This window comes from Chamaea fasciata, unplaced genomic scaffold, assembly GCF_029207755.1.
Source record: "Chamaea fasciata isolate MVZ Bird 193981 ecotype frontalis unplaced genomic scaffold, bChaFas1.0.hap1 SCAF_6, whole genome shotgun sequence".
Taxonomy (NCBI): domain Eukaryota; kingdom Metazoa; phylum Chordata; class Aves; order Passeriformes; family Sylviidae; genus Chamaea; species Chamaea fasciata.
In genome coordinates, this window is record NW_027094091.1 from 39,276,355 (window position 1) to 39,413,691 (window position 137,337).

At 38.8% G+C, this 137,337-nt stretch overlaps 4 protein-coding genes and 2 long non-coding RNA genes across 8 annotated transcripts; 4 read left to right on the top strand and 2 right to left on the bottom strand.

The window, feature by feature from the left end:
• Positions 1–701: 701 nt before the first annotated feature.
• On the bottom strand, positions 702–15,070 carry TMA16 (translation machinery associated 16 homolog). Of its 3 annotated transcripts, none has more exons than XM_066186043.1 (7): positions 15,018–15,070; positions 13,830–13,942; positions 8,532–8,569; positions 7,654–7,738; positions 7,051–7,199; positions 2,331–2,373; positions 702–941 (listed from the first exon to the last, which is right to left on the bottom strand). In XM_066186043.1, exons 1-7 carry the CDS (start codon positions 15,018–15,020, stop codon positions 770–772), a joined length of 603 nt encoding a protein of 200 aa, XP_066042140.1. In that variant the 5' UTR covers positions 15,021–15,070; the 3' UTR covers positions 702–769. The 3 variants fall into 3 exon arrangements, with proteins under 3 accessions (XP_066042140.1, XP_066042139.1, XP_066042138.1); XM_066186042.1 differs by having other exon boundaries at positions 13,830–13,962; positions 15,018–15,037; XM_066186041.1 differs by having other exon boundaries at positions 13,830–13,979; positions 15,018–15,035.
• An 8,080-nt stretch (positions 15,071–23,150) lies between these two features.
• Positions 23,151–37,407, top strand: LOC136290633 (uncharacterized). Its single transcript, XR_010721264.1, has 3 exons — positions 23,151–23,204; positions 31,409–31,573; positions 36,718–37,407. It is a non-coding gene; the product is annotated as an uncharacterized lncRNA (long non-coding RNA).
• Positions 37,408–40,965: 3,558 nt separating this feature from the next.
• NPY5R (neuropeptide Y receptor Y5) lies at positions 40,966–47,414 on the bottom strand. The gene is made up of 2 exons (XM_066184985.1): positions 47,407–47,414; positions 40,966–42,646 (listed from the first exon to the last, which is right to left on the bottom strand). Exon 2 carries the CDS (start codon positions 42,635–42,637, stop codon positions 41,306–41,308), a length of 1,332 nt encoding a protein of 443 aa, XP_066041082.1. The 5' UTR covers positions 42,638–42,646; positions 47,407–47,414; the 3' UTR covers positions 40,966–41,305.
• A 10,472-nt stretch (positions 47,415–57,886) lies between these two features.
• Positions 57,887–60,632, top strand: NPY1R (neuropeptide Y receptor Y1). Its single transcript, XM_066184986.1, has 2 exons — positions 57,887–58,585; positions 58,706–60,632. Exons 1-2 carry the CDS (start codon positions 57,887–57,889, stop codon positions 59,162–59,164), a joined length of 1,158 nt encoding a protein of 385 aa, XP_066041083.1. The 3' UTR covers positions 59,165–60,632.
• Positions 60,633–66,668: 6,036 nt separating this feature from the next.
• Positions 66,669–70,230, top strand: LOC136291208 (uncharacterized). The gene is made up of 3 exons (XR_010721458.1): positions 66,669–66,758; positions 68,961–69,039; positions 69,140–70,230. It is a non-coding gene; the product is annotated as an uncharacterized lncRNA (long non-coding RNA).
• A 32,805-nt stretch (positions 70,231–103,035) lies between these two features.
• Positions 103,036–130,069, top strand: NAF1 (nuclear assembly factor 1 ribonucleoprotein). The gene is made up of 8 exons (XM_066186044.1): positions 103,036–104,158; positions 105,855–105,993; positions 107,909–108,002; positions 111,058–111,140; positions 112,100–112,260; positions 115,870–115,921; positions 120,302–120,407; positions 122,871–130,069. The coding sequence occupies exons 1-8, from the start codon at positions 103,074–103,076 to the stop codon at positions 123,296–123,298; spliced, it is 2,148 nt and encodes a 715-aa protein (XP_066042141.1). The 5' UTR covers positions 103,036–103,073; the 3' UTR covers positions 123,299–130,069.
• The last annotated feature ends 7,268 nt before the right edge of the window (positions 130,070–137,337 follow it).

A 137,337-nucleotide genomic window follows, 5' to 3' on the forward strand; every position in this document is an offset into this window, starting at 1 on the left:
CCAGACAACCTGCCATGCACTGAGATGTCCTACTTAATGCCTGCTGTGAAATTATCCCTAGTTTTGCCCTTGCCCTTTTCCCCCTCTTTTTTTATTCATTTTGCAGCTTTTAAAGTGATAATCTGCTAAGAACTTTCCTAAAGACACATTTAAAAACATCTAAAGAGTTACTTCATAAAGCAAGCCTGCTATTGAAAAGTCCTGAGTGGCTTCAGTTCAATTCTCAACAAAATGGTTAGAGAAAAAAATATGGACTAAGATATATTTTAAAACGGTCTGTAGGGACTTTGATTGGCTTTTTATCTGAATTCTGCAATACAGATTGCTGAGGACAGTATTTCTTTTTAAATTCTTTTGACAAAACATAAAATACTCAGTATCTTATTGAAGCATTTCCAGCTCTCTATGATCCTGACACAGATTCTCAAAGAAAAGAAGGTACAAGAGAAGAGTTTCTCATGTTTAACAGATTATTGCAATTACCACAAAAAGGTAAGGATTTCTGATCACAAAGTATTCTAGTCTGAATCTAGACAGAAAGGTACTCAGCTAGGATTCCAACAAATAAACTTATGCAATTAAGATTTTAACTATTTATTTATAGTAAAAAAAAATTATCTAGTAATATACAGCTTTACCCAGTAATATTGTTTACTCTTTACCATGGGTGCACAGATAATAAAGAAGCAAGTAACAAAGCCTTTAGAAATATAGTTAGATTTTATTTTTGTATCCGGTGAAAATTAAAATGGGTTTCTTAAAATTCCCTTCATTCTTTCAGCTCTTGAATCAGCTGGTGCTCATCAGGGCCCACCTCTTCTTCTTCATTCAAGTCTTTTGCTTCTGCATCTGTCACCTCAGGGTGACTGCAGGCAGCATCCCTAGCTGAAAGCTTTTTCATTTTGATGTTCGGCAGTTTCCTCAGATCACCATCCCATTCTCTTAAAGAGAAAAAATAAGTAATGAAAAACAATTACCAATAGAAAGTAAGGAACGGCAGAGTTAATTCACATTTCCTCAGAAGATGCTAACTCGAAGGAGACTGCTTTTCTAAGTTATCCTCTGTCCCACTGTGGTATGAATAAGCACCAAAGATGGCACCTGATTGTGTACACTACAGAAGCTGTAATTTCTCTGTGAAGAAATAAGTATTTTCAGATGTAATATTTCAGATGTGAAACAAAAATATATTATTCACTTTATTCTCACAGACTTATTGTACCCTCAGTTACTTTTGGCCACATGCTTTTAGGTTTGTCTCATTCAACTTGCAGTCTGGTAAGCAACAGAAAAACAGGTCAGAAGAGTTTCTTCATCTGGGTGCTTGATTTGCATATGTAACATCACATGTTTGTAAGTCCCTCGTGATTTATGGTAAATGTTAACATGTTGCATGACTGACTTCAAGAGAACACTAAGTGTTAGTAAGCATTAATTCACACGGTGTTTTATTTCAAAAGGCTGCATGACAGAGAAAGGGCTGTTTTAAATATAAGTCAAACCCAGTACTCACTTAAAAGAATGCTTTCTTGATTATATTTAGTGCACTTCATGGATAATTTTTCTCAAGGGCAAAGACAGTATTTGCCAATTATAAGGTATGTTTTTCCTTTACCAAGGCAATACAGCAACACTTCTATCTGATGTCCCTGTTCAAGAAGTCAATTGCGTATTTATAAATACAGCAGACTCTCTTCCTTGGGATTTCTGGCTTTGTTGCAACATCCTGTAAGTATGACTTCTGGCTACATACAATTCCTGTGAGTCACTGATATATCACTTCTTGCAACATAAGCATTCCTAAGTTCTTTGGTTGGTTTTTTTTTTTTCCTTTAAAGTATTTCATTTCATAGAGCTGTCAGCAAAAATATTCACTCAATCTACTACCAGGACTACTAAAATGCTGGCCCAGATGAGCCAGCAGCAAGTTTCACAGCTCCCAGATCTAATTGAATGCAAGTTGTAAATTCATTTAAGATTTTTAACTGGTATATACACACATACCAACACTAGTGTGAACAGCTGAAGTCAGCATTTTAGGTAAAATCTAAGAATATTGAGAAAAAATGTTACTTAAGTTACAGAAATGGCATTCTAACTGTTGAATCTAAATCTTCCAATGTTTTAATTAATAAGTGGCACAGGTGTTCAGCTTGTAACAGCTAAGAAATGCAAAATAGCAGTGCCATACCTACTCTGCTTTTTCAAATGACAAATTCCTTGGCAGTTTTGTGCAAGTTCCTTTTTTTATTAAAAAAGGACATACAACAGGTGAACTTCAGAAACGTTATTTTGCATCAACACATTATTAGTGATAATAAGAAACCTACCTGAAAAATTTAAGATGCTTTCTGTTCATAATGTCTGGGATTTCTAATAGGAAAGAAATTAAATTCTGTTAGATGTGTTACATTATTCAAGTGAGCCTTATTTCAAAGGAAGAACTTTTGAGCTAAATGGCCTCTAACCAAAATGGTTACATACCTCCTTTCCATTATAACCAAACTGCTCTAAAAGAAACCTGCCATACATATATACAAATTATAAAATAAAAAAAAATAATAGTACAAATAAATAAAACAATGGTACAAATCTGTATTACCTTTGCTAGTAAAAAGTGAGGCAAATACTATGTATTGAGACCTGTGGAACAGATAGATCATTTTGCTGTTTTCCTCCTGGAGTAGCCAAAATCTTCCTACTAGTGTGTAATTTATTAGCTTAGGCAGATTTTTACATAGGATGCCAAAGCTGCTTTGTCTCAATTCAGTGTCATTCTTTTCTTGGTCAGTCCTGCAGTGTTATGAGCAGCCTGTGTTTAACTTCACCACTAATTTATGGAGATTTATACCTTAGGAGCCTTGACATCTTCCTGCAGTATAAAACACCTCATTACTGTTTATGAACTACAGATTTCACAGCCAGCAGGTTTCTCAACAAGACAGATGTTTTCTACCTCTATAACATTAAATCCACTTTATTTTAGCTCTTAAAATTGTGACATTTCAGCAACTTTTATATTGTCCTTGAACAAACAGTTCTGCCTTTGTTCATCTATCAATTTCCTCAAGTTTTACAGTAATAAATGAGATCATGCTATCAGTGCAGGATTATGGATGATTTTGCTACTACAAAATGTAGGTTGATGATACCTGTGCCATTTGTCTTTGTGGCCAGACAGTCCTTACTATTTAGAAAACTATTCTTTCCTTTCACACTTTGTTATTAAGTTACCAATTGAAGAACAACAATATACGCAAAATGTTTTGGTAACAATTACAGTGATTTCTGCAGACAGATAAACAGATGAGGTGATACTGCTCACAGCTGAGCAAGGCAAAGAAACATCTACCTAATGCTATTTTGGTCTGCTGATTCCTTGGTTCCATGCCACAATCCATGCCAAATATCCATGCCACATTAGATCCATCCTTCGCAATAAAGCCTTGAAACAAAGCCATGGTTGCTCGTTTCCTTTGCAGTCCCTTGAACTGCGCTCATGGTAACACAGTGCCAAATGCTGGAACATCCCAGCTCCCACAGGGGAAAAAAGCTTTTCCTCTTTCCCAGGTATTTTACAAGGAGCTAGCAATGCTATTCAGTTTGCCTCCAGTAGTGCATGTTGTGATGTAAGCAGTGAGTTTGGCAGAAGTGGCACCATGCTGAGATTTGTATTTGTTCCTTTGTCCTTCAAAGCACTGACTCAACATACACTTCAGTGTTCTTGTCAGACAAACCAGGACTAAATGACAACACTTTCAAATGAAGCCCTTTCATTTGCTTTTCTCTTTTTTTTTTTTAAAAAACATTTAATGGGTTGAAGTTATGCAGACCTTTTCCAGAGAATATTCTAACAGTTTTATCAAGCCTCTCAGCCAGGGCTCACCAACATCATGAGAAAGCAGGCACTCTGAAGACAGAAGATCCTGTGACAAACTGAGATTTGGCAGTGAATTCATCTTTACTGCTTTGGCAGTGGCAAAATTTTTAAGCTACACTTACATGTGTGTTTGCAATATGTTACACAATAAAAAAAACTACTGAGTTGCCAGATTAAGAATAGAACTGTGTGTAGAGATAAAGTAATTACATACTGCACAGTAACTGATTTTCAAAATTATGCTGGATTACTAACACTTGTCCAACTCAGCTGCATCTCCTTAGCATGCACCAGTGTCATGGTTTTTGCTGCTGCTTTTGAACTCCTTCATTTGCTTTAAAAATGTTAAGTCACAGGAGCATGTTTTTCTGAACTAAAGATAGAAAAAAATATAAGAAATATGGAACAGGAGTTAGTTGGAAAGAAATTAAGACAGTATTTTGGGGAGTAAATTATTGTCCGGCATTTCTAGACAAAATATTCAACAATTTATGTGTTTAGCAAAACAGCAATGAAAGATTTAAGTAAACATTTTTTGAATATTTCTGACCCCTTCAGATAGTTTTACTTTTCTTTCTTTTGAGGAAAAACAAACAGCCTATTAAAATGAAAGAAGCTGCAGATGCTCTTTAGGCAAAAAATTATTCAGTTATACAACAATGATCACTACAGAAAACAGCAGCTAATGAATAGTACAGAAGTTACATTAGCAGATACGTGGAAGTGATACTGCTTTCATCTGAATTAAATTGATTTCCCTGTAATGTGAAGCCTCCAGAACTAATTAATAAAACTACTGTATTTAGTTTTAAAAGCCACTTTCCCACAAGATTAATATTATGCATCTGAAAGAACATGCAAGGTAATTAGAAGCAAATTATCGAAAATGGATGATGTTCAGATGAAATAATTATGATGCTTTTCCACTGAAAACATGCTAATTCTATTTAATACAAATAAATAAATATCTAGCATTGCCTTTCAATAGCTTTGCTATAAACACCTAAGACTAGATTAAACAAAAAACCCAAATACACAAAAATGAAAACAAGAGGAAGAAAATTGCAGTAAAAATGTTGTAGAGATATTTAAGAAGTACATGAAAAGGAGCCGCTGATCATGTTCCCTGTATAGCTACAGTTTGTTTTAAAAAAGACTAAAATTTACTATATTTCAGGAAGTCTACCACTTTTGTAAATGAATTTTTACATTTTGTAAAGGATTAGTTTTTCATTTACACATATCCTTGACAGGACAAAAGGAAATGCCCTCAAGCTACACCCAGGGACGATTAATGTTGGACATCAGGACAGATTTTTTTTCACTTACAGGGTGGTTAAGGACTGGAATGGGCTGCCCAGGGAAAGTGATGGAGGAATCAGCAGCCTGGGAAGTGTTCAAGGAATGACTGGATGTGGCATTTAGTGCTATGGTCTGGTTGACAAGGCGGTGTTTGGTCAAAGGTAGGACTTAATGATCTTGGAAGTCTTTACCAACCTAATTCATTCTACGATATAAATAGACCACATCAAATTTTAGTAGACTTCCCTAAATGAAAAGAACACATTATGCAGTCTCTTCATAGCAAATGCACATGCATACAAGAAACAACTGAGTTCAAGAACGGGGGGGAAAAAACCCAGCAAATCTAAGTCAGTCATAAAAGCTCCACTCACCAAAGCTTCTAGGATTAATAATGAGCTAGAGGCATAAAAGCACTGTTTCCAGCTGATTTCCATTTATGCCCAATCTCTAATTACAGTATTTAGTTGCTATAGTACTTAGCAGCAACTATTTTCTCTGAATGAATACTGTCCTAGACAGAGAGCAAAACCTGCAGCAGCTGTGATAACAAATAATGAATGATTTGAAAGTGTATTTAATACGTGAAGTTGCACTGTGCTCTCTGAATGCTTTACTTACTAATTCTATAATAACCTCAAATTTTGCCTACAATATTTCTAGCTTCTTCATTATTTTTATGTTGTGTTTGTGCATTCGACATCTTTTTCTCTAACCCTACTGCCTTTTTCTCTCAGCTTTCCACAAAGCAGTCAGGAAAAAAAGTACTAAAATTTAAAAGCAAAAACCAAGAAGAATACTTTCTACAATTGAGCTGTTTGATGACAATCACAGAATCTATTTTCCTATTACTTTTTCTTCCTCCTTTTAAGACATCAAAGATTATGTATGAAGATATTCTTAAATTCCTCTGCCTCTGCAGGTTGCACTGGCAAAATTTTAAGGCCATTAATTTTCTTGATTTGTACAATACTTATCAGGGTGTGCTGATTTTGGCCGGGGTAGAGTTAATTTTCTTCACAGTAGCTGGTACAGGGCTGTGTTTTGGATTAGCTGGAAACGGTGTTGATGAAAACAGGATGTTTGCATTATCCCTGAGCTGGGCTTACACAGATCCAAGGCCCTTTTTGCTCCTCACCCCAGCCCACCAGAGAGGAGGCTGAGGGTGCACAAGGAGCTGGGAGGGGACACAGCTGGAACAGTTGACTGGGGAACATGACACACAACCCAAACTTTGCAGTGCTTTGTATACTAACTACAGAATGATGTAGATTTTTCATGTTTTCCATGACATATTTTACTATTAGAAGGACCAGTTATGTCTGGATAACATTTTACACTAAAGCGAAGTTCACCACTCAGCTTCAACATGCACATTATTGGTTAAAGCAAAATACAAACACTTTAATGCTTGACTATCACCAAACAACTCTTTGCTTTTTTGCACTTTCATTATCTCTTTCTCTTTCTTCCTTATTTCACCAAACTATAGCTGCTTCCCTTCAGCCTAGTTCCAGCTACCAAATGAAGCTCCAAACAAGCTGCTGAGCACAATTTGTATTCAAGGCAGGTGCATTAAAAGCGCACATTAGTTTCAAAAATAGGTTATGTATGCCTGCACTGAAAAGACCGTACTCTTGAAGGTGCACTAAGGCAGAAGGAGAATACAGAAGTCAGATCTCCAACATCTTTTTGTCCCCTTTTCCTCACTGTAGCCCTCCTCCCAGATAACTCTGCAAGGCACAAGCATGTAGCACTTAGGTAATTTCTTTAAGGAGAAAAATAAGGACAATGCTGAGAAAGTTTACTTAGATTCTGGCCTTGTGAGCAGGTGTGAGGACTGAATTCTTTCTAATGCTTTTACATACCTATTCCATAGCCCTCATAGAGTTGCCTTTCACGTTCTATTGTCTGCTTGATGACGGTTTCCCGTGAGCCATGCTGTCTTCCTTGTCTGCCTTTAATGCTGTTCTGCAATTCAATCTGCTCCAGTTCAGCATTGAATCGACACATGTAACTGAAAGAAATACAATGCATAAAAGCTAGATCCAGTCATAAAAAAATTTGCAAAACAATTACTCTGATAAATTATTTCACTAAATGTACTAATTACTTTCTAATTTATTTTCTTTATTTATTGGAGACTGTAGGGGTAATGAAATCTATGTGTTCAGGTGTCACAGAATAACCCAACAAGTAAATGCATGTGATTGCTACTGTCCAAATCACTTCAAGTCCTCCACACACTACAAAACTAGGGATATACTTCAATAATTAAAAAAAAAAAGAAACTGCAACACGATTTATTTGCATAATTCTAGTATGGCTACATATGTCTCTAAATACTTGTCAGTGGCAACAAAACTACTTGATATTATTAATAGCAACATATAAAAGTTCTCCTCTGAGTCATCACGTTATTTTTAAAGACAAGTCAACGTTTTTAATCTTGTTTTTAACACCAGTCTTACTTTTCAATTAGTTCACCAGCTTCCTTCTTTGTGTACTCAATTTTACTGGGGTCAAGGTGACTTTGAAACCATTGCAGTTTTTCTCCTACAAGAATAAACTTAACATTAATGGTTACACCACCACTGTCGCATCAATACAGATTAAAGTTTCTCGAAGCTTTTTAAATGCCCTCCCCCATTTCAAGATTTTGAATGGCATCATAGGCTCTGATACCGTGGGTACCAGGTATGAAGGCAGTTGTAATAGAAACACTCCCACATAATTTTAGTTTTATTTTATACCTTCCTTACAGGAAGAAAAAAAGATGTTAGGCTTTGTTCTACTGGAAATTAATTAAAATATCACTATATCAATTGCTCAGGAAGGAAACTTAGAAAGAGGAAAAACCAATACAGTGGCTGAGTAAGAGTTCTGATCGTCACATCTGGTTTTAAACAGATTAAATTGAAAAGGTGCAGGATCAATCATATGGAAGAGAAAAATATTCCAGGTTGTGTCTCAAAGTTTTGAATTTACTTGCTAACACAATGTGTCTTTTAACCTACATATAACATCTTCTTTTACAAACAACTATAAAAAGCTTGGAGACAAAATACAATAAATATGTGTACAGATGTAAAAAACATTGAGTTGGTCTATACTGCCCTGCTGTTATGTACACTGACTAAAGATTAGCTGTGCTCAGCCTCAAATTCAATCCTGTATGTATTAAGTGGACATATCAGGTATTTCAGTATTTCAACCAAGTCTATTTGAAGACTGCAGAATCAGATTATAGAAAATGAAGCTTTAATTGGATGTCTAAAAAAGTTGGTAAAACTTAGAATCTCTACTAAGAAACTGAATACTGTACTCAGTAATAGAAGTTTCTGCTTACCAATAATACTTAAACGCAAAGCTTTGTCAGTCTTCAACCTAGCAGAGAAAAACCAGATGTGTTAGCCAGGAATGAGTGCCATTTAAATAATGACCTTAATTTTATTCTCAAAAAGTTGGGTTTTTTTTTCAGTCACCATGAAAGTCAAGGTAAAATTTCAAATAGAAGTATTTGACAATCTCCAAACAATGTAAAAATACTTCTGTTCCATCCAAAAGATCTACTTTCTGGTAAAACTACTAGCTGAAATTTGCCCATTTTACCTATTAAGCTAAACAATTTCCTGGAAGAAAAAAAAGACACAGCATTTTCTCAGAGTGCAACAAAAGGAATTTCACCCAAGAGCTGCATTGTCACAATTTCCTAAAGTATTTCTGATATTCTTCTGGTATGTTTAGTGAGTTTGGAGATTTCACTGCACTGCATTCTTGCAAATCAAGCATGCAATGTGAAAAATACCATTCTGTTACCTTAAAACTTGTAATAATTAAAGTTTGTGCTCAACAAACAGTAAGTTAATGACTTAAGAAACCAAAACTAACAACTTCATTAAAGATGAAGAAAACTCCAACTCTGTCTCCACTTGAATCTCTGGCAGGACACTCAAAAGCCTTCTGTACTATATGGGATATGGGTACACAGTTCCATTTGGAATTAATTCTCATCCTAATTAGGAGTTCTCAAAAAAAACAAGTCTCTAACAGTGTCTCATGCTCTTTTCTCCTCAAGGTGTCAGATTTGATCTGCATCAAAGGATGCTGCAATGTTCTGTTGTTTCCAGAAAGGAAAACAAGACAATATTGGGGTAAGGATTAAATTTGTCACTGGAAAAAATATCCTAGCCATGCATATTCAGTCTATATATTCAAGGACCTCTGATAAAATTGACTTCTTTTCTTCTTATTATTAAATAGGAAAATTGGTAATGGATTAAATAAATCATAAAAGCTATAATTGGCAAAGAATAAACAATGCTAAAATTCATCGGAGTTCAAAGCTGTTGTGCTCCTTTATTGAATTCCTTTTACTCTGTAAAATTTAATGAGCATTTTAGAACTAACTGAACTAACTCAGAGCACAGAAGTCTGTCACCTACCACAAAAACTGGGATCACAAGACAAACCTTTACTTTTCAGAGACAAACGTACCTATGTCACTTGTCCACAAACCGACATTATTAAATCAAGATTAGATTTTTCAAGAAGTATTTCATCCTCTGAAGACTGAAAGCCATGTACAAGCAAATGCACAGCATGTGTGAGCTGCTAAAAATTCCACTAATATATTAAAGAAATTTTTACTTCTATGGATACCCCAGCATGCATAGAAGAAGCCTTCAACAAAAGCTAGGCAGGCTTTTATCCTCAGAGGACTTACAGCAAGGAGCTTTGGATGGTAACAGCATCCAAGAAAAGGATACATACTGCACTCAGTGGAACTCCACACCAGCAATCCCTGCTGGGAACCCTGCAAGGCAATACTGACGAGCCTGTCTGCAAAGCTCTGCCATGGAGAAAACTACAATGGCATCTAGGAAAGCTGACTAAACAGGATCATGTCACGTATCTACGTTCTGAAACACTACAAACAGCCATTTGCACCTGCTAGGGCCACTAAATCATTTATTTATCAAAGCAGCAAAGTACAGAACTACCATTTTCTTCTAGAAGAAAAGTCTTCACTCTCCTGCTGCACACAACTAATTTCAGTATGAGAAATAATTAATGACAGGCTCGGATATTGCCTTATTGTCCTTTTCATAAGAACCTCACCTCAGTGACTGCTGGAAGACAACAGCATTAGCAGGGAGGCTAATCAAATCAGGTGAGTCAAAGAAACTTCATCTGCTCTCCTTCCACATAATGAATAATAGCTTTTGCTTAGGGGAAGGACAGGGTAAGGCCAGGGATACAGTCATGTGGCAGGCTGTTGTTTCTTGATGATTTTCTTCTTCACCCACCTTCCAGAAATCCTCTGCTTAGGCAATGATTATTAATAGGAATGATTAGTGTTTTTCATGATGTCTGCTAGGTACTTAAAAAGTAAATTCTACATGTTCCTTCAGCAGCTCTTTCAGATACTGTATTCAACTGTCCTACTCTAAATACTAACAGGTATTTATTTGTTATTTACTAACAAATGCTACTCTCAAATACTAAAATACTACTTCACACCCCATCACTGTAAAAACTCCTTAGCTTTCGTATCTCAAAGCATGTCAGTATTAGACTGGCTTATTTGTAACGAAAACGTACTGACTCCTCAGAAATTTATCGTGCATGCACAATAGAAAGAGTCTATTTTTACTCAGGAGGATAAACAACAGAAAAAAAAAAATGCACAGCTAGATTAGCTTCAGTTACCAAAACAGTTACTAAAACAAAATACCAATACTGCAGGTATTTCTGCAGCTGCAGGAAAACATGACTGGTGTTGGTACATCACTACCACAGAAGTTTCATGAATTTCCCACTATGGTGTGGTTTCCTCAAGTGTAGAAAAGTCAGTGTTCTACTACTGCCAGTGAAGCAGCTATTGCTGTCTCATAAAAACATCCCTGTAATTATTTAATAGAGCAAACAAGCTGCCTAAAGGAATAAAGATTCACATGTAGATTAAGAGAGAATAAATTGGAAGTAATACTCTGGAAGCTGTTGCTGCTCATTAGACCTTGAAGAGAATTGCGAGGAGAGGGATGCAGGCAAGAAAAAAGGTGTAATTTAAGTGAACAAGATGATTTAAGACTGTAGCCAATCTTCTAAAAGCAATTGGTCTGTCTCCTCTTATTACGGTTAAGATTGGTCTTTTGTAGTGCAGTCACAGTTTCTGGACAGTAAACTTATAACTGCTGTCATATTTTGTTCGGAATGCTTGCAGTGAAGAGTGGGCAATGGAGCCCGTAAAAGACTTCTGCAACTTAATGCAGAACTTCTCCCTCCTTTTGCCCAGTGCTGCATTTTAAATATTGAAATTCCTTGTAGATAATGTCTACCCTTTTTTACTATCTCGTTTTGGCAAAAGATACTGGAATATGCATCTCATAACTTAATGCAATCTTCCTTCCTGTATACCATAAACAGGAGCATTCACAGTAGTTATTTCTTTACCTCCATCCTATAGGAAAGTTAAAAAGCAAATAGAAGCCTAAACTGTCTCCAGTCCTGAATCTCCAGACAAGTACCAAGGGAAAAAAATAACAAAACCCAACGAAACCAAAACAAGCAAAACAAAATAAACAAACTACACAAAACAAAAAACTCTGACGGATACTTTTACAGAAAAGATATTTTCACCCTCCAGTAACATGCCATTCAAGGGCTTCCTACACCCTACACCTTTGTGTTAAGTGGTAATCAACAGATAAAATGTATATATCTTCAAAAAGTATTACTGCATAAATTGAGCCAACCACAATTAGAGCATCCTCTGGCAAGGAAATCCACAGCTTAATAAAAATAGTACAGACGAAGTCCATGGACTTCCTACATTCACTGACTGCTCTAATCCAGTTTTTCCATTCTGCAGAAGTACACCAGCCTGTACTGAGAAATTATCCCCTTTACTCAGGCCTGGTGAGATCACATAGAGAATTCTCTTTCTAGTTTTGTGTCCTATTCATACTTCAGACAACTTACTTCCACAGAATAACAGGCATGGTCCAAAAACTGCCAGATTTGTAGATGGGACTAAGGAGGAAAATTCTGTAGAGATTACAAGTCAGCTTCTCCTATTTACCACCAAAAGATGTATTAACCTTCCACCAGGGAACAGGGCTGTCATTCAATAGAAGCAATTTGAAAAATTGTTTAAAGACATTTAATAGACCTGCAGAAGCCATGCAGAAGAACAAAACTGACGTGAGCTATTTCTTTTTCCCAAGAGTGCAGGAGTGGAAAGCTTTCCTCCATTCACAGCATCAGAAATTTATCTTGTCTTTTTCAGAGCTATGCAAAATGAACCCAAGCCTCACCATTATGTCACAAAAACTGAAAGCTAAGTAATTACAATAAAAATTCAACACATATTTAATTCCCATTATTTAAAAAAAAAAAAAAATCCTGAGAATTTACCAATAGAGATTCAAAAAAAACCTGGAACCCTTACCAAGTCTTTTAAAAACACTAAGGGAAGAAGAATAATCAACATTATTCATGTCTTTCAAATTAAATTGCTCTTCAAGCCAAGACAATACAGAAAGCAGAATATAGACAATTGGAGGATGTTTTTAATGCAACTAATTTTTAGAACACCACAACAGAAGTGATCTACAAAGTACAGAATGTTAGTTAACTGTTCAGGCCCCAGAAGCGTAAGATGTAGAAATCTTATTTACAAGACACAAATATACAAAATATAAGATGATTTTGCTATCACAATATGCAGTGAATGGTCAAAACTGACATACTATTCTTGGTGGAATGGTCTCCCTACACAAAATGAAAGGTTACATCTTTTACACTGAGCCTAGACTGAAATAGCAAGGATAGGGCTTCTTCGAATACATCAGTGACCAAGGAAAACCAAGGCTAATGTGGGCCTCTGACTGAGTTGAGGGGGGCCCTGGTGACAGAGAAGACAGAAATACCAAATGCCTTCTTTGCCCAAACCTTCACTGCCAAAAGCAGCCCCCAGCAATCTCTGACCAGGGTTAAGGAATGTCAGAAGGAAGACTCTCCCTTGGCCAAGGAGCACTGAGTTAGAGAATACCCAGGCAAACTTGACATTCAAAAGCCATGGGCCCTGAGGGATGCATCCATGAGTGCCAAGGAAGCTGACAGACACCATGGCTAAACCACTCACTCTATCTTTGACAGGTCCTGGAGGTGAGGAGAGGCGCCTGAGGACTGGAAGAAACCAAATGTCACCCTGGTCTTCCAAGACGGCAAGAAGGAGGACCCAGGGAACTACTGGCCCGTCAGCCCCACCTAAATCACTGCAAAGACCACAGAGTACCTCATTCCAGAGGCCACCTCCATCCACAAGCAGGACAAGGAGGTGATCAGGAGTATACAGCATGGATTTACTAAAGGTAAGTCGTGTTTGACCAACCTGATTGCCTTCTGTGATGAAACAACTGCCTGGGTGGATGAGGGGAGAGCAGTGGATATTGTCTATCTCAGTTTCAGCAGGGCCTTTCAACTTTTTGCTGTTGCATGAGGAACAAAAAGTAGCACTCCAAGAAGAAACATCAGCACTGGTGTTATATCAGCATAACAGTCCATGTCCACTATCACAAACAAAAAGTATCCTTTGTGATGTTATTCTCTGGTCTGTACAGAGGTTTTGCAGTCAACTTACTTTTCTTTCTTTTCCTGTTTGTGTACTTCCCTTGCAAGCTGTGCAGCTTTTCTGCTGTAGGGATGGATAACTTTTTTGTCTTGCTTCCCTCCTTGAGGTTTTCGTAACTTTGGCTGAAAAGACATCAAAGATACTGATGCGCTAATAAGGCTGAGTAAAACAAGAAAGGGAAGACAGAAGTACACAGCATGGTAAAGAATTAAAAGGTCATGCACTGATATCTAAGAATGCTCTTAACTTTCAGTAACACCTTATCAATTTCAGCCACTTCAATAACAAAATTACCTGAAGCCAGTACATGCTGTAAAAAATCCACTAGAGCACAGAAAATGCTGTAAGAAACCTCATCTAGTGACTACTGTCCAAATGCCTACTTTGTAGAACTCTGCAGTTAGGAAACTAAGATTAGCTCTCTGTACCTTTGCAGAAAAATGTCCCCATTCAAGCTTCTATCTGGGTTTCTGACAAGAGCCTCATGTAATTGCTACAATGTAATAAAGGCGATTTTCTTGTTTCTCCCAAGAGATCACTGGAACTTTTCACACCAGGGACCGGCCAAAGGCTTTCCTTCTCTATCCCTTCGTACTACACAGAGAGGGAATACCACTCACCGATTTCCAAAGCACGGTAATACTACTCTAAGTTATACTAGTGATAGGCTCTATTTAATAACATGCTATTTAACTGCAACCAAAAGAAACACCTTAAAGCAAGGGGGCTTTCCTGCATCACAGTAAATGGCCATCAACAAACGGAGACTTTAGTACATCCCGTTCTCTATGATAAAATCAGTGCTTAGGGCTGCGAAAAAAGAGATGGTGTCAAAGACGAAACGACTCCGAACACCTCTGGAAATGTCAGGCGGCGGCACCTCCCGCCCGCTCCACACGCGGACCGCGCTGCCCCGGCCCGCGCCCGCCCTGCCGGGAAGGCCCCGAAGGACGCGAACCCCCCCGGGAGGAAACGCAGCAGTTTTTCCATGCAAGGCCGGCTCACCGCCAGTGTCGGCCCACAGGGCCGCCGGCCCGCCAGCGGACTCGCCGCGGACTCCCGAGGCCTCTCCAGGGACGCGGCGGGGCCGCTCCCGGAGGGGATGGAGAGGCCGGCAGCACCGCGTGAGCAGCCACCCCCGTCCCCAGAAGCGCAGGACTCCCGTCCCCATCCCTGTCCCCACCCCGGCACACGCACCATGGCGAGCGAGCCTTTTTCCGGCGCGGCGGTGTAGCAGCCTCGGCGCTCCGGGCGGGCGCGCGGCCGGCGCGGCGGTGTAGCAGCCTCGGCGCTCCGGGCGGGCGCGCGGCCGGCGCGGCGGGCGTTCCGCGGCAGCGCGGCGCCCCGAGCTGCCGGGGTCGCCGTGGAGGTGCGGCCGCACCGCGCGGAGGGGAATGAAACCTGGCCAGAGACTGGATGGTATCTTGGCAGCAGCGAAGGTGATTGCTTTGGCAGCTGCTGCTACCTGTGAGCTTGAGAGAAAAGAAGTAGAAGTAGTCCAAGAACCTGGTGATCATTACGATGGAGAAATTCCACAAGTGGTGCCTATGCAAAGAAGGAGCCCTGCTGAGCTGAAGAAAATTGAACAAAGTCAAGAAAAAGGTGACAACCTTTGTGAAAAAACCGGCCTTTCCCTCGGTAAGAGAAAAAAACAACCTCTGGAAAGTCCAAAATCAAAACTTAAAGTTACCTGAGAGTGTAACCCTTAAGACTTGCAGACATCACCAAAACAGGAAAAAAAAAATAAATCCCATCTCTGGCAGTAAGGCTCCTGTGGCACCGCAGAGCTGATCACCACCTACACCACGGGCCTGAGGAAAAGCAATTGTGACTGTTCAGCTTCAGCCATCACAGGCTCAAAGGGGACACCATCTCTAGGTCTTAGTACTTCTCGCTCTTTAGACGCTGACAAGTCTTCTAAAAGAAACATATAAATATGTGAAACATATATGTTTCGTATAAAGAAACATATTAAAGATCGTCCCTAAACAGCGTGGCTCAAATCTTTTACTAAAAATATATATATATAGGGAAAGTGGGATTATCTAAAGCGCAGTCTTCATTCAGCTTGTATTGGAACACTGCCTGTTTGTGCACTTACGATAAAACTGTTCTATAGATTTACAGATCTGCTAGAGGAGGTAGTGACAGTAGCAATTTTGGGTTTTAATCTAATAATTTAGGATGTAGCAGTCACAGACAGGAAACCAAGCATGGAATTTTAAATAGTCCATCCAAGTACATAGATTCAGAGTTATGCTGTCAAACAGCACAGGAATCATAGCAGCACACTGGGGAACAGCTCTGTTTTAACACTTCAAATCTACTTGGGACCAGCAGCTCACGTTTAACTGAGGGATGCTGAGGGAAGTCAGGCAAAAAGATGTTTGACTATGGGGACCACTCATGAATACCAATGAAAGATGAAAAAACAATTTGTAGATTGTTTCTTCATTTGGATGAACAGCTTGGAGGCTTTAGAGCAGGCATGCCTAGGAATGTCAATAGGTATGGCCCTCCCATCCAAACACTACAGAGATGTGGTCTCCATCTAGCTTTCATTTCACAGAGAAATGCTAGGTGGGAAGAAGATGTGTAACTGGCTTTACTTCTGAGCTGCAGGACATGGTTGGGGCAGAAATTGGAGCTGAAAGGTACCCACAGTAAATTTTTAACTGGAGCTGTAAGAAAGAAACTCAGACTCTGAAGACACTTAATGGGCAGTTCTGAAGGGCCTTTCAGCTGGACTTCTGCCACTGACTGTGATGAGACCCCTGGGTGATGATGCATTTAATCTGATGACCTAGTTACAAAATCAGTCTAAATGTGCATTGCTTTCTAGTGTGGTCTTGTTCTTTAAATGATTTTTAATCTGGAAATTTTCATTATTATTATTATTATTATTATTATTATTATTATTGTTGTTGCTTTTTGCTTTTTACTACTTCACTGTCTCCATCTACAAAGGATCTTTTGCAAAATATCTTGACAGCTGTGTGGAGTAATTGCTGTGTAAGTTCTCCTAGGTCATGTTTATCCTGGGGGGGGGGGGTGAGGTGGCAGATACAGACATGAGAATCCAAATTTGGCATGTTAATAACTGGATCATAATTTGCATTTTTTGGCATTAATTTTACTGATGCCATTACAAATGCATAAATTAAAATAAAGGGATATCTGGCTATGACAATCTTTCTTACAGTGTTCAGTGATGCAACATGAAGTAGGTTTACCAAGTACAGTTTAATTCTTTCATCCTTGAACTGATTTGCTATTAAATTCTATTTACTACCAAATATTATGGTAAATATTATAAAGCAGTGACTACAGAATGGTTCTTAGGGTAAAGTAGCCATACAATTCTAAGAAGAAGGCCCTATTATAATGACAATAGCATGTATCAGCTTTTCAGAAATTCTGACATTTACATGTCATGAATTAGACCAATTGACATAAGATTGACTGATTTCTGAATATTCTTTAAAATCTCTTTTACAGTGTTATAACTGCATTAATAAGAATAGAATTTAAAATTGTGTTTAGCTTAGTTGTAATAAAATACAAATTTCCTGAGTTCAAAGGAATCAGCTAAAGGTTAAAGCAATTAACAGCTGCATTTATAAACATGGAAAAAAAAACTAATGAGCAAACTATCAGTGAGGGGACAGTGGGCAGTCAGTCTCAGGGTGTGCGATAGTCTGAATGCATCTGTAGTAAGGCTTTAGAGGAGAGACACATGTAGTGTGTCTTGAGTATGTTCCATGTTATCAATAAGACCAAGCAGTACCAAAGAAATAGAAAACTGCAGTTATGCTGGCAGTTGTTTAGTGGATTTTTTAAGCTAATCTGTCTTAAATTGGTGATTTTTCCATGTGCTGTTATCTTAATGATATAGCCCCCTGGTTCACTTAATGTATATTTATTGCAAACTTCCTCATTAATTATATGTTCCTAGGAATTCCAGTCTCTTTCTATATATACAGAGGTGAGATCTTCTCAAGTAGTGGTGGTATGAAGGAAACTATATTGTTTAAATAAATTAGGTAAGAATTATAAGGTACAAAAACTGATACATAACTTGTGTTATTTTAAAATCAACCTTTAGGAGAATAAATCAGCTGACAACTGAGCTCGTTGTCACAGTTAGGTGACTGACTGAGCTTCAGCAAATCTGAGGATGCATTCATGGGTTTAAAGACAGACTTTAATATTTGCTGTATCCTGAGTTCATAAATAGAATGCCATTTGCTTTTAATTTAATCAGGCCTATGCTTTGACATTAAATTCCCATCAACTCAGTGCCATTGTTTGTGTCCACAGACTGTGGATATGTTTATGTTTACAGACTGCGAACTTGGGTGACTGAGCTAATGTTTGTACAAATTCAACTTAAATGACTCAAGAGAACTTTAAATAAAGCCAAGTTTTAAAATCTGTGTTCCACATTTTCTCGCATTTGTCTTATGTCTTATATTCAGTAAATTTGTTTTTACTTATACCATTGATACTGATGCATTTTACACTGATGTCTTAATTTTTCTGCTGACAAACTAAAAGGAATGATAGAAGTATGTATTTATATAACTCAGTCCTGCCTTAATGGTTTACAGTCATTTCTAATCTGTATTGCACAAGAAACGACTAAAAACACCTACTGTATGCTCCTTTGATTATGTTGCAAGGTACCTATTTCTGCACTTCCTGTTTTTTCTAAATGCTTCTACTATTCTATTTCTTTTAATCTCTCCATTCTAATTACACTCAAGCTCTTCCTAATGGATTCCTGCTGCTAATCAGAACATCAGAAGACCACTTATTCCTTTTGACAGAGCCTCCTTTTATCCATCTCTTTAACCTTTTAAAATGAGAGCTCTGGCCACTTCATTTGTTTAGTTTTTGTAGAGGCTCTGGTGTACTGTGTCCTTACAATGCTTCACCTTTTGCAAGTCCATGGTAACATGGGAACTATGTAGCATACTCTGCAAGTTTCCAGTTTCAAGATACCAGCTGTAGAAGTATCTACATTTAAAATTTTTTGGAGAAAAGAAGGAGAATTGGGGCTACAGAGTAGCAGTATAACGTGCTGTCACTGCATAGCATGGCAGCTTCAACAAAGAAAAGAAAATCTTTTGTACTAGATCCTTTAGATGCTCTGTATTGCAGACACCTTTCTGGACCAAAATATTCCACTCAGGTTGCATGCAAGTGTGTCAATACACAAAGATTTTCAACAGATTCTCTGGAACCCACAGTTTCCTTGGAGCCCGTGGTGTGCCCAGTGGCTTAATGCTCAGAATAAAATGATCAGAAGTTCAGTGTGGGGGCAGATATATCTGGGCAACATGCCCAAAGCTTAGAGAATAAACTCTTCTGCCTCTGCTTCGCCTTCTGTTTAGCCTGTCTGGGCATTCATTCGAAGAATTCCTCCTTATAACCATTCAAGTATACCCATTTGTGAAGTTGCAACCAAAATTCACGATTTTATTCTTGTGAGACTTTATTGTGACTTTTTTCTTCAATAGTGAATTGAATCTAATCTCTGGTAAGTTTATCAGACCCGTCCTTGATATATCGGGATATTTTTACTATACTTACACTAAGAATGGGAAAATAAGGATAAAATTCTCTGCCAATACAAAGATGGTTACTGAATTAGTCTAAAAAAACCCCAACAACATAGTTTTGTGTGAAACAGAAAAATTGAAATCTCAATGCTTTCATTAAAATTTGAGGGACAGCATGTAATTTTTTAATCTATCTGTCTCGTTTGAGTGGTCTCTTTCCTTCTTGTCCTTTTCAATCTTCAGGCCCTGTAGCTGCAGCAGTTGAGGCTATTAGATGAACATATTGTATAGTATTTTAGATGAGCTGACTCCAGAAATTCAATCTTGCTGGGATTTCATCAGGTCTCCAGAGGTTTTCCTCAGCTCCTCTAGCAGGCATATTGTGTTGTCAGGTACCTGTGAGGCTACAAATAATTTCTTATTTTGTTGTTCATACTAATTTTAATTCCTTTTTATTTCAGAATTGGAACAGACTTTCTCATTAGTGCTGTCAAAACATGTCGCAGTGTTATACAAAGTTTAAATGTACATGTGTACATCTATCTGACATTTTCAGTTTAAAAGCATGCAATTCCCATAAATTCTGTAGCAGCATAGCGTGTTTCACCTCTCCTGCAATGGTGTTGGTTTTTTTTTTTTTCAATAGATGTTCTGCATACTTCTGACTTTCAAACTGAGGCTATGAGAGTGAGCTAGATAGTCTGCATAATCTAGATAAACATATTCAGGCTCAGTGCTATATACCTGTATCAGAAACTACATTCTTTTAAATTTGGTTTGACTTATTTGTCTGATTGCCTATCTTTCCTCATTAAATAAATATAACTTCTCCTCGTAAACCTTCTGCAATCCTAATTCTGGTTATCTCCTTAGTCCCTTTAATGTTTTCTGTTTTTCTTCCTATGATTTCGTTAGTGCCTATTTAAAGGAATTAACCTTTCAGAAAAAGAGAAAAATAAGGAAGAGCTTGTATTGTTTTCAGCTTTTGGTGTGTATAATTGGTAAAGTTTGGATCATTTAATCTTCTGCAAACTGTAAAAAATCTCTAAAATCACTTAGACTGAGAAGTACCTCAACCCATATTCACTAGTGTGTTTATTCCTTAAAAAAAATCATATCCTACTAAACAGTAATATTAGTTTTGGCAGAAGAGCCTCAATCACAACAATGGGGGAGTAATAGTTCCTTATTAATAATATTTAGAAAAGAAAAAACAATCATATTATTATTGACTATATTGTAAGAAACGTTGGGAGCACAGACTTAACAATTAGTGTGATCTAAATCATTACTAAATGTTACTAGTGTAAAAGCCATCACCGTGTACCATAGGGACTGCTGTGTAATGGAGTTCTGTTGTGTGAAACTAAAACTGTTTCTAGGCAAAGACCTTCAGTGACCTCTGTGTAGTTTAATAGCACTGAATCATAGTGATGAAATCCTGTAAAGCTCTGCCTCCACGTTCAGAGCTGTTCCTGAATAGCTCTGGATTGGTATAACTGCACCCATCCACCAAAGGCAATTTTCCCACTAGCTATGACCTGACACAGCAAATGTGATGACATCTTTTGCAAGGTGGGTACCGTACTCTTTGGATATTAAGAAATACTTTGGAAAAAAAAAATGGTGGACTTAAAATTGTTGTGTAGCTTCTGGTATTTAAAACAGGATTAAAAGGAATTATATTTGAATATAAACACTTTCACAGTATTACAAGACAGCTGTACTAAATGATATACCTAATAAGCTATGGCTCTGACCTTTGGTGTTGTTATGAATCATTATTTCTCTTCCCTGTGAAATTATGAATCTCAAACCAAAACAAAAAGTTTCTGGAATAAACAGTAGGAAAAGATATTTCTTTGCAAAATAAAGGAAGTTACTTATAAAAACAATTTTGAAATAATTTTAACTCATTTCCATAGAAGTTCTTTACATTAAATAGCATAACATTCTGGAAAATCAGACTCTAATGCTTGTCACACAAATCAGGCCTCTGAGTCCTCTTGCTCACTGCTGCAGAGACTTGGAAGCTGTTTTGGAGGGACTCTGGAAAAACTGTGTTCCCTGCCCCGGAGTCCCTGTTGTAGTGCTCATGAGCAATCCTTTTTCCAGCATATATTTTCCTGCCATGGTAAATAAAAGATTACTTATTTGGTGATTTCTTGGGGGGGTTTTAGGGTTTTTTTCTGGCTAAATGGCCTTCCAGGCTGCAAGCTCAGAAGCATTCACATCAGTATTGAATTCCACATTGTACCAACTGTAATCTGCATGGCCAGGCCAGGAACCCAGAAGTTCTTGGTTTGACACTGGTGGGAGAAAGGCAAAACATTGCAACAGAAAGTCTGTTCCAAAAAGCTCTCCAGCTAGACTTTCAGTTTTTATAAGCTGGCACTTCTGTGTGTAGAATAAGATTTCACATTACTTTTCCTTAGGGACAGCATTCATTCATTCAAGCCAGTATTTCAAGTTACAGCTCCTGAGGATTCAGGTCTTTATTTTTTTGTCTTGTAATATGATGTGGATGAGAAACATAATTCTGCTGCTTGGGCTAAAGCAAAATGAAAAGCCCCATTATTTTTAAAATTAATTACCACTGCATAAAACTGTACAGAAATAACCAAATAATTTCTGCATTTTCTAACAATTCAAAATGTCTTGAGTTTTGAACAAACTAAAGGCAGCTACTGGTGACAGTATTTCCTGAGGGAATATAATTATGGTTTCAAGATGATAGTTTCTCTACCTTGCCTTTTGCTTTGAAATGACAGGAGAGGGAAAAATAATTAAAACTGGGGATAAGAAACAACTAAAACAACATTAACTGAAGTGACATTAACTGAAATAGTATGATAGGCGCTTACATGTCTGAAGTACAGAACCATTTTTGCATGTCCTTGTCACTGGCAGAAAACAGGAAACTGAAAAGTCCTTGACTTAAAGTAAGCACTCCTTAGCAACAACTAGAACATCAGTGTGTCCTCAATATTTGCTCGTATGGAATATAAAACACAGACTGTAGCAGCTACTAGGAAGAAAATTAACTGTCCTAGACGAATCCAGGATGGTATCCATTCCTTATTCCATACCATTTACATCGTGCCCATGTCCCACACTTCCCAGTACATCCCAGTTAACCACCGTCATCTTTCTGGTCATTTGAGAGGTATCTATCTATATCTACTCTATATCATCTATATCTATCTATATATATACAGTCTATGGACCATCCCTATAAAAGTCCATTGGCTTTGTTTATTCCAGGACTTTGAGTTCCATCTTCCATAACAGTATTTCAGGGCAGAAAAGCTGGTGTGTGGTGTTGGATTGTTACATGCTGAAGCCAGTTATGGCTCCAACCCTGCTGTGCTTGTCCACTTGCACAAAAATTCATTCTTCTGGGTCACTGTGATGTGAATTTGTGAAACTGAGTGTCGTCTTTTGGAGCTGTGCAAAAGATGTTACTGACAATTGCTGCATTATGTCATGGTGTGATACAAGTTGGAGTTACAAGCAATTGTGTAGTGCTGAATTTGGAGCCACCTTTGGCAAATCTCTTCTTCCTTCCCATACAAAAAAATCCCACCCCTGACCACATTTAAAACTCATTCATGCATAGGTGGGAAGACAGGTAGAGATAATGCTAAAGGCAATCCTGCCTCTGATATATTGCAGCTGTGCTAATTACCAAGCGTGGGAACAACCTTGCCCTCACAGTGGGGTGTGATAAAGAGCGAGTTACCTGGTAGAGAGTCAACTGGAGTCTGTTGGCTGTGCTGTGAGGAGGAAGGGACAAGAGGTCGTGTGAGGGACAGATCAGGTAAGCCACTGTATGAGGGACAGGGTTAGGTGGGCGTGCCAGGGACAGGAAGCAGTGAGCTGGGACTGCCAAAGAGAGAGAGAGAAGAAGGAGGAAAAGAGCCAGAGCTGTGTGGAGCTGCCCATGGGAGGTTACACAGAAAAGGTATGAAAGACTTCTAGATAACATGGTGCTAATACTTGAAGTGCTCTGAAGTTTTTAATGAAGCACTTTGAGTGCAGTGGCTGTCTTGACTATGACACATAGGTGTTTCCCAGTGTTTGGATCACGCAGAGTTAGTATGTGTGGCTGACAGAATGCTGTCCAGTAACAACATATATGGAAATAGAGGGCTATGAGGAACTGAAAGGGTCAAGTTCATCCCATTCAGAAATCTTAATGCCCTACACAATGATAATCTGTAAGCTGTTTTAAATATGACCATGCGTCTCCATGAGGTTGAAATGCAACCTATAGAAAGGGTCCATAGGCGCCATCCCTTGTTGTTTGTAAGTCTCCTCACGCCAGGCAACTGTGGGAGACTTTACTGTATCTGGTGGTGCTGGCATTTTATCTGAGGTTTCAAGGGTCTGCTGCTATCAGGTACAAACAATCCACAGAAAGGCCCTACAGTAAATTTGCCAGGAGATTTGCAAATAATCTAGTAATGCCCTCCCTGCAAATGATGTTTGAGTCTCGCAATTGAATTCACACCTAGAAACTTGTAGCTGAATTTTGTTATTTGTTTACAGCAAGCACTTATTTGAAACCACATTATCTACTTGATTCCTGGTGTGTCAAGAAAACAGAAAACCACATATCTTCAAAGTATATTTGCTTTCTATTTTTCACATATAGGGAAGAAATATATCCTTGACTCCCGTAAACCCAGCTGGACTGTTAAGCATCACAATTACCTAAGTTAAAGCTGTAGGACAAGTCTGGCTTGAAATTTTGTCAGCTTTGAAATTCATCACAAGGTCGTGAACAACATACCCATCTTGGAGTGCCCACCATTCAATAACTGAGTTGAATAGTCACTTAGCTCTACTCTTGTCTCCAAGAAATCCTGAAATACTTCATCACGCTGGGCATCATCATTTTCTTTGCTTTACTGACAAATTAACAGAGGCAGTAGTCTTCAATTATTCACATCATCCATTTACACCATACTCAAAATAAAATTCAGAGTTCCTGAGAAAGAGAAACATTTATTGTGAAATCTGCCTTGTGTGTCTTAATATCTTCCAAGCACAAGTTTGTTGTGAAATGTTAATTGTATAACTCTTGGTGATTTTTCATGAAAACAACAAGATCTGGTAGTTTGACTCAGTGTTCCATGTCTGCTTAGGTAAATGAAGTGCACAATCTACTCATGTCACACTAATTATTAAATACTGTTGTTAAATAATGAATTGTGTGGGCAAGTGTAGACATACACAGGTGAATTTGAATTTCACTTTTTTTTTTCCCCCCCGATTAGTAAGGCCAGTTACCTTGGCTGACCCTCCCCTCCTTTGGTTTACAGGCAGCTATTACTCCTAATGAGCTTCTGGAAATAATTTCGTTTGTATAGGCAGAGAAGCAAATTCAACAGACTGTACATTTGGTATCACAAAAAACGTGAGAAGTAAAAGCAGGGCATCTGATTTTTTTAAAATTTTTTTTTTTAATTTCCTAGAGATAATTGAAACAGTTTCAAAATTATATGTGCCATACTGCAGTCTCAATTAGTCTATAGTGAAACAATGCCCAAACAGGAAGGTACAGTTTTATTGCATGGCGTCATATGGAATTTAGGAGCTAAATTAACTTTCTGTTCTTGTTTCCAATGATTTTTTTAAAAGATTACACCACAAGAAAATATGAGTGACTTCAAAAGGAGCGTTTCTTTGCTTTATGATGCTTCAGTGTTATATCCTATTGCATGCATTTCACTTCTCTGTGCTTGAGAATGTCATGGAACAGATCCTTCTATAAGCTCTGCTTAGGCCCGTGGAAAACAGGGAGGTAATTCGAGGCAGCCAGCATGGCTTCACCAAGGGTCTAGTTCTCTTTTTCAGGCTTTCAACTTGATTCTTTCACCTTCAGAGACTCCTAACTTAACACTTGATGAATAGAAATAATCAATACAGAGGACTCATGATGATGTTTGTTGTACACATAAGCAGAATGTCTTGTGGACTTTGTCTCTTCGTGCCGCTCCTGGCTTTTGAAGAGGCACAACAGCCCATATGAAGTGTGCAGAGAGGCTTTTCTCTGCATTTAACTCCCGTGGTCATAGTGATCATTACGTTTTCCATTTATATTACTGAAAAAGATATTTATGCTTACATTTCTCTAAGAAGGATCAGAAGAGGATCAGAAGAAGCATTTTCTTAGGTCTTGAGAACCATGTTTCTTAGAAAACAGGCAGAGCTCCTAGAAGGCAATAGACAAAAGGAGGTTTTTTTGTAACAGAGGAAGACCCTTTAAAAACCCAGGCTAGCTAACTTGAAAGAAAAGTTTTTTCCCTATTTGGCAAGGAAAGTTGGTCATATTTTGTAGCATCTGGTAAATAAAATCCTGTTGAAGCAACTTACCAGAAACTTTCAGGAGTTTCTGCTGATAATCGTGACCATAAAAGTATTGTAGGTGTTTTACTCTAAATAGAGAGAAAACTTAACTTTATCATCTTAGAAAAGAATTCCCCTAATGTTTCACACAATGTTATGCAACTTCAGTAATTGTCTAACAATTTTTTGGTTTTTCATATTTTGCCTTCTTTCAAAAATTTATAGTGCAAAAATAAGGATATTTGGGAAGGTGTTAGTTTTATCATATTTGAGAGATCACAATGTTTTCATTTTCAGACTTTACAAAGAAAGTTTATTCCTAAATGTGACAATTTCTTTCAAGAAGAATTGGTTTAGTTTGTAGAAGTCTGATGTATTGAAAACCAGTTTTCTATTTTGTGGGCATTTGCTGCTTTCATTACAAAATTTTGTTTCCATTCATCTGACACTTCAAATAAGAACGCATTTAGCTACAGCTATTACCATCCACTATTGCAACAGAGAAATTTAAGAAGGGTTACCTAAGGATAGGGCAAAAGTAGGCACTTTAAAATAAAAGCTTCAATGAATGGTATGAGCCACATTTTAGGGCACAATTTTTGTGACTTAATAAAAAACAGATTTTGAACAATTAGAATATGGCAAAAATCCTTTTCAGAAGTGGTAGAGAGGAAGTATGCAAGTCCATAATAAAGTGGATTTTTAAAATGAGTACTAGCCTAACTAGAACCACGAGAGGGAGGTAGCATTGCCTTATGTAACCTGAATGGTCACAGAGGTGTGAGAAGAAAAGATCAAGCTGGGCGGCTGGGCCAAGTTTGGTGTTGCAGCATACTGGTGAGTGCAAGGAGGCAGGAGAGCTTTATGGCTTCCTTGAATCACCAAGGAATACCTGTCACAATAAATTTTAAATGAAAAGGCATTTCCATGCCCACTATGACTTGCCTCAGCTTGGTTCTTGATGCTCTGTTGAGCAAGTCAGTTAGACAGAGGCATTGCTAGCCAGGTGGGTACATTTTACTGAGGGGAATGGGAAGACAAGGTGAAGCTCTCTCTAATGTTACTTGATGCTTTTCACCGAGGTACTGTAATTGGAAAAAGCAGTTTGAAATGCCTGTCCACTAAGAATTGAAGGTCTTGGTATAAAGAAAAACATTTACTGCAAGAGGCTCACTCTTTAAAGAACTGTTTTCTTTTTGTTTGTGCTATTTTTCTTCTGAATGAAGCATTTTTGTAGAAACATTGAGCTGTCTTGTCTCATACGTGCTTGATTGCTGTTCTGTGAACTTTCAAAACTATGTTTCAGAAGGATCTTTGGTAAGGATTTTTTTTTCCTCTCCCCTTCCATGTAGCTTTAAGTTATTTAAGATTTTTAATGGTTAGTGAGAGATGTAAAACTTCTTCAAAAATATACAAGGGATCTATTAATTTTATTCCTATTTGAAAGTCTTGGTTACAGTGCCTAATGCTTCCTAAAATAGAATTACTGGACATTAAACTTCAAATGTTTCATATTAGAAGGGCAATACCTCAATCTAATTCAGAAATAGATTGATGATAGAAATGAGACTGTTTTATAAATTCCCTTAGCCAGTTCTTGCACTGTCATCCAGTTATACTGGTTTCTAAAAGAAAAAGATGTTCTTAATTATATACTTTTGTGCCCTATTTTACTCTAGAACAAGAATTATTTTAGTGAGTTAAATTTTAATTCCTTGGGCAGAGCTTGTTAGGCAGGTCATGAGCAGCATAGCTGTTTATGACAGTGTCTGCTTAATTGGTATCTTAAGTTAATTGGTTCAGAGGAACTGAACTGGTAAATGCACACAGAAAGAATTCATTATCACCATTACAGTTTTTGTTTTGATCATTTGCCATTAGCTTTCTGTAAACATTGTATCAGAAAGTATTAGACATGATGAGGGGGTTTTAAACATGTGTTGTCTTAAAACTGCAACTGTTTCAGATGGAATTTTGTAGTAATTTATAAATGGATCAGACCAGAGACTGGTGTGGCTTAGAACCTCCAAGTGGCAGTCAGAGAATATTTTATTCATACACTGGATTTTTTTGAACTAATTCACATCTGAGCCTGTGATCTCATGATTAAGTACTTTTATCACTTAGCAGGTGTAAAAAGGAATTTGTGTAAAAGTGCTTTTGTGTTGTCATTAAGTGATGCAGTTCACAAAGATTTTCACCTTTGCAATACTTTTGACAATTAATTTACATTAATTATGTGTTCTATTAATAGTGTCCCTTTACAGTCTGCAGTTTCTGTTTATGTGAGAGAGCCCATTTCTGTAGGTATCATTCAAAGGGATAATTAGGGGTTTCTACTAACTTTTCATTTGCACTGCCTTTTATGCAGTTCACCAACTTACCTTTTTCACTAGTAGTGTATTAATTAACTAGAGATCGTCTTCTCTTCTGCTCTGTATAAATACTGATGATCAGTCCATGTGACTGTAGATGAAAGCATACCATTAATTTAAAGGACTGCATGGCACAATATTTGCCACCCCTTAATTGATTAAAAATAATAATCTCATATAATCCTTTCTAGAATAACGCAACTCATTAGTTTGCTGAATGAGACAGTTATAAGTTTACTGAATTAAAGAAGGAATTAAGTCACTTTTTTTTTTTCACCTCTACCTAGGTGAGCTGGTGCTCCCACAGATTTACCCAAAATAATTTTACTAGATTATATAAACTGAATTGGAACTAGGTTTCTTGGTTGTACTGGAAATAGTACATTAGGTATCTGAGGAGTCATATGTTGTGTCTTGCTCTCCTCTTATTCTTGATCAGCTTTCCATGCCTTGCTCTTGCGGTCTGCTATGGGGACATGATGAGAAGGTGAGCTCAGACCTGGGAAATGCTCCCAGGTATTTCCACTTAGATGTAGTACAGCAACAAAGAGAGACAAAACTACAGCTGTATTTAATTTCTCCAGGGCCTCAAAAAAGTGGAAAAATGGAAGTTAACATGTGCATTCTGCTTTAGCTGCCTGTGAAGCATGTGAGTTGAGACTGTAAGCACAGTTCCGAAAAAGCAAGTGGCAGCCAGCAGAGCCCTCCTCTTTCTTCTCAGCTCCTGAATGGAGGTCAACAAGAAACATGTTCACTCTGAGGTTTTCCATGGTTTCTTTTGCCCCTGTTTACAAAGTCACAGAGTGTCTGCAGAGCATTTGCCACTTCTGAAAACTTGCCCCAGGTTAGGTGTTTTAATTTAGGGTCTTCAGGGGTCCTATAATAATTTGGGAATTATTCAGTATTATCAATGATCTGTCTGTTACTTTTTGATACAGAAAAGCCGGTCAATGGCTGAGAGCAAGTTCTTGAGTTTTCACACTTAGTGATATAATCCTCTGACTGATCTTTTTAGCTTTGCACAATACATGCCCCAATTTCCATCTTGGAGTACAAATGCGCTGTGGTGGTTTGCTTTGTACAGCATTTCACTGCAATTATTCAGTTCCAGTCAAGCAATGAGCCCTCCACCTACTGGTGTCATTTGAACTTACCCGTAATAACACATAATTTCAAAGACAAAAATATATTTGTTTATTTCAGGAAAGGACTAGGGTAGAAGAAAAAAAAAAAAGGGCAGTGAAAAATTGAACAAAAAAGTCTTCTTGATGTCTATTTCAAACAAAAGTGTTTTCCTAGCTGTCAGTTTGAATCTTTACAGCCCATTTTAGCCATAGCAGCATAGGGATTAAATTGGCTAGCACTACTCTGCCTCCAAACATTACTTCTCCCAGCTGACACCTATGTCTTGTTTCTACACTGAATTCTAGCGTATAGCTGAAGCTAGAAATAGCAGTGTTAATGTGCTTTGCTGCTCTAAAAGAAACAGAGGAGATGAGATCTTGTATTAGATAATCTGAAATGGGAATCTAAGCTACATGTTTAAATAAAAGCATTTCCTTTTTAATAAGGAGGCCTTACTGTATTTCAGCTTCTTTGAGCTCTATGAGAGAGTAGTGCTAGTGCAAGCTGAACTGAGACTGCTTGTCTGTGAAATCATGGAAGGCTCTTCCACATACTTCCTTCTTTCTGAGGAAAACAACTGTGTGCTAGCTAAAAACTAGAACTTCCCTTTTCTTGCAGAAAAATGTACATTGTGAAAAACTTGTTTTTATAACTGATTGAAAATTGCCTATCATAAAAGTTATCCAGTGTGTAATAGTTTCAGTGTATACAGATTTTCTGACTTGCTACACTGACTACATACCACACCTTAACCAACCATGTGTCAACATTAAGAGCAAAGTACATATATTAAACTCCTTGTTTTCTGAACATTTCTTCCACTAGCAGTTGCTACACAGCCAACCTCTGCCATCTCCATGCAAACTCTTCAGATAAGGCAACATAATTTATGCTAGTGCACAGAAAAACAGATCCATAAACCTCTCTGGGTTGCTTTCAATCTGGATAAAGCTCAGCTTTCAGCTGAGATGACTGATGCAAATGATCAGAGAGTTCATTTTAGGCTGTCTGGGCCCTCATTGCTCCCCAGAAAAACACTTGTGAAACTGCTCTGTGGAGTCCCCTGCTCCCTGAGACTTGGGGGTGTGATCACTGCTCTAATGCTTTGCTCCCACAGCAATGGAAGGGTGTTTGTTGCCTCTGTATATTCTGAAGATCTCAAACTAGGAACTTTACTTTAAGCATGTATGCATTCTTACTGCGTCAACATTACTGCCTTTGCCTCTGAACTGAGATGCTATCCAGACAATAAGCTGGACCCAAGCATGTCTGGTAGTTCCTTGACTTAGTTTGATTTGAATTTAAAATTGTTTGAACTTAAAAATTCTTTTCAGACCTCAAAAAGGATTGAATAGAGAGACACAGCGTCCTTAAAATGAATACAGTAGATCAGACTAAGAAGAGAAGCAGAAGAAGATATTCAAGTGAAGAGACAGTGTTTCAGCCTAAATTGAGTGCTTGCTACAGGGAAAGGGGAGAGCACAACAGCCAAAATCATGTTACAAATATAGGTATTAAGGAAAGGGCAAAATTTGATAACAGCAACTATAGACAGGGAAAGGATGTTCTGTTTAATTTATGCTCCTCCCCTTTCTGAATAATGCGGGCAGGCTACCTTACACATGTGCTAGGAGTGAAGGGGAATGCCTGGAAAAAAAATCAGTTTTGGTAGCATGAAAGGATAACTTTTGCACCCAGCACAGGCTGTTTCTGTGGAACAGCAGGAGAGAAAAAAAAAAAAAGTTCTCCTGTCTAGAGCCTTCCTCTCCATTGCCCATCCCAGAAGAGCCCAGGGCTCCCTTTAAATGCCTCAGGGTTTTCAGACTTTGCTGACTCATTCATACCCTGTCTGGGGAGTGACTCTGTGTACACAACCTTCTCAATACCTATCACTAACAAACAAATCTTTAAAGAAGTTTTATTTAAAACATTCTAGATGGGTGTCAGCCTTAGCCGTGCAGAATTTGTACTGGTGTGAAAGTATATTGAAGGTAGTATTTCTTTGCAGATAGCATTTTTTTGAGAAGTGTTTTCCTTGACTTTCTGCTTCACTTTATCAGGTGGTATTTGGGAAGTAAAACCTTTGCTTTGTGACTTTTTTTAACTTAAGGAAAGTATTAATAAATAAAAAACCTTAAGAGTACATTACCAGTACTATCTTCTTTTACAGCTGGTGTATGTCTCAGACTCTCTGGTTGGCAAGCAGCAGCTGGAGGAAGATAAATTTTGTTGACCAGGAGAGGGCTCTCACAGTCTTCTGTTATTATTGAACTTAAGAGCGGAAAGACCAGAAGGTGAAGCTACAGGAAAAGTCATGCAAGACCTCTCAAATCAGGTTATGTCCACCAGTGTGCTATAGATACCATAAATGTTAATCTTAAATAAGACTGATTATACTTAAATTCTTAAAAAAAAAAAAAAGTGAAAATAAGGATGCTGTTGCAGCTTAGCTCTATTTCCTCCTTAGTAAAGCTGTTAAACAGCACTAAAATATTATAGAAAACAACTTTCTGAACAGCACCACTGACATGCAGATTAACACTGCTGTTGGCTTTGCCAAGGAAATCCCAGAGATGTACGAAGACCCTTCCTTTTGGGGTGCTTAGTGTGGTTTAAACACTGTTATGAAAATAGAAGGTAATGTTTCAGAGAAGAAACAGGATTTTTTTTTCATATTGTTTATTATTTTTTTGCTATCCTTCAAATAACATTATATATCATGAAGAATGAATTTATGAAGTGATACAAACATAGAATCAGCCCGTCTGTGTCTCCTCTTACTATACCTCTTCTTTGTTAAAAACGAATGCATAAGATCTTTATATGAATGCTATTTCATAAACAGAGTAACAGATGCTGTCTTCATTTCTGCTGTAAACAATCAACAGCAAGGTTATTTGCATTTCTAGCAATAGCTGAATGAACTCTGCTTTTTAGTTCTTGTTTACCATTGTAAATTATGGGTTTACTGTAAGCATTATCTCATGAAATCCATGCATGGAAACTAGAGATCAGTTTGCTACAGTGCTTACAGTAAGTACTATAACCAAAGAAAACAAACCATTATCAATTTATTTCGTGTTCTTGACATGAAAGCCTTTTCCAGCCTGTTTGGGTGGGTTTTTTTAGGGTTTTTTTTTGGTTTGTGGGTTTGGTTTTGTTTTGTTTGGGGTTTTTTTTTTTTTGGGGGGGGGGGGAGTGTCTCGTTTTTGTTGGTCATAAAATTCTAAGTATAGTCTTTTATAGATGTTCCTACTTAAGGGCACATGCAGTAAGTTGTATTTCAGCAAAAATACTGAAGTATGGAAAAGAAACCTTTACCTTTCTTTTCCATAGTAGTAAAGGTAGTTTAACAAGTGCCAATATGTTGCAGTATTCTCATCACTTTTTAGGGATATCTTGATCTAGCCAACCTCTCATTTCGACAGATGTAAAAATTTTTTATCTAGTTCTATCTCTTAAATCACTGTCATGGTAGTAATTTAACAGGTTCTTTAATCAGGATGAGACCTGTTGTGCAATGTAATGGAATGTGCTGGATTTGGCTGGGATGGAGTTAATTAGCTTCCCAGTGGCTGGTATGGGGCTGTTTTGGATTTGTGCTGAACACAGTGTTGATAACACAGAGATGTTATTCCTGAGCAGGGCTTGCACAGAGCCACGGCCTTTTCTGCTTTTCATACAGCCAGGCTGGTGAGAAAGGTGGGTGTGCATGGGAGGCTGGGAGGAGACACAGCCAGGATAGGTGACCCCAGCTGACCAAAGGGATATTCCAGACCATGACATCATGCTTAGTATGTAAAGTGGGGGTAAGAAGGGAAAAGGGGAGGATTTATGGTGTGATGGGGCTTGTCTTTCTAAATCACCGTCACATGTGATGGGGCCTTGCTCTCCTTGGGGATGACTGAACACCTGCCTGCCCATGGGAAGCAGTGAATTAATTCCTTGATTTGCTTTGCTTGTGTATGTGGCTTTTGCTTTCCCTATTAAAAGGTCTTCATCTCTGCCCATGAGTTTTCTACCTTTTACCCCTCTGATTCTCTCCCCAGTTCCACTGGTGTGGGAGTGAGCAGCAGCTGTGTGGTACTTGGCTGCTGGCTGGGGTTAAACATGGAACAATAAAAATGGAGCAAATAGCTTAAAAGCAAAGGGTAGTTTGGTGCTGGAGCTGTATTACAAGGTGAAGTTGCTTCAGTCAGATATGTATCTATGATATATAAGACTCCAAGGACTTAGAATAAAGTCATCTTAAACTAATCAAAACTACATATCCAAATATCTACTTTCTTTTTTTTATTATTATTTTCCCATACAATTAGTAAGACTCTAGGATCTTGGATGTGTTGAAATAATTATCTAGTCCTGAACAGACAGATTTCTTCATTCCACTTCATCTCTGTGAAGTGGTTCCTTGTTCCCTCTCTAGCAGTCTCACACTGATGTCTTCCACAACTTTCTGGAAGGTCTCCAATTTTAGACTGTATTTCAGATCAAGAGGAAAAACAAGTACCACAGAGTTTTCAGTCTCATTCACTGCTTTTTTCATCCATCTCTTCTGTGAAAGGAACAACACTTGAGGGCCCCTGCTGACTGCAGGTGTGATGATGTGGAAGGGGGAGATTGGTGTTACGAGCTCCTGAGAGCTCCTGGGAACTAACTAATTTTTCTGACATAAAGAGCCTTGCAGCAGCTTTTCGGAGGAACAGAATCCCACAAAACCAGTATGATACAAACTGTGCCCTGAATAAGCTTCAGTCCCTGAATGGTCTTAAGGAGCAATCTCAAGCAGAGCGTATTGCAATTTAGTTCTGCAGAAGGAATGAGGTTCTGAATTTCACCCATTGTGGTTTGCAGTGAGGATCAGATGAGGCTATGCTATCTAAAATGTGTTCTCATACTCCAGGATATTAATTAAGAGAATGTATCATCGAGGCTTCAGACAATTAACTTTATGAGATGTGGCTTGGCACGGATGGAGACTTAAGGAAAACGTAATTGTTTTGCCTGGTTTTGGTCCCAGTAGTTACATAAAAATAAGTTTAATTTTCCTGCAGTAAACAGCTTGCTCTTTTCCCAGTTGTGCTAACATCACAAGAAGAAAAAAACCCAAAAAAAAACCCAACACGAAAACCAACACAAAGCCAGCAGAAAGTAAAAATTTAGCTTATATTCTGACCTCTTGTGCTGCTTCTTAATCCTTTGGCCAAGAGGTCAAAGTCCTTATGAATGGTAAGTGAACCCGAATTTGGTGGAAAGCCTCACACATCCAAGGGAATTACTACGAATTAAAACAGTAAGATTACCACCTTGTTCAACATAAGAAAATCTGGATGAAGATCAGATGCAAATCTGGTAGAAAGAAGCACTAAAATTACTTGTAGTAGGGATGTATTTATCTCCTAGTTTATCTATTTTTCTTTCAACAACAACAAAAAACCTAATAGATTTATAGTTAAAATTATAATTAATGGTCTTGTCGTCCGTCATGAAATGGGTTTTGTGTCTCTGGTTCCAACTGAGTCTGAAGAGATGAACAACTGCTTGAGTATCACAAAGTTACTCCTCTGGAGAAATTTTGCACCAGAAGTGTCTTTAAAAAATTTTGTTCACAGGGATAGTAATAAATGTTTCCTGCTCAAAAAATGTCCAATTAATCTCCAAGTGATACATATATGAGCTTTCTCCTGCAGAGACAGAGCAAGTATTTGATGAACTGGACGTAAGAGCAGGGCCAACCTACTCAAGTCTCAAATGTCAAATCACTAGTCTAATAACTTCCCAGAGGATTATTTTTAAGCCTTATTATTAAAAGGATCATCTTAATGTGACTACAAGGGCAAAATGAAGCATTCATACTTGTTCAAATGAACCGAATTTGGATTGTAGCAATATTTTGTTTTATGATATTTCCTAAGATAAGCATGTAATGAAGTAATTTAATAACTTTTAAAATGTTTACAATATTTTCTCTTAAAAAGGAGAAAAAAGATTAATAAAAGTGTCACTGGTACAGTTATATTAGATTCATAACAATGGTGCCGGTTGTGATCTCAATGCTGCTCAGCCTTTAGAAACACACTGTGACCACATCTTCCTGTCTGCAGTTGTAATTTTTCTGAGGAAATCAGGGTTTAAGACTTTTTACCAAGGACAAACAAGGGGGCCAGGAGATCATTGTAACTTGGTAGAGCACATACCTCTAGTATCTCTGAGCTTGAGAGACTTAAAAATAGATGCTGTGGTAAGATTCACTGGCCCAAGTGTATGCTCTAGTATGATGACACAGATTGTCTTAATGGCACAGCATGATGACTCAGCACTCTGAATGATCTCAGCAAACCCATCCTCATCAAATGGTTGGGAAGAAAATGCTTGGGCATTAAAAGAAAATTTTGAGAGGGGTAATTTTGAAGACACTTAAACCCATACTCACTTATTAGTTATTACTTTCTGAGATTCAAAAATTTACAATAGGCTTCTGGGTCACCTGTGGGATTAGTAATCTTCAGTGGTACTGTCACACACTTACTGTTCATGGCAGGTTCTTGAGAAGGGTCTGGCTTTGATGCATTCCTTTGTCACTGGCAGAATGTTGGTAAGTAGCATTAGTCTAGATCTACTTTTAGTTCTCTTTCTCTCTTGTTTCTCTTCCTGGGAAAGGTTACTTCAACTGAATGTGAACATTAACAACAGCTCTTCTACCTACCCTCAGTGTAAGGGCAGCTTTCATGCAAAATACCTTTGAGAAAGGTGTATATATTTTTGGATTAAAACCAAGCAACTGCAGGAGTCTTCATTATGTATTGGATGTAAAAGGTTCTAGACAAAAAAAGAATACGAGTGGTTTGTATTTAACTGTATATGAAAAAAAACCCCATGAAATAAAAAAAAACCAAGAACGCTGACCTCAGAGGCTATGTATGGTCAAAAACAGTTTAAAATTTACTTAATTCATTTTGAAATCCTGAGGATCATTATTTATACCATTATTCCAGTCATGTGGAGGAAAAAAGGAAGTGACATGTCTAGGACAAGAGTCCTGCCACTGCCCTAAGACAGTTCCAGATTGTACTAGTGTATTTTCTGGCAAGGACTTTTAAATGCAAATAGGCATAATTTAGCTTTCAACAAATAAAGGTTAAATTCCTGGACCAAACAGTATTTATGAAAGCCATCTTTCTGGAGACTGTGATGTTTAATACTGTCTGTCTTGTATGCTGCAGAGATATATTGGGACTACTGTGAAAATCTTTTGATGTCTTTTTTTTTTTTTTTTTTTTTTTTTTTTTCAAAAGTGCAATAATAGCTGAAAGACCCCTATGGATAACAGAAGGTTTTTTTAATTTGCTAATACTTTTGCACAGCAGAACTGGGTCCTATGTCAGCATGACTGGAAGTGAACTCTTTTCTTCCTGACTATGCTCTTCTTGCTTCTTACACATCTGCAGATCAATGGATTGTTTTTCCCCCTTTTCTCAGGTGTTCATACTTCTGAGAAGGAAACATTTGGTCATGAGATCTTCCAGGCTCCAGGAACAGGGCAACCGACTGCAAGTACAACAGCAATGTGCTTTTGTCGTCCCACTGTGTCCCTGCCAGCTCCCCAGTCCCCACAGCCCTGCCCAGGGCTGGCTGTACCCCACCAGGCACCTACCTGGGACTCAGTTCCCCTACAAGGATTCTGTGTGCCTGCTGAGGGTGCAGCTGCTCTGGACCCTTGGCAGCTATGCACAGCCCTCCCAGACTCTGCTGCCATGGCACTGTGGGGAACCACAGAGGCTCCAACCCCTTCACCACAACCTATGTGAATACACTCCAGTGTCAGCCCCTGTAGACCTCCTGTCAGCCACGGTCACTGGCCTGGCTGGCTCAGGAGTCACCTGGACATGCCAGGGCATCTGTTTCTTCTCCATTGAAAGAGAAGGGGCAAAGGTCAATTTTAATCTTTGACATTTGCAAAAAGCCAACTTTGTCAATAATATTTTGTAGAACTAGAAAAACAAATTTATGTTCTGTGAGTCTTCCTAACAATTTAAACATTTATCATACACAAAGATCAGCTGTCTGAGAGTTTTTTTTTTTTTAATTAAGAGAGAGGAATTACTCTACCATTACAATCCATTTTTCTAATTCCTATAGATACATGGCTCTAGATCTGCTGTTTCCTGATTGCATTTAGTGGATGCTATCAAAACAAAACTCCTATCTTCCCTTTTATTTAGATTTTTAATTACAGAAAGGGTAGACTTTAGCTGGCTGAAGGACCTGGTTATATGTGCTACTCTAAAATTCATTTTAATGTGCTTTGTTTTCTAGGAAGTGTGCATTAACTATATCTGTACCTGCACATATACCTGTCTACATATAAGAATGATGAAATATTATTAGATATTGTGGTGAGATAACATTTTCCCAACACATATTGGAAAAAACCCCACACTGCCAGTCACTCTTGGACATGAAGCCACAGGAGCATCTACTGCAGGTCAGAGCAGATGAAACTTAATAAAGAAGCAGGGGGGAAATATCCTTGTGTTTAGAACTTTTTTTTTTTTTTAAATGATCAAGACGGGGAAAATGTTAAATGGATGGTTCAGTTGTTTCTTATCCCTTTCATAGAAATCACTCCTTTGGGAATTATGTAATGCCTGATTTCTCTTGCTACTGCTCCTGTCTGCTTCATATCTATTCCTTGCTGATACTGCTGATACTTCAACTGGCTGTTGAAGTAAAGTGGAAGGTAGAAAAGTTTTTTTATTTTTATTTCACATTTCAAAGGAAAAACAGGGGTATTTTGGAAATTTCCAAATAGAATGCTAGTGATTGGTTTATAAATAAAAAGAAAATACACATCCTCCCACTATTGATTGACTTAAAAAAAGATGACATATTTATATGGCACAGGACTAAAGAAGTTCAATAGCTGTCTTGATTTAATTCTCTATTGCCAAATTACAATTTGTTGTGCTTTGATCAGTGTAAAGAGCAGGGAGCACAGTTATTGACTTCATCCAGGAAAATAGATATAAATATAAAATCTCCAGTGTATAGACTAATCTTTGTAATCTACTCAGAAACTAGAGGAAGGCCATATAACAGTCCTAGCATGATTCTGTTTGCCATACAAAGTGAGTAGAATTTGATCTAGAAAGAACAATTACTAAATAAATATTTAATTTATATATAAATAACAATTGACAATATAGGAGTTAAAAATAGTTAAAATTCTGAAAGAATGGAAGGAATAGAAAATAAACAGCAAGTAGGAAGAAAGATAACGGTAAATTGAAAAAAAAATTAAGTGAGAAGGAATATTTCAAGCTGCAACAATGTAACTGCTTTCTTATCCTTTTATACTATTTGGCTATATCACATGGTATAAATATTATTATGTGTTACAATAATGCAAAAATTTGTGGATAGAAAGAGGACAAAAGCTACAGTAACTTCTGTAGGATTACATAATTATGTTCTGATTGTAGATTTAGTTAACTTTTTTCTGTTTGTATGCTAAGATTAGTCATAAATATTTTTAAAGTATTTAAAACATCTAAAAAGCTATTTTAATACCCATTGTTCCAGCAATATATATTCTGTACCATTTGTACTCTACTAAGTGACATATTATAGGGTTTTAGAAGATAATAATCTACAAAATGCAATAGTCAATGTCCAGGAAGAAGCTATTAAAGGATATCACTACTGAAAACAAAGAACAACGGGTTACTGGGAACTAGATGTTAGAAAAATTCTTTAAGGAGAGAAGCTATTACCCACTGGCATGTAATAAACTCCTTAGCAGATAATGGCTTGACAAGGAAGGGTCTCAGAATTATAACACTGTGATAAAAAAAAAATTGATGATTCTTCAAAATAAAAGAACTGCTTTCACTTTGAAAACTATCTGGAAAGGCTGTATCTTGAGGGAAAAAAATGCACAATGACTGCTTCCAACCACCCATTTATAAAAATAATAACTTTATTTCTCAGTCTGTAGAAGCTATATACAAAGCCTATTGGATAAAAAAAATCTTAGTGGAGAAAAGGAAATAATCACCAGCTATAACTGGGGAGAGGTGTTACAGCTTAAAACTCAAACAAAGGCTTTGTATTTTTACTGAATCCTGAGGGCAGAGATGGATTATTAAATTAGAGTAATCTGGGGCAGGTAAGTATAAATATATATATATATATACACACTTTCCATTTGTGCTGTGAAATATAATATGACTTTGGGAAGATATCTGTGATTTAAATTTGGAAGGAAAAGTACTGGTCTGGTTAAAAAGGAGAAAAGGAGAGAGGGGAGATGTAGGAAGTGTGTGTGCGTGTATTCACATGTTTGCACAGGTGTTCAAATACACAGAATGGGCCAGGTTGGAAGGGACCACAGTGGGTCATCTGATTCAACCTCCCTGTTCGAGCAGGGTCATCCCAGAGCACATGGCACAGGATTGAGTCCAGACAGTTCTTGAGTATCTCCAGTGAGTGGCATCTCTCACTGGGCAACCTGTTCCAGTGCTCACTCACCAGCACAGTAAAGAAGTCCTTCCTCATATTCAGGTAGAACTTTCTGTGCATCAGTTTCTCCCCATTGCCTCTTGTCCTATTGTTCTGCACCACCAAGCAGAACCTAGAAACATTCTCTTGGCACCTCCCTTCAGATACTGACAGACATTGGTGGGTTCCTCTCTCAGTTGTCCCTTCTTGAGGCTGAACAGGCCCAACTCTCTCAGCCTGTCCTCGTAAGAGAAAAACTCCAGATACTTTTGTTGCCCTCCTCTGGATCCGTTCCACAAGCTCCATGTCTCTCTTCTCCTGAGGAACCCAGAACTGGACACTGCACTCCAGGTGAGGCCTCACCAGGGCTGAGCAGAGGGGCAGGATCACCTCCCTTGCCCTGCTGCAATGCTCTTCCTAATGTACCCCAGGACACCACTGGCCTCTTGGCCACAAGGACACACTGCTGGCTCATGGAGACCTTGGTGTCCACCAGGATTCCCAGGCCCTTCTCTGCAGAGCTGCTTTCCAGCAGCCCAGCCCCCAGCCTGTCCTGGTGCAGGGGGTTATTCCTGCCCAGAGACAGGACCCTACACTCTGCCCCTCCCCCCATCTGTCAAGGCACACATGCACATGTTTATTTGAAAGCTGTTATACCTTTCCAAAGTAAGTGGGTCAGCTATAATGAAGTGCAATAAGCTTTTGCATTTTGGTAAAGGAAGAGAAAAATTCCTGATGTCTTTCCATTTCCTTTTTCTTTCCACTATTATTTGCTTAGATAATGAAGGCTTACTCTGATCAGAAATGTGTTGTATGTTCAGGGGTGTCATCACTGTGAGAATAAAGACATAACTATAGATAAATTCAGGCTGGATGAAAATTACATTGAATGACAAGCCAAAGTGAAAATTGGCTGAGAAAATCAGAGAGAGGTTGTACTGGATAAATCAGTGAGATGGAAACAATCAAGACAAGAACAATGACTCTCAAACCTGTTACAGGGAATAAGGCAACCTAGGAATCAGCAGCAAAGCATCTTGTAAAGATATTGCAAACAATGAGTCAAAGAGCTAAGGAAAAATATTTTACTAATCACGTCCAGAAAGACAGATTTAATTATATTAGAAAACAGTCAAAGTTGGCACTGAAATAGTCTCAACAATGATTATTTAGTAAATGATATGTATTTTATTATAGTTTTATGACAGTTAATACTGATGTGTCTAAGTAGTCTGTCTCACACATATTACTCATTATATATTCTGTATAATTCCAAAGTACAGGTTGCCAACAATTTGGGTAATGAAAACAGTCTTCTGGTTTTGTACACTGGGCATGATTTCCTACATGTAACAGATAAAAGAATATTATAACATATGCATATATGTCTGCCAATGCAAGAAATACATGCAGCCATAGAACTATCCATCCACAAAAAAATGCTACTAATCACAACCAAGTCGGACTAACTGAACTAAACGAAACTAATTTAGCTTTTACAGCTATAAACACCACTAGGCTTGAAAGCTGTACTTGTTTGTTTTACTTTATCTTGGGGCACATAAAATCATGGTATTTGGCAGCACGGAATGAGGGACATTAAATCAGCTTTTATGCTGTTGTTAAGAAACCCATAGAGGATGGGATTCAAGCAGCAGGACATCATACCCAACAAATGGCATATGCAATATACTAATTTAAAGTGCCTGTTGGAAATGAGAGTAGCATTAAAATCTGTCACAATGTGGAAAAGGTGAAGAGGCATCCAACTGAAGCCAAAAACTAGTATTAGCACTGTCAGTCTGCAAAAAACCCTCCTCGATCTTGTCTTTATTCTGATGATGGACTGGGATACTGTAATCATGTTCTGAATCTCTGTATTTTCTTCTGGTTTCATTTCAAAACAGATAGGGATACCAGGGATGAATTTACTGGAGGAAAAGAGCTGGCTTTTTTCTGTGTCAGAGGTGTCTGGGAGATCTCTGGAATGAGTGTCCTGATGATGCCTTGAAACAGCTGGCATCACACTTGAAGTCTTTCTACTGTATCTTCTGTGGTGCCTCCTGCCAAAGGCACAGCTCCACCTGGAATATCTGGAGGGCTGAACCTGTGTGCCAGTGCTCTTAGAGGGATGAAGAGTTAGGTTTATCATCTCCTTTTCTTCAAACTTGTTTTCCTTGTTTGAGAGCCTAGCCCCTATGCTCCTGCAGACGCTGGTGTGGCTGGCAGTGAGGCACGCCAGCGGCAGGATGTACTGCATGAACAGCAAGGCTATCGTGAAGGCGATCCTGTAGGAGTCGGAAGGCCACGACTCAATGCACAGCAGCCTGTTCTCCAGTCCCTCTAAATTCAGAGTTTTGCTGAGGTCCACAGTTTTATGGAAAACTGGCAGAGGGGAGCAAATGGTGAAGCCAAAGGCCCAAATGATCACTATTAAGAAATAGCCTTGTTTTGCTGTGAGATTGCTAGAGAGGGGATACTTTATCATGCGGTACCTGACTGCAGCAATAGATATCAACATCAAAGTTGAAACTAGGACTGATGCACACTGGAGGAAGGGCATTACATGGCACATGACAGTGCCAAACATCCATTGGTCAAGCAGGACGGATGTCAGCGTGAAAGGTGAACAAAACAGCACAACCAAGATGTCAGAAAAGGCCAAGTTTCCAATAAGAATGTTTATTACTGTCTTCTGCTTGCACTTTAGCAGGGCCGTTAGTATAAGCAGATTTCCTACAAAGCCAGCCAGACTTATAAGTGTGTACAGCCCAATAAGAAAGTACTGCATGTCATCAACACTACTCTTATAGTCTTCCCAGGCAGAAAAATTCTTTGTTGCAGCAGAGGTGTTCTTGGTATGCGTCCTGTTGTTATGATCTTTGAATCCTAAATCCATTTTACAGTCCTGCTTAGAACAAGAAAGGCATTAATTAACACCTGAAGAAATTATGATTTTGCTGTTAATCAGAACTTAAAAAATACATAAATGTTTGTACCTTGTATCACCTCAATGCAAATAAATTACTAGTGATGTTAGTCTACTGTGAGGCAGATCCTGCATAACTTCAGGTCAACATGAATTAGCTAAGTAGGTTTTATCATTTGCTGTTCAGCACTCCTAGGCCTCCTACCTAGATGCTCACGTGGGAGAATGGCAATTTACAGGTATGCATTATGATGCTGCCTTTTAAGTGTCCTTTGCTAGAGAACATATTGTCAGGCTTTCCATGAGGGAACCGTTAGCTACAAAAGCAATACACCTCGAGTCTGTGAGATTACTCATGTGAATAACAGCCCATTGATATGAGTAAGGAAATTACAATCACCATCTGGGCAGATGCCTAATCATTATATCATTGCAAATTATAAAGAAGGCAGCTGAAAATGCATATGCTAATAACTGCAGTAGTATTTCTTACCTTGCTAGTAGAGAACTAACACAAAATAGGTGAGAGCTTTCAAAAAGGATCAGGAAATCCACTGTCAGTAATCCAAGATGGAATTCCTAATGTGGTGTGTATAGATAACATCTTCTGCTAAGGCTGAGTATAGTTTAACTATGCTCAAGCAGAAAGGAAAACTAAAAAACACCTAAAGTAATAGGATGTAATATAGAGAGGACAGCGTTAACTGGAAGCAAACTCGACACAGCCATTTGAAAATTTCAGTGAACTGCTACTTATTCAGCACAGAATCATCTAGTGTTAAACCTAGCTCAGCACAAAGTTATTCTGCCTACTGAATCTTCAAATATTAGTCTTCATTTTAGAACAAACAAAAAATATGAGAATTTAGTTCAGACCTCCATTTATCTTAAACACTTGCGTGTACTAGAGTTTCAAAGTCAAAATTCCCCAGAGTGCCAATGTCCTCTACAATACTCCTTAATGTTTACAAATCTTACATAAGAGAAAACAAAAAAGATCTACAAACCCAACGCATACATAAATAGAGCAGAAGGCTATAACCGTCACCTAAAAAAGGCCGGGCTCTTCAAGACTGTAGCAATCCTCAGTGAGCTGTACCACGCTGACATTTTCAAAGTGCAACAGTATTATTTGCTTCCCTCCAGACATGCAGATGCACTCCCTCCTTTATATCGTGTGTTCCTACTGTTATGGTTTGAGCCAAAGGGAAGCTCAAACCATAAAACAACCTGAGAATGTTCACTAACTGTATTGTGATGTGAAAGTCCTCCAAGTAAGAGTAGAAAAAAAAAATGCATATATTTATAAAAAGAGATCTTGTGGGTTATATGTTGGAAAGAGGTGAAAATAAGTCAGCCTTCCCAATTTGCCTCAATGTTAAAGTGCTTTTTAAGAGCTAAAATAGAATTAAGAACTGAATACATGAAGTTGGATAACTTAAATATCATAACTGTGTCCATATAAGCAGAGAGGCATTAATGCATATTATTTCTGTTCAGTTTCTTCTAGCCTTTAATGAAATGGTGGAAAACCATATAGTGGATAAAATGCTATCTGAGACTACATTTGCCTCTAGACCAACTTTAAAGGAGCAGACTAGAGATTCTGTAAGCGGTTTAATCTATTTCTACATTGATATTATCAGAAGTTTTCATTTTGGTGGACTTCTCTTTATACAGCTCTTAGCTGATGAAGTAAATAGGTTTTTACTTAATTTTTCTGAGCTAATTTCTGAGTTGCTAGTAAACACCTGAAAATGCTATGATCTGTGCACCACAGTGACTTTCCAAATCTGCTGAAATTTCTTTCTATTTCCTAAATGTAACTCTACATAACTTTTTCTACATAACCTTTGCCCTGGATAAGGTAATGTAATGCTAAGAATAGGACCAAGGAACAAAATTTTATGTAGTGTTATATTGTAACATGTTTAATAAATTAATGTCTACTGAATTATTCTTGAAGGTTTAAAGGAGAGATTGTTTTCAGGTTCTGTGGATTTCTACACCTCCACATAAAGCTCTTTCAGTATGGATTTAGCAGAAGGGTACATTGTGTTTTAAACAGAGTTCTTTAAAAACAAAAAGTGGATGTCCTGGTTTTCTGAAGTAGATATATTTTGTTGAGCTGCATCAGTACTGAAGAAGTTTAGCAGGAGTGCCTCTGAAGTCCGGCATAGGCTCGCCACCTCCATTCCTTCTGTGCTAAGGCTGCCTTCTGCCTCAGGTGAGATTCGAGCTCTTCCCTACCACGTGTCCTCATTTCCATGAGGAAGGAGCACTGGAAAAAGTCATAACACGATCTCTTCAGACCCTGGCTGGACACCCAAAGCACCACAAATGCCTGCAGTGCACAGAAACCCCTTCTGCACCATCTTCCTGTAGTCACAGTTTCAGAGTGACAGCAAGACAGAGAGGGAAGGAATAACAGTATAATTTGCTGGTTTCAACAGACAACTGCTTTGCTGACACAAGTTGCCTTTGCAAAATACCCAAAGAGAATTTCATTTAAATTTTGGATGCATAAAAAGAAAGCAGACTTTTCCCCCTAATTTCAAAACATGCCAAGTGGATTTGTCGCTCTCTGAGCTTTCTCTCCTGCTCAAAAAGAAACCAGCTGCTGTCAGTCTGAGTGCCAGGGGCAGTAAAGATGCACACAGAAGTTATCCTCCCATATCATTGATCTCTAGTCCCCAAACTCAGCTTGCCACTGATTTCACAAATGTGCTCGTATTGGAATTTATCTTCCTGATTTGTTTTAATTTATCATCCTTCTATTCTCAGAGGCTTGCTCACCCTCTCCCATGTTGGTTGGTCAATCCCCATGCAGCATGTGTCCTTAACTTTCAGGGAAACGGAAATACCTGAAAATCCCATTGTGGGAAAGCAGAATTAAGTTTGACTAAATCTGAGCTTTGAAAACAGGTAATCTGAAGGTAACTGCTGGAGGTTTTCTAGCTGTCAGCTCCGAAAGTTGGATCACTTTCATCCCCTGCATCTATGAGTCAAGCAAACGAGGTCCCCATTCTGTATTGCTGGTCTGCACACCGCACATTCCTGACTCTGCTCAGCTACACCTGTGAGAGCTCATACTCGTGAGCTCTGTGGGGGCTTGCCTAGGTCTCCTGTACTTTCAGTGGACTGCTTGAGGCAGTAGATACTGCAGTTTTGTGGCAGGATCCAAGGTAGATTTGAATATTTACTGTAAGAGTCAAATGATTGCAGTTAACATTTAGCTGAGTTAGAGGCACCAGATTACCTGTGCTAATTTAACATGTTTAATCTTATACTTAACATCATTTTTTCACTTAAAGCTATCACTTAAATTACAAAATCCCTAAATCATCATTTAGGACAGTTAATAGGCTGGATATTTCTATTTCTCTATATATTTAAAGGGACATTTTCAAGAACACAGAAGTTAGGCAGGCAACCATCATCCTCTAAAGGCAATTGTTTTTTCAGGAAATGTTCCTTCAATTAGATGAGATACTTATATTAAGCTTTATTCATGGATAAGAGCTTATATCCCACAATATTAATACCTATTAAGTTATCTCTGACTGGCTGGTCCTTGTACAGTCCAGTCAGTTCAATCCTTGCAACAGGGCAATTAATTTTTATAGCTCTGAAAGATTTACAATCTTGGATGGCCTTTCTCTATGTTAAAAGGAAAAAAAAAAAGCCAAAAAACCCCACAACAAACCCACAAAAAATCCCAAAAAACCAAAACCCCCAAGGCCCATGGTGAACACATACAGGGAGGAAGCACATTGTGTAAATTCCTAAGAAGTACAACCTTTCTGCCCTCATAACATTGGAGAAGTATCAAGACTGCACAGAAAAAGTCAGAGGAGATTTTTAAGCATATACACACATGTAAACAGTTAATCTGAAAGACTATTACTGCACAACCACCAAAGCTTTAGGAAAGCACAGAGCTGTGTTGTAACAACTTGAGAAATAATGCCCTCACACCAATACAGACCGAGATAACATCCGAGACAAAATCTGAAACCACTGAAGTGTTGCATTCACTACACAAGCTAAAGATGAAAAGCTGCTGATTCTCATGCTCTTGTTCATAATGTTCAACAGCAAAAACTAGCCTGAGATCCTGGAAGAATTCAACAGATTGAAATTACTTCAGAAGTCCAGAAAAAAGGATTTTCGTATGCATTAATGGTATGCTCTGTCTCACCAAGAGAACTGCAACATTATCCCAGAAAACAAGAATACAACTTCCCAAATTATGCTAAAGCCAACTAATAAGATTGTACGTCCAGCTCTGAGGAAATGTTATGGAACATAATGGGGTATTTGCTGGCCAGAACAGTAAACTTGAAACGCCTGCCTACATCTTTTTTTTTCCCCCAGGGAGCACAGCAGCTCCTTGGCTCGCAAAAGCACCAAAGCACCCCAAAACGGGAACGGCTGTTATTTTTGCCCTTCTCCGCCTCCCTTGGGAACACTCTGCACCGCCCCGCGTCCGAAACCGCGCTCCCGTTCTCCGCCGGAGCCCCGGGCTCCCCGCAGCCGCCGCCACACCGCCAGCGCCGGGGCTGCAGCGCTCCCCCATCCCCGCGCACTCGGTGGCAGGGCGGGGCCCCGCGCAAACTTGCGCGGCCGCCCCGCGAGGGGAGGGGAGCTGAGCCGCGCCCAGCTGAGCCGGGAACAGACCTGAGCCGAGCCGAGCCGAGCCAAGCCCGCCGTGGCGGCTCCGCGCCCGCCCGCGTTACCTGCGCGCGTGTCCCGCTGCGGGCGCCCCGGGGCAGGAGTGGCGGCGGGGGCGGCGCGGGCGCGGCGCGGCGAGGCGGCGGCTCCGGTCGGTCCGCGCTCACCGCTGCGGCACGGGCGGGCGGAGCGCGGCTCCGCGGGCGCGGGGGGAGGCGCGCAGCCCCCCGGGCTGGCGGCGCATCTTACGCGGGTGCTGCTGCGGCGCCGGGGCTCGCCCGCGGCCGAGGGCCGGGCCCCGGGGCTGGGGGTGCCGCCGCCGCCGCCGCACTCGCCGCCCGCTCGGCGGGGCCGGGGCTGAGGCTGCAGCGTGGGCGCATTTCGGGAGGCCGCTCCGGGCTGCCCTGGAGCCCGATATTTCAGCGCTGCACGGTGTGACAATCAGAGTTTCCATGGAAATACTGCGAGACGGTAAATACACCCCGCGCTCGCCGGTGCTTACGGGGTGCTCTCAGTGCCGCCTCACCCGGCTCTCGGGGCACGGCGTTTCGCAAAGGTGAAAGGCGCTGCGAGTCTCGGGACATAGCGAGCCGCGAGCACAGACAGGAAATCACAGGACGTTTATTAAAGCTCCCTTCGCTTCGGCTGGAGTGGAGCTCCGGAAGTTTTTATCTCTGCTGCTCAAATATCTATTTATTTTTGTTTGAGAACAGGTAAAAGGCGATGGATTTCCCCCAGTTTTCCTTGCTGACCTGAGTTCGGTTCTTACAGAGCAAAATATCTGAAGGGTGGTTTTAATTTTATCTGAACAATCAGTGAGAAAGCAGGGCATTTTCTTATGTGAGCAACATTTTAAAGCCTAAAAACTGTTGGATATGTCATAGTACAAAGCATGAAAAGACAAACTCTGCTACTCTCACCAGCTGTTATCTTCTAGCACAAGAGTCATTGATCATAGTCCTATTACAGAGCTACCGGAGAACTCAGTGACATGCGGGTCCCTGGGAGCACAAGTGGCAGAATCTGACACAGAAATGTAATGACTTTCCCATTTGCCAAGGTGCTACTTTGACAATTGATATTAACACAGCACAGCAAAAAAAAGCTGTCGGTATAATTAGCCTGTGAAAGACTGTACCACACAAAGACAAAATAACTGGATCAATCATATTGTAAAATAACCTTTGAAAAGTCCAGGTAGGTTCCTTATTTAACTTGGGTACTGGGAAAATACTCATTAGTGATCCAGGAGCAAATAATCTTCATCTTCAGCAGATGAGTTCAGGATGGGAAAGATTTCATCCTATCTCCTTATGAAGATTTCATCCCATCTTCTTTTGCCTGCTTCTGCATAATTCACCACCCACTGCTGGTGAATCACTGCATGTGCAAGGGGAGCACAGGGAGCTGCCAGGTGGAAGTGACGTGCCAATCCATCTCATCGTATTAGCACAACTCTCCTGTTAGTCACAACGGAGAACAAAATTAATCCTTTTTTGGCCTGGGCAGCTGTTCTTAGCATTTTTGACCATCTTCTGACCTAACACTGACGGTTTTGAAGCTTTTCATGCAAATTTTTGACCTATAGATAGAAACCCATTATGGGTCTAAGACATGATGGGGGCGATGAAGATTTTCCCTACTTCTCTTGTTCCAGGAGAGCTTCCCACATTGTATGCCCCACTGCTTGAAGTGGAAGTTCTCTCCTGGAAGAAGTGAAGTTTTAAAGACACTACAACTTTCTATGGAAACTGCTGGCTACAGCAGACTGATACTGTCTTTAAAAAGAAATCTAAATTTGCTGGCAGAGCCCAATGGGAAATTAAAGTTTCTTACATTGCACAAGTGTGATTTATGTGGGATGCCATTGTACCTTCATAAAGGTACAAATAGCCTGCCATCCTGTTAAGCCATTTCTAAGGTCACCTCGTAGAATTTCCCAAGCAGCCTCCAGAAAATATATGCTTCTTAGCAGGAGCAGGCAGTAAGACAAGTATTTCTTCCTCAAGCCAATTCTCTCTAAAATACTGTACTTTTTTGTTGTTTATCTTACTTCAAGAGGGTTCATCAGCCAGTAATGTATTGGCAGGTGTGAGATTGATTGTTTATTTTATTCTCCACAGACTGGTAAATAACACCACATTTTTCTCAACCCTATCTGTACATTTCATCCCGGATACCTGCGCACATCAGAGACAATTTCTATTCAGACCAGTATAATTTTTCCTTTTCCCTGTTTGTGTACCTCTGTCTTGCCAGTCATACCACTGAATAATGAAATCAGTAATCTAGAGATAGAAAAAGTATGGCCATTACAGATATCAAGTGTCAGAAGTGACAGCAGATCATAGTACAAGTTCCCTACAAACCAGCTACCACAGGGTTGTTGTACCATGGAGGAATCCTTAAGAAAGTAAGAGATGGTGATGATGAAAGCTACTGCCTCTGGAGGAGCTGGAGAAAAAAATGGTGCATCAGAGAGAGAAGGCTGGGATTCCTGAGTCAGAAGGACACAACAGAAAAACAGGAGAAAACTCTGTGTCTGTATGAATACAAATCAGTTTTGTCATGCTTCTTACCACATTCCCAAATGTATCTTTGTTTTGGGATAATCATTCCAATATCTTAGAAAATTTAGCCTCTAAAGGCAAACTGTGGAAGATATGAAGACTCGGAGCTCTAATGGAAATTGTGAGAACTGATAAATGGCACAAATCCAAAGATCTAAAGGACCTAATGCCCAGTTCCACAGCATGCAGTCAATCATCAAAGTCGAAGTTCGCCACAAGACAAAGTCTAATGTTATTGTAAAATCTGCTACCAGTGGAGCACCTATCCATGGGCAAAACAGTGTAAGTGGTAGGACATAGCTACTACAGAATTGGAGAGATTTTGTGAGATACATATAAAGCATTTTTGTTGGTTAAAATTCTTCTCCCAACCACTCCATGCCTAGGAAAAATTCTAATAAAACACTATTAAAAATGCCACTAATACCTGGCTTCTGTATGGTCCATGCCTTCCACAGAATCTTAGCTTGCATAAAGCAGCAAGCCTTGGACTTCTCAGAAGGTTGCAATGCTGAGATGTCTTTGCAATGAAATGTGGGAAGACAGATAGACAGTGCTAAAGGCAATCTTGCCTCCGATATATTGCAGCTGTGTTAATTACCAAGAGTGGGAACAGCTTTGCCCTCACAGTGTGATAAAAGAGTGGTAGAGTTAGTTAGTAGAGAGTCAGCTGGGCTCTGTTGGCCATGCTACCAGGAGGAAGGGATAGGAGGTTGTGTGAGGGACAGATAAGATAAGCCACTGTATGAGGGACAGACAGGGTTAGGTGGCTATACTAGGGACAGAGAGCAATGAGCTGGGACTGCAGAAGGAAGAGAGAAGAAGGAGAGAAAGAGTCAGCTGTGAAGAGCTGCCCATAGGATTGTTACATAGAAAAAGTATGAAAGACTTCTAGATAACGTGGTACTGATACTTGAAGCCCTCTGAAGTTTTACCAAAGCACTCTGAGTGTATGGCTGTCTCAACTCTGACAATAAAAGGCAGGACACCTGATGGTCAGCTAATAAAATACTTCTAAGGGTGAGCCTGTAATTAGTAAGTTTTGTTTCCTAATGTGTCATCGCATCTTTTTGGCTGGTGTTATACATGTTGACCTGTCTGGATGTTTATGTGTGGGGCTTATTTCTGTGTCATCTGAAGCCAGATGAGAGCTTGTGTGTGAGTCTACACTATTTTGAATCCTGAATAGACACAGTGAGGTGGCCATAGCAGAAAACATGACTTAGTATTTTAGCCAGGTGGACATAATTTAGGGTATTGCTCAAGCAGCCTTTAAGCAATATTTCCTGTGATCAGGAAGTATAGTCAGCTTGGCTGTATTGTTGAAAATGTGACTAGCACCAAGATTGTTGGCAGAGATGAACCACATAATCATTTATGCAGCTTTTTTGGGTTTGTGACATTAGTAGTCAAATGAAGTGTTGTTATGTTTGGTGTCAGATGCAGTTATGGCAGAATAAACATGTTCTTAGGCAAAGAGAATTTGCTGCAATTCTAATTGCATGCAACAGCAGAAGGCTTATTTACTCTACTGATGACAGAGTTTTGCCCCAAGGACTGTAAGTTCCCTTATCTTTGAGCAGAGTAATGTGAAATGCAAGTATTTCAATGGCAACGATGTTCATTATTAGAATATAAAACCAATAAAAAATAAAGTTAAAAAAACCCTTCAGAGAGTGTTTCCATTCATTTTCTTAGTGGTGACTTCAGTTTGTTTTAGACAGAACAGAAGATGCAAATGACCCTCCTGTGTTCTTTCACTTACTTGGATTTTAAATTTTAAGAAGGAATTGCATTGCCTGAACACACAACCATGCATTGCAATGAAAGCAACAACCTTATTTTATGAAATCTTTTCCATTTTTGAGGTTTGCAGTGAGAAAGAATTCTGAGGGATTTACGTCTTGGTCTATTTTTTCTATTTTTTTTTTTTTTTAATATCTCATTCCCTTCTCAATGCTTTTGCTTCAAAGCATTTCTGTATTCTTTAACTGAGGTTGTTGTATTTCCTTTGTTGAAATACTTGTGTTCTGTTTATTGTACTTACTCTCTTTTTGCAATGTCATGCCTTCAAACAAACAAACATATGCACACAAACCAACAGCCTTCCAATCCAGGGTGCCTTTGATGTACTGAAAAAATTATTCCCTAGAAGTGAATAATCTTCAACACAATGGTTGTCTTACTGCAGCAGTCTTCTCATGTCCTCCCAGTCATCATCAATAAAATAAGAGTTATGAGGAATTATTTGAAATCTTTGTGAACTTGGAGCTCCAGATGGAGACCATCAGCTTGGTGTTGAGACTGGAAATGCACAGAAAAGTAATGACCTGCTAATGCCTGATTTTCCTACTACAGAGCATATCTGATGCACAAAATGTATTTTATAGAACTATAATGGAAAGTTTGAAAAGAGTCAGTATCTGTTTATTAGAGTGATTATTTTTTATTGTTCACATGTATTAGTGCTCACATGTATGTGAAATGCTTCAGAGAAGACTGATACGGCTCCAACTTATTTAGTCATCTGAGGTGGACGCATAACAGTATGGCGAAGCAGAGAGCTTGTAGCAAGGCTGGGGTTGTAACATGTGTGCACACACATATATATGTGCATATATGTGTGTGTATTTATGTCTACACTCTTACATGTAGCACGTGTGTTTGAAAGGCTTAGGAACTGAGGCAGTCCTTTCCATTGCTCCACTACACTGTTCAAAGCCTGACCTTGCATCTGTCTGCAGTGTGAATAATCCTATGAATATCTGTTGTTATCACTGTGAGTTCAGGTCACTGGGTGACCCACAGGCTCTATCTTCAGTCTTTTATAAGTAATTATTAAATTTGCATGGTACAACAGAGGCATTATGAGGGTAGCTTTGCCCATGTTTATGCATTGTTTGAAATTTTTCTATGTATTAGCCATTAAAAGTGAAGTATTGTGAATCGCTTCATTTGCTGCTGAAATGGAGACCCTCATGACTAATGACAAAATGGAGGAGAAAGAAGATCATGTGAATCTGAAAATTCAGAAATTTCTGAAAAATTGCCATTTTGCTAGGATAGTAAATGAATGGCTCTGTGGTACATTATTTAAATCTAAATCTAGAATAGGATGGTGAAAAATAAAGGCACAATTCACAACTCCCTATATCCCTGTCTTCCCAGGTTCAACATCACTCTTACCTCCCAGCTGATCCATATTCCCACCCCTCTGAATGGTGCAGGAAGACAGGGAATGTGAGTTCTGGTCAGTTCATCACCCTTTGTCTCTGCCACTCCTCTCTCCTCATGGTCCTGCTCCAGCATGGGTCCTTCCCATGGGTTGCAGTCCTTCAGGAACAGACTGCTCCTGTGTGGACTCCTCTCCATGGACCACAGCACGGGTATCTGCTCCGTTGTGGTCCTGCGTGGGCTACAGAGGAGCAGCAACTTGTGTCATGTTCTCACCACTTTGGTTCTCACCACAGGCAGCAAGTTGGGGTGGGGAAGGGGGAATCTCAGCTCTGGCCAGCAGTGGGTCCATTCTGGAGTCAGATGAAAATGGTTCTGTTCAACATGGGCGTAGTCTTCTCACAGAAGCCACCCCTGCAGCTCCCCAGCTTCCCACATAAATCTCTTATTCTGAACTGGTCTTAAAAATGTGTCTCTGCCTTGGATACCTGTTGGCTGAGTACAACAATTCTGTATCACAGAATGCTTATTTTAATTTCTAAACAGCAGTCTTGACCATATGGGTGAGAACATTACAGGGAAGTAGTGGGAACATCCTGGCATAACAAACAAAAAAAAAAGGCTTTTTCTCTGCCTAGCAATACATGTATTGTCCTTAAAAATATCTTTATTGGACAATTTTTTTTTTTGTAGTGTGGATGAATCATTCCATATCCATAGCAATGAGAGGTCTCAGTTGTGCATGTCCAAAAGTGTCATTACTTCAGACAGAAATATGCTCTTTATGAGACCTTCAGCTTGGATCCCTGCTTGAGTGTACCTACTTTTGCTCTGCTCAAAGACAGACGCATGCTAATGACCCACATAGGACTGAAGTTCTTGAGAGGCATTATATACAGCCTGCACTTTTCCTTCTGGCTGCTGCTCTTAAAATGTCAGCAGCACCACGGCTTCTGGTTTATGGCAGCCTTGCAGTGTGCCTGCAGTTTTCTTTCTTACATTGAGGACTGCAATTACAGTGCAGTTGAGCTGAGCTTCTGTAAATACAGTGTAAACATCAACCTTGTTCTGGGTTCTGAAATCTTCCTGTGCGGCTCCTTCTACAAAAAAAATGTCACAATCATTGACTCTGTGTGACTAATTTTTTAGCTATAATTAACCTGGTTTCTCAACTGAGACTTATTCATGGCACAACAGTGTTGCCATATAATAGGTGCATGCCCGGGGGTAAGGATGTAAGAGCATGCAACTTCTTACACAGGGAAATTCAATCTGTAACCTTGGACGAATTAAGGAACTTCTGTTTTCCAAGAAATACAAACTCCTATTACAGTCTGCAGGTTTTGTCAGGGCATTTTCAAAGTGTTGCTTACGTTTATCTGAGTAACTTCTTGCCGACTTCCCAGCTTACTGTGTCTTTTATGCCCACTGAAGTAGATCAGGGCAGTGCTTTTTGTGAGTGAGACAGCAAGATACTTCAGCAGCTTGACATTTCGTATCGGTCCAGTCAGAGCTATTCATGACAAATGCAGTCTAGAAACTAGCTGCACTGGATTAAAAAGCCAAACCCAGATTTTGTAACTTGCTGCTTTTGCTTAAAATCTCTTCCTCGTCCCTTTTCCAACAGTTTCTATTTCCATCTTTAGTTTGGCCACAAGATGGCAATAACTTGCAGACAAAATGAAACGGGCAGACCGATTTGAAACTGTCTGCCTTCCTGAGCTTTTCCCTGCGCTCTGCCCCCAGCCCCCCTCATTTGTTTCAATATTTAATTGCATTTCTTTCGGAATTACTAGGCAACCCACCCCCAGATGTGCAGTTTAAAGGTGATGTGCTTGCAGTGTGATTTTCAGGATCTACTCCGTACAGCACCATCATGTGATACTGGGGTAAGGTGGAGTTCAGCTTTAAGGGGGAGTCTCCAGGCTTCCTCACCAATCTTTAGGATCTGACTGGAGAAATACCAAAGGATCCTTCTCCTTTTCCTGCTCCTTCTCTGTCCAGCCTCCTGGGCCAGCCCCTGAGCAGACCAAAGACGAGCAAACCAAGGTGAGTTTCTCCCGTGGTTGCTTTTCTGTGACTCTGGATGGTTGTGTGCCAGTTAGGCTAGTGTTTGCTTGCTGTCTTAGCTGCAGGTGACAAAATCCAAGGGAGGGTTAGCCGCCAGGTAGAACTTCCGAGCAGCCGGGTGAACCATCAGCTTCGGCTGACAGCATTTTGTTCTTGCTTTTGCACAGCTCCAATAGTTTTGCTGTGCATTTCCATTCACCTCACTGCACATTATTTCACCCTTTTTGTCTGTTGGTGCTAAACTTTTGACCAAAATCTCTCACGGAGAGTCGGAGGGTGTGCTTAGTAGGGGAGACTGTGCAATCACCCAGAGGGGTCTGCAGAGCTTTGGCTTTTCCCCACACCAAACCTTCACTCAGAGTGGGGAGGGATCTGCTTCCTGACTTGGGAGCTGAGGGTTTAGGAGACACGGAACAGTGCAGCTGTCCGGGAGATTGAACTTCATGCCCCTCTGTTGTCTGGTCCACTTTGCAGAAGGACAGGAAGGAAGGACTCCTTATCACTTGACAGCAGTGCTGTGTTTCTGGGCTGGTTCCTAGATATGCACACATCAGAGAGGTTGCATCTCTGCTATGGGAAAGATGAGGGAAGAAGGAGCAGTAGCATTTTCTGGTTTCGAGTTTGATATTAAATAAATAAGCAAGAGCAGAGCTTGGCTAAGGGAGTAGAAAAACCAACAGCAGGAAACCCTGGACACCTTATTGCTGGGGGCAATTTGGTCCCGGCTGGTGAAAGAACCTGCCCAGTTCCCTCCTTGCAGGACGTGGCTCCTTGCCTGCACCTGCCATCATTCCATCGAGTCAGAGGGCTGGAGTGCCCACTTAGTGCTATACAGGTGATGGTGGAGTTCATGATTAAATGTAGATGTTGATTTTCAGACTATGATAAAGTTACACTGTGGGAATTGAGGAGCCGTGGCTCTCCACATCAGCCACATACTTTCCCTTTGGATAAAGCACCTACTTCTGGCTGTGACAGAAGCGATACTTCAAGGGATCTTGGGGGTGGAAATTTCTTTATTGGACCCTAAAACAGATTTGGGGGGCTAGGAGATCTGATCAATTTAGTTAGCAGGGGCAGAAGGTCTGAGAGATAATACTGAAGTGGATACCTAGATAGCTTGAAAATCAGAGTAATCAAACCTCAGACAGAGAAGCCTATTATCTGAAATCATTGCTGTTAACGCTCGGTAAAATGTCACTCAGAGGCAAGCTACATTGCCTGTCACAGTTTCATGTAGCCTTGTGGTGATTAGAAAGAGCCAGCCAAACCAGCTGGGGTTAGCTCCCAGCAGCATCGAGAAGGCATGGCATTGGCATGGTCATCCTTTGGCTGACCCTCAGGAGGAGCTGGAGCTGCAAGCCCAGCCCTCACACACTGGCTCTGCCCTAGGGAGGAGGCAGCCCAGGCTCTGGTGCCCAGCTTGTGGCTGGTTAAAAGTGTGTCTGTCACCAGTAAAAGACAAAGACAGTTCTTCTCCAGAGACTTACATGGTGCAGAGATTTATACCGAGTATCATTTAAGAACAAAAAGCTCACCTATTCAGGGTAACTTCTAACGAAGTACGTTTTAGGGGGCAATGTTTTTACAGCTTTTGTGATAAATGCCATATGAAGTCGTATTTAAACCCACTTCTGTGAATTTTAAGTGGCATTACTTTCATTACCATAACCTAAGGTTAAGTGAGCAATAAACTTAGCTCATGGGAGTGGGCAGAGAGAAAGTTCCAGATTCAGTGCAGAATGTAGTGCCGCTAATGATGCCCAGATTCAGTGGCACTAATGGCAAGTTGAAGTAATGGTGTGTCAGGTTATCGATTAATTGTTTCTTAATTGTTTATCAATTCACTGGATTTTATTTTTTACTTTGCCTTCTGAAAACATAAGCTTGAGCTTCAGATTTTTAAAATCCAAGGCCTTGCAAAAGGGTGGTTATTTAAGAATGCCTATTTCCCTTGCATGGCTAAAGAAATTTTCTGTAGTGTTTAAAACTTGCCAATTTTTGTCCTTTGTCTTGTATTCTTCTTTCTTTGCTACACACCCCTGCTAGCTAAGATTAAGGTGTTCAGAGTTCCTGATTTGCCTTTCACTCAGTGCCGGTGCTGCTGAGGGCACTTGGCCGCTCAACATCAAGTGTATGTGTTACAGAAAAAAAAAAAAAAAAAAAAAGGCAGCAATTGAGCCATTTTTCCATCCGTCACGTTAGTCAGATGGGCTTTCCCCCCTCCTCATGTGATGCCTGGATATAATTTCACTTAGAGCAGTTTGAGAAAGCAGACGTTTGCAGATTAAACTTGTGAAAAGGAGATGTAAAACATGAAGTGGAGGCTACGCTGCTGGGGGGCTGAAATTGCTTCCCGGCTCGCTGTTTCGTACGACTTGTGCCGGCGGGAACGGGCCGGGCAGGGCTTTTATCCCCGGTTGCTGTCCTGCGCCTGGGTCCTGCCTGCTGCAGCCCCGGTGAGCGGCGGGAGCCCGGCGGCGGAGCGGGACCGGCGGGCGCGGGGCGGCTCCGCTGGCTGGACACGGGCGCGTCGCGCTCCGCCCGGGGCAGGCGCCGTGCCCGGCCGTGACCGGCCCTGCTGCTTCCCTTCCCCCAGGTGCTGCGAGGGAGATGCGGCACTGAGGAGCGGGCTCGGCCCGGGCTCCCTGCGAGTCTGATGGGCGCGTTCTGAGCTCGGAGCGGTCTGGATGAACGCGGCGGCGGCGAAGGTCGGCGGCGAGTTTGAAACATGAATACCTCCGTTCTCGCTCCACCGGGAAATATTTCCGGTCACCTGAATTTTTCGGAGATGAACTCACAGATCTTGCAGTTTGAGGATGAAGACTGCCATGTGCCTTTGGCCATGGTCTTCACTTTGGCCTTGGCTTATGGGACTGTGATAATTCTGGGAGTCTCTGGCAATCTGGCCTTGATTGTCATTATTTTAAAACAAAAGGAGATGCGCAATGTTACCAACATCCTCATTGTCAACCTGTCTTTTTCTGATCTCCTAGTGACCATCATGTGTCTTCCCTTTACCTTTGTGTACACTTTAATGGACCACTGGATTTTTGGGGAGGCCATGTGCAAGTTGAACCCTTTTGTGCAATGTGCCTCCATCACTGTCTCAGTCTTTTCTTTAGTCCTGATTGCTGTTGAGCGCCATCAGCTGATCATCAATCCCCGTGGCTGGAGGCCCAACAACAGACATGCCTACATGGGGATTGCTGCCATATGGATTTTAGCCACAGCTTCCTCTTTGCCTTTCCTGATCTACCATGTATTAACAGATGAGCCCTTCAGAAATGTAACGTTCGATGAATATAAGGACAAATATGTGTGCTTGGACCTGTTCCCCTTGGACACTGCCAGGCTTTCTTATACCACAACGCTTTTGGTGATTCAGTACTTTGGACCACTTTGTTTTATATTTATTTGCTACCTGAAGGTAAGATAGAATCCTCTTGTAATACATACTTCGTTCTGTCTGATGTATGTTTACCCTTGCAAAGATGACAGTGGTAGGTTAATTTATCCCATGTGTTTCTCTTTGTTGAATTTCCTGCAGATATACATACGGTTAAAAAAGAGGAACAACATGATGGACAAGATGAGAGACAGTAAGTACAGATCTTCTGAAACCAAAAGGATCAACATCATGCTGATATCAATAGTGGTCGCATTTGCAGTCTGCTGGCTGCCTCTCACCATCTTCAACATCGTGTTTGATTGGAATCATGAAATTCTGCCTGTTGCTACCTGCAGCCACAACCTGTTGTTCCTAATTTGCCACCTCACTGCCATGATCTCCACCTGTGTGAATCCCATCTTCTACGGGTTTCTCAATAAGAACTTCCAAAGGGACCTGCAGTTTTTTTTTCATTTTTGTCATTTCCACTCCCGTGAGGAGGACTATGAGACTATAGCCATGTCCACCATGCACACAGATGTCTCAAAAACCTCTTTAAAGCAGGCAAGCCCCATCACATTTAAAAAAATAAATAGTGATGATGATGAAAGAATATAAAGTAATAAAAATTCTACACCAAACTGCAAGAAGTGTGATTGCAGGTGAAGTGTGTCCAAGGACAAGCACAATTACATAACAAGTACAAAAAGGGTAATGTTTTTCTTCCTTTTCCAAGGAACTTTGATGTCACTTTGAAATTATACACTGTGCATTTTTGCCCCTTTTACTGCTTTAATGTTCACAAAAGTTATAGCTGAATTTTATTATAAGACATAGTCAGACCTGCTACTACCTATGGTTTTCATCAGCTGTTTTTGTTCTGTTTTCTTTGTACAGTTCTGCACTTCAGCACAAAGGTTTAGTTATTGATTTTTTCTCAAAGAAGCAGTTTTCAGGAGTGTCCATTTAAGACCATTAGAAACAATATGAACCGCAGAGACACTGTCATTACAGAGGATATGCACCAAAGAATAAAATTAGGAAATTCTGATTTGAAGAGGACTTTTTTTTTTTTTTAAATTCATCTTTTGATCAACATCGAAATCCTGTAAAATCAGTGTAGGTATGCAAAAAAAGAATTATGTAAAACCTGTAGAATGTGTTTAAATGGGGACATACAGTTGTCTCATTCAAAGAGGCAATTTGGGCTGTAATCACTTAGTTTCAAAGACAGGATTAAGAAAGAAATTCTGTTCTAATTTACAAGAATAAAACCCTGCAGTAATTCCACAGAGCACAATGGGATAACTGATGCTTCAGCACAGCAAATGAAAATATAAATGGGGCTTCAGTCCCAAATGATTACAGCTGGTTTTAATAACACAGGCTTTTTAATTTATTAAATCCAAACCCCATTTTCATCTGGCATCACTGACAGGAGTTACTGTTTCTGGGATGAAATTTACCATCTGTTCTGAGCCTGTGAACCATGTAAATTCTCCTGGAGACCTCTGTCTGGAATCTAGAGGGAGATGGGACTGTTTGCTGCCTGGATAACGTGCAATTCCATCCTCACAGGTGACAGAGAAATTCAAGTCTGGTATTAAAAAAGTAAGATTGAGATACCTGAGTTTTTTCATAGTAATTAGTGTTGATCTATATAAATTATGTGTAGCCTCATAATACTTTGTGCTCAGATGCAATGGCATAAACCTGGATAATCTCCAAGACAGAGGATGGTTTAATCAAGACCTGCAAAATTTAAAAGAATGATATGAATATAGTTTGTGTATAATTGGTATGTTTATCTTCCAAACTCACAGTTCCCACAGTTGGTTGAAGCGTGGAAACATTTGCCAGATACACACAATAGACCTCTGTTACTGCTTAAAATATATATCCTCTAATTACACAAAATATTCATGGCTAGATGCCAGTTGAGGGAAACCATATAACTTGACTGCTGTAAATGAAATTACAACAATATCAGTCAGCTGAGGTTCTGTGTCATACAGTGTACTTTGCCATGTCATCAGTGTCTTTTTGAATAATCTGCTTAATAAAATACAGACCCTACTTTCTTTCAGTAAGATCACTTTAAATCATTCTGGCAGACAAGGGGATCTTTTAAATGGATATAAATGTAAATGCAATATAAATGGAAATCTGATGTGATCTATTTCTAAGCAAAAATATCTCAGGATGTTATGGTAAATTTAATATGTTCTAAATTTGACATGGATAAATGCTTAAGAAATTAAAATTATTTGGGTTGCCAGTATTTAAAAGTGAAACACTGTGCCTTGTGCTGTCTTATAAATAGTGTAGAATATTGAAGTAGCAATGTGTTCTTGTGCATTATAATTCCATGTATTTCTCTACTGGAAGATAATTTAATTTAAAAGGAGTTTTCTGTGCTTGAGAACAGAGGCAGAATGTAGAAAATTAATTATAAGACAGAAGGTTCTTTCAGAGCTTTGGCCATTTGTATTTTATGAGATTTCCTTTTTCTTTGTGCTTCTCCATGGAGTGTATTGTTAATAACTTGACAAGGGTTTCCCAAAATTATTTCTCTCTCACTTTGCAACAATTTTCATATTTCACAAGATATGTGTTTTCACAATGAGATAAAATGTACAAAAACAGCCATAGGTTTTTTTTATTAAGAATGTCACAATGGGTTTTTCCCATTACAAACGTCACTGTAAATTTTATGGCTTTTTTCCTCTCCTTTTTTTTTTTTTTTTTTTTTTTTTTTTTAAGCACTTTCTTTCAATGTAGTGCAAAAAAGAAAATTCACCCACTCGAGAAACTTTCAAGTTAGTTTGCTGGAAATTTTTGACCCAGCTGAATTAGATGCTTATACTGAGTAGGTATGGAGGAACTTTAGAGGAGCCTGCTGGTGCTCAGGTGTGTCCTAAGATTTGGAGGTCTCCAGTGGGATAGCAACGTAATTCTTCCTATATCAATATTTCTCCTGCTTGAGGTACAGTCTCAAATCATGCAGGCCATCTGACACTATGTCATTCTATCTCCTGAGAATGCATATCGGTTGTTTTTTGCCCACCAGCACCTGAAAAACAGGGCAAACTGTAAATGGGAGCATTCCTCCTGCTCATCTTTGTTAAGCTCAGGAGCCATTTTTTCTCTGCACTGCTGTCCCAGGATCAGGCTTTTCATGTTTCCTCACTTCCCTGCAAGAAGCCTTTCTGAGCCTCTGCTAAGGATGCAGGTTTGTTCTTTGTCACACAAATAACACAGGGCACACTGCCTGTAATGACAGTGGAAATGAACACAGTGTAAAGACTTGTGCAGGAAAGATCATTTGGAGAATTTCAGAGGCAAAATCATAGCTCTTCTGAAGAATTTGTTATGAGGACAGAGACAAAAGTATCCTCTCTGAGGTGCTGACCTAACATCTGCAGGGTGTAGCTCAGACCTACTGAGAGCAGTATTTTTGTCTTTGGTTTCGTGGCTTGACGCTGGAGTTCTCCAAAGCTTTCCCCTCCCAACAGCCAGCTACAGTAATGATGATCTTTTTCATTTTCAGAGTTCCAGCATGGCTTCTCCTCTATATGCTAAATTTCTTTACAGGATAAGCTGACAGGTTTCATGTTTCACTGTAATTTTTCAATCATTCTGGATTGATGTTTATTTCTTCTATGTGCTGTTTTGTCAAACGTCCCACACTTCAGCACATGTGGATTCCTGTCTCAAAAGCCTGAAGATCCCTTTTATTCTTTCAGACTTGTAGAAAAGTTTTAGTGACAGAAAAACAGAACAGTGAGTGATCTATAATATATCTTATTATTTATGTGTCATACATTTCATGTCAAATCTCCTGCCTTAAATGACAAATGTAACTATTTAATAAGCATCAGTATTTGCTTAATTTGTCAGTTATTTTAGCATCTTAAACGTCACTTTGATCGACCACAAACATTTAACATTTCTGCATAATCTAAATAAACCAGCATATTTATATATCATGTTAATAAATATGTCTGTGTTCCCATTTTGCTTTTTTTTTTTTTTCCCAAAGAAATAGTTGTGTCATTGTTACTATGAACATTAATTCACAACTTTCACATCAACATAAAAAAAGGATAATAAGAAAGGAAGATTAATTGACAATAAAACCTGCCTTTGGTAGGCTAAGAGAGAACTAGAAATTAAAAAATATATCTATATGTATATAATCTACCATGTCTTTATGACCACATACAGAGATAAGATTTAAACCAGGAAAACAAGTCAACATGACAGAACTTGAGCTGATGCTGACTGCATCTCATCACTGATGAAGGTGTGAAGGGCTAAGGGCTCATATATTCTGACTCTGTGGTCTTGCGCTACAGTACCAGCTATTATTAATGGTCCTAATGAGAAAATTTGATGCTGATTCATATTCAGAATGTAAATCAGTATATCTTTCAGTCAAGGCCTTTAAATCAAATTCTCATTTTGACCTCAGAGAAATGTTCTCAGATCAATGAAACCTAGAATTTTCTTAAAGTTAACCATTTGCCTAGGCATTCTACTGAATAAAACTGCATTACTGGCTGGCAGCTCACACTCTTTCCTAAAAATCAGACTTTGGATATATTAGCTTTTTACAGAAATAAGTTAATGGCTTATAGTTGTTAGACTGCTTGTTTTTTTTTTTGTTTGTTTGTTTGGTTTTTTTGTTTTTTTTTTTTTTTCCCCCCCTGGATTCTTTGGATTTTTTCCTGGGCCTCGTAATGCTTCAGTTTAAAGCTTTCCTTCCTACTTCTCTGTATCAAAGAATTTACCAAAGCAGTGCATAGCGAATGAAGACAATAAGGAGATTTTCTATCTTCTCTTCTTATTTTTAAAGCATACAAAACAGTAGGAAACACGAGCTTAAATAACATCTCTGTCTGCAACAGATTCAGTTCATTCAGTTGAGTGGAAAGGGGAGAGGAATAATACTTATAACCAAATAACAAATTTTGTTGACAGTCATTTCTCAGTTGAAGGATATATACAGATCCAAGGTCTACCATGCCCTCTTCATTCTTGTGTTCTTTAATATATGGTCTCTGCTTCCCTGAGTTATTACTAATTAGCCAAGTCATTACTAAAGTTGACATGAAAGAAAATTCTTTTATACAGGTTTTGCAGAATTTCAAATGCTTGAGTATAACATATACGACAAAAAAAAAAAAAAAAAGTGATCAGCTTTGGCTCTTACTCTTTAATTAACCTGTGGTCAGAAATTACTTCCCTTCAGTATTTCTGCCCATGCATAACAGTGTTACTGGTCTGATTGAAGTTGATATTTTAAATATTTGGGAGTGCATTCACAAAGACTAACTTCAGCTCTCTTTCTTGTCTCCTCCGGCAGCAAGCCAAGGGCGCTCACACCTGCACTACTCTGGTGCTATGCATTACCACAATGTCTTTCCCTCAGTTGTCTGTACAGCTGCTAAGTGGTAGGACTGCCATCTTCCAGGGCAGCACCAGGCCTGGGGACTACTGCCTCCCTTCCTCAATCTTCCATGGTGCTTCTGCTCTCCCTTTGTATTTCAGCCCCTTGCTAGCTGCTTTCTGAGGAAGCTGTAGAAATTTGTACTCTGATTTTGCAAAGTGCCTGAGTATATGATAAAATTCAACTCTATTCAGGACAGTGCTTTAAATAGTTTCTTTCATTAAAATTATCTTCCGGCAAGTGTCTCATAGGCAAGTTTCTCAAAATTTAGAAGTACATAATTTACAGAGCCTGTGTAGGAAATATGTCCATACAGAACATCCAGCTCATTGCAGCAAAACTGACAGCACAGTGTCTTGTGTTTTCCAAACAGCTGAACTGATCATATGGTTATTTATCATAGGTCAGGCTTAGTTGCAAGAATTTGCCCCAGGTGAAAACACGTTTAAAAGTGCTGTACAGGAGATGCTCTCCATGGTTAACTAACTTGCTAAAAATTATGGAACATTTCCGATATGGGGAAATAGAGTTTGGAAGAGGACAAAAAGCAGAAGATCTAGATGAAGTCTTTGAAGTCTTGATACCTTCTGTCAGACACAAAAAGACTCAAAGGGAGAATCAGATACTTATTTGTTTTGGGGAGCCAGCAGACTGAGAGGTAAATGGGGTTTTTTTGAGCAAAGTGGTGGTCAAAGAAGTATGTATGATAAACAGGTTCTCTGCTCCCATTTCCAGAAAAAGAATACCGACCTTTACAAATTACTTTGAAAATATATTTTTAGTACTCTTTACCTTGGATTAATCTAAATTGTTTTTTGAAACAAAGGAAATGAAATGGTTTTGGCAAAATTAAAAAATAACAGCTTTTCATCGCACCCACCCACTGCACCTGAGTCCATTTGCTTCTTCTTCTGCACAACATGGAGGAGGTTTGTTTATGGCAGGAGGAGTAACCTGATCAACAAAGCCCTCCTTGTCTCTCTTGGCTCACATGCACACTGATACTGTGCTGCTGTTTTTCCCTTTGCAACCTTCCCCCTGCCCCAGCCTCTCCCAAGCTATGAAACTCTCCCAAGTTTTTATTATGCTGTTTACGTTGTTTCTTAATAAAAGCTGTCTGTGAAACCATGTCCTTGAAAGCTCCTATTCAATGTGTGCTTGAACATATGGGTGAGATGTCATATAGGGCTTGTAGAAATGTGACTGGCAGTGTGAAGCTATTTCAGGCAATAGAGAAGCTGAAAAGTTCTTGCAAAGAAGTTGTTGCATACCGTTATTCAGCCCTTTTCATTTAAAGCTGTTTTTATAATTTTAGTCCATGTAATTTAAATGTCAGTTTGGCTTACAGGTCTAGAGTAAACTTCCTCTTGGTGATCAGCCACAAGAGACATTCAGTGAGGGGAGACACAGGGTAAGCCACTTTGTATCCTTACTTAGCCTTATAGCCTCTCACTTGCATTATAAGCTTCTTATTGTACCATACTTGAAGATATATATAGAAAACTCTTCACTTCTTTCTCTTGAAGACTAGTAGAAGTTATATAATTAAGAGATAGAAGAGATAGGAGTGGATTACCTTCTCTGATTTTTATTTCCATTATCATTATGATGGTAAAGTTTGAGGCTCTTCAATTAAGCTTTGACTTATTATCAGTTTGGGCACAGTGGTAGTCACCTGGATGTCAGTCACCATGCTGATATGCCTGTAGTTAGGCAGATGCTGAAGTAAAAGCCTTCAAGCCTCACCTAAAACACTGGAGGGTTAACGAAAAGCCTCCCATTGACTTCAGTGAACTTTGGGTGCGGTACTTGTTTTAAGTGACACTGAGGTGCAATACATGTATGAACATCTGCATTTGTCCAAGGGACAAATTAAAAAGTAATCTTCAGCTGGTTCTTACAGTATGGTTATCCTCTTAAATTCTTCTGTGAGTTTTACTCTAAGGTATTTTTTCGACACAATTACAAGTTAAACGTGTCTGATGAGCTGCCTGGCTTACTGATTTAAACTAATTTGCTTCACAGAAAATTGAAGAGGGTACTAGCAATTCATCACTAGCAAAAGTGTGGGCTTTATTTTTTTGATGATGATGATGATGACGATTACTACTACTGCTGCCTTTAAAAAAAAAAAAATCACTAACAGCCAGATAGCATAGGTTAGTTTACATTTGAAATTCACTTCAGACAGTAAGGAATCTCAACCTGCAGCACAGGCTGTGCATTTCCCTGGTAGAGGTGCACCTTTAGCAGGAACATACACAATTATGATTAAAACCACTGCAAGCTGTTGCTTCAAAACAAGTACCTTCAAAATTAGATAAGGGCACATTTAAGTCAATATACAGAAACTTGAATTCAAATATTAATGTTTTTTGTACTAGAATTTATACATTCAGATAATGAAGTGACTTAATGGAATTACAATGCCTGAGCCTGGTCTCTCGTCCATATTAGTCAAATACTGCAGGAACATCTCTGATATTGTTCAGGAGTTTATGGTATGGATGAGGCAGGTAAATGAGATCAATCTCTGTGTAGGAGAAGGGAATACAGGCGACCTCACCCCTGATAAGTAACAGCTGTGTTAATTACCCATTACAGCCCCGATGAGTCACAGCTATATCCAATAAAAATAAGTGCGATAAAAGGGAGTGCTTTAGCTAGTGAGGGAGATCATGGAGGAGGAACCTTGAGGAAGAGAGAACGAGAGGATTATGATGAAGAAGGATCCTGAGGAGAGCAAATCACTGCTGTGAGGTTAGTCTGGGTCTGCAGTTAGAGCCTGTTGTTGGAAGATGCAGTCATAGTCTAGCCAGGTAAATGCCTGCATTCAGAGTCTGCAAACTGATATCTGCAGTCATAGTTTAGCAGAAAATAACCAGTGGTTAGAGGCTGCAAGGGAAACCTACAGTAGGAGCTTGCTGCAGCCAGAGTCAGGATGGCTAAGAAGAAAGAAGAATAAACTAGGACCCTTTTCATGCTGTGATAAACAAGTCTGTGTTTTGGCTCATTTCTACCCTCTAACAAGAGGGCTTATGCATCATCTCTGAAGTTGTCAGATTGGTTTTTTAGGCTCACAGATTTTTATCTTGCCTAGGATGAGGGTAACATAAGGAAATGAAATAACTTGGCTTTTGAGTTCCTTGATGATTTTCACTCAGTCCTGAAAGATTTGCTGAAGCTTTCTGAGAGTGAAATGGTATTGGATAAGCTGAGTACCTGTTATTTAAATAAGGTTGTTCGTTTAAGCAGGATATACATACACATCATAGGTGTTAGCATCTGAAGCCTTAAATTCCACACAGGAGAATGTAGATATATATGTTAACTATCATTCATAGAAGCATGTTAAAATTCTGACTTCAAGTGAATTTTATAAATTTACATAAACCCCTTAACCTTTAGCAATTCTTGTGTCTAGACCATATTGGTAGAATAAACAAACCAAGCAGTGCTAACTGTGGAATTTGTTCTAGCAAGAGGGTTTTGGTTTCTCTGCTCCTGGAATCGTGTCTGAGGATCAGCATCTGAAGGGAGACATGGGTTATACCTTACTAAGTGAGGCGAAGGTACCTTTGCCAGCAGTATATCTGACTTCCTAAGAAGAGCTTTAAACTGAGAGTGATGTGAAATGAAGACCATTGGCAGCAGCCTGTGAGGGACAGAGCTGTCTAGCAAAGGGTTGAGAGTGGTGTGAGTGAAGGCAAACACAAAAACCACAATAAAGAGCCTAAATGACTTTAGGTGTTTTCAGGAAGCAAGGAAGTGCCTACAAGGCACTGATTTGGGAAAAAATTCCTCAGTCTGGGAAATGGCATGTTCAGGTGTCTCTGAAGTACCTGTACAGGAGTGTATGCAGCACGTGGAATAAATGTGAGTAAGCAGAGAAATGCATGGAGTTGTAGGGCTATGGTCTTGTTGGGATCATGGCAATGTAGTGGGATGACTCCCATGACTGCAATAATGCAGTGGGGGGATACAGGCCCTTTAGGAAGGACAGGATAGGAGCTAGAGTTGCCCTTAAGGGCTCCCTTTTGGGAGAGAGTAGTTAGAGTGTATGGAGTCCTTCTGAAGATGGATGAGGAGCCAACTGAGAATTTATGGGCGAGGATTAAACAACAAACCAGTATGGATGAAACTGTAGGGAGTGTCTACTACAGGCTGCCTGCTCAGGGAAGCAGTAGATGATGCTAGAAGAAGCCTCAGGTTCACAAGAAAGGCCTTGATCCTTGTGGTGGACTTTAGCTACCCTGATAACTGCAGGGCACTTAGAAATCCATGAAGTTCTTGGAAAGCACTGGTGAAAATTTCCTGATAGAGATGACAGAGAAATCAGTGAGAAGATCTGATAGTCTTCATACTTGCATATAAGGAAGAGCTTGTCAGGGGAGTGAAGACTGAAGGGAGTATTGGCTTCAGTGACAGTGGAGTTTAGACTCCTAAAAGAATGGAGCAAGGCAAAAAGCAAGATCACAGTCCTGAACATTAGGAGAACAGATTTTGGCCTCTTCATGGATCAGTCTGGAAGAGTCCCATAGGCTAAGGCTATGGAGGGAAGAGGGGACCAGGCTGGGTATTTGATATTCAAGGATCATCTCTTTGAAACTCAAGAACCATCCCAAAGAGCGGGAAGTTAAGCAGTTATGCCACAAGGCCTGTGTAGATGTACAAGAAGCTCCTAGGAAAAGTCAACCATGAAAAGCAAACATACAAAAGGGAGGAAAAGTGATAGATAACATGAGAGGAACATAGAAATGATTCTTGAGGATACAATAATAGGATTAGGAAGGGCAAATCTCAACGGTAGTTGGGTCTGGTGAGGGACCAAGGAAACAAGAAAGGCAGCAGGATGGGCTTCTGGAAGTACATAAGCAGCAAAATATGTGGGTATGGGCTCAGTGTCACAGGACATTGAAGAGGCTGAGGTACCGAATTCTTTATTTCCTATGTCTTCATTAGCATGACCAGCCTTCAGGAATCCCAGGACCTGGAGACCAGCAAGAACAAGGAGGGCACACCCTTGGTAGAAGAGGATCAGGTTAGGGAATACTTAAACTACTTGACATAAATGAATCTGTTGTATCTGGATGCAGCCTTCCTTCAGTTATTGAATAACAGATCCTGAAAACCATTTCTAGGTTCATGAAGGACAGGAACATGATCAGGAGTAGTCAGCATGGGTTCTCAAATGGGAAGTCAAACTTAACCAACTTGATAGCCTTCTATGAAGATGATTATCTTACCAAGCAAACTACGGGCATGGTAGATGGAGAGCCATGGATGTTGTCTACCTTGACTTCCATAAATGCGCATTTAAGTTTGAACAGCAGTCCCAGTCTCTGAAAAAGCCTTTTTACTTTGCAGATGTTTCAATGCTGACAAATTGTCTTGTATTGCTTTTGTTAATCCACTAAGGAAGATCCAAGTAACCTTTCATATAGAAGTATTGCCACTTACTTCACTGTTGATTGAATTTGGTGTAATAAGCTTTTAGATAGACCTTTTAAGCTATATTTGAGTTATATAAGGGCTGTTAGAAAGGCACTGAATATAACAGTAGCTTGGTGCAGTTGTACTCTTCCAAGTTTGGGGAAGATTGGGAGCTATGCAGTTAAAAGCATTTTTATCGGTGCCCAAATAAGGAAAATAATGGAAGAGCCATACTTGCCTGCTACATTTGGCAGCAGCCATCCAGGCAGTTATCGATAGGGCAACAAGTATGCTCTTATGTCTGAGATAGGCAGTGTAATGTGGGAAGGAGTACCATGGGGCTGAACAGCTATAGAGCACAACCAAGAGTTTTAGTTCTGCAGTTTTACTCTTTATGGAAACATGAGAGGAGAGTTGAGGCAAATTTGGTGGGCTGAGAACAGGCCATGGAGACATGGAAGCTGAATGTTAATAATTTTGATATTTAGAATAACCTGTAGTAGAAAATGTATGACAATTAACAGTTCTGGGGCTAAGCTTTAGCACATGTGTTTGTCAAAGTTTGTGATTGGGGCATTTTTATTTTCTAAATAAAACAGGATTATTTGAGTAGTGAAATTCAGTTGAGCATAGTTCCTGTGTTAGAGAGACAACTTGTTATTGAAAGTGCTGACAGTACCAATTATTCTTTTACAACTCTAGAGCTGGATGAATTTGAAAGAGTTCTGATTGCTCTAAAGTACTTTGCTTACTAGGTGTGATAATTTAAAAAAAAAAAAAAACTACAGATGAAGCAATGTTTCTGACGATATATGCCATGCTACTAGTCTTAAATTAAAGACATGAGTGTTATTCATACACTTCAGCATTGGTGCTAGCCCTGTCACACAGTGTATTACCATTGGATTTCTTGGACAGTTTTCTCAGAAATGTGATGTTGCTTGTACAATAACTATGATTGCCATTAGGCCAAAAAAACCCAGTCATACAAAACCTCTCTGCTCAGAACATATATTTTTATATGATTTTTTTAAACTATACCTTCTCTCCATCAAACACAACTCCAACCTGTGTTTTTAGTTCAGGGTAGCACAGAGACAGTTTTGATGCCTTAAAAATCTCACAGAAAGCTTCTGCTGTTACTGACCCAATCTGAAAGCTATGCCGATTTTTCAGTGCTCTCTGGAAGCAGATCCCTGCTAACTGCAGTATTTAATTATACCTCAAACTATTCTGCTACTGTGCCCTATAGTTAGCCAGAATTCAAGATCAGATGAAGTTGCTTTGATTAGACAGAAGCTGAGACAAACATGTTCTTTATCCAATGCTATTTAAAAACACCTTTTATACAGTGCTGTTTCCAGAATGACAGGAAGGCAAGTTCCAAGTGAGCATGGGTTTAAGAAGCTCAATCTCTGCTTCCTTTAAGTGTTCTGTTTGCAGCTCTTTACACTGACCCTCAATTGGCATTGCAAGCAGCCACTGGTGTGACCACTGAAATGTCAATCACACAGACCTCTTGTAGGCATGGTACAGGATTAAGCAATCCCTCTCCCCACCTTTCTCTCTCCCCATGCCTACGCATCACAAGCACTTTTCAGACTAAAAGGTAAACAAAGCTGTGGCATAGATCCACCTTAAGAGCAATAAACCTAACAATAAAGAAGGGATTTGAATGGGGGCATTGTTCCTATTTGTCAGCTGGTTACATCGACACTTGTTCTGGTGTGAAGGCAGGGGTTGGTGGGAGGAATGAGTGAATGTCTAAAGATGGGAATACACAGTGCTTGAGCTGGCGTGGCCACATAAATATATTAGTCAAACTGCATCCTAACTTTTTAATAAGGAAAATGCTTCTTAATCCATCAGTGTTGGCTCTGACCTGCTATGAGGTCAACTATTTTGGGTGAGCCACTGGTTTTTCCAAACAAAAAGGCTTGGTTAGACTTTGTCTAGAGCCTGAGTACTTGCTGCTTTAAGGGAGCCTTCTCTAGTCTTAGGATTTAAGCTTTGCACTCTGACAACCATTTTTGTTTTTCCATATAGAAACACCTTTCATGCACACTGTGCTATAGAAGAAGCTGTTAACTCTTTTCCAAGAAATATAATAATCATTGAAGTATGCATTTTTTAGTAAACTCTACGTTCATATGCAGTAATCCATGATGAGAGTCTTTGGGTTCCAAAACTTGGTATTTCTGTGGGTTTTTTTCTTTTTATCACCTGGAAACTGTGGAAGAGACAGATTGTTGCAGGGCTACATCTAATGAGAAAAAGAGTTATGCAATTGTGTCAAAACTGAATTCAAGAAGTGACTGTGGTCAAGATTCTGTTGATTCTATGTTTCTGTGACTAGGCTAAGCAATGTCACTAGCCCTGATATTTGAGATTTCTCCAAGCATACTCTGGTATGCCAGTAGGTTCAAACTGTCTTTCTACAATCAATCACTTTTACCAGCAATTACTGTGTTGAATCACTGTGAACTTCAATTTTCAACTCACTTTCAGAGTTTTAACTTAGAAGGAATTGCCTTGATTCAGCTAAGCTTGACTTATGAAATCATATATGACTCAGCCTGTATCCTCCCTTGTAAAGTGCTTGGAGACTGTGATATGTGATACTCATACAATGAGAGTGCTTATTTACTGCATTCACTGAAGCTCATTTGCATCAAATATTTAAGTTTGAACAGCAGCATTTTTTGAAAGAGAGAAATAACAACTAAGATTTCAAATGTGAAATTGTCTTAACTGAGGTTCAGTCCAGTCCTTAAGATATAGATGTGCACTTTATATTAATATCCAGTCTGGAGGGTTTTTTTTAGCTGATTGTCTTAGCAAATAATTACAAGGACATATATCTGGTTTATGCATTACAACTTTTGCATATGAATGTGCAATAAATGCATATAAACCCATTATTAGACATATTGGAAAGATCACTTTGAATAAAGTGACTGAATTAAAAATCTAGAGACTTTTAGAATACTGTAACTTCTTGACTTTTCCAAACTTTCACAGTAAAATATAATTTGACTTTGACATAGTGTATTCTGTCACATTTCTAAAATGAAATGGCTATAGCCTGATATTTTGACTAACAGCCTTTTTCTCAGTAAGTTAGCATTCATAAGAGGCATAAAAGTCTAGGAGATAAAAATGGAGTTCCTCTCTGGGTTCATTATGAATTTGGTTAGAGGAAATGGTAGTAGGAGGTGCTGATTTTCCTTTATCTTCCCAGGCCTGTTGGTATTTTGCAAACACTGGTGCGCTCCTAGCTGTTCTCATGTTACTCTGTGGAATTTGTTTCAAGATTTTCCTTCTGCTCTGTTCCTTTTTTAAAAGTATATTACTCTTTCTGGCCAGCCCTTCAGATGATCTTACCAGCTCTCTCACTTAACACATGCAAAGAACTTGATGGCCGGTTTTCTAAAATCTAAGATTTTCATTACAGTTATGGAAGGTAACTGTCTGAATCATACAGTATGTGAAATGAACCCAACATACAGTAACATAACTTTTTAATAGAAGAAATTGATTGTCATCACTAGCCATTTGTATCATCGTCTTAGGATTTTCCCTGCTGATCCCCTTTGGCAGCTTCTTAGAATTGCTTTGAATTTAGAATTCGTGATGCTGGGAGTTTTAAATGTAATAATAGGTTACATTTGATTGACTCAGTATTAAATATTGAGGCCCTGCTGTGAGGCCTACAGAAATCCATAAGTAAACACTTCCATTGCAATATAATATGTGCATTCTTTACTGCACTGAACATTCATGGAGTTTCTGCATATGAGCTATGCATTTTCTTGTGTCCTGATTATTTCAGAAAACCTGCTCAGAATTTTGCCACCCCCTTTCAATGACAATTAGTGCACAGCCCTGCAGATTCCTGGATTCAGGGTTTTGGAAGAAGTCTTTGGCTGCCTTCCCCTATACAAAACTGGGAAGGATGAATCTGCTGAGAAATATTAGAGAGAAATCCAACTGCTGAACAAGCTGCTTAAGAGACTCAAAGGTCTTTCTAACTTGCAGAATTATATATGTCTATATACACATGCATATATGATAAAATGGACAGAACAGGTCTCCAGGAGACAGGGTATCTATGCAGACAGCTGCCTTTGAAGTAATGGCTCTTTTAGAAAATTTTTCTTCATGAACCTGAAAGAAATATTTCTGTGTCCAAGTAAGGTGAGTAAGGTCAGTCTGCCAGGGTAACTGCATTACAACAATTCTGTCTAAAAGAAGGCAAAAGAAAATCAAGTCAATGAAGGTGGAAAACAGTAAGAAGCTGGTAGAGCACTGAGGATAAAAAAAGTAGCATTGGCAACCAAGTTACTGATTTAGTGCCAATGTTCTTTTTGACTATGGGTTAGAGAGAGAAACAACATTTGCAGCTATCTTCCTCCAGGCACCAGATTGCTAAGAGAGGCAACAAAGCTTGCAAATGCTTTGGTAAAGTTCCAGTGTGGTGAATGGATGAGGAAAATGTGTAATAGCTTCACTGAACACTGAAATTGGAGTTGAAATAACAGCATATATTCTTTTTCAAGACCAGAAAGAAAAGTTAATTCAAGGTAATACATGGTTTGGGTTGTTTGTGAATACCAGTTCTAGACTTTGTAAAAAAAAAAAAAAAAGTATACGGTTCAGATTTACAAAAAGCTTTAAAATATTTTTTTCTCATAATCTTGATAAAATTTGGGGTAAAAAGCTGTTGTGAGGTGAGAAGATTTCATTCTGCCATTAAATATTAAAAATTAGTTGTTTCAGCTTTTTTTTTTCAAATAAAACAACATTTTGATAAGACTATGAAATTAAGCACTAAGAGGCATCTAAAATCTTCTCCTTCCCTCTGGAAAAAAACCCCCATGTTGGTTGAAAGAAGTAAAATTTTATGAATAACATGGTTCCAAATAAATGACATTTTGGGGTGGTTTGGTTTATAAAGATACACTGGTAGAACTCCAGTTCTTACACACTCTTACAACATCCTAAATGTTAGATGTGACTTCACAGTGAATTAAAACTCTTTTAATGTTAATGTAAGTGAAAACCATTTGTCTTCTTCCATAATTTTGTAAGGTCCTTTTGCAATAATTCTATAGAGAATGGACTGGAGAATTGGAAAAGGATATGGAATGTCTGTAGAAATTTTTACCTTCCCTTCCTAAAGGAGGTAATAACTCAAGTGAAAAACTGCATAACTAGAGGCACTGCAAAGGAAAAATAGTAGGGAAGCTTGGGAACATAACTTTTAGAACAGATTCATTTTAGAAACTAATAACATTTGTTGCTTTAAAAAGTAAGTTTGCAAATTGCCTAAGATCAATATGACTTCAGAAAACAGGCCATAGATCTTCACTTTTTAAAAACATAAGATGAATATTAGTGAAATTAATTAATCCCTTGCAACCAATGTTTCTCTTTTCAGTAAGGAAATTCCTATCTTTGTACGTTTTTCCACATTAGTTCTCACCACACACAGAGGTCACATTCTCTTCTGTGATTTTTCATAAAAACACCAAAGTACAGTATCTACTGTACTTATTCTCTGGTACTATGTGTATTAGAATGTTTATTAGAGGAAGAATAAGCAGAGAGATGTGTGGGTGATAGCTTTGTTATTGTGGAAAGACTGAGCTTGAGAAATAAGCACTAGTCACTATGGCAATGAACTTAAACTCACCATGTACGAATGTAAGGTTTTTAAAATTCAGTTTTTCTTTTTTTCCTTTTTTTTATTAGATGTAACATAGAAACAATAAAGGAACAAGTGAGTGTTGATTTACAGTCCAATTCTTCTAAACTACATCAATCTCTGCACAGATCCGGGGGTGCTGGAAAATTAAGAAAAAACTGAAACAGAAGGGGCAAGAGAAAATATTAGAGGAAGGAATGATAAAGAATAAATGCATGATGCTTTGTCAATCTTTCTTGACAATGGTATTGTTAGCTTGGTATAAGCTTTAAACTAATTTTTTTTAGCAGATACTTAACAACTAACTTTCCAGAAATCAAATGCAGTTTTCTACTCATGGTTTAGTTTCAGGCATATGACTGAATGTCATAACTCATCCACTGAAACCCGGGACAGTCTGTTTGGACTGTTCATAGGACTGCGGGTAAGCTTTCAACTATTGAATCAGGAGTGTGGTTGGTTGGATGAAAGCAACTGACAGGATGTACAAAAGAATGCATGTTCTGTCTTTAAAGCTGAGCTATAATGAATAATGAATTGTTACTGGGACAACAGTGTCAATCATTAGTCAGTAAAATAAAGGTGATGATATGGTTTTAGGTATTTTCATATATACATATGTACAAGTGTGTGGATATAGACAGAGATTAGATATAGACAGATATATGCACACACAATGTTATAGAAGAGTTTCTCTTGTTTTCTTTTACGCTAATAACCATGAATGCATAACCCTGTAAAGCAGTGCTGTACATGGGTACTCTGATTGATTATGCTGCCATTGTAAAAATTTCCCAAGATCAATTTTCAAACCATAACAATTCTTATCACTTACTCTTTCAGGAAACTGAATGCACTTCAGATCCAAGGCTAATTTACTGTATCTCATTTAAATTTGACCATACCTATTGCTAGCATTTAGATTTGTTAAACAGTGAAAAAAAATTGCTGTATAATATTCCTAAAAATGAAACTTCCCAAGCTGTTGTGCTTTCCTCTTGGCTCTTTTGGGGGCTTACAATACTAGAAGAGACCACCTGGGATATCCATTCAAGTCCTCTGCCATAGCAGATTTGTTCTTTGTTCTACATGTGAACCTTCCTGTTGATTCATAAGAACAAATTTCTGTGGCTGCTATAAACTGAACAGTTTAGTCAAAAGCATTGGAGGTAATCAAAAGTAGCTATGAGATAACAAATTCCTTTTGTATTACCAACAATTTATTTTCTGTACGTCAGTTGAGAAGGAAAAAAACCTCTAGATTAAGCATTATAAACATTGTAGCTCATTCCAACAAGTGACGCAAATCCTCAGTTTTACAGTACTGGAAGTTCTTCCTCAATTTTTTAAAAGGAGAGAGAGAACCAGACTATGCTGAATATGTATGCGTGTGTGTAACGAAACATAACAGATTGGAGAAAATATGAACTTTTCAGTCCATTCCTGCAATTCTGATGCTGACAAATGGTGATTTGTCCTTGTTCCAAATGCAACTCTTACAACATTTTGCAAGATCAAGCTCTCTAATAAAATATAACATAGCAATTAGTAACCACATTACCAGTGAGCTGCTGGAAGGCATTTAGATGCCACAGTAATGCTGTAATCAGCACTCAAAAAGAACAGCTATAAAGAGTGTATAACTTGGTTAAATTGAGGGAAGTGCATATTTTTATATTATTACTTTCTGCTTAGACTTAAATGATTATTTATAGAATCAGGGCTGTCAGTTACTAAAATAAATAAATGTAACCAGTCCTTCATCTCCTTTGTTTCCCTGGCTACTGTGTGTGCAGTGCGTCAGTAAGGACAGTAATATCTCTATGTCCAACCTACTGCTTTCTTCCCTCTTATCTGCTTTAATTGTGGACCCTCAGGTGATATTTTCCTTTTTTCCACTGAACTACTCTTTTCATTATACCGACAAGATGCCATTAGGTAACAGGGAAGCTGATTGCTGAGCGTGGTGAAAATGATCTGTTACCAGTCCATCGGCCCCATTTAGGGGAATAATTGTAATTTCTCTGCTTATTGGTGCAGAATTCAAGTGGCCAATATTTAGGCACTGCATTTTTAAAACTGAAAAGAAATCATTGATCTGATTATGATCAATCTTTATTAAAACTCCCCAAATAAATATTTTGCTTCAGTTATCAGAGAATGACACAGTTTTTAAAAATCTAAGTAAAATAGCCATTGCTTTTCTTTTAAGGTTACAATTGCTGTTTCTTGTTGTGTACCATAATGATATAGATAGTTTCCTCACAAATCTTTTACTACTTGAAGGTATCCACAAAGCCCTTTAAACTGAAAGCAATGAGAGGTTCATTGTATATCGGCGATTGATGGAGAGACGGGAAGACTGATTTTGGTGATCAGAATTCAATTTTACTCAGGTTTTCTAAGAACTTATATACTATTTCAGTAAGGTTAATAATTTCTACTACAATAATTAGGTTAAAAGATCATACAAGCAACTTATGCACTTTACAACATCTTTATCATAGGAGGTTGATTGAATCTCTTCCCTTAAACAGGTTTAATCCCATCTTCTCATAATCTCAAAGTTCTGTTTGTCCTTGCCATGGCATCCTAGTCATCAGACTAGCTGTCCTAATTAAGTCTGTCTTACTCTCTGTCTCGTGTATTCCCACAATTGTAGGCTGAGAACATGAATTCTTTATTGATGAAGGTTTTGGGGCAAATAGCTCATGACTGATATGGGAAGTAGCAAACTGACAGGTGATCAGGGTTTAAAGAGAAGTTGATTTTGATCTAGAAATGCGTGCTTTATCTGTTTTCTCTAATAAGATTAAATTTAGGATAAATTCCCATTGATTGGACTAAAATCCAAAATCTTAATGTTTTAAATCCATGAATGTATTAACTAACTTTACTATTAAGATAGTAAAGGTTAGGAATTCATGCTCTCAATAATATAATGTGAAAAACAAAACCATCCCTAACCACTTCCACAGGGATTTTTTTCTACTTTACAACATTTTTGAAAGCTTGAATAACTCACAGAAAAGAGCAAAGTAGAATTTATGGAGGTGATGTAACTGTCTCACCTGTCTCCTCATAAATAGATTGCATTAATCTTAGCTTCCCTCTCCTTGATTACATCTCATATTTGAAATTATTACTATCCTAAATTATTTCCTGTTTGAAATACAGATTTTTTTTTTCAATCCAGTCTGGCATGCATCTCACTGAGGTGCTTAATTGCCTTTATACTGGGAGAAGTTACTTGAAAAACTTGTGCTTTCTAAACCCAGACTGATTCGTACATAAGGAAACACCTGGGTTTGATTGAGATTATTTTTCAGCATGCAACATAAGATATGAAAGTGGTACAAGATCTGAAGACTACAGAAACTAAATCCCTCAGCACCTAAAAATCTCCTGTTAATCCTGTAGGAAAAGGCCTTCTATAGCAGGATCTTTATCTAGGTAGAAAAACTAAGGATTTTAGGTGCTCAAAGACTGTGTTTTGCATCACCCCAACTGGGACTGAAACGGATGCAGCTGAAGAGCCCACTGGACAACAATCCAAGGAAGTCTGAATAGGGGCTACATAGAAAGTATCACCCTTTGCATGTTCCTGTTCTGTGAATGAAAACAAGACTTTTGGTCCAGGGCTAAAATATTTTTCAAACATTTAGTTAATTTACCTATATCCACTATTCCTCCTGTTGCTGAAAACCAACCACTTTCTATTCTAAATGTTACAGTAAATCTCAGTACTACTCACTGTCTTTGCTGTTCAGAGCAATTGGTTATAACCGCATAGCAAAATTAAAATATGCAGCACATGCAGCATTGTCTGTTACACCCCTGGGCTAACATCAGAGAGGGTTAAGGTGCAGTATAAATCAGCCCAGAACCGGAGTTTAGGAAATTTTTGCCTCTGAGGCAACTTTTTCTTGTTTCTGCATGTGGAGGAATCAAAAGAGCCCAAAGGAGAATGAGTCCAGAGCAATATGTTTGCCCAGCTAACTCAGTGTATGTCAGAAAAGGAGCAGGCAGCCTTGACACAGGTGCCTAAGATTCTTGTATTCTCTTGCAAAGTGTCAGTAGTTCCAAACTCAGTCTTGTAGGAACAAAAAAAGTTCTCAGTGATAACTGCCAGGAAAACTCCAGGTTATCTTTAACTCCAGTGGGACGTAAATATTTTATTAAATAGTATGTTTGTGGAGTCATATGAAACTCCTGATACCTTGCTTTGAAAAGAAAAAAGAGTTTTGGTCTCTAAGCCTGTTTGACTTCCCATCAATAAACATTTTTGCACTTTCAGTTTCTTATTAGTGTTTCTACCATCCTAGTGGAAAAAAATGTCATAAGATTGTTTTCTTTTGCTAAGTTAATATACTGGTTTTGCAGTCTGGGGATGTTTTCTCAGCAGGGAAATAATTATTCTGAAAACAATGGTTTTTTCTTAATGTCGTCTAAGCCTTTGTAGGATACCCAAGGCTGCAAGCCAAACCATCCACAGCATGAGATTTGCTCTCTTTCATCAGTGACTGTGTTGATAACCATGCATTAAAAAATGATCCTTATTCTACTAATAGGTGTATAAAGTATAATTAGATCTATCCAAAAGCTAGCACAGTTAGTGTGTTGAAATAACACATGCACAATGCCCATCTCTGTGCTGGTGGACAGAGCATTTCTCAGGGAGATAGGTGGTGTGGTGCTCTGTTACCTGTTCTACCACTTGCAAAGCGTGGCGTGGATTAGGGCCGTGTCATCACTTGCACCTTTTTGACTCCATGAGCTGTGCTGTACATCAGGTGATAAAACAAGTCAGAAATTATAATTCTAGGCAACATGTAGCAAAGAGGGACTTTCAATGATTTCATCTCAATTTTTTAAAGTGCAAATAAATGATGGAAGTCTGTAATACAGCACTTAGCTTTTTCCTGTCTAAGAGCTACTTTTGATCTCAATCCTGCCTCAGTCATTTAGCTTTAGGATGCTTCAATGCCATTAACTGAAATGAGGTTACATTAGGCAAAAAGATTGCAGCAGTTTTCATGAAAAAGCATGCTAAAATTCCATTAACTTGCCAGAATTGAACTTCTCTGTTGAACTCTAACTCTTCAAAGCTTCCTCTTGATATGCTTTTATAAATGCAAGACTCTGGCTTTGGTGCTTTAAATAATACTCATTTAGAGCTTTAGATTTAGTTTATAAGTATTTTATTGGGAATATTTCCATTTATCAGTCATATATTTTATTGCTTAATATGATTATTTAGCATGACATTTAAGAGATGCTACTGACTATAAATTCTGTAACCAGCACATTGACAGAAGAATATAAAAGCATCCAAGTTTGTTTTGTTTTGTTTTTTTTTAATCTCTGAGAGCAAGCTGTCACTTAAGAAAGTTTAGCCTCATAGTTTGTGGAAATCCAGAGTTCATGATTAACATGGCTATGTATCTAGTTAGTTTTGCAAAATTACTTTAACACAGGATGGTGTATATTTGTAAGTGGTAGAAAGCAGAAAAGCTTTTAATATTATGCGTAATATATATCTGCACAAAACTGTTAACTGGACTGTACTGGTTACTGATTTTATTTCAGTGAGGGTTTTTAAGTATCTGTCATCCCTAAAAGTTGTTGATGTTCTGATGTGTGGCTACAGCAAATGAGAATTTTTCAAGACTATGGAATCTTATGCCTTACTCTGAAGTAATTCAATCACAGGGAATCCACCTTTTTAGACCTGGTCTGAGAAAATTTATGTAAAGTCATCTGGAGTAGTCTAGGCAAAGTGTGTAAGGCCAAAGTACCATAGAAATAGTAATCTCCATACAGAGAAGAACTTTCTGAGCTGCAGTTGTCTCATTGCTTGCTGTTCTTTAGTCCTACAACAGAGATTAGGATACCTCCATCTGTATTTCTACCAAGGTCTAAGTTCCAGATTTGGAACTGATTGTTGCCTATTGAAACTGATCTCTGTCATTGTGTGGCCCTAAAAAGTCCCCTCTGTGGTTCTTATCATTATGGTATAAAGTGCAGCAGAAAAACAATGCATACACAACAGAAAAACAAATCATACTGTTATCGATATCAAATGTGCAGTAAGATCTTTCTGAGGGTTACAAAGTACCCTATAGACACAGCTCGTAGCAAGCAACATAATTCATCATGCTGAAAAGTTCCTCTTTACCCTTCCTGCCTTTATGAATGTTGTAGATTTTTTCCAAGTCGGGTGTCAGTGTAACATTTGGAAGCATTAATCTCTTTGTATTACTTTAAATGACTGACTGGTATTGATAGATCCTGGCTGGGGCGGGTTTATTTGGGTTGGGGAGAGGTTGGTTTGCTTGCTTGCTTGATTTGGTTTGGGCTTTTTGGTTTTGTTTTTTTTTTTTTTAATATGTTTGTAATTTTACAGCAAGGATGCTTCTAGAATAACTGATAATGTACCCATGGGAATGTGGTCATATAAATCACAAGTGTCAAGCGATGCAATGTCTTTTCCCTAAACAAAGCAGAAATGTTGCATGTAGAGTATTTTCTCTAAACATGTCTTTGGGGACACTCACCCAGGCTTTGAGGTCTTACCTCTCAGCAATACTGAATCCTGTCAAGGAGATCCAGTGTGAGTGCTAATGTTTCAAGTCTTGCTTGTCCTTACAATATCTCATCCTAGTCCTTACAGCATCTGCAGTGGAGCAGTCATCCTCAGCAGTTAAAAAAATACCCTTGTGTCTGTCTTGGGAGTTCCTCAAGCCTAGAAATTAAGAAGCCTTACTCCTTTCTATTCGAAGATAGTCAACAGGCTTCAAATCCTGCTTAATTAATAGATACCACTTTAAATGAGGTATATCATCTGAATACTAAAAATATTTTGCAAAGTTATGTGGCTTATGTCTGTCTGGGAAGGGGAATATTTCTCTCCACTAATCCTTCAAAACGCTTTTCAAGTTTGATGACTGCCGTGTCAAAGTTGCACAAAGATCTCTGCAGGATGCCGCTGACCACCCAGGGATAATGAGACACACAGCTCAGTGCTATTTGTAAAGTGCTGCTGACTGATCCACGCACAGTCTTCTAATAGCCTTATTACACTGTAGGAAAAACTGACAAAAATAGATCCAGTTAAGAATCTAAAGATCTGACTTTTGAGGAAGAACAGCTTTTGTCTACCTTTACTTTCAGAAAGGAGTGCTGCTGGTCAAGCAACATACTGGCTTTTCAGCATGCACCTATTTGGAATGTACAATGAGTTTCCATGTTTTGTACATATTTGCAGGAACAAATGCCACGGTTTGAACTCGGAAACTGAATGATAGGCATTTAGTAATTGAAGTAATATGAGCATACCTCAGTCTGAAGTGTTATAATGATAAAGGCAGTTTGTGTTAAATTTTATGACACACTGTAAACTTTCCATTTTTGATTGTGAAAAAGAACATTTAAATAATATGTAGAACATTTTTATTTGTGTAAAAAGGCACCCATTTTGTCTTTCTAACACAGCTTTTGAGTGATGATAATTTCTATTCAAAGACTCATTGGATCACATTTAGATGTGGGTTTTTTTTTTTGTCCAGGCTCTCTGTGAGTAATTTTTTGTCATAAAGACTCCTACAGCACTGATAAGAAGGTTCACTGATACTGTGAAAAATGGGATAAGACAAAATATGTCTTTTCATGCAGAAACCTCAAAATTAGGGACATATATTTTAAGGTTTAGCTTCTCTGATTATTTAATAATGGGAAACAATGGTTTCTGCAGAAGTTCCAATATGTCTACATTTTTTAAAAATTCAGTTTTAGCTTAGTAATTAATTATCTGAAAAAAAATTGCTTCATACAGTTCTGGTATTAATTTTATAACCCTTATGAAGAAATAAAATTTTAGATCAGTATTCTCTCAATTTAGGCCATAATGGAACAAGCTTTCTGTGGCAATTCATGTTATTACCATTGGACACAACCTCACTTAGCTTCAAAATCTTTTACCCGCCTACATTTATTGCAAGCAATTAAAATAAACTGTTTATTTGTAAAATATATGTAAAGGAAAAACATATGCTGCTTCCAAGTATTTCTAAGGCTACAGAAACAAAAAAGGACAATGGATAACTGCATATGCTAAATAGTTGCTAAAATACAATAAACATTTCTTTAAAAAGGGTTTTACCTTAGCTGTAGTGTATACAGTTTCTTATCTAAAAAAAGAGTCCCATAATGCTAAATCCTGACATCCATGGCACTCCACAGTCACTTGTCTTTTCCCAGTATCTCTGGTAGCATCCTACTAGCTTACCTGAATTTTGGTTTTTAACCAGAAATAGGATCAGCTGAATAATACAAATCCTGTCACTCCAGTGGAGGCAATAGCCTCCCTCAAGGAGCATGCAGATGAGGAGGTCTTCGTCTGTTTGCAGGTATTTTCACTTAACTACCACATTTCTCTTCTTGATGACAGAAAAAGGTAAAGGGAGGTAGTAAGTATGCCATGATTTTGAGGGGAACACTGGGAGAAGAAGCTTCAAGCTTGCCCTTACTCCTGACTGTTTGAGCTCCACAATGGAGACAAGGCAGACAGAATATCAGAACAGACAAAAGTCCTCTGTGCTTCTCTCTGACACACTGATGGAGCAGCCAGCAGAATTTCACATTTGGGTAACCCAGCACACTTTCATGTCATGAAAGGAGGAGGCAGGTCCACTGCAGTGGCTACCTTGGTACCACCAGCTCAACTCAACCCTATTTTGAAAGAAACCTGAAAATCTGAAAAGTCAACCTAATTAAAGCATTCTGGGAGTGGCTGCTGAATTAACATTTCCTGTTATGTTATCATTAGGATCCAATTTAGTTTATGGGTTATAATATGATACTTTATGTTATATTAAAAACTGATCAAAATCAATCTATATAATATCATATTATTGGATATAATACTTCCCATAAATTTCAGGCTTCACCTAAGTGTTTGAAGTATGACTCCATATCTATATGTAATTCAGCAATTTGTTATGTCCAGTGTTCTGCTAACATGAAATATCAGTGTCATCAATTCTTAGAATAACATTTTATTGTTTTTTATAATAACAATACTGACATTTATGTTTTCAAGGCTTTGTTTACTCATTTGTTTCATTAGGAAACCGATATTCTTTTTCACAAGGCCAAAGATCAGTCCTTTTCTCAAGGGCTTTCCACGAGTCATTCTACTCAGGAATAATTTCTCTGGTGTCTAAAATGTCACTCATTACTTCTTATCTCTGATTTGACCATGAGTAAATGACTACAGACTCTCTGTGCACTGTGCAGTGTTAAAAATGTTATCAAAACATTTTTCATCTTGAACAATGTGATTCTCTCAGGACACAACTCCATCAGCAAGGTCTGTTTATAGCCTTGAGTGTACGAAATTTCACAATGAGAGGCAAAGGGTAAGGCTCAGTCATAGGTTGTGGCAACTGCAGGGAAACCATCAGGTTATACTGTTTCCAGGAATGAGAGGAAGGATAGGGGTTTATGTCAAAATTGTACCCACAGTAATGGATGATTATCTCAGAATTCATGGGACACTACTTTCTCTTACACTAATGGAAAACTAGGATGTGAAATTTGTAAATGATGAGGCTTAACGTCTTGATTACAAGCTGACATACAAGACAGAATTCTAAGTTTCTGTTTCTTTCATACTCAAAAAAGAGGAGCAGAGCTCTCTCTTTCTTAAATGTCTCTAACCTTCCACTTTCCGTATTGCTTTAGGCCATTGTACACATCTCTCTTTGCAAATGCACAGCTAAACCAGTGCAAAATGGAAACCTTAGGGGACAAGCATCTACAACTGTTTCAGATTAGACTTTACAGGCAAGCTCACTGAACCTGTTTCAAACAGGACATCACCCTTGTGCACCTCCTCTGTTCTACCACTTTCCAACCACCTCCTCTCTCCCTATTAAATACATTTTAATATCAAAATAAAGAAAAACACACACATTGGATTTTTTTTAATGACTTGTTCAAAGACATGAAAGAAACTTTCTGAATTTAAAGCTTCTGTTGCATAAAGTGAGTTAGGACTTAAGGGATTACAAGAAGGTATTCTCAGGTCACGAAAAGAAGGTGTTTATTCCATTTTCACTGTAGTTCTACAAGAAAAAATGCAACACACCTGTAAAACCTAAAAAAACCCCAACCTCTCCGAATTTGAATTAGCTTCAAAAAACATAACAAAACTAAAGTAATTTTATTTGCTAATTCACAATACCTTCTGGTGAAATTAAACCTTTTGATTGTTTGTGAAATAAACAAGTAGCATGTTTATTCCAGTGAGCTCTAGTCAAGGAAGAATTTGCAACTTTTTAAACAGAAGTTACAGCTCACAACGGATTTTCTACATTGCTTTTCCTTTATGAATTCATGTAAATTGAAACTTGCTGAGGTCCACTGTAGTACCTTCAGTTACATGTGCTCCTTCTTAGCCCCCCACTTTCAGGCAGAGGAAAAAGGGCTGAAGTGGCCAGTACGATGTTAAATGTTTCAGCAGCTTTCAAAATTCACCCCTATTAACTTGTCATATCAGTCAGGTTGCATCTTATGTCTCAGCCTTGTCCCTGTGCTGCTTTTAAGTGTCCTCTACAAAACTGTATGAAACTACTAACTGATGACATCCAAAGAAATCCTGAGAACACAAAGAAACCTTAAACCTACAGCAGTCATAAAAAGCTAATAGTGGGGAAAAATTAAATGCAAATGTGAACTGCAGTGTGGAGGCATGAGTGTTCTTCTTGGAAAAAGCTAGGCACATAGGCCATTTTCCTGTATTTAACATTAATGGTAATCTCTGGTACATGCATTGAATGGGAAATATCTGCTGGTTCTTTTACCTTCCAATATTGAAAAAATAAGACAATACAAACAAGGAATTTCAGTTTCAATTTCTGTCATGCTGAATGGACTCTGACAAGGACAGACAGCCAGGCTGGCACTATAAGCCTTCCTGCCAAGTGGGCTAATGCTGTCCCAAAGTGAGCAGGAAGAAATCTGAATGCTCATTGGCACTGGACAGAAGGCAGGATTGACCTGCAGGCATACGTGAGGTTTGTATTCCAGTCCTGGGAAGCCCAACTAATCTATACTACAGTGTTTTTATTTAAAAAAAGGTGAAACAAAAAACCCACAGACACACTGCAGGCAGACTACGCTCACAAATACAAAACAGGAAAGGGAATTCCAGAAGAGAGGTACTAACCTGGGCAGTCAGAGACAGGTGAACAGTGCCTTCCTCTACAGGAACAAGGGCTTGGGGTGAGCTCAGGTTCCCCCTCAAGTGAGAGGAGGGGGACTCTCACCCTCTTTACAGAGCCATCTGTAGCCAAAGGAGCAATGTGGCAAATGGCCCCCAAACCTCACCTTGTTTACAAGGGCGGTCGCCCAGGTCTGAGCAAGAACCTTCTGAAGTCCTGTGCCCAGAGCACCTCTCTTCTTGTGCCCTTCTCCTCTCTTTCTTATCCACCCTTCTTCCCTCACTCTCTTCCTCAGTCATTCCTTCTTTTTGCTTCTCCACAGCCTGGGCCTTTCCTCCCCTGCTTCCTGCACTCCCTTCCTTGGCAGTGGGTCTTGCTGCTGAGGGAAGACATACTGCACGGGTTAGTCTTTTAACTTGGCTGAGATTCTGGACGTATGTTTTAGGGCATGAAAGGGGAAGCGCTGTAAACAGGGACATGCAGAAAAAACACCTCTGTGCAGAACTTTGCTCTCAGGGTGTTTCACTATGTAATTTTTTCCCCCCACCCAAGGATTGTGTGTTGGATTTTGTTTTTTCATAGTTCCATTAAGATATAGATTATTTAATTATCAAATGTGTTATGTATCTTATTCCAACAACTTTTCCTGTTAAAGAATTGTTCAAAATGTAAAAGTCCATGTCCCAAGGACTGTGTGAATATCATTGAATTTTCTTTTTGTAACCTGCTCCAAACCTGCATTCATGGCTCTCCATTGACTTGCACGGCAGCTTTTCATGTAGAGCAAAAATAATCCCTAAAGCAAATAGAGTTTTCAAGTATTTCCTGCTAAGAAAGTAATTTTTTGCTTCCACTTCAGCATATTGTTGCACAAGATTGTTTCCTCACTTACTATCGTGTGGAAAGACTCTCTCCACTCTCTAGCTCATTCTTATCTCAGCTTTTCCCACCTAATCTCTAACTCAATCTCAGTTGTACTTTTCTCTGGTCCTCTTGTAGTGAGTCAGTTTGCTTTTCCTATGGAACCCCTGAGGGTGAAATGAGTCTTTTTGAAGGTCCTTTTAGTTGTTTTTTTTTTTTTTTTTTTTTTTTTTTTCAAAATGCTTCCAATTTCCCAGTAAATTCTCACTTTCCTTGCCACAGTAGCCATTCTAGGAACTCAGCCACATCTCAGCACTAGGTGTTAGTACTAACACTAGGTGTTACTTCTTTCTTTTTTTAAGAGCTAGTTTGCTGCTTCCCAAATCAGACGTCTTTCTTCCTGGGCGTAATCTCAGGTAGCTGAACACATTCCCACAAAGTCAAAGCTAGTCTTCCCTTCCTCAAGTCTCCTGCTGTTTAGGAAGCCCATCTTTTTCCACCAAAACCCCACTGATACCACTTTTAAAGTACTTCTACCCATCTAACTGAAACCCTTCAAGGCCCATATAAGGGCAAACCTCTTTTTGCTTCTGAAATCCTCTAAAGTTCACATGTGGGATACCTCAGCATTTCCCAATAAGACATTCTGCTGTCCCTCAGGTGAACTTCGATGCATCCAATCTGAGACTTCATAATCTCTCCCATGAATTGATACATGTATTACTAGCTGAAGCTATTCATTCTTCTTTCTGAGTCATATTATCACTTCTAACCAAATCCTACGCTGTTCCTTCAGGTATTTGGTGATGCTTCCCTCACTCCTAAATTTCACTGTCTTCTTGAGACATCTCAGCATTTCCTACCCATGTCCCCTTAAAATATCTGGGTGTCCTCTACCCTCAAGAACCTCCAGCATTCCCTTTAAGATATCTCCATTTCTGTCCTAAAAAATGGTCTGTCACCCTGACATATCTCAGTGTTTCCTGCCAAAAATCTCCACCACCCAGCTCATATTGTGTTGGGTTGTGTCTTGTCCCCTCCATGCACCACTCCTTCTGAAGGAAACTTGTGACAAACCTCACTCAGGGCCTCCATCATCACTACTTGCCTTTTCCACCTAAATTATTCGCTGGAGTCTCACACCTCTCTCCCAGGCCCTCTTAAGGGCCTCAGTGTTTCCCATAAACAGCCCCTGCTCCCCACAGAGACAGTGCAGCCTGTCCCACCCACCTGAAGTATCTCAGCGCTCCCAAGGTATCTGAGTGCTCTCCGTCTCTGAGGTGATCCAGCATTTTGTCCTGCAATCCAGCACATTTTACCCAAATACCTCCTCTTTCCCCCTTGGAAACCTCACACAAAAGGGTCTTGTGGACTTACTGTATTTTGAGTACTAGAATATTAAGCAATTCTGTCTGTGGCACTGCAAAATGAAAGCCTGTCGAGGTACCTCTGCACACCCTGCCCTGTTGTACCTCAGAGACATGTTGGAATGTCTGTATAAAATACAGCCAAGAGTCTATAGTGGCCAGTAACTCTAAAACTTGTCTGTATCCTTGATAAAAAAGCTTCAGGACAGTTGTTCCAAATTGCCAGCTCACCCACTGAGTGGTCATGGCTGACCTGAAGTCAATTATATGTGAAGAACTGTTGAGAATTCTGAGAAGCGCTGGAGGAAAATGTTCCACTGAAGAAACTTTATCCATAAATTCCTCTGCAAGAAAATAGGCCTGTAGATTAATAAAAACCCAAAACAACAAAACCCACCTTCTATTACGGAATAGCAAACTCCCTGTTATGATCTGATTATTATGATTGGTAGGGAGATGCTTCTGCCAGAATTAAGGTGCAAATGACTACATATGCCGAAGTCAACAGTAAATGCGAGGTAGAGAGAGACAGAAAAAAATAGAAAAGAGAGAGGGGTGGAGATAAAGAGAGTGAGAGAGTCATCATCCCTGTGTGTCTAGTGGTGTCCTGTTAGTCCTCTTCTGGTATTCTTTGTGGGGGGTTCCCTCAAACCACAGAGTTCAGTGGATTAATATAGGTCCAGGTATCTGTGGGAACCCTGTGGGAGGAGTTTTAGACTGTCTTTTGCAACAGATGCTGGATATGTTGCAACACCTGGGGGTCATGTGCAGTTCTCTCATGGAAGGCCTCAGAAATGAGTCTGAGAGGAACAGGTAGTGTCTTTGATAGTTTACGACACTTTGTAAGACATGAGAGCTGCCTCTTATGTGACTGTCCTGTGTGAACATCACCTTCCACAGGCAGGGGAGTTTTACAACTGAGCCAACTGAATTTGTGTAACAGAGAATTCTCCACAGGGTCTGCTCTTTATCTGGCCTGTAGCCTCCAGTGATCGGTGTTCACCCCTTCTGTCTTATGCAGACCAGAGGTTTCACCACCATACACCCAACAAATTCTCCTCCTCCTCCTCTTCTCTAGGGAGGAAGAGCCTACAAACCTACCCTCAGCAAATGAGTCACTGGGCAATGGCCAGCCCCAACTGCACTCATCCAGAGATGATTTTCAGCACAGCTGCTAGGTTTGGCTTTCCTTGTGGCTACATTCTTCTCCCCTGGTTTTATTTACTCCTCCTTACACCTGAGATAATTGGACAATATCTTTATTTTATCTCAAGTTCCCGTATCAGGAAGCATATTCAGGGGGGAGGGATGTGGCTTCGATGGTCACAGAAGCGCAGTTCTTTCTTTGCACAGTTTCCTACAGTGGCAAAGCCCTTCGGTGATTTTAACAATGTTTGAGCCATCAACCATTTCAGTCTCTCACATGCCTGCAAGAGAAATAAAGGGGTATGGGGTTAAGCAAGTGCCTTTGATGCACATCAGCACTTCTGATGGCAAATAGATCAAAAATCTTATTTATGGAGGTCAAGATGCTGATAGCATTCTTTGAGGGCTCAGAATATAAAATATCAGAATTAGATATTAATGTTCTTGGTCTAACCCATTTTCTGTGACACAGCGTGGAGGAATATTGAACTTACACAGACAGAAATGAAATAGGTGAGTTTTCTTACTGTAACGCGCAGAAAAATTGGTACAGATGTCAGTGAATATTACATTTTACTGATCTGTTTCTGCGGAAATTCCGGGTATTTATGTTCAGCCTACTAAGTATGAGTTTTCTGTTGAAAAGCAGGTCAACCGTTAGAACCAATGAATCCCGCCATGCCAGTGTAGAAGGATTTGGATCTTCTGTTCATATAAATGGTCAGGACATAACTGAATATCCAGTCCACAACTGATTGAAAACTCCATGCTGGGCTGTAAGCACACTAGGAATTGCTTGCTAACTTTGTTACTACTTGACCTTTATTTTCAGCTGAATGTCAGTGAATATGTGACTGAAGTATATATTTTGATTTGATGGACACTGAGAAGATTTCTCAGCAAGCTTTTATATCTCTCAAACAGGAAGCACAGGATTAGAAAAGTCTGAAAAGTATATTAATATATAAAGAAATATTTAAAAGGTGAATAGCTGGTAAAAAATTATCTAGGATATATTTAAACTAAATGGGGATCACAAAATTAAACACTTTATCTGTGAAAATATTTTAATGAGAACAAATAACTGTAATTGGTGGACTTGTCTTCTGAACATGCTTCAGATAGGACTGCACCATCTGGAGTTACCAGCAATCTGAAGTGCCAAATTTCTAGTTTTGAATTCACTGATACTACTGTAATCTATTTGATATATTCTTTATTTTGGATTCATGACTAACATCACAATGTGCTTTTTGCAGAACAAAAACTGCCTAACAAAAACACCTAGCTATTTCTATTTTTGGTATTCCTATTTTATGATTATACAACATCTAGGAATATCAAGCAGAGTAATCACTGCATTATCTAAACAAACTCTTTTGCAACACGATACATTCTTAATATTATTAAAGATCCTGGTCAGCATCATGAAGGACACCAGCCCCCAGAAATAGTTTAATAAATACATAATTCAAATATACAAACAAGGGCAAATCACAGAGTAGTTTTACTATGTTGTGTAACAACAGATGACGAAGGAATTGAGTGAAGATTACATGAGTGTAAAAAGCAAAGAAAAGGCATGCTTATTGGTTTAGAAATTGTCCTTCAAAGCACCTTTGTGTTTGATTTTCTTGTTTATGTACAAGTTGCTAAGAATGAAACAAAAATATATGATATATATGAAATATAGAAATAGATTTTAATAAGATAAAAAAAGAAGAGATAAGCACTTAAATACTCGCAAAATTTCTGCTTTATCTTCTTAGTTCAAATTTACTCAGTCTTGTGGGTAGCTTTGATTTTTAAAAATTGTCATTACTATGGGTATGGGAGCCACTAAAAAATAGTCTACTACTTAATCATTACCTCCCTAAATACTCTAATATTTCTCTGTTCGCCTGTTGTATATTTTCTTTTCCCAAATAATTTTTTAAGTAGCATAAAGTTAGTTTGTCCACAAATTGGGGTTTTATGTGTCATTGTGACATACACCATAATGTCATAGTCTAAATCCCCTTCTCTTTCACAATTACTGCTTCTCTCTCAGCCTTTACCAGTAGCAAGATTTTCCCCTTGTTACCATGGGCACTGTCTTGTTCTGCTGTTTGATGTTCTAGCATCCCAAGTCCAATGTTTTTCTCTATGCAAGTAATTGCCCTTTCACTCTTTCCTTTATCTCAATCATTTTAGGTAGAAGATACAAGGAAGTAAGTGAGGAAATGACTTCATTTATAAACTTCCCATTCTGAAGTTTCTCTTACTTTTCATCTGCAACTGAAAATCCTTCCTCTACTCTGACACTGAGCAAACAGGATGGTTACTTAAGAGGGCTAAAGAACAGGGACACACAGCTGCCTTTCCTTTGTGTATGTCCATATATTTGGTGTAGTCCCTTTGTGGGAATAAGCAGCTAAATCATTTGCAATAAAGAGGCAGACCCACATGATTGGCAAACGACTGAGCACCTCTAGAATGTATTTCCTTTACTGATATTATGGCTATATATTATGGCATATTTTTTATCTATACATTTAATATATAAGTGATGTTAATATCAATTGAGCTATCCAGTAGGCAAATCCAGTCTTCTCTTCTACCAGAAACAGCCATGATTATTGAAAGTTCGAGAGTGTCACTTTCTGGCTACAAGCTGAAGAAAGTCTTTCTCCCTGGTGCAATTAAGTTCTTACTATTTATCAAAGAGTTAATCACAGCGTTTGAAATCATATATCCTGTCTCACTTATGTTTTGCTAATACTTTCTTCCTCAACTCCAACTTGTTTTTTTCTTCTAACAGTCTGGTTTTAGATCACCTTTTTCTTCACTTCTTTTTCTTCCTGCCCCCAAAGGAAACGGCAAAGTGGTCTAGTTTCTAACATCTCTCAAAGGATAATCTTGGATAGGGGCAGTACACGTTGGTTTGCAGTGAACACATTGCTTTTGAGTGGGAGGGACTGAATGTCTAGTGAAGTTTTGCTTCCTTTTCCACACTCACCCAGAATTATGTTTCTGATGGAAGCATGCCAGCTTTTTTGTCCATAAAATCAGGTAATGATAGTACTGACATCAATGTGGAAGAAAAAGTCTTTAAACCTCTACACTCCCAATAGCAGCTTGATAGCAAACAGAACCTGAAGAAAAAAACTGATGGCCTAACCCTCCTGCTGTAGAATTATTGCATGGTAAATGAGGATAAATCTGTTCAGTTGCAACTTTTGCAGCATATGACCTTTTGTCTTAGCTTAATCAATTAAGCAACCAATACTCTAGTTTTCTCTGAATCCATTTTTTAACAGCAAAATCAATTTTCTATGGCATACCTCCAAAATTCAGAAAGCTTACCTCAGATACCAACTGACAAATGGAATTTTGAGATAATTTAATCTAAGCAATATTAATAAAAGTATTATTAAAGGATATACAATAATCCCTGAAATAAATTCATTCTGAATGTACAGGATGATGTGCCTTGTAGCAAACTTTTTTTTTTTTTTTTGGTGAGAATCATCCACTAATTATCATCATTAAATACAACAGGGAAGGAAAATGCTGTCTTCCTTTTTTCAATAAATTGTTTAGTGCTTTAAGTGCCATACTGTCATTGAAATTAGCCTTTTGATTAAGAAAAGTAAACCATTTCTTGAAAGGATTAATTTATTTTTATTGTTGGATAAGATTCCTGTAGGTCTCTCAGGAAAATTCTGCACATTAAAAAGAGTAAATACACCATGCAGCCACACGTATTATGTCTGTCTCTTATGCCAATGTCAACTCAATTGTGCACATATTAATAAGCTGACTGAGAAGTCTTTGAGTCTGTACAATAACTCAAAGCATCCCGTCTGTCTGTCACTTAGTGAACCCAAGAAGATCATGAAGAGAGTTCCTGTGCACTAGCCACAGCTTCAGGAGTCCTGTATGTTAGGATGCCTCAGGAGAATCAGGAACTACTGCTCTGAGAGAACAAAAAACCATCTCTGTTTAGACAAAAGATGCGTCTAGGTGAATATCCTGTCTGCAGCAAAAGATGACAGTGCTCATCTGAAAGAAAAACATAATTAACAATGCTAGCATTGGTGCTCCTAGACTGCCGCAATTTGTGGGCCAGGAGTTTTCTGCAGGCAGAGACGCTATCTACATAATTATTACAACACTTCTGGTATCCAAAACATTCTGTGGGGTGAAGTTCCATAGCTCAATCTTATATGTTGTATGAAGGACCATCTTTTCTTTTTTTTTTTTTTTTTTTATTTTGACCTGCCACATGAAGGTTTTAATGTTTTAATGTCATTGTTTTAAGCCTCTTGTCATTGCCAAGCGTTGTCTCTTATATTCCTCCTAAATCTCTCTGATGGTACATCTGGATTGTCTTTTTGCAGACTGAAGAAGGCTGTCTGTTTAGTACAGAATCTTCCCTACATTTGTTCCAGTTCTATGTATCCGTTCTGACATAAGGAATTGCATATGGTACTCAAGATACAGAAACACAGTCAATTTATTCTGCAGCACAATATTTTTTCTGTTTTGTTCTCTGTTTATTTTTTTTCTCTTATTCTTTCTCCCCCTGTCTTTATCCTTCTCTTTTTCCTTTTCTTTTTTTTTCTTTTTTAGGATTCTTACTGAGCGCTCAGCTAATGCTTTCATAGACCTATTTATTATAATTGTAAGGTATTTTTCAAGATTTGTAGTGAACATCTAAGAATCTATTTTAGTATCTGTAAAGTTAGGACTGTTGTCTCATATGTTTGATTTTTTAAATTTTGCTTCTGAAATTTTCCTGCCTTTTATTACCCAATCACTCAATCTTTCATTGTTCATCTGCAATTCTTCACAGTCACCCATACGTTTACTACTTTTATTTGTGTAAAGGTTAGCAAATTTTGCCACCTTACTGCTCTCCAGATCTCTAGTGACAATAGATAAAACAAAGTTTTATCTATATAAAACTAGTCCATGTCCATATATATCCAGCCTCATTCAAGCCAAGAAGCATCACAGGCAGATTAAGCATGTCAGCTCTTCTACATATTAAAAATTCACTTTTACAAATTAATCAGCAAATAGACCAGAGATCTGAATTCAGAAGTTCTCATAGAGTTTCTGGACTCATGGTTCAGGATGAAAATAATAATAATAACAATAATAATATGGATTAATTTTCACGAGCTTACATAAGTGGGGATTCAATACTGGCAATGTTGATCCCATTTGCATGGTACCTCTCCCGTTGACTGGTCAAAACTGAGGCAATTTCTGTAACAAATGGCCACTCAGTGCTACAACGAGAAAGGTTTTGATCATTCCATGAGGTCTGTTTTACTTTCTTTCTGAGACGCTGTAGTAGCATTGCTTTTCATTTTATTGTACAGTTCAAACAAAAAGAAGTATTTTTCTATTTTGTCATGTGGAGAGTAGATATTTTTCTAGTACTTCTGGACCAATCACGATTCACGTGACTGTCTGAGATTGCAGGAGACTGAATATAATGAAACACATCTCTTCCACGGTTGTGTTCCTTGGTTCTCAAAGAGCCTCCCAACAACAACAAATTACTACAAAAAAGAAGGATTAAGAAGGAAAGGAAAGGAAAGGAAAGGAAAGGAAAGGAAAGGAAAGGAAAGGAAAGGAAAGGAAAGGAAGGAAAGGAAAGGAAAGGAAAGGAAAGGAAAGGAAAGGAAAGGAAAGGAAAGGAAAGGAAAGGAAAGGAAAGGAAAGGAAAGGAAAGGAAAGGAAAGGAAAGGAAAGGAAAGGAAAGGAAAGGAAAGGAAAGGAATATGGCATTATAACAGAACTCCTGGGACAGATGAAGGGGCAGCATGAAACACTAATTCCCTGAATGAGAAACCAGAGTGTAGGAGAAAATGCAGAGGCAAAGAATTTAGGAAAGCCCTGTGCAATATATATTCATTTTAGTTTCTCTTTCCACTTTCTTTAGATCATTTTGGCACTTTGGGTACAACTTGTGTATGTGATGTGAAATGTTCTTGCTTTTTCTGACAACTACTTTCAGAATAATCACTGAGTACGTGATCTCAACTGTGTTTGTGCCTTATTGGTGATGTTATGAAAAGATTCCATCTACAAGATTTTCCATTTTGTCTGAAGACATTGAGCTCATAGGCACTGTAATTTCTCTCCAGATTAAGATAATATTTCATCAGGTTTTCAAAATTATTTTTTTTTCTACAGACACAGTTTTACTTTTGAGGTATGGAACTGACTTACAGCTCTCATGAGGGACAGTGTGATGCAGATCTTAGTTATCAGTGACAAGAGTTGAGGACCAAGGCTATGTGCTTTCAGTAGCCACTTTTGCTAGGCAGATATGCTTGCATTTCCTGAAATATTTTTATTTCTTGTCCGTTTGGGTATTGGGGACTTTTTTGTTTGTTTGATTTTTTTTTAAGAGTACAGAGAATTATAATTAAGCGAAAAGCTTAATTGATTCCCTGTGGTTCAGTCTGAATGTAATTGAAAGATGAAACAGTGTGTTTTGTGGAAGAACTCCCTGAGTACCAAATGAAATATGGAGGCCAAATGAGCATGCATAAAATTCTTGAGGACATAATGATTTCCCAAAAGCCATTCAATGAGTCTAGATGTGCAACTTTCTCATCTGCTGATCTCCCATATCTTCTTCTTACCCTATACTAGACTGCTTTCTTCAAACTCCAAAGAAGTGCCTGCTTATGGTTTTCTATGCAAACCAGTTTTTGTTTCAAAGGGACTTTTTAGAATTTTTATTCTCCTTCGGTTATCCTGTTTCTTAACACTTATCTTTTGGAAAAAAAAAATCCAACACAAATCAACTAATTCTTCCTCTTGAGTATGAGGAGATAAAACTTTCAGTTTTACTCTTGTCTGCAAGAACAGAAATGCTGGCACAATGGAACAGACAGAAAATGAGAACTGGAGAAAAGGCAAAACCACCTGTTTTACTGGCAGTGCCAGTTTATGCTTCATTGAAGTTATCTAAATACAATGTAAAAAATACAGTCAGAGATTTGAAGTGTGCAGAAATCTACAGCAAAACATCTGAATAAAGTGAGAAATATTTTATATTAAATTATGACATAAGTGGATTAAAAATTACAATCTTTAACTTGTTCGCTTATTTCGTGCTCAATGGCTGTCATATAAGAACACTTTAATGAGTGCCTGTCTACCCAAAACTTTATTGTAAGCATGGAAAGGAGGCTAGGCTGTATAGAGAAGATGAGATGGATTGGTTGAGAGCATATTTCAGGACAGAAAGAGCGGTCTTCCTGCCTCCGGATAGTTGGTAAAGTTCTGAGAGCTACAAAAACTTCATCCAGGGTTGTAGAAGACATGCCTGAACCATGATAATCAGATAAAAACCCTGTTCACTAAAACTTCTTCTATTTCTTCTACAGAGGTCGTTATAGGGAAGCAACACTCAAATTTACTTGAGTTACTCTCTCCAAATATGAGTCCCTACAAACTCCAATACACTGACTGTAGGATCATCCACGGACGGCAGGGAGAAGGAACTCTGCTGACCTGAGATATTCTAGAATACGCGGTTTTATTGCATGGGTCGTGGGTAGAAAGGGCCTTGCCTTCAGCCACCAGCCTCGGCTGAAGGAAAGTCCCAGGGAGAGTGAGAGGAAGAGCAAGGGGGTAGGAGTTAAGAGAGAAGGGAGCGAGGGAGCCAGGTGGCAGGGGTCAGAGAGCAGGGGGAAGAAGTACGAGCGAAGCAAAGAGCAAGGAATTGAGGAAGAAGTAAGAGCTAAAAGAGGTAGAAGAGCCAGGAATAGAGAGCGAGGTCCTTCTTACAATGCATTATATCTCCTTTTGTGATGAATATTCTAATTTGCAGTGACCAACCAGTACAAGACACAAAATCCTATAGAATGTACATATAGCCTATAAGAACAACTACATTACCATACTATGGTATATTTTAAACTCTAAAAACTACTCTTTAGACTTTTCTGTTTTGCTACATTGACCTTTGGTTCCTTAGCTAGCAGAAGGGTATCATTCCATCAAAAGGGATTCTTCTTCAGCTAGCTAGGCTATTGTTTTCAGGTTATATGGTAACTAAGACGCGATATCCTACAACTCAAAGTAAGCTTCCATTTCTATTTCGTTTATAGGTTTCATATTTTCAGAATCTTTTGCTAAACAATCATTTTTATAAGGTTTCCCTGATTCATCTTCCCCAACAACTGACTATGCAGACAGCTGAAATTTCTGAGCTGTTTATACATACCAGAATAAATCACATTTTTAGATGCAGCTTGGATCCAGCTGGTTTTGTAACTAATCAAATTATAGTTACATTGGTATAATTCAAAATATTGACTGAAATAAACTAGAAAAAGAATGCAGTAGACTCAAATGATAAATAGATGTCATTGATTAATGAACTGTACAAACTCTTAGAATAATTGGAGGTGAACTTGTCCATTGTTCTGTGAAGGGATTTAGAATGCTACTATTGAAATTGGCTGTGGGCAGCTAAGTCATGGGAAGATTACTGGCTATACTTGGAAATATGAACTAAAATAAGAATATTGTAAATAAAATTGTACATTTTTTCCATACTTAAAAATGTACTTTTGGGGAAAAAAATCCTTAGAAGTTCTGTTTTTTTTCTTTTCATTTAGTTATAAACTGCCCAACTCTTTATATGAAGAAAGAACTAAGAAATTTGGGTAATTTAACTCTGTATAATAATTTTAAGCTTTGAAATGAGTAAAACATTCTGTACTGTAGCTATTTTAATCTCATTTCTGTACTAAATATCTCAGCTGTGCAAGCTACAATATTGATTCATCTGGGTGGAATGAAATATGACTAGCAATAGGGATACAGAAAATTCTGTCGATCTCATTTCCTTTCCCTGCCACTGTTCCTGACCATGAATACCTTAGCTTCTAATAGTTTAGCCGAAGTGTGAAAAAAAAAAAAAAGGCTCTGAGACTGGAGCAGTAGCTTCAAAACTGTTGCAAATTTAAGCTCATGGTTTCCCTCCCTATTGTGGTGATAAAACTCCCTTTTCTCCTCTATGCCACTTTAAAGTCTTGCAGAATCACAAAACAACCTGAGCTGGAAGGAACCCACAAGGACCATCAAATCCAAATCCTGGCCCTGCCCAGGGCAGCCCCAAGAATCACACATGTGCCCGACACCATTGTCTTAAATCTTCTTGAACTCTGTCAGGCTGTGACCACTTCCCTGAGGAGCCTGTTCCAGTGCCCAACCACCCTCTGAGTGAGGAACCTCTTCCTAATATCTGACCCAAACTTCTTCTGACACCGCTTCATGCCATTCCCTTGGGTCCTGTCACTGGTCACCAGTGGGAAGAGATCAGTACCTGCCCCTCTGCCTTCTGCTTGTGAGGAAGCTGTAGACCATGATGAGGTCTCCCCTTAGTCTCCTCCAGGCTAAAGAGACCAACAGACCTCAGCTACTCCTCATACAGTTTCACCTCCAGACTCTCCACCATCTTCACTGTCCTCCTTTGGACACTCTCTAGTTGCTTTATATCCTTCTTATATTGTGGTGCCCAAAACTGCCCTCAGCACTCAAGGTGAGGTTGCCCCAGAGCAGAGCAGAGCAGGATAATCCCCTCCCTTGCCCGGCTGGCCATTCTGTGCCTGATGCCCCCCAGGACATGCTTGGCTTTCCTAGCTGCCAGGGCACTGCTGACTCATGTTCAACTTGACATCAACCCAGACCACCAGATCCCTTTCCACTGTGCTGCTCTCCAGCCTCTTTTTCTCCAGTTTGTACATGCATACAGGGTTTTCCCATCCCAGGTGCAGAATCCAAAACTTGTGTTTCTTAGACTTCATACAGTGGGGGATTGCCCAGCCCTCTAATTCATCTGTGTCTCTCTGCAGGACCTCTTTGACTTTGAGGGAGTCAGTGGTTCCTCCCATTTTAGTATCATGGGCCAACTTAAGAGTCCTTAGAGTCCCGTGCCCAAGTTGTCAATGAAGAAATTGAATTCCACTCACCCTACAATGGAATCCTGAAATACCCCTTCAGTGACAGGTCCCCTATCTGATGTCACCCCATTCACAAGGAACCTCTGCACCCAACTTGTGAGCCAGTTGCTCACCCTTTGTATGACATGTTTATCTGGGCGTGCGATAGACATTTAGTCCAGAGGGATCCTATGAGAGACAGCACTGAAAGCTTTATTGATATCAAAAAAAATTGTATCAACTGGCTCGCTAGCTGCTTATGCTGCCTATAGTACAGTGATATAGTGATATCACTGTGTATAGTCATTAGAATATGGAAGCTTAAAATATATAAATGACAAACATCACTGTGAATGCTGGGTTTTTTCATATTTTAAAAATATGAAAACATTACTTCCTTTCTTGTTTGTGCCTTTTCCTCCCAAGACACAATAAGCAGCACACTGAAATCTCCAACCTATTTTCCACATTCAAGTCCAGGAGAGATATCATGATGAAACTATTTCTTACAACCGACTCCTTTATTGCATCCAAAGAAATTCAATAAAACATTGTAATAATAGTTAGTGTGCCATCACTTCAGCTTTAAAAGTACAATGGGAGCAATTATGCACACCTGTCTTAGCAGCAAGGATGAAGAAATAAATGTAGGAAACAACACCTCCAAAGAGCTTCATCAAAGACTTGGAGGCAGAAAACAGGGCTTAGAGTACCTTTTATCCCAGCCTTGATGGATGACGTCAGATTCCAGTCCCAGCAGTGACATTTCTTAACGGCTCAGACCTTGAAAACATGCGTTGGAACTACTGTGATTCAAGTGTTCATCTCTGAAATGTCCCTTTTCCTAGAACATCTCTTTGCTCATGCTGTTACGTTGCAGATTATTTGCTGCATGCCTTTGCTGAGTGGATGATGATGTTTACTCTGCATCAAGCCTTTCAATATCCTCGTTCCAAGAGCAATGCTATCTTACATGTTAAGGGCTAAGTGGCAGCATTCAGATGAAATAAAGTATCTTTTTTTGTTTGAAAGATGCTGCCAGTTCTGCACAAACACAGAAGAAATTGTCATAACACAATCTATGTGCCAGGGTAAAGCTATAAAACACTTACTAAAATACTTTAAAAAGCAGAAAAGACATAGTTCATAAGACAGTTGAAGAATTTTACTTACATAAATGCAACATAGAGACTTTGATATCTTTTTATCAAAATAGAGACCATGAATATCTTTTTACATTTATAAATCATGTGTGTTTAGCAAATAAAGTTAATTTTCATTCAACCAATTCCATCCTACAATATGGCATTAATTGTTTTATCTTTTATTAGGAATTATATTATCATTTATTTATCTTTTATCTTCCTTATTAGGAAGGATTTGGGCTGATACAAGGGCTTTGTCTGCTTTGGGGAAAATACTCCCTTCCAATCACACTGATCAACTTTTTCACACAAACTCATGGATCTTGTACTATATTCTATTTCACATACATCTGACAAAACAAATGAAGAAATCAAAAAAAAAAAAAACCCAAAAAACAGACTGATAATAAACCATCCTTGCTTAGTTTTAAAACAAAAACCTGGTTTTGCAGAATTGGATTTTAGCAGGATTCTGCCTCTATTCATTGTTTAATTGGATAAATATTGCATTTCTGTCACATCCTTAGGGATTAAAATATATTTGCTAGTGAGATTCAACAGAAACCATTTTTATAATTGTTCAATATTTAGTCTTCAAACAATTGACAACTAATTGTTGTTGACATTTAATTGCATGATTTTCTAAAGATCTCTTTAGTTAAAGAGCTTGCAGTACAGGTCAGTAATATTCAGAACACACTTCCCATGTACACTCATCTCAGGATCCCAATGATGTCACTGAAGGTGGAGATGATTCCCACCCTAGGTGTTCTGAGTAATTGTGCAGTGAGAGTTTGCTGCTGCTGTTTACACATACAGCCTATACAGGGTTCTTGCTTATGACAGTGCAAAACTATCGTATGCCTGTAATGTCCCTGTTCTGCTTGACCTATACATAATTGTAGGCAAGTGAAAAAAGTACTGATGAATTAAATTATATACAAATTTGGAAAGTATGACTTTCCTACTAAATAAAGGTCTGCTGGTTGCATCTGCTGTGTCATGATGGAGAGTGGAACTACCAGAGAATGAATCTTCTGCCTTCAGATGCTCCTTTCAGCCTGTGTGGGGTACTAGCGAAGCACTCTTGTGACAGTGTGTTCAGTGTAGCTTGAACATTCTGGAAAAGAGTAAAATATTTTGGGTGCCATTTGAGCTGTGGGGCACACAGTTCTCTCAGAGCTGGAGGGGAAGGTTATTACGTGGAAAATGTAATTCTCTGCCCGTCAGATATTCAAGCCCAGTCATTTCCGGCAGTTCAAGCATTATCACAGAAAAATTTTTCAAGTATTTATGTATTTTTATGTATTTATCCTCCTCAGGCCTATACTGTACTCTGTTGCCCAATGATGAGGACCATTTGGAATCCTGTCCAAGGGACAATGGGATGTGGTCCAGGACATGCAGAGTTGGCCCAGGAGCACAGTTGTCAAACTACACTTTGGAGGCTGGGTTAAAGGGACTTGTCACCCTAAGAGTGACCTCCTGATGTTGTGTGTCTTTGGCGTATCTTTTGGCATTTCCCACGGATAAATTGTGCTAAAGAGAAAACATGGTGCTTTTTATACCAGTTACCCTCGTGAGGAAAAGCTTTATCTGTGTGACACCAATCACACAGAGGGTGGTCAGGAGGAACTCGAGTCTGTTCACTCCCATGGGTCAGGGACAGGACGCGTACCAGATCCTGGGATCCAAGAGTCCTCCCCCCACGCCCACTGAGTTGTGTGAGACAGACACCACCAGAGGCTCCAAAACTATATTTATGGTGAACCCAAAACATAAATTGACATTCAACTTTTAGAGAGCTTGTCATTATTATACAGTCACTATCATTACGGGGTCACTACGTCAGAGTACTACAAATTACTATTCGTATAATAATTTGATATTATACAGCTTTTAACTTTTTTATTTTTATTTTTAATTACGTGATTCTGCGTGTTGTCAGCACATTTATAAAACAGAAAAAATTAATCCCAGCAGGTCCTCAGCAAGAGCAGTCATGAGCTTTAGCTTTGTGTTTCAATCACGCCCCACAGACACCAAGGCCGGACGCACGGCTCACACCACCCGAAGCGGCCCGGCCGCTGTGCCGGAGCCCCGCTCTTCACGGCCGGGCCCGCCCCTCTCCCGGCCCCGGCACGTTTCTGCGCATGCGCCCGGGGGCGGCTTGCGGCGGCGGGAAGTGGCGTGCGTCGGGGGCGGTGCCGTGGGTCGCGTGGCGCGGGAATGGAGGCGCAGGGGGAGGTGGTGGACCCGGTAATGGAGGTCCGGGAGGAAGGGATGGACCCGAGAATGGAGGTTCGGGGGGAGGTGGTGGACCCAGGAATGGAGGTGCAGGAGGAGGTGTTGGGGCAGCGGGAAAACCTGGCCGTGGGGCCGGGCGGGCAGCGGGCAGCCGACCAGGAGAAGGTGCCGGCCCCTGCCGAGGGTGCTGGGGAAGCGCAGGCCCCTCTGCCCCAGGCCGCGGGACCGCCTGGCGCGGGAATAGAGGTGCAAGGGGAGGTGATGGAGCAGCTGGACAAGCTGGCTGTGGGGCCGGGCGGGCAGCGGGGGGCCGACCAGGGGAATGTGCCGGGTCATGCTGAGGGTGTTGGGGAAGCCCAGGTTCCTCTGCCACCAGCCGCGGGACCGCCTGGCGCGGGAATAGAGGTGCAAGGGGAGGTGATGGAGCAGCTGGAGAACGTGACCGTGGGGCCGGGCGTGCAGCGGGCGGCCGACCAGGAGAAGGTGCCGGGTCATGGGGAAGCCCAGGCCCCTCTGTCCCCACCCGCGGGACCGCCTGGCGCGGGAATGGAGGTGCAGGTGGAGATGATGGAGCAGCTGGAGAACGGGGCTGTGGGGCTGGGCAGGCAGCGGGCGGCCGACCCGGAGAATGTGCCGGCCCCTGCCGAGAGGGCTGGGGAAGCCCAGGTCCCTCTGCCCCCAGCCGCAGGACCGCCTGGCGCGGGAATAGAGGTGCAAGGGGAGGTGATGGAGCAGCTGGAGAACGTGGCCGTGGGGCCGGGCGTGCAGCAGGCGGCTGACCAGGAGAAGGTGCCGGGTCATGGGGAAGCCCAGGCCCTTCTGCCCCTAGCCTCGGGACCGCCTGGCGCGGGAATGGACGCGCAGCGGGACGTGGTGGAGCAGATGGAGAACCTGGCCGTGGGGCCGGGTGGGGAGCGGACGGCCGACCAGGAGAAGGTGCCGTCCCCTGCGGAGGGCAGTGGGGAAGCCCAGGCCCCTCTGCCCCCGGCCGCGGGACTGCCCCGCTCGCCGCCGCCCGCCTGGCCGGGCTCGCCCGCTACCGCCGTGTCCTCGTCGGACTCGGACAGGTGGGTGCATCCCCGGCGCTCCCCGCGGGTCGCCCCTTGCTCGCCGAGGCCTCGGGCAGCGGAGCGGGCCGCTGGCGCTGTGGCTGAGAGCCCGGTGTGTCTGCTCGCCGCCTCCTCCCGCCCCGGTGTTTGATCCTCTGGAGCTTGCTCCTGCCCATCGAAGGTGTAATTTTCAGTTGCATTTAGCTAGGAGTCTTTTAAATTAGATCTGAAGAACAGTGCCTGTAAGGGTGTAGGATTTAACGAAAGCGTGAATTTGGTGGTGGCGGCCTGGAGAGCATGTTGGGCCACCCCACCGGCTTGACGTGGTCCTCACGGAGTGCACCTGCGCCTCTTGCTTGGGGCAGGACACCCACGGTGTTAGTGCTGAAAAACCTGAATGTAGGACTTCAAAGTGGGGAGTCTGTGCACTGTAACACATGCTCTGATCTTGGCGTTTCAGTGGAAAAGCTCGTTCTGAACCTTTTTTTTTATTATTATTTTTTTTAAATAAAAGATTCCGTCTAGTACTTGCTGCATCTGTGCTTTGATGTTCAGTGCAGTTGGTGAATGGTAACAGGTTAGATGTGGGCTCTGTTGCCGTGTTAGAAGTCTGCACACTTTGGTAGTTGCAGTAAGTCTTGTGTTTTCTTATTGGGCCTGTGCAGCAAGATTGCCATGTGCTTTTTTTGACTAGAGGACGCTAAAGTCTGAGAATCTCCTCTTAAAGATACAAAGGTTCATTAACTAAGTGAAGTGATTAAAGTTTGACTTCAGAAGTACTTTCAATGGTTCAGAGTTTTCCTTGAATATCATGAAGTGATGGAGAGTCAAATTCCTGACTTCCAGGGGCTTTGCTTGTGTCTACTGTTTTTTACTTCCCAAATCTGCTGTGCTGATGAACCCTTAAGATGGAATTTTCATAGCTTCAACTTACTTACCTGTCTTGCATGTGTCTCAGTCTTTGGGGTGTGTGTTTAAACTCCTTCCACTGTTCGGTCTTTTAGTTTGGTTTTCTTTTTGTCTTTCTGCTATATTGCTGTTGTTCCAAGAAGTCCATATTTGACTTTTTCATAAGGTTTATTTGGAGAAGTGCTTTTATTTCTTGTCATTACTATGAGCCTTTGTTGGGGTAAAGAAAGGAGCAATAGAAAGCCATCCATTTACTTGGGAAGGAGACTGTGGTGTTACAAGGATCTAGAAAGGAGGTGTTTTTTTTTTTTTTTTTTTTTTTTTTTTCTTCAGGTAAGAAAGGCTATTTTGTGTAAGTTTGCTTGTCTTTTTTCTGTAAGGTTTGTATTGTTTTTTCAGTTACTAGGATCAGTTGCTCCACATTTTTTTCTTCCACCAGCCCTTGAAGAACTTTTACCTTTGCTAAAACAAACATGTTGAGATGAATAAGGGCTGGTTTCTTACTCCACTCTTTACGTGAATATATTAAGAATCTAAGACAGTAAACATCACACATGTGACAGTGAGAAATACTGAATTGCTCTGTGTGAATATTTACTCCTGGATTTAGCCAGGACATGAATTACAAAACTAATCCCTTTTGTTTACAAGATTTAGAATTTTTCCCCTTTGTTGTGCAAGATGCATTGCTTGGAATAAGTATTTTCTTAACATTCACTCAGTGTTATGCTAATGTTGGTTTTTTATAAGAACAGTGACTGTGAGAAGGCAGTATTGTAACTCCCATGTTTGTTTTTTTATTCAGTGATACAGATACAGATTCAGATAGTTCATCAACTACACTCTTCTCTTCATCTTCAGCACTATCTGATGAAGATGATTTTCCAAATTTGAGGGATAACAGATCCTACTGTATTAGGACAAAGGATGAGGTGCCTATTGATGTAAGTACGATGTGGTATTTCTTGAAACCTTTCCTACTAACCCTGCTAAAAATTTATATTTTAAGTCAGTCCTCCTGTGTCAAGATGGGGCTAGAATCAGAATAGTAGAAGAGAAACTCCAAGGCTGAGCTAGACGCAGTTTAGTAGGTAAAGCAAAAGCCACCCACACAAGCAAAGCAAACCCAGAAATTAATTTGTCACTTTCCATGGGCAGGCTGGAGTTCTGCCATCCCCCGGAAAGCTGAGCTCCATCACGTGTAACTGTTGCTTGGGCATAAAAACACCATCACTCCAAATTTCCCTCGGTCTCCTTTTCACCCAGGTTTGTATGCTGAGCATGATGTTTCATGGTATGGAGTGTTCCTTTGGTCTGTGCAGGTCAGCTCTCCTGGCTGTGCCCCTCCCAACTCCTTTTGCATCTCCTCACTAATGGGGTGGCATGAGAGAAGAAAGGGCCTTGGCTCTATATAAGCCCTGCTTAGCAGTAATAAAAACGTCTCTGTATTATCAGCAATGCTTCCAGCACAGATCCAAAATGCACCCCTGTAACAGCCACTGTGAAGAAAATGACTTTTCTGCAGCAAAACCCACCACAGTAATAACACAGGAAGTCATGTTTTCCAGGTATAGGTGTTCAAGAGTGTGAGTGGAACTGTTTTAGAGACCTCTCGCTTTCAAGCAAGGATTGGCAGATACTATATATGGTGTGGCAGAAGGTATCATTTTGAGATACAGGATCAGAATTTTACCTTCCTGCTGGTCTTTGGCCTTTGAATTGCTCTTCCAAAAGTGACTCAGTTAAGTCTTAGCAGTTAACTTGATTTAATGTTGGAAAAATCACTGGCCGGTAGAAGGGTGTGATGTTTTCATCTGAATTCATGTTGGTGTTTAATGGTATAAAATTTGAGAAAGTCTTGGCCTTTTTGATCTTTGCATTGCTCTATAAGCTTTTGCCAAACACTTTTGTTAGAGTGAAGGTTATCAGGTAAAGTGTGGATAAACCAGGATAAGATTCTTCTGTGTTTGTGTGGGATATTATTTCTAGTTGTGGCCTTTAAAAGTGCAGTTCAGTGGTAAGATTTGAGCTCTCAGAATTCACAGGGTGTTGAATTTGAAGATAATGCTTACTCTAGTTGCCTTGTATTTCATAAAGTCTTTACTGAATTCACAGCAGCATAATATATACGTAGAAATCTTAGTTTATGAGTAAATTGGAGGTAAATGGTGAACTTGGTGTTAATCAGTCTTTGATGATAGATTTTGATACTTATATCTGGGGAAAAAGCTTAATTTCAATATTCTGTAGTACTCATTTTTGTATCTGAAGTTTGACTTTTTGTGTTCTCTCTGATCTCTAGTTATCCTCTTGTACCAAATGCTAAAAATAGTTTTCTTTGTATGGGTTGTTGTGATGTTTACATCTTTTATAATGATCCAAGTCATGATACAAATGGCCAGAATCCATTGTGTTAAATCAGATGATACACGTATGGTGTATTTTATACTATATTACTTCTTGCTGTGTGTATTTTTCTTCTAGCATGCATTGAATGTTGTTGCAAGTGGTCTTATTTTTTGACTTCTGATTGTTTAATAATTGTGTTGTACATTAGGCTTGGATCAAATGCCTATCAATTGTTGGTTTTCTCTAGGTAAATAAAATTGGCTTCTGCTGAAGTTGTGCTGGAAATATGTAGCATAGCATCTCTGTAGGAGAAATGTCCTCAAAGGTGGTGGTCCCCCAAGATGAGTTCATTTAGGATGATTCTGAAAGAGGCAAATCAAACTAGATTTTTTAAAAATAAAATCTTCAAAATACCATGGCATTTTTCCAAACTGTCAAATTTCTGCAGTGACAAAGTTGTAAGTGCGTTCATGTGGTATTATATTCTAAACACTGACTTGATGTTTGCAGAAACTGCCTCCTGTTGAAGACTTAACAATAATTCTTCCAGATAATGTTGAACTGAAGCTCTTTGGGACAGTTTCCAGCATCATTGAGCAGCTAGGTAGGCAAAATATGTTTGCTTTGTTTTTAATTATTATAATTTCTGTATATCTCTGCATGGATTGTGTTCTTAGCTGTTTCTTCAAAGTGTGAGTCCTGCAGCATTACATTTCTGTGGGTAGCAGGTTGCTGCATTGGGATTTAAACTAACAAATGACATTTATGTTGAATTACTTTCTGGATTATATGCTTGTGTTTCTATGTGATTTCCATGTATATTTATTTAATTAAAACCCTTTTTTTTCTATTGTATAGTATGGTTTTTATATTGATACTGGCCACATTTTTCGTGTTTTAAGAAAATCTTCTAGTTGTATGTGCTATTTTTGAATAATCTCTGAAGATTTAGGAGCTGTATAGCTGAAAACACGCATGTGGTACAATGCAGTCCCAAGTGCTTGGTTGTTAATATATGAGGACAGGAAAAAGACTTGTTTTTTCCTTTAACCGTGCAAGTTCTTTTATTATTTATTTATTTATTTATATCTTTATTCATTCCACTTCTGTCACCTTGAGCAAATGAAAGCTGCCCATGTCAGCAGTCAGAGGATGGTGTGCCTAACATGATTTATAGGTGGAGGGTAAGCCTAATGGGATTGAGATATAGAATTGGATGTAAGCTTAACTGCAGACATAAAGATTTAGAGATCTTTTCAGATCTGTTAGAGACCTCAGTATTTGATAAGTGAAATCAAAGTTTTGCTAAAGCTCACATTACTGAAACATCCACAGCATGTTTGTGTTTAAGCTATTTCAAGTGTTACATTCTGCTTGATCTGCTTTTGAAGCAAATTGCTTATGAAAATTAGAAATTGAGTTCAATTTTGAAGTTAAAGTATTTATGCTGAATGTAGTACAAAAGAAAGTAAACAACTCTTGCTATTAATTTTTCTTTTAAAAGACTTCAGGTAATGCAGGCAATTGCTCTACATTATTTTATTGGAGTGAGATTTAATTTAATTTGCAGGAAGCTGGGTGGAGGGTGTGGGAGGTAGTAATCTGGTTCTTTTCTACTTTGCCCTTTCTTGTTTATTGATAATAGTGGGGGCTTCAAAAAGGTTGCCTTCAGCAAAAAAGGTGCTTTAAAAACAAGTTTTTTTTTTAAAAAAAAAAATTGAGTCATACTTGCTATTATTCCAATTTTTGGTTTAAAATGTGAAGGTAAAACCGTGTTTAAAGACTACTGTTTTGAAAACCATTCTTAATTCTATTCCTCACTGGTGAGTATAATCTTTTCAAATACCAGTTTACTGGTAGGTGAGTTCTTCAGGCTGCATCCTACTTTATGTAATGTACATGTATAAAGGGTTGAATTAGATTTGTTGCTGAAAGTTAGAAAACAAGCTATTTTAATAAAATAAAACCGTACGAATGGCATAAAGCCCCAGGATACCTGTGATTCTTTTCTTGCTTTCGCTACCTTGCTTTAAGACTTCTCTTTCTCCACATTTTAGTTTCTTTTCAGTTCTTCTGAAAACAGGCCTCAATTTTGACTTGTGGCTATATTAGGGATGCCAGCTAATTGGGAATTGTTTTTTGATTTTTGAACTAAATTGATACCTCTGTATACTAGATTTGTGTCTAGTCTGAGGGGAGTTGATTTGTCATTTGGAAGCCACAAATACTGTTCTGACGCAACTATCAGTATTCTTTTTCTGTCTCTTTGATGTCTGTCTCTGCTGTTCTCTGTAGCAAGCTTCTAAGTTCATCAGTCTGCAGTGAGTGAGTGATGCTTGTAAGTGGATATTTCATCCTGTGAGGTAAATTTGAGGCTAGAACAGTGTAGGTTAATGCTTGCTGTGCAGTAGCTGAAAGCAAAATGACAGTACTTTCTGTGAGCTACTGCTCAGTGTGTATCAAAATTTAACAAAACTTCTGCTGTGTTTTGCTTCAAGGTACTTAAAGAGAAGAGGAAAAATTCACTGTGTGGGTTGGGGCCTGGAAACTAAATTGCTTTGGTGTATATGAGAAAGTTTCCCTGGGCCTGTACTTTGGGCCCTGCAAAAGTTGAAGCTGATAATTTGGTCTGCGTTGAGGTAGGGGAAGCTGTAAGTCAGATAGGCTGGAGGTGGTAATGTTTCTCCTAAGTTTCATGGGACTGGTGTGTTGTACATTTTCAGAATATATTTTCCTTAGCCGACTGCAGGCTGAGGGCTACGTGTGGTGAATCAAGTTGAGACCACGATCTGAGAGTTTTTGGTGTGTTGTTTTTACAGGGTTTTTTTGTTTTGATGTTTGAGGGTTTTTGTCTGGTTTGGTTTTTGTTTTTTTTTGTTTTTTTTTTTTTTTTGTTTTGCTAAGGTATGTTTCTCCTGAGGTTTAAACAACACATTGGGTACTTACACTGTATATTTTATCTTAAAGGTAGGCACTAAAGAAATTGATTTCACAAATTCTGTTGAAATTCAGTGAACTGTTAAGCCTGTAGGATTGTCATATCCTTGTTTGGCATGTTAAGGTTTTTGCAGATTGCAGTAGTAGCGGTGACTTTTAGTTTGGCGACATGTTGATTGCTGAAAGTCCTTTTATGTAAGTTCAGCAGTGATGATCTTGAGCTTTTGTTGCAGTCTAAGTGACACTGTGTGCTTGAGTGACTTTACTTGCTGATGGAGAGGCATTGAGAATGCTTAATTGAGCATTCTGTTGTTTTACAGGTAGAGAGGTTTAATCATCATTAGGCCCAAATGTACTATGAGACTTCTATGGCATTAGATTGCAGAATGTGTAAGAGATTGTGTATATGCATATATAAACACCATCAATTTTTACTGTGACTGAACTGCTGGACAGCTTTTGTGTTCTGCTTTGATTCTTAGGAGACTCTCTCTTTGCCCCAGAGAACAATAATTCTGTAAACAATCTGAAGTATTCTCCCACATGTATCACTGGAGAAGGGGCGTGTGCTTCTAAGTACTTCTATGTGTGTGCAAGAATATTTAGTTGCAGCTCTATAAACTTAAGTAGACAGGTAGTGGTGTGGTTTGTTAAGTTTTGCTGCAATTAACTACATGATGTTGAAGCATAAAGTTCTGATTTATTTTTTCTTTCTGTTTTAGTAATAATTGAATCACTGAGAGGGCTACCTCCAGTAAATGAGGAGAGCATAATTTTTAAAGAAGATCGGCAAGCAGTAGGAAAGGTGGGTGTAAAATAAAAACTTGTTATTCTCATATAAAAGCGGAAGTATTCTTTAGTGCTCCAGGAAGTAGAGTTGAAGTTGATTAAATGAAAGCTAATGTTTCCTTGATATATTGTTCTTCTTTGTGCCTTTGACTCTTGCTATATTCATCTGGTTTTTTAATCTCAAGAATTCCTAACTTGGAATAAATTGCATCCTTACAGAATTACTGTAGCTGTAAGTGAGTTTCCAGTGTTTGATGAGAGTGCTTGTGGAGATGAAGAGATTGCTTTCAGATGTATGATGTCTTGGAATAACAGGCTGTGTGCTCTTTTACTGCCAGATAGGGGCAGTGGTTAGTGAAGTGTTATGAAAACTGGGGTATGTTTTCTTCTATGCTGTGCTGTTCTGATGTAAGACCAGTGAAGAATGTTTGCTGAGAGGGTTGTTGCATTGAATTTTCTGCTTTCTGTAGAAGGAAAGCCATCATCCACAATGATTACTACTGAAATATCTTTGAATGCTAGCTGTGAGTAGAACAAACCTAGCCTGAATTGCAGATGTTCTGTAAAACATGGCACAATTCTCTGCTCTCCATGGAATTGGGGAACAGTTGGGGAACTGTTGTAAAGGCATCTTGTGAAGATGAACTTTAAAGAAAAAAGGATCAGGAGATTGTTCCAGCTGTTACGAGACTTGAAAGCATAACAGACACAGAAAAATAGAGATTTGACAAAAGGAAGGATGTGACAATTTACTAAGGATGTGAGAATTTACTTTTCCACATAATAACAAACAGTAGTTGGGGAAATACACTGTCAAACAAAATTTGGTAATAAAACTGAAGTGTGAAAGGAGCTTCTATTTGATATACATTTTGAAAGGGTATTTGGCTTCTTAAATATCATTGTCTACAATGAAATTAGCTACTACTAATCTAGTTGTAGTTCATTTAAGCATTTTAATTTTATTTCTTTCAGATATTTGAGATATTTGGTCCTGTTTCGCATCCTTTTTATGTGATAAGATTTAACAACTTGGAGCATATCAAAGAGAAAGGTATTAACGTGCAAGATAGCATGTATTTTGCTCCATCAGTGAAGGACTTCACCCAGTATATATTTGCAGAGAAACTAAAACAGTGAGTGATTTCTTTTCTAATCTGGTTATAATGGGGTTTTTTTTAATATAGCTAAAAATGTTGGATAAAGTTGAGTCTTCAGTGAGAAACTCTAGTACTAAGCCTAACACTAAACTTTGTATTTCCTTTAGATATTCTCAAGTATGTTGTAATAACAAGACTACTATTTCACCTTTGAGAACAATAAAGAATGGCTGTAAACAGCAAGCTTTTAAAGTGCTGTAATTACTGAAGTTTAGTTTCTTATTCTACCTAATATACTAAGCTTGCTTTCTTTTTATGCTGTTGTTAACTAAAATGCAACCAGGAAAGTTCATTGATACTTCCTCCACATTCTGACAAACAGATACATGAGTATGACCAATTTTTCAAGCTGAACTTCCCAGATTTTATTGTTCTTCATATTCTTGTATAGTTTCAGAACTGATAATAAACTTCTTTGCATTCTGAACAAGTTTGTAGTAGTTTACGATTTTTGTTTCATATTACAAGGCCGGAATTGAAATGCAGTTATCAATAAATCTATTTACGCATTTGGAGGATAGCAATTCTAGATAAAAATTACCCTCTCAATTTGCAAGAGAGGAGGGATTTGAGTGACAATGTAGTATGATGTTCAGAAACTTCTCAGTAGCGTTTGTGTATCCCAGTTTGACCGAGGAAAGTGGCATGCATAAATAAATAGGACTTGATGCAGTTTAGAGGGAAGCGTACTCAAAGACACAGGCTAAGAAATAAAACATAAAAAATGACAGCTGGATATTAATGTTCTAAATATTGATGAGGAATCATCTGAAATAACTATAGGTTAGACATCTTTTGTCACACAAGTGACTTAGTTTCTGTTTATTAGGAGTGGTTCTCAGGGGTTGGTTGTCGGCATTCATTACAGCTGTGCCAGTATTCATACTGAATAGTTCTTTTCTTTAGTCAAAACTGTAGCCAGGCCTGCAGGAGTGGGTTGTGGGTGGGGTTTTTTTGTTCGTTTTTTTTTTTTTTTTTTATTTCCTCATTTCTGTGCAAGCAACAAGCATATTTTCTTCCCTTCAGTGAGGACCAAAATAGATAACTTTCTTGCTCTGATGCTTGTTTGTTTTTCTGCAGCATTTTGATGCCAGCTGGTCTTCGATTTGCGCTATTAAACTTTGTTGCTTAGCACAGTAACTGCACAGACTTTAATCATCTGCTTGCTGCATCAATAACCATGTGCTGTACTCAGCATCTGAGATGGGAGATTCGTGTTTCATTCTTTGGAAATAGTTTGAGAAACCATTTTTTATTTGGTAGTACTTCCCTGCCATGGATGGTAAAAACCTGAAATTGAGGCAAGATACTTCAGACTTCCATGGCTTACCAGCACAGCTTCAGGCATTGTTTCTTGTCTTGATTAGGATGAGTAGTGTGACTTCAGTTACAGTACACTGAAATAATACTTTATTTCTGGGTTTTGTCAGTACAATTTCTTGCGATTGGTTGAAGCTGCCTTTTCACTGAATAGGTTTCATTAAAAGCGGATGAAGAATTTCTGATTTCTGACTTGTGCTCTAATGCTATATAAAGAAATCTTAATGCTATAAGAATGTCACATGGATAGTAGAAAAGTCAAGCTTTGGCCAGTGACCCACTAGAAGACTTTTGGACCTTAGTAGATGGCAAATTTGATAACCAATAATTTTTATTTTCTGTATTTTCTTAGTTTGACTATGTGCAGACCAGATTGTGGAGTATTACAGGCTTAAAATTTTAAAACTGATGTTCAAAACTGTGATGGTTCTTGAAAAGGAGAGGAATCAAGATTAAGATCTGAAAGAAACACTGAGCTTGAAGCTTTTCCTGAAATCTGAAATGCAATCTGCTTGCATTGTACAGAATTGCAGTGCTATGAATAAGCCTTACACTTTATAGAAAAATAAGAGAACGTGTAGTGTAAAACTTTTTGAATACAAAATAATTTGTTGCTAAAGATAGGCTTGTGTTGTATTGCCTGAAACCCAGTTCTAAAAAAGCTCATGTATTTTCATGATTCCTCTGAATTACCTTTTGTTGGACTTCAGGATCTTACAGTATGTGACTTCACAAATCAAAGAATTACTAGATTGTTCTTTACAGAAGACATTAAATAACCTTAGAGCATGAAAAGCAGTTTTTGTTTGCTGAAGTGAGGAGGGCTGCTTTAGGAGAGTGAGACAAGCTGCCTGACCTTGGAAGATTTAAAGTTTGCAGTCAGTGATACTATATCTTGCTGAATGACCACAGGTCTTGGTGAGTCTTGTGTGCTTTGGTATTTCTGGCAGGCATGTGTTATTCCAAAACAGCAAGATAAAGGAAGAAACAGTTCAGTTCATAATAGTAAAAAAAAGTTTTCTGCAGCTGGGAAATTACTTGTATAGAGTCCTTATCTTATGTTTCTCCCTATCATGTTTTCTTCTTACTGAACTTCAAAATGTCTTCATTGCCTTCCTTCTTACTCATAGTCTCAAAAGGATATGTGGAGGTTGAACTTCAGTTTTGTGGTTTTAGGGATTGAGGCATGATGTACCTCCAGATGACTTGCCAGTACTCTCATGGGTGTGGCTAAGGGCCTCTGAAGTCCAGGCTGCTGATGCCGGTGGTTATTTAGTTTTTTTCGTAGTCACTGCTACTTGATTGTTGCTGACTTGATGAATACATAAAATCCCCTTAGTTGTTAGAGCGCTGACCAAAGGTGTTCCACACTGAACACATTGATGTTTTTAACTGTGTGGTTCCATTTTGCAAATAAGAATTTTCAGTGTTGCACTGTTTGATGCAGTTTTTCTGCATAGATAAGGACTGTACCTTGACATTTCAGACCAAAACACAAAATTTGAGAGCAGCATGAAAAAACCTTCAACAGACTACTGGCAATGTAATTTAAATCTATTTCACAAATTCTTTGCTAATCAAAGAAATTGCTTGATTTTTAGTGAAGGGCTTTGCAGTAGGTTAAATAAAGTAGAGTAATCCAAATTTATTTTGGTGTTTGTCAGGCAAGACAACTGAGGTTTTTCTTCTTTACCTTGCAATTTAATTTTATGTTTACAACAAAACAAAAGGTGGAACCTTGTTATCTAGCTAACACTGTCTTTATAAAATTGTAAGCCAAGAGCTGAGGGTGTTTCGGTTCTGAATTTACTTTGCTGTAGTTACACTGAAGGCCTGTGTCCTACTGAATGAGTTTGTTGTTCTTTTTAACTGAAGATAAATGTTCTGAAACCAGAAGAATAAGAATGCTTGTGATTGTAGTCAACAGCATAAGAAAGTTGCAGTGAACTACCGCGGTTCAGGTTCAAAGCAATTAAGATTCAAAAGGATTTGTTTAGAGAATGTTGACCGAAAGTATTAAACTGGATGTTTGACCGAAATGTTTGGTCATCACTTAAATTAGGAAGATTTTTCAAGTGGAGTGAAGCCCTGAGTTGACCTATAAGTTACTATTTGCTTATTAACAATATTAAAAACCAAGTAACTCATTGAAAAGAGGAAGCTCCTGTTCCAGGAAACCTTATACCTTATAGAAAGTGTTCGCCTTCCTTTATCTGGAATGTCTTAATTTGTGTTTTGTCTTGTGTTTTTTTTTTTTTCTTTTAGGGAAAAAGGTTCAGATGCATCTTGGAAGAATGACCAAGAACCACCATCTGAAGTAACTATACCGGGATTTTTTTGTTGTTGTTGTTTATTGTTTTTGATTACACAAGTCATATGTGGAAAAAAAATCTCTGCAAAGCAAGTAATTAGCAAGCTTATCTTTTTATGGAGACGAGTTGAATGTACCTCTTCATTGAAAGAAAGAATCATGCTTTTCTTGGAGAGGTCCCACAGTGAGTGTAGAGAGTACTACCTGTCTCTCTAATTGCTTTTTTCAGTTGGCAAAATGGTTATCTTCAGTTCCTCTACTTCTTCAAAAACATGTTTGTAAACCTGAATGTTTAACTTTGGGTACCAGTGCTTTTTCCTTCCCTGATAATTTTGGGTCTGCCTTGGGAACTTTTGTCCGTGTCATTAATTCGCTGCTGCTTTGTCTTCAATTGGCCACAAGCAATTGCTTGTATGTAAATGCTTATTAGTACTCTGCAAACTTACTGCTTGGACGTGTAAGCTGTCTGCTCTTCAAAATTGACTTGACATCTCTGTTGCATTCTTTGAATGACTTGTTAGTAAGCTCTCCCTACAGTTTACTGTTATAAAACAGTTGTTCCATGAGAGGAGACAGGCTTCTTCCATAAAAAAGGCTGTCATACAGGGTCATGCAGAATTAGGAGCTCTCTGTTACCATTGACATTGTTTGCTATAGGATCTATAATAGTTCTTCAGTGACTTTCTGTCTGTGGTCCTTAACTCCACTCCAGCTATACATTTTGTGACTATTCAGTAAGAATCACAAAACTGGTAGTTTTATTGAGGTGTTTTCGTGAGATTTGTTTTACATCACAACCACTGAGTCACTTTCCCTTGCAATTCCTACTTTAAACATATCTTATTCAAAGTAGCTAAAATTCCTAGAAGTCTTTTGTCTACCATAGTATTCTAAAGAGATTTGTCTGCTTGTTTTGAACCTTCCAAATGCTTGCCTTTTTAGCATAATTCTATGCTATGTAATCTATTCTTCTCACTCTATAATTTGGTAGGAAGGATGTGATTTGTGGTGTTTGGTGTTTTTTTGTGGGGGCTGGTGGTGCTTGTTTGGTTTTGCTTCTCCAGTGTTATAACTGATTTTTAGGATGGAGTAGAATAGACCCTTTCAGTTGGAAGGAACCTACAGCAGTCAGGGCTGACAGGTTCAGGGCTGATGTTGAAGCATAAGCTGAAGCATGTTGTGAAAAGCATTATCCAAATGCCTATTAAATAATGACAGGCTCATGGTGTCAGCTACCTTTTCAGCTACCTTTTCTCTTCTGGTGTTAGACCACCCTCTTAGTAAAGAAATTCTTCATTATTTCCAGTCTGAATCTCCCTGGTACTGCTTTGGACCTTCCTACTCATCCTATTACTGCATACCAGGTAGAAGAGATCAGCACCTCTCTCTCCCCTTCCTCAGGAAGCTGTAGAGAGCAATGAGGTTGCTTCTCAGCCTCCTTTCCACCAAATGAGACAAGTCAAGAGTACTTAGCTTCTCTTACTGGACATGCTTTCCAGTGCTGTTACCAGCTTTGTTTCCCTCCTCTGGATGCAGCATATCCAAGGACTTTGACATTCTTGACATGTGGGGCCCAGAATTGCACAGAGCACTCAGGGTGAGGCTCCTCAAGGCTGTCACCTCTGTTGGTTGTCTGCTCGTGCTGTGCTTGGTGCACCCCAGGATGGGGTTTGGCCCTCTGGGTTTCAGGGCACACCTGCTGACCCACGCTGAGCTGCTGCTGACCAGCACCCCCAGATACCTCTTGGCAGGGCTGCTCTCCAGCCACTTGCCTCCCAATTTAGACTTGAGACTGGTGTTACTTCATCCTAGAAGTGCAGCACTTGGACTCATTACACTTGATCCCGTTAATCATTATGCAGAGCCTCAATATATCTAGATCCTTCTGCAAGGCCTCCTGTCCCTCAAGGGAGTTGATGGCAGTTTGGTATCATCAGGAGACTTGCTCATGTTGCTTCTAAATGCTGCATCCAGATCACTGATAAATACACTGAATAGACCTGGCCCTGGAACTGAGCCTTGAGGAACTCTGCCCTTAAGGCAGTTTTTCACCCATTGCACCAATAACCTGCTCATCCCACTCTTGGACAACTTGTCCAGAAGGATGACTGTTAGGGGGCAGTGTTAAATTTTTGATTCTCAATCCTTATCCCAGGATGGTTGTTCTGGCTTGAAGGAGAGATGTTGTGACATGATCTTTTCTGTGCTTGAAGACAGGTCCTGTAATGATGTATCAGTCTGTCAACTTGGAATGTTGTTTTTTCCACCGTAGTGAGTGAGGGTGATGCATTTTGAAATACTGTTTTTGTTTCCCGTAAATGAAACTGAGCTGTGCAGTGCTAACTTCTCTCAAAGAATGCCTGTATGTCAGTTCTGACTCTAAATTGCCTTCCTTTCTTGTAGAGACGTCTCAGAGAGAATCATAGTTTGAGAGTTAGAAGTGTTGTATAAGAATTGGACTGTAGGTATGTTATCCATAGAGCTCTGAAAGACTGTACTTAGACACTTTTGGCTACTCTTAAGTTGCTTTCATTCAGTTATTTTCTCTTGGTGATGATACCAAGTGGGCTTATTGGCCAATTGTGAGCTCTTCTGTTTTTTAGTCATGTTTTAAAAGCTGTTCAGGAGATAAGCTTGTAGATATGTAATTTGCATTTGTAGGAACCTATGAAATTTTATTGGCTAAGTACAGTCCATCAGATCTGCAGATAGAGAGTCATTGCCCTTTCCAAAGTTTGGTTTTTTCCTAAAGATTTTTTTTTTAATTTAAATTTGCTGTACCTCACTATAGGAAGGAAAAACAAACTTGAAAAAAATCAGTGATGACAAGGGTGGGCACTCTTCTGTGTGATCTGTCCGTGTGCTCTGTTTTGGAAAAGAACACATCTTACATCTTGTAATCCTCAATTAGAATAATCTTTGGTTAGTTCTAGCAGTAAGAGCTTATACCACGCTATCCCAAGCCATGACAGTTGACGAGCTGATAGAAAGTAGATTTTGCTGTGAAGGTAATAGCTGTTGACAGGGGTGCAGATTCAATTTTATGCTACTGATGCTTGAAATTATCTCTTATAGCCAGACCCTTTTAGAGACCTCAGATTGCAGCTGATTTCTGGCCAACCCCTGTAGTAAACTGCAATTTTTGGAGTCGCTTCTTTTTGTGATCGTGTGAAGCTTCCTTTTTTAATGAATGTTAAATTAATCCATGTTAGGCTTTTCTGCTTGCTGCTTTTTAGTTATAAGGTAAGTATTCCTTTTTTGGCAGTCTCTTGACTAGCCCAGATTATTTGTAGAGTCACTAATACAATCTCTCCTATCTTTGTCTTTGGGGCCAGAGGATGACAAAGTGTGATCTGTATGCTGCAAGTCTAGCAGCAGCAGATAACTGCAGTTTTTCTATGGGGTGACTTCTGTGGGATGTTACATGGAAGTTAGGTAGTACTAAAAGGTACCTGTTGCTTTTCATTATTTCTGCACTACTGGAGTATGGTCTACTGGAGTTCTTAGAAAAAGCAGGAGTTAGTGAAAGATTTTACATCATCTTGCTGTAGTTCTTGTGGCTTTTTTGAGCATGTCATCCAGTTATGTAGCAGAATAAGTAGTTGTATTCAGAATTAACTTTCATGAAGCTTTTTAAGCACTGTTTTGGTGCAGTGTTTTTGAGATCCATGCTCTGTGTACGTGATAGAGAGATACAAGTAAGCAGCTAAGCCCCTGCTTTCAGAATTGGGAAGAGGAGGGTAGAACAAATCCTACCCCTTTTAAGTCATAAGAGTGAGCTGTTTTTCAGGGAACTAATTAATGCTGACAGATTTCTTCCCTGTCCCTGGTAACTTACCTTCAGTCACGTAAGTTAGGATTCAAAAGGTAGCAAAACCGTGAGTAACAAGAAGAAATCGTTGCAGGGACGTTGAATCTGTTGTAAATGACAACATTCCTCAAAGCTGAAAGTTTCTTATTGGAATAACATTGCTATAGCAAATTGAAGAGAAAGTACTAATAAGTATACTACAGAAGATTCCAGTTTAGTGACAATTTTACAGTAGAGATTTTTTTATGTAGTTTTAACTGCCAAATTATGTATTGGTTGCCAAGTTAATTTTTATTCATTTTAAAAATTCATTTTTTAATTCCTTTAATCTAGAGTTGTTCTTTGAAAGCTTTTTCTTGGCAGTAACCAGCCAGCTCCTTTCCTTTTCTTACTAACATCTAGGCAATCAAACATTTGTTTTCAGCACTGGAATGTTGCTCTTTTCTGGAAAATTAGAAAGGATGAATAACTGAGTCATGCACCAATTGTGTTACGATAAATTTTTGTAGTGTTAGCTTTTTTCTTGTTTTCTTGCTGAGAAGCCAGCTGATTTTTTTTTTTTTTCTTTTAACCAGGTTTTGGATTTCAGTGACGATGAAAAAGAAAGAGAGGCAAAATTGAAGAAAAAGAAGCCTCAAAGTCAAGGAAGAAAGAAAGTCAGATCAGAAACACTTCCATCAAGTGAGTAAATGTTATGTGAATGCTTTTGTCTGTTAATCTAAGTTTGGAATGCCCGTTTATAACTATCTTAGTGATTAAGTTTTTATGCAGTTGATAGTAATTCTGTACTTTTCAAACTTAAGTTTGAGTTTGTGGCTACATTCTGTGTTTATTATTTTAGAAGAAAAATTGTGTTCTGTTGAAATGGAAACCCTGTGGAAAGGAAGTTGTACAGCAGCAGAGAGTTGTCAGGGGAGAGTCAAAGGGTCTCAGGACAGTGTTGTTTGACACACAGTGATGATTCTGAACAGATGCCACCATTTGGATGGGATTCAGCTAAGGTCTTTGAATGCTTGGAAAAGACAGAGGAAGGCCACGTGCAGTTTTTGGAAACCCACTTCTTTGGCAGTCAAGGAAGGAGACACAGGTCTTGGACGGAGAATTTACTCCTCTGTCTAAAAGGAAGCTCTTCCTCACCCATGACATACAAGTACTCTAAATAACTCCTATTTGTGTAGCCTTGCTGAGAACCTGTTTACGTAATGCAGTCACTAGATGAAGAAAGCTGTGTATGGATTTTCATAATATGAATTCTTTACTCTCCTGCTGTTGTTGTATCTGTTCCCGGTGCATGCTTGCAGCTGGGCTCTGTTTACCAAAACCAAATTTTCACTTCTTTCATGCCTCTCTACTGAGAGAACTTCGATTTTTGATTGCCATTTTGGTTGAATAATTCTTATTGCATCCCTGTTTTTCTTTTTTCACTGGTCTACTTTGGCTGCATGCTTTTTATACCCCTCCCTTTAAATACAACTCTCATCCCTTACTCTCTTCTACTGCTTACTTGCCAGATTGCTTTGCAGCATGGTGGTGCTTTCCCCATTGAATTTCTCAGACAGACTCCTGTGAGTTTGCTGCTTTTCCTTTGTAAACCTGATACACATTGTGCCCCACTGAAACCCTTTTCTCTTGATCTGGGAGATCAGTAGCTGTTCTTTAATACTTTCTGTACAGTATTATATCAATCAAAGCCACAATCTTTCTTGGATTGGCTTTTGCCCGATGGTTTTGAAAGGCTTTTTTTTTTACCCCTTAAGAGATGGATCTGAGTTGTGCTGTACTTTCTCTTCATTACTGATGGTTGTTTTCTCCTGGTTTCTGTTTATCTAGCATATGTGTGTTTTCCACCACATCTTGGTTCTGTCAGCTTATTGCAGACCTGCTTTTGCCTAGGGCTTGCTGAGGCTGTTACTGAACTACATTCCATAACTGAGAACACAACAGGAGGAGCTGTTGCACTCTGTCAAGGGAGATAGGTTTTGATTTGCTGTGGATTTTTTGTAAATAACATGGCACAAATTGAAGTGTAGAATTCGACAGCAGTGGTATGTCACAAATGGAGGCACTAAGTTGGTCTCAGATGAGGATTTACATGGATATATTAAAATTGTCTCTTGTTACAGTATTTGATGAAAGAAAGAACAAAAATACTCATTCAAGTATTTCAGTGCTTCCAAGAGGCCTGCTTGTACCAGAAGAATCTTAACTCTTAATCCCCTATGAAAATGAATAAGAATTCTGGTGTCCAAGTACCTTTCTAGACTTGAAAGCATTTTCACCTATGAAAAACTATGTAGTCTAGTGCCAAGGATGAGTTTCACACAGGCTTTTAAATTTCAGGGATTTTATGCAGTGTTACATTCCTGAATACCTTGTTGCTCAGCCATAAAATCCTTTAGAGGGTTTAAGTTCTGCAGCTTTTTGAATATCTTAATAGCTCTTTGGAGCATTTTTAGTGTTTCAGTGCTTTTCATTTTATAGTCCTAATCCCATTAAAACTTCCATGATATTTATATAAAGGGGCGGTATATTTATTATGAACATGAAGTATGTGCTTAGAGTGAGCTGTACAGGGAAAAATTTGTCTTAGATGAATGCTGAAAGCTAATTGGCTAGAGGTACAGATTATCCTTTTTCTGATAGAGTAAGTTAGTTTTATTTATTTGAGCTTGAATAATTTCTTGCATCCTGTGTGTATGCTGTAATACCTGTTTGGGACTGAAAGCTAGATACCCCATTAGTGTAATGCAGTGTTGATTTATCTTTAGTTTTGAAATGTGTTGTTTTTAAATCTTGTTTTAAAAGCTTCCAAAATACTCAAAATTTGTGTGTCTCTGAGATCCATTTATACAAATGGAAAGTCTGGAGGGAAAGAAGATGAAATTTCTTTTTTAAAGATTGAATTTACAACTCTCAGGATCATCCTTTTTTATATTACTCCAATCAATCAAGATTAGCTTCTAAACAATAGATTTGCTGGTATTATTTTATTCTTCATGTATTAGTTTCCAATATTATTTGTTGATAAGATTACTTTTCAAATTTCCTTGACTTCAGCTTGAAAGATTTGTGAAGACTAACCATGATCTTTTCAAAATAATGCTACAGCTGTGTGTGTGGGTTCTTACATTTTTTATTCTTTAGGTGAGAATAAAGAAGTTCATCACTCAGTGCAACAACCTGCTTCAAGTTATTCAAGGGGATACCGTGGCAGAGGGTTCTCCTGGGGTCAGTTTCCTCCTCCATCAGGTCCTCAAGGGTTTTTCAGACCAACAGTAAGACCACCACAGCTGTACTCTTCAGACAGGAGGATATACCAGGAATCACCAATGTTTCCACCACCTCATAGAAGAGAAAATCCAATGATGCAACAGTATGCCTTTCCTCCTCCAGATTTTGGCTATGTCAGCAATGGGCATCAATTCCACCCTCCGCCTTCAAATATGCATATGATGTGGACAGGCCCAAACATGTACAATTCATCCTACTCATTCCTGCCACCACCACCGCCACCACCACCACCTCCTCCTCCTCCTCCACAGAGCTATCCTCCTCAGTTTAGGCCTTACTGAGACTCCTTGTGTGGCCATGTAGAGCACTGCAGTTGACAGGGAGAAGGAACAGCCTGCCAGGACTGCATTCCCTTGTTTTGGAGATGTTTTTTTTGTACTGCAGCGGTAGAACAAATGCAGTTTTGTGCTTTGTGGAACATCTGTAGAAAATTACTTTTTTTTACATATGTTTTTTATTTCCAAAAAGAAATTTATATGATAAAAGTATAACTGAATAATAACTGATGGTTTATTTTTATAATATCTGCTACGTTAAGGTGATAAATAAAAGCCTTTTAGAGACTGGTATGTAGTGGTGGAAATCTATTTGTAATAAATGCGAGAGTTTACATAACTACTGTTAAGTAGCAATGAGGGTATTTCACATAGACAGTATTTTAATATTTCTAGAATGGTGGTGTATTGCTGTGCTAAAACATTTTTCTCAATTTCTGCAAATTTTGAAACCTACCTGGGAACTGAAAATCTGACATCTAAATTTGAGCTCGGTTTTCCACTGTATATAAGGCATAAACCACTATCCAGCTTTCAATACTTCACTAATTTTATATTAACTAAAAGACTATATATATATCTGGATGGTTATTTTTTAAAAAATATGTGGAATAGCTAAATCTGAATTTGGACCAGCAGCTGACTTGCTGTGTCACATTCAGTGTTCTGCAGCGGTTGTAGAAGATCAACCTATTTATGGGATGTTTTGCGTAATTTAAAACCAGCATAATTTCTCTAGCTTGTCTCTAGATAATCTAGCTCCTAATGCCGAGATGCTTATAAATAGCTACTAGAGTGTGCAGTCATCCTTTCTAGGAAGAAGTCATCAGGTCTGTCAGGGAGAGAAAGCCGTTTTCAGAACTCCCTAGTTTAAATTTGTAAATGCAGATGGCACTAGATTGCTGTTGGATTACAGTCTAAACTGTCTCCTCTGAAATTATGAGGTTCATCAATTCTCCCAGCTTGTTTCTGGGGAGGAGGTGAAGTTATCAAGCAAAGATCACTTGGAAGAATCTGTCCAAAGAGCAGACTGGACAATGTGGTCCTACAATTGCATTTTCCTAGTGTCTGTGGAAGTTACTCTGCCTGACTAGGAGGGAAAATCTTACACTGCATCAGTGTTTAAAAACAGGAGGAAAGAGAACTTGTGGGACAGACATCTTAATAGATTATTTTTCAACTGAAAAGTCATTACTAGTTGTGATGATTTTTGAAACTTTACTAATACAGTCACCTTGAACTGATAAAAGTGTGCAGTATGTACTTCTAGTCTCAAACTCATTTTGACCTTATTGCTTTAAATATAACTAAAGGCTAAGTGAGCTGTGCAGGTGCTGCTTAGACTTATAATACCAAATGGTATTAAGAATGAAGCAAAATTTTAATGCAAAGACAAAGAGACTGCCTTGTCAAGATGGTGCAGCTCAGAACTAGAATTTAATTTCAGGCTTTAAAGTTTGCTATAATACGTTTAAGTAATATTCTTTGATACATCTAGAACTAGTTTCATGGCTGTGCTGCTGAGAACTTTTTATCAATGTCAGTTTATGGCAAGCAAGTACTCTACAGTGGTAGCAAATAGTTTGAGAAGAGCAGCATTCCAGACATTCATGTTTAACTCAGTTCCTGTAGATTATTTTTTCATAGTAAAAGAATGCCTAGTGTTGTAAATGTTTATGTTTCAGGGGAAAGGAGAAGGGACTGAATTATTCCCAGTGATAGAGATGTTAGAAGTGAATTACCAAGTGTGCAAGTGTTTCCAAGTCACTGATGTAGTAAGGAGGAAGAAACTGTCAACATCGCACTGGGACTTGGGATGCCAATAGCTTGCTGTATGTCCCTGGCACAGCCGTCATCGGCCTCGAGATCCAAAGGGGCAGTTGAAGAGTTAACAGCAAGAGCAGGAGTGAGGTAGTAGGAAGTGCAGGTGCAACAGTCTGAATTATTACTGCTATTACAAGTGGTGGTTTTTTTATGTGTAGTAATAGTCACTTTTTTCTGCAATAATTGGATCTGGACAAATAATTATTTGATTAAGCTGCTAAGATTTTTCGTAATTAAGATGTTTTCTCCTTATCCATAACAATATTTTTGCATGTAGCAAAGCCCAGTATAAAGTTGGGTTACAGGATATAGTTTGACAGAAATAGCTGCAATCTAAGGCATTTTACTAATTCTTGGTTGTTAACTGCAGTACTGGTTTTGTGTGCACTTGCGTGATTGCTAGGCTTTGGGCTGTGATTGGTCAAATGCAAGTATTTTCTAGTAGAGAAAGTAGAGGAAATAATAGTAGTGGAAAATTTCTCTATTTCTCACTGCTGTTGTCTGTTTGCACATTTGGCCTGGAAAGCTGCAATAGAACTCTGTCACTTCTGTCATATTTTTAGTTATTCCCCTTTTTTGGGTCATTTCTTCATGGACTGCTTTCCAGGGAAATCTTAAGGCATGTGATGGCAGGAAGAGTCTCAAGGAAAAGAGAGGCCTATGAAACTCAAGGAAAACAGATTTGCTCTGATACGATTTTTCAAGGGGCTGAGATTTACAAATAGAAGTATGGATGCAGTAAACTATTGGACTGTATAAATTACTGTGACTGATAACGTGGGAAGTGGAAAATGTAATCTTCACATTTGATAACATTCCTCTTAAATTTATAAACAAAAGAGGTACTTCTGCTGGCCTTTAATTTAGACAAGAGTCAGCAGCAGGAAGGGGTGAATTCATCTTGGAGGTGAATAGCAAAAGGACAAACAGGTTTCTTAAAGTGGCGTGGGAAGCGTAGAAGCCTGTGCTGCCTTAGATTGCTTGGAGAGGGTGGAATCTCCAGTCTTTGAGGGATTCAGAATTTGACTTTGGACAATGGCCTGTGGGATGTAATGTCCAAGTTAGTCTTCCTTTCAGTGGAGAGGTAGACCAGGTTGTCTGTGAAACCCATCCAAGCCCAAACTGTTCTTTTCATTACTGTCATTGTTCTGGAGTTCTATCTTCTCACCAGATACCTTTTTTTTTTTTTTTGTCTGTAGATGCTGAGACATGAATAGTCTAGTTGAATTACTGATTTTTGGGAAGTCTAAGTTTTCATTTATGGTGTTGTAATCCTTCACTGTACCTCAAATTTTTATAAACAAAATAGTCATGCTGTTCTAAAAGTTGGATGTTCTGCAGAACATAATGAGTGCTTCCGTTTCACTGGATGTAAGATTAATTGAAAAATTGTTCCTTCATTAATTGTTTGGAAACTAATGCTAATGAGAGTCTTAGTTGCTGTCATTTTCCCTTAGGGGGTAAAGCATTTTGTATTATACAATTTATTTTGAGAATGTTTTCAAGGAATAACTACCCAAAACTTTTTAAAAAATGCAACAACAAAAAGACCCCTGAGAATTATTTTTTAACAAATGTTGTCTAAAGTAGGGAATTTTGCCTTAGAGGAGACCTTTTTAATAATGCAAAGCACTCATGCCAGGATGCATATTCATCTGCACATGCAACTGAAAGTAAGAAATAAGCAGGTTTTTTTGTAGGTTGTATTTAGATGTTTTCAGGTTCAATTTTCTATTTCTTCACAACTCAAAGGTATAGCCAGTTATTCTTGTCTAGTATATTTAGTGATGCACATAATCAGATTTAAAGGATTGATGAATCTGCACAAAACACTTGGTAATAAATTTGTTATGGTGACAGGTTAAAAAATGGAAAACTCTGCCAATGATGACTAGGCTTTTACAGAACAGTTTACCTGTCAGGGCAAATACACAATTCTGGAAAGCTTGAATAATGATCTTTCTTAATCTCAGTCACTGTAAGGCTTACTCAGAGTTACTGAATATGAGGTAGCCTTTACTTGCCATAAATCAAATCTGTTGAAACTATGGAGGAATATTGTTGTTTTTCCTGTGAATCTGATGCTCTGCATTTTTAGGCAATGTTTTGCGAAAATGCTTTATTAGAATTTTCTGTTTGGCTGCTGAGGTTTGAAATTGATGGAAATTTTGAATCACAGAATGGTTTGGATTGGAAGAGGTCCTAAAGACCATCTGGGTCCAACCCTTCTGCAGTGTGCTGGGACACCTTCCAATAGGTGAGGTTGCTCAGTGCTTCATCCAGTCTGGCCTTGCTCAGTGCACATTGCTTGCTGTGTACTAGCAGAAAGCCAGTCAGTTATACAGAGGGACAGGAGTGAGCAACTGTCACATACTCCAGCTTTGGTCTTGGACACAAAATGTTCTCTCTGACTCTTCTGTGCCCACCTGTGTAGTTGAAAGTACATGGGCAGAAAATAACTTGCTCCACAAAATGCTGAAACTACTATGGGAGCAGTTACAGTTTTGAAGTGGCTGTTTGCTTATATTAAGTCTCAAAGACTATTTGCAGTCTAAGCAGGAAGATTTCACTCTCTGAGTTTCCTGCTGTGGGAAGTAGGAAACAAAAATCTAGGAACTTCTTAATCATCAAGAATGAAACTGCTGCTTGATACCAGGATTAGTAGTTATTAAGATATGTCTTTTGGAAGAAGTGATACAGCTAGTATTTTCTTTGAAGAAGAATGTTATCTATATCTGTTTAATACTGTTTTCTATTACTAATTTTTAATATGTACATTAGGTGGTCTCAAATGTGTTTTGTGAGAATTGCATGCATATGAAACCTGTATAAAACGAGAAAATTTTCTTCTACGTAGCCCAAGGGAAAGAGAGTATATTTTGTCAGATTCTAGTTAATTCCTTTATGTGAATGTTTAACCTCAGGGACACTTTCAATTTGCAATTGCAAATTATACCTAGACTGTAAAGGCTGGTTAAACCTGTCTACTGGATCTTTACAATCTTGATTCCACCTTTCCTGGGCTATCCTATGTTGGAATATGCCCCTTTATATACAATCAAACCTTTATTAAATGACATTTTTTTGAGCACTTTTCGCAGGAATCATGGTCTGCATTTATTTTCTTGGTTATACTCTTCACTGTGATGTGTTTATTTCATAGTTTTTCATTTATTTATGATGCCCTGCCATCTCCTCAGCTTGGCTTTGCCACCTAGTGATGCACTTCATCTTTGGTCTTTGTTAATGCTTTCTGCAGTGAGGAGAACACAGGGTTATATTTTTTCCTACTTTTTGACACTGCAGCACTCATCTCTGCCACTATTATATCCAAAGTACCATGCGCATTGATACTCTGCTTTTGGTGACTGCCTATTTGGCTTTCCCCTTGCAATATATCCCACATATACATATTGTACTCTCTTTTTATTTGTGGTGTACCTCATTTTTACTCTCAGTACCATTCTGACCCTGAAATTTGTTGGACATTAACAATTTCCATCCCTCCAGCATAAGATGATGAAGTGATGATATCAGAGTTTGAGATGGAAACAGTAACTGTACCCTAGAGAAAAATACAGCCTTGGCTAAGTTATGTAGGTCATGATGCTCCTTTGTCTTGGAGCAGAGAATCATGTTTGCTGTTTTGTTTTGCAATTCCAGTGCAGTGGAAGAAGAAAGGCTTACTGACCTTAGCAGGAAGAGGATTATCATACCTTCCAAAATTGAGGCATGTCTGGATGTGACAGTGTAGAACATTGAGATTCTCTAATTGCTACCATGAATCTCAAGAAAATGAGATTCCATTTCTTGCACTGGAGAAGCAGCAGGGTAAAACCAGTAAAAGGTGTAGCATTTATAAAGATACTTAATTCTCAGCAAAGTATTTCTAATTTAGTTCTAAGTCATTTTGGTGGAATATGTAGCACACTGTATGATGACTTTATATTAATTAGCCATAGAGGGATTGTCCTTTTAGAGAAGAGATGATTTTAGTTAGGCACAAGTTAGGTCAAAGTCTCCTGTGTTCTGTAACTGGTTCGGGGACTAAGTTTAAAAAGGGAATTTGAGGCAGAATCAATTTATCTAGTATGGATGTCTGGAAAACATTGAACTTTGGATCCTGAGAGGAGTTCAGTTTGCATTTCAGAAAGAACTCAGGGGCAGACACTAGGCTTTTCCTACCCCAGACTCATGAGTCTAAATCAGTTAGGAAATTTTTTAAGTCCCGTCTTTATGCTTCGGTGTGATGCAAGGATATAACAGAAAGGAGCATAAAATGCTTTTACTTTCTTGTGGTTTTATTTTTAATCTTTTTTTTTTCCTTTCAAGCCAAACCCCTACACAAAGTGGCTGCCTTCTTACAGGTGGTCAATAGCTAATCCAGTTAGGTTCTGATGTTCTTCAGTCTCAGAAGAGAGGACAAGAGTAAACAGTAATCATGACTGATTGAGCTACTACATTGTAATACAAGAGGAGACAGAAAATCTTTGAAGCTATGTTTTATGTCTTCTTTACATTCTAATTTCAAGAAGTAATCTTGGGAAACCTTTTAATCAAGGAAGAATTTTTTTTTTTAGTGTCTTAATTATCATCCAATGTTTTATTAACAGGCAGCAGTTGTAGTATCAATATAAATAAAGTGTGTTTATATGTAATGTAATGTATAGTATATGTGCTTGATAAATATTAAATTATCATTAATAATTATATATGTGAGTCTATGTGTATAAGTAAGTATTTGTTAGTTATTCTGAACTACTTAGTTTTACCTGCTTCATGCTATCTTGGTGGCAGACAGAAAATTGTTGAGTTAGTGCTGTCTAGGCAGTTACATGAGGGCTGCTGAATCAAAGCAGTTGAGCATGTTAATGCTCTTATTCCATTGCATTGTGTTAAGTAAAATGTTAACTTAAATTATCTCTCAAGAGAGATAAAACACTTCTTTCTTTATTTTTTGGGGGGGGGAGGGGGGGGAGGAGAATCTGTTATTTTCCTTGCTTTACCTGTGATGCTAGGATGGCTGTGCCCTCTGTTTTCCCTGTGCAAATGTCAGATGGAGGGATCCACACTCGTGTCAAGTCACTTTCTGAGGTAATTCATTGTCTGCCCCATGTGATATGTTGTCGCATAAGGGGTTTACTGTCAAACCGGAGCTCTGCCTGACTGCATTTTGATTTTATTTTTTTAGTTTTCAGGCTGTTTAATGAGTGATTCAGTGGATGTAAGAATGCACTGAAAAGGTGGTTGTCACCTCTCCACTTTGTTACTGTATTTCTTCTGAAAATAAGTGGTCATGTTTCAATGGGATCAGTTTTCTGAGTCAGCTGAAAAGCAAACCTAGTTGTAAGACAAAAGGTCTTGAGGGGATCTAGATGATAATGTAGCTTCCCATACTGTATTGAAAGGTAAGGACCTGTTGGGAGTGGGTCTGGAGGAGAGACATAGAGATTAGAGGGCTGGAGCACCTCTCCTATGAAGACAGGGTGAGAGTAGTTCAACCTGGAGAAGATAAGGTTCCAGGACAACCTTATTGCAGACTTTCAGCGCCTGAAGGGGTCTTAAAAGAACGATGCAGAGAGACTACTTAGTAGGGCCTGTAGCAATAGAACAAAGGCTAAGATTTTTATACCAAAAGAGAGTAGATTCAGACTAAATGTAAGGATGGAATGTTCTGTGATCAGAGTGCTGTAACACTGGAATGGGTTTCCCAGGCAAGCTGTGGATGCCCCATGCTTGGAAACATTCAAGGCCAGGTTGGATGGGGCTCTGAGAAACCTGATCTCCTTGAAGATGTCCCTGCCTGTGGCCAGGGAGTTAGATCAGGTGCCCTTTAATGGTCCCTTCCAACCCAAAGCGTTTTATTCTAGGAAAGTGGATGGTGGTACTGTTTTGGAAGTTTTCAAAGTTCACACATCTTTATGATGAAAATACGAAGTCATTGTACTAGAATTTTTTTTTTTCAGATTATTAGCACTGTCAAATGTCAGTGATTAAAAAAATAATAATTTGGAGCTTTAACCTTACTGCTACACCTTTAAGATGATTAATTTCTCTATCATTCTCTTGTTTCCTATATTCAATTCTTTTGGCATGTATTAGTGCATTTCAAATTCCATTGAAGTTGTGATTGTAAGAGAGTTGTTTTTTTAAACACAAGAAGCAATTTAAGAACTTCCAGGTGTAATTACAGTATCTCTTGATGATAAAGTAATCTTTATTTTTAAAAACATCAGTTGTCAAGTGTTTTCTTATCCTCACTTACAGTATCATGCAGAAGCCAAAGACAGTAAGATAAACATATACTTTGACATGTAAGTAATACATGTCAAAATTTCAGCAAGGAAAGAGAACTACAAAAAGCCACTCCTGATGTTGCTCATTACTTAGCATGAAATTTGCATCCCTTAATGTTTATTAGAATTTTCTTTGTATGCAACAGAATCAGAATCAAACCTTGGTGGCTTTTTTCTTTAAAGAAATCCTTCCTCGCTCCTCTGATATGGAAACAATTTTCTGAAACAATAGTATATGAGATAAAAACACAAAAGAAAGGGATCTCTACTTGCATCTAGTCCAAAAGAATTGACAGATTTTCTCTACAGGTTTTCTGAACAAAGCTGAAGGAAGTTGAATATGACTGGGAGATCAGATACTTCTACTACTTTGAATAAAATAAAAAGCAACTGACAACACATACCTGTGAGTAATCTTTATTTGCTAGTATCTCTCAAATTCTTATTTGTGTAGGCTAATAAATACAAATTACAGAATACACTGCAGTTTTTTATGCAAATGTCTTATGTCTTGTGCAGAAGACAAGAAGGTGGAAATGGACTTTGAATGGAGTGCATTAAAGAGCTTGTTAGTCAGCTGTAAGCACAATAACCATCAGCCAACACTGGGGTTTTAAATTTCTGTTTACACTCATAAATTGTCCAAGTACTAATAGGAACTATCTCTTAAGGCTTAACGCTGAGCAGTTTTGATGTGGCTGAAATAGAAAGCAATGCAATTTGATAGAGCGTAATGACAGACTACTATCTTGATAGCCTTTAGATACAATGGCTACAGATCACCTTCATCCTTCAAAGGTGAAAATTGGAAGCATCATCATTATATGAGCATTATGAATAAATGCTTCAGAATACACTTGAGCTAAAAAATGGTGCATAGAAAATTGGTCACATGGTTTACCATTCTAAGAAAATACTTGTCCATTTTTCATTTATTACAGAGCTTGTATTGCTCGTAAACCCTTTCATTTATACTTGCCCATCTCTGCTATTTGCATTTTAGTGGGTTGAATAATTATGTATGAGGTGCCTTTTGGTTCAGAATCAGAAGAAATAACCCTTTCAAAAGGGAAAAGCCTGCATAGTCTCACCAGAGTTATGCAACGTGCTGAAAAAATTCGTTTAAAATACTGTAGTATCTCAGTGTGAACCACTATTTTCCTATAATGACAAAAATTGGAACTAGAAATAATATCTTACGTGTGTTCTTGGTAACTAGACAGTTGTTTGTTCTAGGGAGGTATTTGTTTTTAGATAAGCTCAGTAGTCCCGTTCATGATTTAGCACTTCTGTGGATATGAGAAGTCAAGAGTAGAGGCCAGAACCAGAGGGGGATGAGCAAGATCACCTCAAGAATGTTTAAAGGCCTGACTTTTTACTAGACTTATGTTGGGTAGCACTTAGTCATATACACATACATATGTGCATATGCACACAAATGTAGTTTTGATCCTTTTGCAAGGATGAAAAAACTTGTTTTTAGATAGAGGAAACATTTGTTTCCTCCATACCAAAAATATGTATATGTCTTAGATATATATTTTTATTGATACAGGTAACAAACATCTACATATAATAATTTATCTCTATATGAAATATATCTAACAAAATGTCTAAAGCCTTACATTTAAAATGTATATTTAAAAGTGGAGATTGCTATTGTGTATCTGAAAATACCAATCTGTCAAAATGGATGCATCTATTGAAAAAGTATCTTTTGGAGAAATTCCCGGGACAATATTCTGAAAAGGCCTAGGAGCTCTGAAAACCCTATGTACTGCTCTGAGTTTTTGTGGCCAAGAATGGGGCAGAGGAGGTGGCAGACCCCGAGGCAGCTGTGTGGCAAAGTTACCTGACTCCATCAGAGGCCTCCTGGAACTTCATGCAGAGATTTTCAGTGTTGACAGTTGGAAAACTCCGGTTGAGAAAATTTTTTAAAATCGTCTGCAGTGTTCTGCCTATTAATTTGACAGACTTCGTGTGTGCTGGATTTTTGTGAGGTTCCCTCTGTGTGGGGCTGCTCTCCTCTTTCTTGCCTGCATTGGCACTTAGTTATGTGGAAGGAGGAGTTCTTCTGCACTGCAAAAGGCAGCAGCAGCACCGAGGCCAGACTAATTTGGAAACGGTCTGCACTGTCTGCTTGTGCTGTGATTAAATTCAGTTGGAAGTTCAGGAGTGGTTTACAGTTGTTTGTATGAACTTTATAAAAAATTCCCATTTCATCCTAGGCAGAAGAAGCACCTCCATAAGGGCTTGAGACACCTGAACAACAGATACCTTCCAACTCCCTGATAATTTTGGTTGAAGTTGTTCGGTGCTGCAGAGCAATGTGATTTTGTCTTAGCTCTATTTTGAAAATGACTAAAATGTGAATTATTTTAATCCTGGAAGAAGGAAAGAGGAAGAACACTGATAAGAAAAGTTATTAAATACTAAGAGAAAAAGCAGGGAATTAGAACTTGCTGACTAGATAACATTGAGGATTATCCCATTCTGTGTTGTTTTCCACTGAGTGATGACTGCCACGAGAATGGAGAGCAAATTAACTTCTGGATACTGCTTGTTACACCATGGCATCTCTTGTGTATATTCATAAGTAAATAATTGCTGTGTTCTTCTGAACTTTGTATATCCTTATTTGTGGAGTCTCTTGGCACTTTGTAGAAGTTGCTGAACGAAGTGACCTAGAGAAAGAGGATTAAAGTACTAACAACTGAAAAAAGAAGAGTGTGTAAGTATAGGTAAGCTTGAAAATGCCATGGGCAAGATTTTGGTCTAAACAAAACACAGACAGTTAAAATAACAAACGGAAAAAAAACCCTCAAAGCAACACAAAAAATCATTAAAACAAAATAAATAAAACGACCTACCAAAAAACTGAACCAACCAACCGGAAACTACTGAAGAAACCTCAAAATGAAACACTTCATGCATTCTTCTAGGATAAAATTTGGCCTACAGCTTTTCAGGGGCAATTCCGATCTAGTATTGTGTGCTATTTTGTGCTGCTAGGATTCTTTTTCAGCTTCCTTAGTGCCCCGATCTAACTCATGCATAAGTGTATCAATGCTTTTGCTGGCTAAACGCAGAGCAAGGAGTAAATCAGGGAAGCATTAATACATGTAGGGTTAGAGCTACAGAAACCACAGAGGACCAGGAGAGGAGGTAACAAGTAATGAAAACAGGCCAGATTTTTTGTCTTGACATACAATTCTCTGGAGTGGCAGCTTTGGGGATTTCTATACACAGAACTGCATCTTTGGTTGTAGATATGGACTTCTGGGAAATAAGTTTGAATGCATTGTTACTATTGTTATTATTCCTCATGGACGAAGAAGTATTATGATCTTCTTTTTATTATTATTGTATTTAGAAATAAAATTATACTGTGCAATATGCCTGATTCAACATGTAATTTTACTTTCTTCTGCAAAGGAACTGGGTTTGCATATTAGCACAGTGTTTGATCTATAGGGAATAATATAGCTGAAATCTACTAGGTGTAGTAGAAAAAGTGTTAACTCTACTGCTTCATACAGAAAAGACTGGGAACAAAGCTTCAAGTGTTAGTAAGAAGAAAAACAGGATTAAAGAAAAAAATTCTAAAATATATGTTGAAATATATTGTGCCTATTATATTCAATAATTATATCCAAAAGCAAATATCTGTGAGGGGGAACCAAATCACCAGACTGGGAGGTAGATACTGATATCTTGAGGAAAACAAAGAAAATAAACTACTGTTTTCAGCTTGCTTAAATACCTTTTGAGTTTTCATGCAGTATTCAAGACTTTGTTACCTGACTATCTTATCATAATGCTCTAAGTAGTTGCAATATGTGCTGTAAGTCAGAGTCTCTTCAAAATATGCTGTTTTATTTTCTCTATTGTTACTACTCTGGTGAAGTCACACCATCATTAGGTATGGGTGCAGTCAAAACTCTGTGATGCAAGAGACGTCATTCAGGTTTTGTTGAGGATAGTCAGTGTTGTGATGGTTTTGAAAAGTGTGTTAGGCCAATTTTCTTAGTCAAAGTAAAATCTGTTTGAAAAGTGAGTATATTTTATGTTTACTCGCCTTTGTAAACAAAGTGAAAGTAAAGGAATAATATTTTTTTGCCTAATTAGTTTGGAAATGTGTCATTTACTGCAGTGAGATGCATAGATTGGTAATCTCAGAAAAGATCTTTGTCAGGTAAACCAGAACTGAAGAAAAATCCTCTACATGCACACACAAAATAACCCTCCTCCCCTTGTGTCTACCCAACCCTCAACACCTTGAAAGACACCTGTAGATGTAAAACAAACAAAAGATCAAAGGGATGAAGCAGAGGAGAAGGCTGAAGACTGCTCTTAAAAGGAAAAAAAGAATAGATTTCTTACCTGAGAAGACAGGGATTTGAAATACAGAGAGTCATTGTAATGTGTTTTAGTTAAATAGACAAAAATGAAAAGGTAAGAAAAAATAATTTCATACTTTAGACAGGTGCAAAGAGATGTTAGAATAATTAAAGACAAGCTCTCTGAGAGTAAGATGCTCCTTATTTGCAGAAGAGATGCTGTGGACCATTTATGTATCTGATGAAGCTGTACGTGTAACAACTAAATATAATCCTGTGCATAATAACCTCAGCTACCTTTCAGAAGACAATGATACCCCAAAAATTATTAAAAAAATGTTAAGGACTATCCATAAATATTGTACCTGTAAAATGGCCTTCATTGCTGTGATCAAGTCTTGGGACTTTGGCAGAACAAAGTGGCTTTCTGATGAGATGGTTTAAAAAACGAATTCCTGTTGATATGAAGTTTGAGCCGTAAAGGACTTGAAAAAAGTTAATAATAATGGATTTATTTTTTCCAAGACAAACTTTTAATCCCACCAAGGTAATTCCTCCCCCACCCTTTCCAAGGTGTTGCAAGCTTAGCTTCTCTGAACTTCTTAATCAGTGATTTCTGTGTCTTCTTTGTTTTAATCATGCTTGCCATGCAAATAATACCCTGCTATGCAAGTTTATCTATAAGTTTATGAACTGAAACTTTGTGTATATATATATTTTACTATGTTACCTCTAAGGGCCTAAATACATCATCATTGCCATATGTTTGGGTAGACTCCTGTAAAAAAAATCAGCAGTTACTAGACTGATGCCCTGTTGCTGAAAATAATCTCCCTCTTTATAGTTCATACCTAGAGAATCACTATTCATCTAATCTGGGCCAAATTTATTTCTGCTTTTCTGCTCCTTTGGACTGTAACTGTGTTGTGCTTGTTTTCCAAAATACATTGCTCAATTTTCCTTTCTGAGTGTGTTTACGGTATAGAAGACATCAGATTTAGGCATGAGAAATGTTTCATAATGACTGCTGTGTAGATCATGAACAAGATCTGGCAAAAGAAGGATCCTCTACAAGATTAGTTTCTCACAGAGGAATGTGAAAAAAAAATGTGTGAAATAATAGTGTGTCATTTCCGTTCAGGTGCTTACTGTGGCTTCATGAGTATGATAAATGCAGGAGCAACACTCTGTCCCATATATGTTTGAGCTGAATTCTTCCACAGCCTTGCACGGCCTCAAAATGTTGATGTAGTGTTAGAGGGTCAGTTTGCTTTAAAAATATGTTTTCTTTTATACATAGGATGTTTTTGCCATGATTTATGGATTCCTGAAATTGCCTTCACAGAATAGATAAGGTTGGAAGGGACTACAGTGCTCAGGTAGGGTCATCTCAGAGCACATTCAGATGGTTCTGGAATATCTCCAGAGGGGGTGACTTGCATAGTAATGAAGTTCCTCCTCGTGTTCAGCTGGAACTTCAATGCATCAGTTCCTGCTTGCTTTTATAGTCCTATAGCTCGGCAGCTCTGAAAAGAGCCTGGTTCTATCCTCCCTTCTGAGTCTACTGTGTTTGGTCAACAGACTG

What these genes read in the sequence shown, in the direction of transcription:
- TMA16 (XM_066186042.1), bottom strand. Translation starts at nt 13,954, where the DNA reads ATGTCTTTTCAGCCAAAGTTACGAAAACCTCAAGGAGGGAAGCAAGAC. An exon ending in AAACAGGAAAAGAAAGAAAA is followed by an intron (nt 8,570 to 13,829) that starts GTAAGTTGACTG and finishes TTTCTCTGCTAG; the next exon opens with GTTGAAGACTGACAAAGCTT. An exon ending in TTTGCGTTTAAGTATTATTG is followed by an intron (nt 7,739 to 8,531) that starts GTAAGCAGAAAC and finishes TTATTCTTGTAG; the next exon opens with GAGAAAAACTGCAATGGTTT.
- NPY5R (XM_066184985.1), bottom strand. Translation starts at nt 42,637, where the DNA reads ATGGATTTAGGATTCAAAGATCATAACAACAGGACGCATACCAAGAAC.
- NPY1R (XM_066184986.1), top strand. Translation starts at nt 57,887, where the DNA reads ATGAATACCTCCGTTCTCGCTCCACCGGGAAATATTTCCGGTCACCTG. An exon ending in TATTTATTTGCTACCTGAAG is followed by an intron (nt 58,586 to 58,705) that starts GTAAGATAGAAT and finishes AATTTCCTGCAG; the next exon opens with ATATACATACGGTTAAAAAA.
- NAF1 (XM_066186044.1), top strand. Translation starts at nt 103,074, where the DNA reads ATGGAGGCGCAGGGGGAGGTGGTGGACCCGGTAATGGAGGTCCGGGAG. An exon ending in CAGCATCATTGAGCAGCTAG is followed by an intron (nt 108,003 to 111,057) that starts GTAGGCAAAATA and finishes TTTCTGTTTTAG; the next exon opens with TAATAATTGAATCACTGAGA. An exon ending in ACCAAGAACCACCATCTGAA is followed by an intron (nt 115,922 to 120,301) that starts GTAACTATACCG and finishes TCTTTTAACCAG; the next exon opens with GTTTTGGATTTCAGTGACGA.